The 137221-nt window shown below is 49.6% G+C and overlaps 5 protein-coding genes across 13 annotated transcripts; all 5 read right to left on the reverse strand.

Annotated features, from left to right (window-relative positions):
- Window positions 1–10023: 10023 nt before the first annotated feature.
- TMEM275 (transmembrane protein 275) lies at window positions 10024–10747 on the reverse strand. The gene has a single exon (XM_040977816.1). It carries the CDS (start codon window positions 10745–10747, stop codon window positions 10205–10207), a length of 543 nt encoding a protein of 180 aa, XP_040833750.1. The 3' UTR covers window positions 10024–10204.
- Window positions 10748–22135: 11388 nt separating this feature from the next.
- MKNK1 (MAPK interacting serine/threonine kinase 1) lies at window positions 22136–75688 on the reverse strand. 5 transcript variants are annotated; one of them, XM_040977796.1, is made up of 12 exons: window positions 54505–54535; window positions 52350–52451; window positions 50100–50197; window positions 46531–46610; window positions 45074–45147; window positions 42904–43008; window positions 39580–39635; window positions 37294–37389; window positions 35718–35912; window positions 34629–34793; window positions 33604–33647; window positions 22136–22156 (listed from the first exon to the last, which is right to left on the reverse strand). In XM_040977796.1, exons 1-12 carry the CDS (start codon window positions 54518–54520, stop codon window positions 22144–22146), a joined length of 1044 nt encoding a protein of 347 aa, XP_040833730.1. In that variant the 5' UTR covers window positions 54521–54535; the 3' UTR covers window positions 22136–22143. The 5 variants fall into 5 exon arrangements, 4 of the variants coding, with proteins under 4 accessions (XP_040833730.1, XP_040833729.1, XP_040833728.1 ...); XM_040977795.1 differs by lacking the exons at window positions 22136–22156; window positions 54505–54535 and adding exons at window positions 30823–31966; window positions 75638–75688; XM_040977794.1 differs by lacking the exon at window positions 22136–22156 and adding an exon at window positions 30823–31966.
- Window positions 22611–26080, reverse strand: KNCN (kinocilin). Of its 2 annotated transcripts, XM_040977799.1 has the most exons (4): window positions 25526–26080; window positions 24683–24751; window positions 23966–24040; window positions 22611–23294 (listed from the first exon to the last, which is right to left on the reverse strand). In XM_040977799.1, the coding sequence occupies exons 1-4, from the start codon at window positions 25674–25676 to the stop codon at window positions 23215–23217; spliced, it is 375 nt and encodes a 124-aa protein (XP_040833733.1). In that variant the 5' UTR covers window positions 25677–26080; the 3' UTR covers window positions 22611–23214. The 2 variants fall into 2 exon arrangements, with proteins under 2 accessions (XP_040833733.1, XP_040833734.1); XM_040977800.1 differs by lacking the exon at window positions 24683–24751.
- Window positions 75689–78043: 2355 nt separating the features above from the next.
- On the reverse strand, window positions 78044–85845 carry MOB3C (MOB kinase activator 3C). 2 transcript variants are annotated; one of them, XM_040977801.1, is made up of 4 exons: window positions 85522–85845; window positions 82267–82724; window positions 80100–80302; window positions 78044–79820 (listed from the first exon to the last, which is right to left on the reverse strand). In XM_040977801.1, exons 2-4 carry the CDS (start codon window positions 82682–82684, stop codon window positions 79791–79793), a joined length of 651 nt encoding a protein of 216 aa, XP_040833735.1. In that variant the 5' UTR covers window positions 82685–82724; window positions 85522–85845; the 3' UTR covers window positions 78044–79790. The 2 variants fall into 2 exon arrangements, with proteins under 2 accessions (XP_040833735.1, XP_040833736.1); XM_040977802.1 differs by having other exon boundaries at window positions 82267–82727.
- Window positions 85846–101293: 15448 nt separating this feature from the next.
- Window positions 101294–127262, reverse strand: ATPAF1 (ATP synthase mitochondrial F1 complex assembly factor 1). Of its 3 annotated transcripts, XM_040977803.1 has the most exons (9): window positions 126804–127220; window positions 125203–125311; window positions 122705–122755; window positions 122021–122083; window positions 118984–119034; window positions 116738–116785; window positions 111797–111892; window positions 109700–109807; window positions 101294–102173 (listed from the first exon to the last, which is right to left on the reverse strand). In XM_040977803.1, the coding sequence occupies exons 1-9, from the start codon at window positions 127130–127132 to the stop codon at window positions 101979–101981; spliced, it is 1050 nt and encodes a 349-aa protein (XP_040833737.1). In that variant the 5' UTR covers window positions 127133–127220; the 3' UTR covers window positions 101294–101978. The 3 variants fall into 3 exon arrangements, with proteins under 3 accessions (XP_040833737.1, XP_040833738.1, XP_040833739.1); XM_040977804.1 differs by lacking the exon at window positions 111797–111892 and having other exon boundaries at window positions 126804–127221; XM_040977805.1 differs by lacking the exons at window positions 109700–109807; window positions 111797–111892 and having other exon boundaries at window positions 126804–127262.
- Between the last annotated feature and the right edge of the window lie 9959 nt (window positions 127263–137221).

Here is a 137221-nt window from a genome sequence, read left to right on the forward strand (position 1 = left end):
GAGTGCCCGGGGTTCAAGTCCTGGCTTTAACTTCTCATTACAGCTAATGTGCACCCTGGGGGGCGGGGCAGGATGGCTCAGCAACTGGACCCCTGTACCCACGCAGGACACCTAGGTGATTTTCCACTTTTGGCTTTAGTCTGGCCCAGTCTGGTGGATGCCAGCATCTGAGGAGGAAGCTATGGATGCAAGCTGCGTCTGTCGTCTGTCTGTTACTCTCTGTCTGATTTCTCTGAAAACAATTTCAAAATCTTGGCAATGAGCAAGTGCTCAATAAATGCTTGTTATTCCGGATGATACTAAGCTACTGCATGTACTGGCAATCATAAATAAACAGCCCTCTGAGCAGCAACCCTGTGTCATGGGTAAAGAGTGATTCTCAAACAGTGGCACACAAGAGTAGTGCGGGTGGGTGATCCTGCAGGGCTCTGACCTCACAGCATACACAGCTGGCAGAAGAGGAAGCTGAGGCTGGGAGGCAGCAGGGACCCATCTAGGCTATCAGCTCATCAGAGGTCGGCCTGGAGCTCAGAGCAGGGCCAGGGCAGGCTCAGTCAGAGCACTGGCTCTTTGTGGGTCACTTAAGAAGCTCTGGGAACCTGTTTCATCATCTGTAAAATGGGGCAATCTCTGCGTAACCCCCAAGCTTGTGGGAATCCAGCTAATAATGGCAAAGAAGGATTAAGCTGCTGCTGCTGCTACTGACCCTGCTGCCACTGTCTAGCCCCCTGGGATTCCCCTCCCTGTTCCAGGCCAAGGAGGCTGGGCAGCGCTCGCCTAGGTCTCCAGCTGCGGGAAAAGTGCCTCCTCGGCTTGGGATCCTTTCCAAAGGGTGTCTGGGGATTTCATAAAGCCCTTTGAACAACACAGGCCACAGGAACGTTATTTCCTCCTGGGGGCCGGCCGCCAGTGGTTCCTTTATCCTGGCAGCCAGGCCTGAAGAGTTGTTCTTGGAAAGAGCTTGTGTGGGGCGTGTGTGGGTGCGTGTGAGCGTGAGCATGGGCACACAAAGCAGCTCTTTGTTGCTGTCCCCACCTGAGCCGGCTGTCACACCTGCAAGCCTGGGTCTTACAGAGGGTGCCCAACCCAAATCGCAGTCTTTCACACCCCATGCACTGGGCAGCTTGGCGGGAGGGGACACATTCTTTCTGACCTTAAAGTTATCCTAGCAGGGCAGCACTGTGACCCAGGTTACGCTACTGCTTGTTACACCAGCATTCAAGATCCAACTTCCCCCTTTCTGTTCACCTTGCCAATGTGCCTGGGAAGGTAGCAGATGGTGGCCTAAGTGCTTGAGGGCCCGGCCACCCACATAGGAGACTTGAATGAGATTCCAGATTCCTGGTTTTGGTTTGGCTCAGTCCTGGTTGTTGCAGGCACTTGAGGTGTGAATCACGTTCTCTCTTTTCTCTATTATTCTGCTGTTCAAGTAAACAATAAATTTGGAGGGGAGAACTTCAGGAAACAAGGAAGAACCCAGGCTAGCAGAGGTGGTTGCTGTCCTGCTGGGGCAAGATGAAGTGGCGTCCATTCTCCTAGAAATGGCAGGACCTGCTTCGGGCACTGAGGCCACGCCCTAGCAGGAGGCAGAGCCTACGAGAAGATCTGAAAGGCTTGCCTGCTTCCATCTGTCTTTGAGATGCCACCTAAGGAAAGACTAAGGAGTTAGCCAACCCCAACCTGCCTCCCAGACTGTGGATCACCCTCTGGGGCTTCTATAGTATTAGTTGGGATTGGACTTGGACAACTTCTGACCTCTAGACTGTTGAATAGAAGCTACTGCTGCTTAGGCAGGTCCTATTGCACCTGCCTCCTCAGCTGCTCCCTGTGGCTCCTGCAGAGCCCAGGGCAGTATGCTGAGGACAGGGCAGAGTGGGGGGCGGAGCAGGGATGTTGCTCACCCTGTGGGTGTCTGGGGATTCTTTCATTCATCCTCCAGGCAGCCCAGGAGTCTCCAACATATGACCCATTCGCACACCAAAGAGGCAGTGGAGAACTCATTGAGCTCTGGGCTGGCTGATCTGATCTCATTGCTGGAAAGCTGAAGTCTGTAATCCAGGAGCTTCCTCTCAGGCCAGTGTCTGTTCACACTGTACTGGGCACGCTGCCAGAGTAGACTGGGTGATGCCTCCACTATCACTGTGCTCTCTCCCATCTGTCTTCATTCCTGCTGACCCTTCCTCATGGGGAAAGCCTCTTCACCCTTCAGAACCCATTCATATGCCACCCCCTCCAGGAAGCCTTCCTTATTACTCTAGGGGAGGGGAATGCTGCCTCCCTTTCTGGACTTTTCCTGGCCACTGGGTACAGTTCTCAGCCACTGCCAGATGGAGCTATCTGAGCAGGATTTGGCATGGCACAGAGTCTGGCTCAGAGTTCATGTTCACCCCATGCCAAGTGTGTTGGATGAAGTTGGCAGAATGGTGTGAGGCAGAGGCCTGCCAGGACCTCAGAGAACCTGTCTGCCCTTGCCAAGGCTTTGCTCTGCCCATGGCCTTGGACAAGCCCTGGCTGTACCTGGATTTCTGTCCTGCACACATCTTGGATAGGGTAAGGGACAGGCTGCTGCCTTGCTTAGTCTTGGTTTCCAAGGATGTGACTGTTTTCTCTTCCCATGAGAAGCACCCCCAGTTTTCTCAGCGGGTCCCCTTCGCATGCTAGGGATGGACTCAGCTGTGGCTGAAGATGGGGTTTGAGAGGCTCAGCTGGGGAAGACCAGGGGCCTGAGCAAGTGGGGTGAGTAGGGCTCCCACTGGCACCTTCTGGCCATACCCGGGCCTTTCCCTTGGCTGACATGCCTTGTTCTGGCATCCTTCAGAAGGGAGGCTAGACCTTCCGCGGGGCCCATGCCTAGCATCCTCCTGCTGAGGAAGTGGCCCTGACCTGTTATCACTTTAGCTTTCTCTTGTCGGTCCAAAGCTTAGGGACCACACCCTTGTCTCCATGAGATGGACAGCAAGGGGCTCAGTCAGCTTCATGTTCCCTGAGCACCTTGTAGGTACTAGGTGCAGTCCAGGCCCTGGAAATATACCACACAGTGGAACAGTCCCCACTCCCGGCATGCCTGTGTGCACAGGAGGCAGACCCACACAGAACCACAAACAGAACACGTGGGATGCTTGTTGAAGGCTGTGGCAGTGGATCAGGAGGAGGGGAACCCACCCAGGAAGTAAATCAGGGCTTCATGCCTGGCTGGGACCAGAGCTCAACCAGGGGGACAGGAAGGAGGAAAAGACCAAGTGGGAGGCCAGAGGTGACCAGACAGGTGTGTAGCCAGCCAGGTGGACAGGCGGTGAGCAGAGGCTGGCCTTGAGCTCCAGAGGCAGAAGGGACCAGAGAGGAGGTGGGATCCATTAAGCTGAAGGCTCCAGGCCCTAATCCTGGGCCAAGCAGAGGCAGCAGTAGGGGCTGGGGGAGGGGAGCCCCCCTGCTGGGGTGTAATTTCACGCTGAAGGGCCTGATGGGGCATCCCAGGGACTGATCCTTTCTGGATCAGAAAACCCACTTCCCTTTGTCGCCTGCAGGGCGATTAACGCCTTAACCCTTCATGGGCTGGCACAGGGCCAGCCCCACCCCCTCTCACCTCCAGCCTCCTGGGACTTAGTCCAGCACCCTTTGCCTTCAACCCATCCAACTGCTGGATCTGGTTCTGTGTGCAAGAGGGCGAAGCTGTGGCTGAGGAAACCCAGGAGCCCCTATTCTAGGTTAGCCCTTGGCCTGGTGCCCTCAGAGAAGTGTGTAGCTCCTCCTCACAGCTCAACTCCGGCTTAGCCTCCTTCAAAACACCTGGGGCTCTGCTGGCAGGCCGGGAACCCTGATTCACAGCCTCTCCACATTGCCCGTGTTGAGGTGCTCTCTTCCTCCTGGACCGTAAGGCCATAACCTCCCAATGCTGCTGACCTGTCGTTGTTGCGTGTTAGCTGTTCCAGGCCAGGGGGCCATCAGTGTCATCTGAGGACTGGCATAAGCAGGCACCAGGAGCCTACTGCAATCTTGCCTTCTGGTCAGTCTGTTCCAAGACCCACCAGGAAGAAGTGGACTCACCTGCCCCGCCGTCCCTGGGGGAAGTCCCCCTCCCTGCTCTCTACCCAGGCTACTTGCGTGCCTGCTGGGCCAGGGACAGGGACAGACCCCCAAACTCCACTGGCAGCTCCCCTGGGCAGGATGGGGGGTGGGGGATGGCAGGACCCGGGTGGGGCCTCCTTTAAGCTCCTTGGGTCTCTAAAACCCTAGCCCCATTAAAAGAAAGCCCCTAAATGTTATTTACACTTCGGAGTCTTAAAAACCATTAACAAAAGCCACTTAATTCAATTATCTTCGCGGCTGGCTCCGTTCTCAGCGCCGAGCACGGCCGCCCCTCGCCGCCGCCTCCCTCGGCCTCCCCCACCGTCATTGTGTTGGGCTAATGAGGTAAACTGAAGCGAGCCCTGTCCCCCCTGACAGGTTTATGAGAATTTAATAAAGCGTGGCCGGGACCAAATGAGTTGCCTCAGCCTCCGAGAGCTCATTGTCTTCGGCGTCAGCGTTTTTTGACTCGAGCCGCCCCCTCCCCCGCCCCCACCGGGCTCCCGGGCGCCTCAGGCCCGGCCCTCAGCCGCGCTAGGTGCGCCCCGGCCCCCAGCCGCCCTGGATGCGCCCGGGCCTCGCCCCTGCGGCCGCACTCTCCGCAAGGCCAGAGATGGGACGGCTGCGCCAAGGTCGGTCCTTGGCCGATCCCAGGGATTTGTAGGGACCGGTGTGGGAGTGGGGCTTCCCGCGCGCCCGGGAAGCCAGGAGCGCCCCTTGCTCCTGGGATGCGGCCGCCGCCACCTGGAGAGTCAGTCAGTCACCTCTTCTACTTGGAGTGACCCGAGGGAGTTCCCGGGCCAAAGGCCATCTCCTTCCCAGCAGGGCACTGGTTGAGGCTGCCACTCCCTCAGTAGCTGCCTCTCTCAGCGCCACTCTCCTTCAGCAGCCCTCACCTGACTCACCCTCACGTCTCCCCTGGAAGGTACAACCTAGGGAGCAGAGTGGACTGGGGCACCCTGGGAGGCCACCCGGAAGTGCAGCTTCTCCCAGAGCTGGCTTCAGTAATGAGAGGGTCCAGGTGTCCTCCTGTCTGATGCCCTGCACAGCCTGGCACTGGCTTTCGGTGCCTGGACCCTCTGGGTTCAATGCCCACACGTTTCTGGACCATTCTGAGAACCAGAGGTAATGAGGTAACGCCTTTCCATCCCTCTTTTCCCAAGAAGTGGTCCCAGGGGTTAGCTGCTCTGAGGCTGAAGCTAGGTTTGACATTGAACTAGAAGGTCCTGTGGTCCATATGGGACAAAGAGAGCAAGTCTTAGGGCTCAAGGCTCAGCGTGCAGTCCTGCTACAAGTTCAGACTTTGTCTAGGGTCAGTGTTCACAACAGGCCCAGAGTCCAGGACTAGGGTCAGGCTGTCATCAGAGTCAGGACTCAGTGCTTGGAGTAGGCTCAGGACTGCTCCCAAACCTGGTCCTTGTCCAGAATAGGGGCTAATGTGTGTCATGATCAGCGCTGTGTCTGGTGTACTATATGTTAAAGGTCAAGGTTTGGTCTACGGATCAGGTCAGAGTCCTGTCAGAAATAAAGATCAAGGTTCAGTGTAGAGTGGATAGGGTCGGAGCTCAGAGCAGGTCCAGGGTCATGTTCAGGCTAAAACAAGGCCAGGACTGCATAGGGAGCAGGGGAAGGGAGCAGGAGGAGGGCTCAGGCTCCGATCAGGGCTCAGTGACCAGACTCACGACTTGCTCATGTGTCCTGTGTCCTTGATAAAGCTAAGCCTATGTGCATGTCTAGGCCTAGCATTATGTCAGGGTCAAGGGTCAGTAAAGTCACTTCAGCAAATTCAGGTGACTACTCCAGTCTCCACTCCCTTGTTCCCCCTCATTCCTCAGAAGAAAAATTGGAATTGTGCCTCTGCTTGGCTGTGAGGTCTCTCTCCCCTGTCATATGCCCAGGGTGCCCTCTGGTGGCAGTCCTAGGCAGTGCCAGTTTCTCAGGTGCGGTCCATCTGCTGGGCCACCTGCTCTTGGGAAGGGTCCATCCACGCCCATCCAGCCAGCTCTACATCCCTGCATGACCTGCTCTCACACAGAGAAGCAGGAAGCTGAGCTATTAGCAAGGGGACTCCCCGTTGCCTGCTTTACTCCCTCCCACCTGCTCAGTCAGGAATCTGGCTAACTCCTCATTACTGGTCACTTGGAATCTTAGCTCCATGGTGAAATTCACTCCTTCTACTTTTGCACTCATTAGACAGATACAAAGCACCTGCTTTGTGCCAGGGAGGCACCGAAGGTGCAGCAGTGAGCCAGGCAAAGTCTTGGAGCTCACATTCCACCCACTTCTTCCTAACTCTTAACTTCTAGTCCCCAGCCCCCTCCAGGAATGCCCCTGGGGAAGACTCAGAAGTGGACAAGCCTGAGTCTCCTTCTCCCCTGCACTCTAGATCCTGAGGGTAGACTATTCCAGCTTGAGGGTTGTCTGCATCCTTCCTGGCCTGCCACATTTGGCCTCACTGCTTAACCCCCACCCTCTCACCCCCATAACCAGGCATCCCAGGGCTTCCTTCCTTCTACCACACAGTACCGCTGCACTAATGGCCTTACTGCTGGTTTCGGGTTTCCTACCAAATCTGATGATCCTCCACCAAACAGCCAAGCACCCAAACCACAATTCCAAATGTTGCTCCATATTCTCTTTTACTCACCTGACTGGTGGTGCCTGTCTGAGCTACCCTTGGGGGTTCAATCCCGGTCAGCTCTGTCTGCAATAACCTCCTAGCGCACCCCTTCCCTCTTGCTCCACCACTCTGTTTCCACACAACAGGCAGAGCAATGTTTGCAATCATAAATTGGATCGTGTCACATGTCTGCTGAAAACCCTCCAGTGACTCCCATTTTCCCGAGAATAAACCAGCTCCTCACCCTGGCTGACTAAACTTTCCCTAGGCTGAGCTGGCCCCTCTCTCTCCTCTCTATTTTAAGCTCCCACCCATCTCTCTCCAGTGCTTCTTATTCTGACACTGGCCGAGTTCAAGCTCACTTTAGGGCTTTTGCACTGCTTGCTCGTTCCAGACTTGCTTGTCTTGAAATTCTGAGAGCTCCTTGACCTTCTAACAAGCCCCACTGCTATTCCTCCCCACTGCAGTTTTCTGCTTTGCACCATTCATGAGGGCTTAATGGTTGCTCTTGTTAGCTTCCTTCTGTCCTGTCTCCCCCAGAATGGGGACTCCATGAGAGCTTGTTCAGCACTGCATTTCTGGTGCCTGGCACACAGCCAGGCTCAGGAACAATTTGGATTCATCAGGAATAATGGTTCTTCCTCTTCTTTTTTTTTTTAGATTTAAGATTTATTTATTTTTATTGGAAAGCAGATATACAGAGAGGAGGAGAGACAGAGAGGAAGATCTTCCGTCCGATGATTCACTCCCCAAGTGACCACAACGGCTGATGCTGCGCTGATCCGGAGCCAGGAGCCAGGAACCTCCTCCAGGTCACCCATGCAGATGCAGAGTCCCAAGGCTTTGGGCCATCCTTGACTGCTTTCCCAGGCCACAAGCAGGGAGTTGGATGGGAAGTGGGGCTGCCAGGATTAGAACTGGTGTCCATATGGGAGGACTTTAGCCCCTAAGCCCAGGAATAATGGTTCTAGGTGGCAGGCCTCCTTTCTCCTGCTGAGAGGGAGGAGATGCCAAGTCCTGGCTCCCTCCCTGTGCTGCCCCAGAGCTCTCCAGACATCCTTCCAGAGGGGACAGATCTGTGTCCTGTATCAAGCCCCTAGACCTCTGAGGACGGGTGAGGTGGGAAGGGGGTCGAATCCTCCAGGGCCAAGGAGCATGATGCCCCTACCCTGGAGGAATCATGTCCCCCTCCTCGACAAAAAACCCACATTTTCAGTGTTTTCCCAAGGTGTGGAGTCTGCCTGGGAGGCAGTGGGAGAGAGGTGTGGCACAGTGGCTCTCCAGCCTAGCTGTGTGTGTGTGTGTGTGTGTGTGTGTGTGTGTGTGTGTGTGTGTGTGTGTGTGTGGTGCGTAGGCCTGGAGAGGACAGACCTGCTTTTTTGGGCCGACAACCAGGGGCCCAGGGGCAGTGGGTGTTCTGCCTCTCCTGGCTGCCTGTATGGGAGTAGGCAGAGAAGAGGAACAGCCATTGCCAGCTGGAGTGGCAGTGGAAGGGTCTCAGAGCCAATGTTCCCGCGTCACACATTGCTTTTATAAAATTGATTTATTTGAAAAGGATATAGGCAGAGGGAGAGATCTTCCATCCTCTGATTCACTTTCCAGGTGGTTGCAACAGCCAGATGGAAGTCACGAGTCAGGAACTCTATCTGTGCTTCCCACATGGAGAGCAAGGTCCAAGCATTTGGGCCATCTTCCACCAATCTCCCAGAACCAGCATTTCTGGGAATCCTAGAACCAGCATTCTGATATGGGATGCCAGTGTCCCAGGTCACAGCTTAACCTGCCTCCAGTTCCCCATTTTATTCCCACTGTTGGTTGGGCCTGGGGCATCTGTCTTCAGCCCTTGCCCCGTGCTCACACTTCCTCATAAGCCCCAGAATCCTAGGACAAGCTGGAGAAGACTCCCTGTGGGGGCAAGAGAATAAGTTCAGGCACTGCTGGCAAGCAGGAGAGGGGTTGGGCTCAGCGTAGCATTGCAGAGGGTAAACCTGGGGCCACTCCCCAGGCAGCATCTGTGGTGGCACCTCTCATCCTCTGCTCCACCGTGGCAGCAGGTGGTGTCCTAGGTTGTAGATCAGCAAACCAGAAAAGAGGCGTGTACACACACACGCCCAAGGTGGGATGAGTGGCGCCCATGGACCTACGAGAAAGAGCAGAACTGGCTCATTTAGCATCTCTTTTGACCCATCTGCTCTCCTCCAAGACAAGGGGAGGGGTGGAAATGGGGTTGGAGGGAGGAAGACAGAGCACCCCAGGGTCCAGTCCTGGGAAGACAAAGGGGGGCTGATGAAGTTACGGGGGTCATGACAGCCAGCAAGGGGTGGGCCAGTACATGCCATGCTCAGGACTCACCTGTCTGTCCTCAGGGACAGGACAGGCTAGGCCAGAGCTGCAGGACCTTTGCCAGGTTCCCTGCACCCTTGTTCCTTCCTGCAGTGGCCAGCACCCACTTGGGACCACTGGCAGGGCCCAAACTCTGTTGTAAGAAGGGTCTTGCCTTTGCACAGTGCTAGGGAGCCTTTGGCCCCTTCCAATTCCTGTTGGGAAGCAACGTCCTCAATTACAGCCAAGGCTACCTCCCGCTCCCACACATGGCGGACACCAGACAGCATTACCCAAAGCAGCCACTCTCCAACCCCCACACGAGCCAGGCAGTGATACCCACAACCACAGGCTTCTGTTCACCTGTGTCCCCCTTGCCCTGCCTGCTGCACCTGCTCACACAGCTACCCACTCCTCTCCCCTGCCAACCTCTGCTGGGTCACCAAGAGGGGCAGATGCTAAGATGCTGCTCGGCCACAGACTGGAGTGCCCCTGGCACCCAGACTGCTCAGCCAGAGACCAGCAGGTCACAGGGCCCAGGCTCCAAGGGTGCTTTATTGAACAAGACACAACGGCCAGAATGCATGGCCCACCTGTGATATGGTCATCCTGGGTGGCGTTGGTGGAAGGGCTACAAAAGACCCCTGAGGCCTTCCTGAAAACCTCCTCAGCGAGGGAAGGGTGTACTTTCAAGGCATCCCTACGCTCAAGCCCATGCTGCTGTAAGCCAGAACCAACCTTGATCATGAAACCCAGTGTTCTGTTGGGACAGACACAGGTGTGAGGGGCAGAAGAGAGGGCTGTCACAGTGTGAGGGGTGGGGACAGCCCCACTGATCCCCTCCCTTCTCTCCTTTCCCACCCCAACTCCTCTCAGGGAAGGCATCTCGGTTCAGCGTCCAGATGCCATCTGGCAGAGGCTGAAGCCTCGGTTCCAGGGTTCAGGCCCTCATTTACATCAAGTCTGGGGCGGGTGAGGCGGAGCAGCGCCCAGACACCTCAGGTAAGGTTCAAGGCTTCCCTCCTCTCTCTGGGACGTGAGCCACTCCACCTGTCTCCTCCAGAAGGTGTGTGCAGGCCGGACGGAAGAGGCCACCTGTGCCCAGCACTGGATCCTTATGGCAAGCATGTCGCTTGTTCATGCTTAAACGGCACTAAACGGACAGAGACAGAGGGGTCCGGTCGGGGTCCTGGTCCGCTAGGGGGCGGCCCGCTCCAGGGGCAGGTTGAGCTGGGGCCCTTCGGTGCGGGGCGCGTAGACGACCGCGGGTGCGGGAGCGTCCAGAGCGAAGGGCCCGGGACCCGGACTGGAGCGGTCAGAGGACGCGGCCGACATAGCGGGGCTCAGCTGCACGGCCGTGGTGTCCTGCGCCGTGCGCTCGCTGCTCTCCATCTCCAGCGCCACCCGCCCCAAGCGGCCACCGCCCTGGCCCGAATATCCCGCGGCTGCTGTTGCCGGGCGCGCCCGGGGCGCGGGGCCCCGGCGGCTACACACGCAGCAGGCAGCGAAGAAGCCCAGCGCCAGGGCGAGCAGCACCGGCCCCACGATGAGCGGCGCGTTGTGTCCGGGCAGGAAGGAGGTGAAGGCGCCCACCAGCGTCACGTTCACGCCCGCCAGCAGCACGCACAGACCGCAGGCGCAGCACAGCGCGGGTGATGGCAGGCCGGGCAGCCAGCCCTGAGTGCGGGCCTTGGGCGCCCGCGCCCGAGGCTCCGGGCGCTTCTTCTCAGCAGAAGACATCGGCCTACGCACTTCGGGCACACATCAAGCGGACCTCCAGCTGCTGGTCCACCAGGAGCGTCCCACAAGTTCACGGCAGTCCTGTGGACACACAGCAGAGGGAGGGGGTCAGTGGACGATTCAGCCTCCAGCCCAACGCTCACTTCTGTAGCTACGTTTTTGGCCAGCCCCCTGCCTCTGGTTCTGAGAGACAATAATTTAGTCTATATGGCACACAGTCCTTGGGGTCCTTTTTCCTGCCATCTTCTCTCCCTTTCCATTTTCTTTTGAGTTCCAGGTGGACGCAGCCCCTCCGCCTCCAGGTAACCTTGCTGGACTAAGTGAATAGCTCTAAACACTCTGCAACAGAGCTTATGAGATGAGACCCCACCCTCACCCCCACTCCACCTCCATCAGGAGTCCTAATGAGTGAGTAGGTGGCCACTCTTGGAATTTAGACAACTTCCTCCCCTAAGTGAAGGAGATTTGGCAATGAACTGGACCAGAACCTTCCTCGACCTGATGAAGAGACACGCTCAGAGCAGCCTAGCCATTCACCCAAGACTGCAGGCCAGGACCTAAGGGACTTGCTGTCTACACCAGGGACATGAATGCTCCTGAATGTCAGCTGAGGCCCTTGAGTGAGTGGCACTTGAGAGGGAGGCCCTCCTGATGGTTCAGGCAGCCAGTGGGGGCCGACAGTCTCCAGTGGGGCCCAGTTGGGCTGCAGCAGCCCCAAGCTCCCTGCGCCTTTTCTAGCCCGGGTGTGCTATTAGATTTCCACTGCTCACGATTCTACTGTGGACCCTGGACTCCAAGCCCGGCTATTGGATCCCAGAATTCCTCTCTGGGATTCTGTGGTTCTGGGACCTATGCTTGGAATGCTATGTTCTGCGCATGGATTCAAATGCAAGAGGAATGTCATCAGAGTCTAGCAACCCAAGACTGGTATTTGAGAAGTCCTTTCTATAACATGAGATTCCCCCAAAAGGGTGAGATCAGGGCTGATGAGTTGTGTCCAAATTGTGGAATGACAGCAGGTGAGAGTCCTGGGCAGGGGCTGAGACGGGGCAGAGTGTGCAGGGAGAGGCACCGGAGGCTGCCACCAGGACCAGAGGCCTCCACGCTGTGCTCGGTGTTGTGGGGCATCAACAGGAGGACGTGGTCATCACAGAATGCTTCCAGCCAAGCAAAGTGCTGAGAAGAGTGAGGACTCAGTACGGATGAGCCAGCTCCTCGTGGTTGTGGTTGACACAGAAGGCAAATGACACAGATGGCTCTGGGAGGCCCATCACACCGCTTTGGAAGCTGTCCGGTGGCCTACTGCCCCAGGGGAAGAATCCTCCTGAGTGTCCCAATCCACTCCCTCTGGGGTAACTACATAAAGGTGCAGCAACTGGGAGGTACAGCTCAGCTCCTTCACATGATGGAAACACACATAGGAACCCGCTTGGCTCAAGCAGGTCAGAGGGCCTGCAGGGTTGCCCCCCAGGCCTGTCCAGAGCTACCAACTCCAGGGTTCCTTTACCTGTCACATGCGGAGAGGTGAAACTCCAGCCAGAGCCATTTTGCTGCTATATCAAGCTGGAAGGGAGTTAGAGACCCCCAAATCCTAGCCAAGAGGTTGTCCATAGCACCCCCATGCCTTAGGAAGCTCCCCGTTTGCATGGAACACCTTGCTATCTGTAGCCTGTAGCTGACAGTTCAGCCAGAGAAGATACAGCCTCTGAAGGCACAGCTGCTCAGCCTGCATTTTCATGGCTGGAGGTGTCTGAGTCCAACAGCTGTCTCCAGACCTGTTAACAAGGGCCCTGAATGTATGTTTTACAGCCCAGAAAACTGGGGCCCAGAGAGGAAGCCAACTGGGGGCTTCAGGGACTGGAATAAATGCAAGTAAAGACAGCCTGTGACCCCAGTCAAAAAACAAAAGATACGATCCAGCATGCTCAGTCTGGCTTCATTTGAAAGAGAAGGATTTCATTCTCAGAGATTCTGGGAGACCCCCTTCAAAGCCCTGCTCCACCTAACACTGTGGACAGAGGCAGGGCCTTCCTTCCCGGTGGGAGGTGGGAGTTAAGGCTCAAGCTGAGGCTGCGGGCTGTGCCTCTGATGGAGGGGGGGCGGTAAGGGGAAGGGTTAGACCTTCTGCCTCAGCACAAATGATGCTAGACTCTAGGAAGAAGAGATTGGACAGGTTTGGGAGGCCCTAGGTGGCTGCACAGTCCCAGAATCTGCCATCTTCCCCCCTCCCCCATCTTAGGTCTCCCAGTTTTTCTGTGATGAACCCAGTTAGGTTTTTCTTTATGTTTCTCTGACTTGGGAATCCTGGTGCTTCTGAAGTCTGGATTGCCGTCTCCCATTGTTTTCTCTCTTCTGGAAACCCTAACTGCACTCAGGTTCCACATGGTGCCACATGTTTCTCACACTTGGTTCTGTATTCTCTAGTCTTCCCCATCTCTGGTTCATTCTAGATATTCTTCTACTGAATTGTCATTCAGTACCCTTGTCTTCCCTTCAACTATGTCTCCTCTTCGATTTCAGCTGTTACAACTTTTTGGTTCTAGAACTTCCACCCAGTTCTTTCCCATAGATTCTAACTTTCTGTGGCAAGACTTCTCCTTATTTATGTTCTTAAATATATTCTTAAATATATTTAAAGTTCATGGCTGAAAGCTCCAACAGGTGGGTCTACTATGGGTTCAGCCCTACTGTCTATTTCATTGTTCTCGGGTTTTGGTCATTCGGTCTTTTCTGGAAGATGAGTTTATTTTCTCTTGAATGCCCAGCACTGTATGAAAAACTTTAGCATGTGACGCTGGAAGCAATTCCTCTAGAAACGATTTCCTTTCTCTTGTGACCAGAGCCCTTAACCCACTCTGGGACTGTATGGTCTGGAAACTTTTGGCCTTTGTCTGTCTAACCAAAGACCCCTAAACTGTGGCCCTGTGGGCCACTCAGCTAAATGCTGGCAGAGACGCACAGGGCCCCTCCCTCTGAAGAATCATTTTGATTCCCTAGTGTCCTGGCCATACTGCCACCTATAAACTGGGAAATACCTTCAGGGAAAAGCTCAAACAAAACATTATTTTCCTTTTCTCTGAGAGGTTGGCCCACTTCAGTTCCTACTGCCTTTTTAGCTTTCCCATGCCTTTAAAAGATGCCCTAAATGGTCAATCCAGTTTCAAAAAATTACCCTCAAAGGTGACTTGGTCCAATATATGTTAGTTTACTTGTGACCAGGAACAGAACTTTACATGAGCACCGGAAATCCATACTTTCAGATGCATGCTTCACTGCTGAGCCAACCACAACACTCTACAGCAATACACGTACTTTTTTCCATTTGAATTTAAGCTTTCCTATAAGATCTGCATTTTATAGAAAGATGACTTCTTGAAACCACTGAATCATGGTGGTAGTAGTGCCAGGATTTGACACCTGACATGCCAGCCCCAAAGCCTGAGCTCTTGCTGGGGCTGAGTGCCGCAGTCCAAGCCCGGGATCTCCTCCAGGCCCTGCGGGTGATGCGTTGCTCTCACTCATGCTGACATTGCCCAGTCACCTACTCTAGATGGTGGAGTGAATTCCCTCAATCCCATGGTAAACTTGCTGGGCTTCCTCCACACCAACTCCTGCCCAGAGGCTGTGTTTCCTGGACTAATTGCCAATGAGTGATCCTTATCTGTTCCTGGGAGAACAGCTCCCAAGCACAGAGGAGCTAAGGGCATGGGGTTCTGGGTTTCTTCCTGAAGTCATTTCCTGACTGTTCATCTGGCATCTGGGCTCTGCAAGGGAAGTTACTGAGAGGGTTGCTGTGGCAATTCAGTTGTGTCATCACTTCCTTTGGCACACATGGCCTTCTTATCGCTGCAGGCACAGGGTTGGTGTTCTTGGTGATATGGTTCTTTGCCAAGCCCAACCCTCACGCCAGTGCCTAAGCAGGAGGGGAGGCCACTGCTGCAAATCCGGGATAGCTGGAATTGGCAGACATACTCCAAGCTGCTGCAGCTGTACAAATCTTTTGGATTAGTTCCTTCCACTGTGGATGGAGGAAACCAGGGCTTGGAGCAGGGGAGGTCATGGATAGGGTCAGTGGCCATGTCACACTGAAATCAGATCTTTTCCCACCTAGCTTGGGCCCTGAGCTGTCCATGATCCCTGGCCAAGCAGTTCACCCTCTGGCTACTCTGACTCTGGCTGGGAAGTCCTTGTGGTCTCTGGAAATTCAAGCTAGCAGGAGTCCTGGATGGTATAGACACCAGGGGCCAGCATTCAGACAACCAGGATTTAAAATTCTGTAAGGGCTAGGGCCCCTCTCTAGACCTCAGCTGTCTGAGTGTAAAGGGAGGTTATATCCTGGTTGTCATCCCCAAACAGAGCTCCGTCAACCTGCTGACCTGCCCTCACCTACCTTGTGAAGGCGACTAGAAATGCCCATAAATGCCTATCAAATGGTCTTACAAAGCAGTGCATTTCTCCATGGCCTGGCTGTACTTGTTCGTTACCACACTCTTTGCTTTGGACTGGAGACACATCATTTCCCTGACGGGTGACCTGCACAGCAGTGCCTGCTGAAGCGGGGAGCGGGGGGAGCTGTCACGTGGAGCAGCCCCTCTAGGTTAAGCCTCTCCTCTCTGTTAACACAGCTGGTCTTCACCCAGATCCGTGAACTTCCTACCCTTAGGTCCTAGCTAGGAAGCCTGGGCAGCGAAGTGAGGGGACCATTGCGGCTCAGCTGCTAACAGTGAAAGCCAGGTCTCCAACCCAGGGCACTCAGATGGAAAAGCATGTAGGGTGCTACACTGGAATTGCAGCTCACTGGAAGGTATGGGATGCTTTACCTACTCAACAATCTAGTCATGTAATCATTGTTATCCAAGTGGTCATCAACAAGCTGGGGGAGATGGAGGCAGGGGCTTCTGAGGGACAGGGTAGGGTATCCATCTGACGCTCCTTAAGGTCAGCCTGCACTCCCCCCTCTGTTCATGGGACACTTCTGTCATATGCCATCAGTTGCTGGACCAAGGCCCAAGAGCCTCTGGGAGAGAAGGCTGGGGTTCTGGTTCAGGCAGCAGCCAGCAGACCTGACCCTCTGCCTCCATGTGAGTCCAGGGCCTTCATTTGCCCAGGCTGGACAATTTACCCTTCACTATGAACAACTCAGTTGCCCTAGTCTTAGCCCTCCTGCTCCCACTCCCATGCCCAAGACCATGAACGGGTAGGTCAGCCCTCTCCCCTGGCACCCTTCCCTTCCCCTTGCCACTACTCCCTCACCCCCAGGAAACCTCCCACATCTCTGACTCATTGCTGGCTGGGACTTATTCACTATTGTGCAAGCTCTCAGCTTCTGCAAACTCCATGCTGTCTCCCCAGGGCCCAAGGGCTGCCATTCCTCTCACCCTAGCCAATCAATAGCTCCCCACCCCCATCTTCTCCAAGCAAGAGATAAGGTTTAGGAACGTAGCCAGAAGATGTGGCTTCCAGCTCGCTCCAGTGCCTGGCTCCTTACTTTATCAACCTCATTTGTGGGTGGATTTACATGCAGGTCTGCATTGACACAGAGCATGTGTGTGCACACACGTTCCCTTATACATTCCACAGGAAAGCTCCAGGCCAGCAGGCAGGCAGCTGGACAGGTGCAGCTGTGTCCCAATGCGGTGGGCGTGCAGGTTCCCAAATGGGACCCTCTGCTGGAGACTTCTTGCCTGGGTGCTGCGAGTAGAGGTGTGTGGCTTGAAGGAGGTACCCGGGAGAGTTGATGAGGGAACAGCAGCTCTGTTTCAACTGCTCTGAGGGGCCCACACAGAATATGGGTCCCTGGGACCAGCACCAGCAGGCACCTGCTTCTCTCTCATGTGTAGTCAGGTTCGCTATTAGCAGTATGGGAGATTGGTCTGGATGGCTTCTGCTGGCCTGGCTTCTGGCCCCCTGCGGCCCTGACACCCATCTCTGCTTTCATCCAGGCACAGGGGACCCCAGCTGCTCCGTTCTGGCCTGTCCTGGTGCTCGCAGACTTGCCTGCAGCCCCTAGCAGGGGCATATTTTGGCTGGACTTGAAGCTGCCTGGAACTAGCAGAGTGCTAGAGGGGACCACAGGCTGGCTGGGATGGAGTGGCACATCCTGTCTGCCTCCTTCTGGATCCTTGGTACTTAGCTCTGTTTTCCTCTCCAGCTCAAGACTCACCTCCCTAAGGATCTCCCACAGCCTGCTGCCCCCACAGCTCCCTGAATCTCATCTCCAAGCCCGGTTCCTTTCTGGCACCCTGGCTCAGGACCCCAGCACCTTCTTGCCACCCTGAACTGCTGTATCCCTGAGAATCCCCTGCTGCCTTGATACGGTGCCTGCTTGGGGCCAGACCTTGGGCTCAGTTGCTGTGGTTGGAGTGCAGCTGGTCCTCTGCCTAACTCCTGCTGGAGTCCACATGCCACTGGGGTGGTGTTGGAACGCAGGGCCTTAAGGGATGATCATCGTGTCTTTTTCATGGACTGAATCGGTTCTCTACATAGTGCAGGAGCTGTCTCTTGGGGGACCGGATCAGGTACCCCAAGGGTAGGTAGTGATAAAGTGAATCTGCCACAAGTGCTTGCCCTTCTGCTGCCCACCATGAGCCACAGCCCCATGAAGCCCTCACTGGAGGCTGAGTGGATGCCGGGGCCGGGTGAACTGTGCCTTCAGAACTGTGAACTCAACAAACGGCTTCCCTCGACAAATGAGCTGGTGCCCAGGATTCTGCCATGGTGGACTAGACACAAGGCCCTTTCTGAAGTGCGGAAACTCATGGCAGCCGTTCGGCTGTCCTCAGAGGGGGACACTACGGCCTTTCCTCTTTACAGATGGGAGAGGTTGAGTTACTTGCCCAAGGTCACAGATGTGGTGGTGGTGATGCACAGCAGGGTGGGAGTCAGACCCAGGCTAGAAGTCTCCTTACTCGGTATTTTTCACCAGAGCTCCATAGCAACGTTCACAGGCACTGGTCTTTGGCCTTGCGCAATCTCTGGAACTCCTCGCGTCTGTCAGGGTTTGCTCGTGTCTCTCTCCATGCCCCTGAGAAGCCACAAGGACTGACTTCAGCTCCTTCCTTGCAACCTAACATTGGCCCACAGCCTTCTGCTAAAGCTGTCCAGCACAGCCTCAACCTTGCATCAGCCCAGCCCTTGGCCACCCCAAGGCAAGCTCAGAAGGTGTAAGCAGCCACAGGTGGCCATACAGGCCCTCTGTGATCCCCATTTCTGGCATTATTCAGGCCCCCCAGGCTCCTGGGAAATCTGTGTCCGCCCCCATCGGAGTTCACCAACCCCTCTCATGGGACAGCATGCAACCAACACCATTCCACCATGCCCGTCTCCAGCTGACACTTTCTCATCTTCCTGACAGTACTGTCTATACCTGCATGTTATTTCCTGCTCAAGAATCTTCCACTCCAGTCGGGATTCCTGCCTCCTGATTCTGCCCTAGCCCCAGCTTCTCCAGCATCTCTCCCTCTCGCCCGACTCTGCTGCAGACAGCTGAGCTCACCCTGAGTGCGAAGCATGCTGCTCTCCAGGCCTTGGCCCCACCAGCCCTCGCTGGACCTCAGAGGGTGGTTCCTCTCTGCTTACCTCCTCCCCATCGCCCTGCTGCACACACCAGGAGAACCTGTGTCCAATTCTGCACACCCCAGTCCTCTGTGGAGGTCCAGGTTCATGTCTGTCTTATTCACTGCTGTCTCTCCAATGGCACCTGCTTCTCCTCAGGTGCCTGGTGGGCAGCAGGTAGCAGCAGTCAGTCCACTGAGGTCTCTGCCCGCCTTCCTGGCCTCATGGCTGCCTGGACTTTAAAGTGGCTCTCTGGCCTCTCTCTCCTTTTCCTCTTCACTTGGGTGGCAGGTGGACCTGGTTCCCTTACTAGGTAAGGGCAGGGAGCAGAGAAGGGGGTCCAGGCAGCCAGCCCATCCAAGCTGGTGTCCTCCCTTCTCCTCTGGCTTCCCCTCTTTTCCTACCTGTTTTCTTAAGACTGCAGCTCTGACCCCAAGTTCAGGGTTGCATGTTGTGTGGAGTCCTCCCCTCCCCATGTCTTCAAGCGGCCCCCTCCTCACGACCCTACCCCTCTAGCCTCCTCAACTCCCGTAGTTTTCATTTCACTTGCCTGAGCCGCTGCGAGGACACTCTGCTGCTCCCTGAGCCCGAGGCAGGGACAGGACGGATGCCCTCCACTCCCACCCCCGCGGCGCACAGCCCCCTTCTCCTGTCTGGCCGCCAGCCCGCAAACTTCGAGAGCCTGTGTGGGGGTGCTGGGTGCGGATCTGCACCCTCCAGCGCTGGCTGGGCGTGCGGCCAGGGACCTGGAGGGAGCCGCCGCGAGGGGCTCCCGCCCTTGCTGAGGGCCGAAGCGCGCAGTCCCGCTCGACTCCGGGTTGCAGCCCCCCGCGGAGGCGGCGGCAGCGCTGAGTGAGGCAGGACAGCGGGGGCGTGGACGGTTGCGCCAGAGCTGCAAGGGCTCAGCCACCTCCCGCCATCCCCGGGAGCATCAGCTGCCCCCAGCCCCCCTCCCCGAGCCCAGGGGAGCGGCGTTCCCACCAAGTACCTCCCCTTTGCTGTTGCAGCCGTCCTTTCGCCTGCCCGGTCTCCTGCCGGCTTCGGGGCTTGCGGTGGAACTCCCGGTCCATCCACTTCGTCTGCCCGCACTTTCCTGGAGCCCGCCACAGGTGTGGGAGCGCGGGGGCAGGCGTCTCTGCCGACGCCCCTTGCTCCCCCCTCCTGGAGGGGGCTGGAGCTGTGAGGGGGACTGGGAAATTCTTCCCGGGGTGAGGCTGATTCCCAGCACCCTAACTCTGCCCCCTGGAGGGATTGGCCCCGCATGCTGAGATGAGGGCAGGGAGGGCTGTGGGCCTCCGTTAGTGAAGGGCTGCGTGGGAGCGTGAGGGGCGGCCCTTCCCATCGAGAGGTGGGGGAAGCTCAGCTGGAAGAGAATCTCTTCCCACACCCCTCTCCGCTTTCCACCTCATTCACTGGCGTCTCCATTCATGAACCAGCCCAGGGCTCTGAGAGGGAGGATTCAGTGGGCTCTGTGTGCAGACCAGCTCAAGGCCTGCAGCGTCTGGTTCTGGTCCCCTGGGAGCTCTGGCAGCACTAAGGAAGTTTTACTCAGGGACCCCAGCTGCAGCCTGGCCAAGCAAGGCTACAACTCTTGGTTCACTGTGTTCCCAGCAGCTGGGCTGAGGCTGAATATAGCCACAAGCCAGGTGTGTGGACTCAGCTTTGGAAAGCCACTTTTTTCACTGAATCACCAAGTGCAGTGACACCACGCCCCTGCTGCTGTGGCTCCGAGGGCGAGCAAGTTGCCCTGAATGCTAGCACGCCACCCTTGCCAGCTTAGCCCAAGTTGCCCTGCTGGTACAGTAAGGGGGGGTGGTCACCTGTCTGCACCTGGACTAACCCCCTCCACCAGGGCAGGTAGGGTGGGGAGGTCAGGGCATGGTCAGGTCATGGAGGATGGAGCTCCAGGGAGCCCACAGCAGGGCAGGCAGGAACCCAAGGCTGCCAGACTCGCACCCAGCTTCAAGGCTTTTCTGACCCGTCACCCAGTTCTTCCCTAAGGGACACAGCTCCTGCCTCTTGGTGTATCTGTTTCTTAGTTTATTCCACACCCACCCCCAGCACCTCCAGGTGCCTGTCCCTGCTGAGCCTCAGGGGGACCCTAGCCCTGCCTTGGGGAGAGCAGTGCTGGGGAGGTTCATGATGGGGTAGGGGAAGGACCACTAATCCCACAGTTCAAGTCCCACACCTGCCTGCTCCCACCTTGTCCACCCTTTGGCTTCTCAGCAATGAGGGTTGAGGAAGAGCCCCCAGGCTAGGTTTAACTGATGATGATGGTGATGAGGAAGGAGAGGCAGGGAGTGGGCAGAGGGAGGTGGAGGGGGGCAGTTGAAGGTCATGGGGGTGGCTTTCTTAGGCGGGAGGAAGCCACGTCTGTGCAGCTGGCCAGTGTTGTACAACTGGCTGGCATTTGGCTCCTTTGTAGAGGTGTGGCATGACTTGGACCAGGAGCCCTGGAACCACAGCCTAGCTCAGGGCTTTCTGTGTGCAGCTCCTGTGGCAGCTCAACTCTACTCCCTGTGGGATGAAATGGGCTTTCCCAACAGCCTGATTGTCCGGTATCCACCTGTTGGCTCCTGTGTGCCTGGGTCCCTGGTCCTGCTCACAAGAGGGAGACAGCCAGGGCCAGTTGAAGGGACTGAAGTAGGAGTCAGGGAAGCCCAGGGACTGAAAATAGTCAAGTCAGGTGGCTTCCAGGAGGAGACATTGCACGGATCCTGAGAGAATGTGACTCTTGTCTACGGCCATACCACCCTGAATGCACCGGATCTTGTCTGATCTCAGAAGCTAAGCAGGGTCGGGCCTGGTTAGTACTTGGATGGGAGAATGGACTCTTCCTGGCATGACTTAGACTGCCCACTAAGCCAGGGTGAGGTCACACAGAGCAAGTATTCAATCCCAATGAATTGAAACCACCACCATTTATGGAGCACATGCTGTATACCTCTGCCTAGTGCTTGGGACTGGACAAGGGGTGTAGAGGGCCCCTGAGGCAGCGTTAGAGAGAAAGAATGAACTTTTCCAGGCAAATCTCACCCGTCTGGGGAAATCCAAAAGGTGGGAAACCATAATTTAGAATAGACCAAAGGGAGGCAGAGGGGCAATCTGGTACAAGAAAAGGCCATGGGGTTTGGAGTATTTACCAACCATGACCCTTTGGGTACTCAAAACCAGAGGTGGGGGCTCCAATTACTGACCCCTTCCATAAAGACAAATAAGGGGGAGCCAGCTCAAAATACCCGTACTGCAGACCATAGATGAGGGACCAGGATGTCACAGGCAAGGGATGAGAGAGAAAAAAGGAGATCGGTCTTGCAGGGACACCAACATGTGACCACAGGGGTGCTTTTGCTGCTTCACACAGGTAAACTGACTTTCGCTCTTGCGCTTTGCTTCAGGCTTTCCCCTTGGTTCTGTACTGAGCGATGTGTCCGTGTGCCAAGGGAACCTGCTGTCATCTTGACCAGCATGCCACAGGACTGACACCTGCATGCACAAGGAGGCAGCTTGCTGGGAAAGTGTGGATGAAGAGGGTAAATAGGCTGGGGCCAGGGGCCAGGCAGGGAGGGGTTTGTGATTCAGGAATTCTTTGAAGTGGGCATTTAACGTGAACTGTTCTTTTTTTTTTTTTAAGTTTTATTTATTTTTTTTGGAAAGTCAGGTTTATTGAGAAAAGGAGAGACAGAAAGAAAGATCTGTTTCTGTCTGCTGGTTCACTCCCCAAGTGACCACAATAGCTGGAGCTGAGCCAGTCTGAAGCCAGGAACCAGGAGTTTCTTCTGGGAATCCCACATAAGTGCAGGAACCCAAGGCTTTGGGCCATCCCCTATGGCTTTCCCAGGTCACAAGAGGGAGCTGTATGGGAAGCGGAGCAGCCAGGACATGAACTGGCATCCATATGGAATCCTAGCACGTGCAAGGTAAGGATTTGGTCACTGGGTCATCATGCTGGGCCTTAGAGACATTCTTTCTTTTTTTTTTTAATTTTAATTAATTTATTTGTTTGAAAGGCAGAGTCACAGGGAGAAAGAGACAGAGAGATCTTCGCTCCACTGATTCACTCTCCAAATGGCCGCAATGGGATGAGCCAGGGATGAGCCAGGCTGAGCCAGGAGCTTATTCTGTGTTTCCCACATAGGTGCAGGGGCCCTAGCCATTAGCAGGGAGCTGGATCATAAGTGGAACGGCCGGGGCTTGAAATGATTCCCATGTGGAATGACAGCCCCGGCAGGGGGAGGCACAGTTCTAATGGAACAGGGAGGCCTTAGGAATAGGACTGTGCTTCCTTGTGGGGCAGGAATGGGAGATCTGAGGAGTGGTGCTCACACCCAGAGGCTCAGCTTGAAGAGCATCTCTCCAGCCAGCTCCAGGCCCCCTTGGACACCTGTCACGGCAGGGTTGACCTGTTTGTGTCAGTCAATGTGTGAGGAGCTTTTCAAGGGTGTGTTGTCCCCATCTGACCCACCGATGCCCAGAGTGTGGCCCGGAAGATGCACCCCTGTCTGCTGGTGAGCTCTGGATGCCCAGGACCAGGTGGCAGGGCTGAGGGACACAGATACCCCGGTAGGTGGTATCTGTGGACCATGGATGGAGCCTTTGGTTCTGAGGAAAACAGCTCAGCAACTCCAGACAGGAGCAGAGCTGAGCTGCAGCTCAGAGAGAAAGGCCTCGGGGCAGCCTGGAAGAGGGGGCCCTGATCCCTTTGGTTCATGCCCTGTGCCCCACCCCATGCCCGAAGGATCCCTTCCGCAGAGACTTGGCTGGACGAATCCAGGTCAAATGTCTTCAGGGCCTGGTTCACCTTTGGCTTGGATCTTCCACCCTTAGCCCCAGTACCTACTGAGCTGGGGGCGGGGGGTGGCAACAGGCAGCCAGTGTGGCCAGGGCAGGCCAGGCCAGGCCAGGGCAGCATCTTAGCCCTCCTCGGTGCCCCGGGCCCCTGGCTTCAGCTTCTCCAGAGTCCTGCTCACAGTGGACAGGCTGCTGCGGGCTCCTGGGGAGAAAGCAGGGCTTCTGAGTACACAGGTTCTCATAGGGCTGGCAGGTGCCGAGGCACCCAGGGGACTTGGGGTAAGCGTGTCTGGTGATGCCCGGGTTGGGGGAGGGCATCGGAGGGGGGCAACTCCAACCCACCAAATGAGGACAGAGGTGAGGACAGCCAGGAGGTGACTGCCTGCTTGAGTTTGGGTCCCACCACTTTTTGATTGTCTGAGCTTGGCCCTGTGGCCGAATCTCAGTTAGCCTTATGTAAAACAGCACTGTTTTCATACTGAATTGGTGCAGGAACTGTGCCTGGAATGGTCTCCTTCTCTGGGGGTGGAGGTGGGCCTTGCCTCATTCCACCCCCAGGGGGTGCAGACGTGTGGGCAGGGGGCCATCGTTGCTCTGGAATTTTCCAGAGTGTTTGGGGTCAGGAAACAAGAAGGCACTGGGTTTCAGGTGTCAGCTGAGTCGGATTCCACAGTGGGAGGGGGCGGGACCCTGGGGGAGGGGCGGGACCTTGAGGAGCAGGTGGGGTGGGAACCTTGGCTCTCTGTCCTGGGGATGCCTCTCAAGGCTTCTCCCTGGGCTCCCTGCCACCACCCACCCATCACCCTCTCCCCTCCCCCCACCTGTTGTGCTCTGATTTGAGGAAGAATGGATTCTGGAATTTCTGGAACTTACCTTCCTTATTGCCGTTAGTGTCAGATCTCCCCTGTCCTTGGTCTGGCTCTGAGTTGGGGTGGACTCTCAGGTTCCCTGCCAAAAGAGATTATCCTAGGGCCCTGGATTACTGAGTGGTTCCCAGATCAAGCCCAGTTGGGAAGTCCATTCTGCTATCTGCCCTGCATTTCTGCTCCACTACCCTTCCTTTAGGTGACCCCCCAAATGAGCTTGGCCAATTGGGTGAGGCCTTAGAGAAAATGAAGGCTTGAAGGAGAAGATGGTAGATTCTTCTAAGGAGGCAGGAGTCCTGGCAGAGAACAGGACTATGAGAACCGACACAGGACTGATGGAGTTGGCAGCTTATGCTGGAGGGGGAGGTTGTTGAGATGAGGCACGGAGCTCTGGCTAGGTCCTGGGAGCTTAGGGAGGACAGGAAGGCTTTGGGGCAGGGCAGGGCTTGGGAGAGAGGAGGAATCTACCCAGAGACCCTGGAGGCTTTGGGGGAGATGGACCCCAAGGTTCTCAGAACCAGTTTAGGCCTCTCTGTGGCTGGCAGCAGGCCATATCTGCTGCCCGGTAGTCATGGCAACGCCTGCACCACACACACAGCCAGGAGCAGTCTCCCATGTGGGCTGGGCTCAGCCACATGGGGGGTGGGAGGTGCAGACTCACACCCAAAGGGTCTCTCCCAGGCCTAGGATAAGGGGTCTGCTGGGGGGTGGGGAAAGGACTCACCCATGGCAGGCAAGAAGTGGTCCAGGTTGAGCCGGGCCTTCAGAAAGGGGTAGGCCAAGATAAGTAGCCCTGGGAAAACACAGAGGGGTCTGTGCTGGGGAGGATGCCTGCCTGGGGGCATTGGAGTGCCCTGCACGTGTGTGGGAGCTCAGGTGTGCAGGATGCAGAGGGACCCAGGACCTTGCTCCATCCTACCCAGGGAGCCTTTAGCTTGGCTTCCTTCCTTCATTCTGCTGGCTGGACATGGACCTGGTTGACAGTGTTGCCACCATGTCAACCTGCTTAACCAGTTAGACCTGGGGAAAGGGAGGCAGCAAAGCAGGCTCGGCCCAGCCACTCCCATCTCCTTCCAGACCTGCTGTCTGAGCCAGAAATCAGAGCTCTGCAGCCACTTGGAGGACCCCAGCCTGCAGGCCCTTCAGCATAACTGTGGGGACTATGGTTTGCCAGCCAGCTAGACAGGCAGACAGAAATGCAGCAGAGACACCCAGGAAAGCAAAGAAAGTACTTTGCTTGGGCCTGAGTCTGTCTGGCCTCAAAGAGGGTGCTTAGGAACTGTATTATTCTTAGCCTGTCCTATACTGACCCACTCCAGACAGGCTGATGCATCCGCCATGCACCCAAGAGCTGGAACTCCAGGCTGGAGAACCTGATGGGGGCATCCCGAGAGAAGGGTGAATCTCCCCTTCTGGGAGGAAGCCCAGACTGACTGACCTGCTCACCACCCTCTTTCCATTCCCCCCAGCCCATTTCCTGCTGACTTGAGTCCTCCCCTGCATTTCCTGTTCACCTGCTCCCTGCAGAGAATCTGCCCTACCCCAGACCAGCCCTGCACTCACTCACCCAACCCAGCGGCACCGATAAAGACACCGCCCATGGCAGCCGCTGCCTTAGACACAGACACACCGATGATGATGCTGCCGGCCACCAGGCTGAGGGCCACGCAGGCCAGCTGCAGGCAGCGGAAGTCTCTGCTGCTGATGGGGATGTCCATGCAGCCCCTGGCGGGTGGGGTTTGTCCTCAGGAGGGTTCTGGAGGTTTCTGTCTTCTCCGATGTCTCCTTGCTGGAGCTCCAAGTGATCCTTGGGTTGACCGATATATAACCTTGTGCCACAGCTCTCTAGGGTCTCCCAGCCCCACCCTGACATGAGAGTTCTACCAGGGTGCTCCTAAAGGTCCCTGAACTCGATGGCTCATGGCATTTCTGCCCAGGCCCCCATTTCTGTTTTGGCTGCCAGGGTTCCAGGGAACTGGGCCTGACCATGGGGTGCTCCACACTAACAGCCTGAACCCTGGAGAGAACAACCTGGCTCGGCTGCTGGGGCACCTGCCTAACTTCTGCCTATTAAAGTTTAAAGCCACGGGGGTGGGGTATAGGGAGCTGGCCCCAGGTACTCAGGTTCCTCAGAGGCAGGCTGTGGGCAGCTGCTGAGTTATTCATGAGCTTGCAATGCGAGTGGCTGCCTGGGTCCCCAAGGTCCCCTGGGTTGTCAACCCACCTTTCATAACTGGCTCTCAAGGCGTCACTGGGGACTCGGGGGTGTGAAGAGAACCCATGGGGTCCACCATCAGGGCCTACTCTGGCCTGGGCGTGTGTCTGCTGGGGTCTCAGAACTGGAACATGGGGAGACAAAGACAAGGCTCATGAGACAGAAAGTGGAATCTGCTGCCTGCCCCTGCCCTCTGGGCTCTGTTGCAGAGCTGAGGGGCCCTAGTTCGTGGTTTGATTACAGGTGCCTCCTTCTCCTCAGGGGCCTTGATACTCACGTGCATTTGGACTGCTAGGGGCGTCAGAAGGTGAGGCCCCCAGCAGGCTTGTGAGTCCTGGTTAGGAGCTGATGGGGTATTGGTTCTGGACTGGGGTACAGAAGAGGAGGTAGGGGTGGGGTGAGGCTGCAGGCTGGAGAACAAGAAGCCTCCTGACCTGGGCACCTCTTTCACAACCTGACTGACCCACCAGGCAGACACAGAGAGTGGTTGCCCAGCCCAGCTTGAGCCCTGACCTTGGCCTTGGCCTTCAGTTTGAACTGCAGTTTCTGGTAGCAGTGCATAGGAACCTGCTCAATCTCAGAACATGGCGCTGACCATGGTCCTTACCTGGGCACAGCTGCTGCAGTCCTATCACCCTGCTTTGATCCCACTCTCCATCACCTTTCTCTGGCCCCTCTGCACCTGCAGTGTGACCTAGCCAGGTTCAAGGTTTCCCTCCTTGTCCTATGCTCCCTGCTCCCAGTGTGTGACTGATGCTCCTCATTCTCAGGCTTTGCACAGCCTGTTCAACTACACGAATGCTTCCTGACCCGACAGTGTCTCGCAAGCCAGCACCTACATTTGTCCTGTCCTGTCCTGCAGACTGTGAACTCTCAGAGGCACGGTCAGGGAGCGAGCCTAAAAGGCCATGGCTGGAGATGATCTGGGTTGGGTTTCTGGATAGGAGTGCAACATCAGAGGGCGTGGGCATAAGCGGGCTGTGGGTGCAAGGGAACCCTTGTGTTCCATAAGGAGCTTTCCTGAGGTGTGGAGTGGGGGCCTGAGAGGGCCTCAAGGAGCATCAGAGCAGCTTTAGCTGAGGGTAGGCTGATCCACAGAGTCGGAGAGCTGGAGTGGCCACAGAACAGGTAGGCTTCTGGGTCATTTTTTGGCCACCATAAAGAGGAAGAGCCTGGAGGGTGAGCCACTACAGGTCACCTGGGAGAGCCTGGGTTTGAGTCCTGGTTCCTCACTCAAGCGTCCTGCTATTATGTACCCAAAGGAGGCAGAAGATGGTGGCTCAAGGGGGTAGGGTCTCTATAGCAACCCACATGGAAGATGGGGATGGAATTCCTGCTGTTTAGCTTTGGCCTTGGCCATTACGAGCACTTGGGGAACGAACCAGCAGATGGGAGCTCTCATACTCTCAAATAAATAAATAAATGAATGAAAAGTAAGCAGCAGCAACAGAAGCCTCTAGTGTTCCCCAGCCGCAACTGTTGCCACCAACACCCCCGGTGTCTGCTGGCAGGATGAAGTGTGATGATTCTAATTAGACATCAGATGACAGCCCCTGTTCCTACCACACATAACGAATCCCCAATGATGAGTTTAAGCAGGAATCATCAAAATAATTGTCCATGAAAGCAAGTACCTGACAGGCTGTGTTTGGGAATCTGAACTCTCCCTTCCCACTCGTGTCTGTTCTCCCCGATTCCCATGCTGGACTGGGCAGGGTCTGTGCCTGGCTGAGGTGACTGGACCATGCCACCCACAAGGTAGAGCTCCTGGGCCAGGCTCCCACAGTGCTCTGTGACACCTGGGACCCTCGGGCTGCCTGGGTATGGGGCTGGGTGGCAGAGGCTGCTGTCAGTGGGGAAAACAGAATCGCAGGTTGCTGAGCAGTTCCAGAAGTAGAGTTCATGGACAGGGGATGTCCCTTAATGCACAGAGCGAGCAGAACATTGGGAGGAGGGCTGCAGGAAGTCACCCTCAGTAACAAGATGACAGAGCTCTCCCAGCTCTGAGCTAGAACAGATGGGGAACCTGAGACCTGGGGAGACAGAGGACCCAGATTCCTGGCCGGCTGGGTTATCCTTTGTTTGTCTATGCCTCTGGGTTTCTAGGTTGTCTTATCTGAATAGCCAGGAATTGGTAACCCCACCCTCTGAGGGAGACTCTTTCTTCCAAAGATTAAACCAGGAACCGAGTCTTCCCTTCCCAAAGGCTCTGCAGTCAGTTGTGCTGCCTGCTGCTCCACTGATCGCGCACCTGGAGAGTCAGCCTTGCAGCGCCAGCTCACACAGGCTCACTCGTCCCTGAAAAGATCTGCTTGTCCTTGGGCCATGTGCGTGGGACAGTAGGCAGATGAATTCACAGAGCCTGTCTGCGGGAGGGGCATGACACTGCCCCACTGGTTCCCGATTGCTCACCAGCATCTGAGCCCCCTGGAGAAGCTGGGGGCTCCCCTGGGACCTCAGGGGTCAGGGTGTTGCCCAGCCATGGGTGCAACATTGAGGTCCCCCACCAAATCTCTTCTTTGTCTTCTACAAAGCAAGGGCTGGAGGGTGCCAAATCCAAGTGAGGGGTTGGGGGTGGGGAGGCAGAGTGGGTGAAAAGGCCCCAGCCGGTTTGCTTGTTTATTTTCCTTGAGGGGTGAGAACCCTGGAAAAGAGCATGATTAATTTGCTGATCCCCTGGGGGACGGGCAGTTTTCTTGGACTGTTCAGAAGCTGAAGTCAGAGAAGTGGCTTCCAAGGCAACTGCTGCCATGGCAACGAGAGTGCCAGCCTTGGACGGGGGTACCTTGTTCCTTGCCCTCCCCTCCCCGACCTGAAGCAGCTGAACTGGTTGGCATGGGACATGGAACTGGTGAGGGACAGTTGGTCAGGAAGGAGGGACAAAAACTAGATGACCCCTGTGCCCAGACAGCCTCGGCTGGGAGTCCTCAGGGTGTGATGTCAGCACTGGGGGCAGGCCAGGCTCTGCCAGCTGCAGCTAAGGAAGAAGCATGAGGCCTGAGGCACTGCAGCTGGCTGGAACCAGCCCTTGCTAAGGCCCATCCAGTATGAACTGGGGTGTAGGCTGGGCACCAGTTTCTACCACTGCAACTCTCAGGCCTGCAAATGGCCCTGCAACCTAGGACCAGCCCCGTGCCTCTGCCAAGGAGCTCTACCCTCCAAGGATGACCAGGTGAACAGTGACACAGGCAGGACTAGTTCTGTTCCCACCCTCCTGTTCCCACCCTCAGACCTTCCTCTGGCACCCCAAGAGAACAGGAGCACCAGCCCAGGAGGGGGTCCAAAGAGGCAGGTCTTCCAAGGCCTCTGGGATAGGGCTCCAGCAGCTGGAGGAAAGAGAGCTCCTTTTCCTGTCCCCTGAGCCATGTGTTGATGAACCCTGCCCCAGGAGTCAGCAGCGAGGACAGCAGCCACAGCCCACACAGACTCGGTGTGCCTGGACTGCTCTGAATACCCGGCCACATCCCAGTGTTCACAGCAGCACCACACACCGAGCACCATAATCTGCATTTACAGCTGAGCACTTTCACAGACAATCCTGCTGGAGGTCCAGACGTGAACCCAGGCAGTGTGGATCTGGGTCCCAAGCCTCTAGACAGAACTCCAGTCCCACCCATCCTAACAGCCCTGGGGCAAACCATTTCTCCTTTCTCTGCTTGATTCTGCATGTTCAATGGGGGTAACATGACAGCATCAACCTCATGTGTATTGCTAGGACTGAACCACCTAGGGCGGTAAAACCAAGTTAGACACAGTAGCCTCTAAGAGCCATGGAAGATGGGAGGGGCTCTGTCAGGGGCACCAGGGTCAGGGTGGTGGCAGTGTGGGAGGGGCCAACTTGAGCACAGGTGCTAAAGCAGGAAAGGATGGAGAGGCAGAGGGTTTGCTTGATCCAGAAAAGCTCTAGAAGTCACACTCCCGCTGAGCTAGCCCAGAGGAGGGCTGCCTAGGTTGGGGCTGGGATGCAGGGAGAGAACTCATCATTCAGAGCTGCGTCCCAGCAGCGAGGTGCCTTTGAGCTCAAAGGCACAGGTGGTTCAGGCCTCACTTCAGGTAAGGATGAGGTTTTAACAGTCACCTCAGAGGAAAGGCCATCACCAGAAGGAATGTCATCAGCAAGGAATGGGTACTCACAGACAGACCATTGGGTGGTGGAGCCCACCTCTTGGGCCTGGAATAGAGAACCCCTAACTGTGGCTCCCCTGGAAGAAAGCCCTCATAGACATCCCCAGCTACTCCCCTAATGCTCACCTTGCTCTTATTACCTCTCTGGGGACCTACTCCCATTCGGGCCCTCTCCAGGAGGCTCTGGGGCTCACTGGGATGATGCTGGGGATATACTGGAGGGCTGGTGGGACAAGCTCAGTAGCAGGCACTTAGGTGGCCTGCTTGGGACAGGAACAGTACAGGCTCCTCTGGGCAAGCACTCTGTTAGGGCTGTGTTGAGTTTGCTCTAATTCCTCTTGAAGTCCCTGCACATGGGAGAAGTGACTGCTAAATGTGTGAAGAATTCCATCTCCTCAGGGAAGCGAAGTCTCCCTCCTCTTGCAGAATTATGCTGAGGGATCTGGACAAGTGGCACTCTCTCTTAGCCTGGCCAGACTCAGCCTCAGTCCTGGGTGAAGAGAAGGCCACAAGTGTACCACAGCTTGGATTTAAAACAATTTTATTAAAACAAGCACAATGCACAGTGGCACCATGGTGTTATGTGCACAAGTAACACACACAGGTCTGCTTTCTTGCCATCGAGCAACAGCTTGGCCTGCAAGACCACACTCCACCTGCTGTCCTCAGAGCCAGACCTGAGGGCATGGTGGCAGTACCTGCCCTCGGCCTCCAATTGGCTCATCAGAGGAACAGCTTAAAAGCAATTGTCTAAAAGAGCGCAGCCAGTTAAAACCTGACCTGGCAACACCCACAGCTTGTCGTGGGAGCTTGGAATCCCATCTCGGCTAGAGGAACATGGTTAAAAGTTTTTGTTTTTTTTAAAAAAAGATAAAATAATACTGATGGTAGCAGCAATCCCCAACAAGGAAGAAGATGACAAATGGGGGCACATCTTGGTCACGGCAAAGAAAGATTATATGATTCTCTGTGCTGCAGACCAGAAAACCATGCCGGCTGCCTGGATGTGGAAAGCTCTCCCTTCTCTTCTCTGAAATAAGGGCACAGATTTGCTGGGGCAGGGGAGATGACAGGCAGGGAGGACACATGAAGGTGGAAGGACAGCTGGAGAAGGGAAGGACTGCCTCTTGGCCAACTCCTGAAGGCTGCAGCCTGGGCAGCCGGCTACGGGGAGTCCAAATTCCAGGGAGTCCAGATGCCCCTGGCATGGGGCCCAGTGCTGTCCTCCTCTGCTGGCCACGGGTGATTATGCAAAGTGACAAGTGACTGGCTCCCTTTTCAAAAGCAACCCTTTCCAAAAGAGATTTCTACTCTGGGCCCCGGAAGAGAGGGTGGGGATAAGAAACCCTGGTTGCTGAGTTGAGCCCCCTGCCTGCTCAGGGACTTCCAGGGAGAGGGGGTGGCTAAGCCCCTGCCAGGTGTGTTGGCACTGCTCAGAGGGCTGTGGGTGGTGGGCAGGGTTCTTGAGTGTCACAGCGGCCGGCCTGGGCCAAGGCCCGTCGGCGAGCCAGGCGTGACTTGGACGGAGGGGACAGCTTCACAGAGCACAGGCGCTCAGCCAGCGCCTCCTGCTCCTCGGCCTGCTGGCTCTCCTCATGTTGGGATAGCTGGCGGTTAAGGGCGATGGCTTCTGCTGCAAAGAGCGTCAGGTCCATGGTGCTGCTGTTCCTGCTCGGGCAGGGAAGGCGATGGTTAGAAGCTGGCCCCTGGGTCAGCAGGCCAGGTCCTGGTGTGCCATTTGCCCCAGGCTCTGTGATTCCACACCCCCATCAGGTTTTCCTGAGCTGTTATGAGCTGCTCTCTCTAAAGCAGTGCTTGCCAGGGTTTGCATCTTGTCATTGAGACAGGAACAGCCTCTGGACGGGGTTTGAACAGCCCCTTTTCCTCTGTGCTCCCGCCTGGCTGCTGCAGCAGAGGCAGGGCACAGGGCACTGAGCTCAGTCCACTTATCTCGCAGAGCAGAGGCTGGGGCTCTTTCTGTCTGGGTCCCCAGCATGAGATGTGTAATTTGACTTTGGCAGATAAATCTTCTGAAGGGATCTGAGGCCTGGGGCCTGAAGGCAGCTTCAAGGAAATGGAACTCCACCGGGCAACAGCATTCTGGGTTGAATGGCTGGATATTACGGAGGTATAAGACTTTTTCATGTTCTTCCTCAAAACTGGTTGTGAGGCCAGCTCCCACGAGGGTTGTCCTACAGTACCAGCTGCTGCCCTTTGCTTATTTGGGACCTTGTCTAGCTGTTAAAGGTCTCTGGAGTCAGTGCTGGTGCAGTGGTTCAACTGCGTAAATCCTCCATCAAGTGCCAGCATCCCTGTATGGAAGCTGATTTGTGTCCCAGCTGCTCCACTTTCAACCTAGCTCCCTGCTTGTGGCCTGGGAAAGTAGTGGAGGATGGTCTAAGGCCTTGGGACCCTGCACCCAAGTAGAAGACTTAGAAGAAATTCCTGGTTCCTGGCTAATTGGCTCAGCTCTGGCCATTTGGGGAGTGAACCACTTTCTCTCTCCTTATAAATCTTTAAAACAACACAAATGACAAAATAAAAGCTATAGTGGCTGAGGTGCTGCAACTTGCCACACCAAAATCACATACTGGAGCGCCAATTAAAGTTCTAGCTGTTCTACTTCTGGTCCAGTTCCCTGCTCATGTGCCTGTGAAGGTGGCAGAAGATGGTCCAAGTATTTGGGTCCCCGTTACCCACGTTTGCAGACCCAGCATTTCTGGCTCCTGGTTTCAGGCTGGCTCAGACTTCACTGTTGTGGCCACCTGGGAAGTGAACCAGTGGCCAGAGGACCTGTTCCTCTCTTGGTGATGCATGTTAACTTAGATTCCCCAGTTTTCTCATCTGCAGAATGGGAGTGGCAGGAACCCTCTCTTTGACTTTGTGGTGAAGATTACAGATGTGACATATATGAAGCCCTTAGTACCATGTTTGGCATGTGGTAGGTTTTGCTACATGGGGGCCACTACTGTCACTGTCTGGTGGCTTTTGAGTCCTGTTACTTTCACCTCTGAGAGAGCAGAAGGATGCCATGGTGTGCATAACCCACTGGGGAGGCCTGTCTTGGACTGTGAATGGTGCTTTCCGGTTTGCATTCCAGTGCGATGGCAAACAACCTGGGGAATAGCCATGGGGCTGGAGGACAGAGGAAGCAGAGGAGAGGGAGAGGGGAACACAGCCATGGAGGAGAGGAAAGGGGGAGAGGGATGAGGGGAAGTGGTGAGAAGGGAGCCCCTTCGGGGAAGGATACCTGAGCCTGGAGACGGCTGAGAGCTTGGGGGCTGGGGGGTACTGGAGGCATTTACCTCTGGAGGACTTGCGGCGTGGGGAGTCCTCTTTCTGGAGCTTGCTAGAACAGGAAGGACAGATGTGTGTGAGTAAGCACTGCTGCTCCTTCCTGGAACTGCCCTGTCCCAAGTCAGCACTGAGAGGGTGGCTTGCCACAGGCGCTGGGCTGTGCTTGCCTGCAGGGTCAGTCCTTGCAAGGAGGGAGCCAGGCAGGTACAGCCTGCAGTCATTGCTCCCTGCTTTGCACCGTTGCCTGGACAGCCCCTCTCCCTCAGCCTGGCTGGCCTCAGCATCCTCCCAGACCCAGTTCAAAGCAACCTTCCTGCTTCTCGGGTACCCCAGACCAGAGCACTTGGATAAGCACTCATTATACTTCATTCTTGTCTGCTTCTTTCCACTAAATCAAAGGCATGTAGTCTGTATTCACTCTTGGGGGCACTGGGGATTAGCCACATAGTAACTTTTAGACTAGGCCCCTGTCTATAACTTGGACCTGTGACACTGGCCTTCTCCCTATGGTAAGTCTACCAAGTCTGCCTAGGGCCTGTGGAAGCCACAGTAGGGCCTGGCAGGCCTGTGGAGGGGCAGAGGTCAGCTTTGGCTATCAGCCAAGGAATTGCTAAAACAATATGCTTTCTGGTGAAGATTCAGTTCCTGAGCTGCGTGAGGTCACCATTTGCCCTATGGGCTACTGCATCCAGACTCCTGCACTCCCACTGTGGCTCCACAGGATAGCAAGAATTTGCTTGTTCCTAGCCCTCTCAGCTCATGGCAATTTTGTAGACAGGGATGGTACTACAGGCCCGGATGACACTGATAGGCTGCTTCCTGGGCCAGGGAGCCTCTGCCAATAGTGGGATGCTGCAGAGGTGCAGTGAGTGGCCAAGGTTAGAGCCACATGCATAGAGGGCTCAGCAGCAACCAAGGCAGGGGTTAACTCATTCCACATGCACAAGGATTGCAGCCTGGGTGCCCTCCGTCCTTTGTGGCTGTGCCACCGGGCAGGGGAGGTGGTGTGACTCCCCTCCCTGGAACCACTTACCCCCTGCACCCATGGGTGTTGCAGAACTTGGGCAGCGCTGAGTCTCTGCTTGGCATCCCGCACTAGGAGCTTGGAGATGAGGTCTTTGGCCTCGCTGGAGATGTGTGCCCAGTCCTTGTCTGGAAACTCGTACTTGCCTTCCTGGATGCTCTCAAACAGCTTGTTCTGGGAAAAGAGGGTTCCTCCTGAGGCCACACTGGCCAAGAGACAGGCAAGATGTGCTACCCCAGCTCCCAGTGGCGTCAGCTACAGCTCAGGGCTCATCCCTGACTTTCTACTCTCCCCCGTCATCAGAGTTCCAGGGTGGCTACGCTGCTTGGCAGGCAGGCTGGGTGAGGTGTGGGGAGGTCCCTTGCAGACCAGAGCCCAATCCCCTGATCTTGTGTGAAGGGACCTTGGTGACCTGGCTCTTGGGAACCCCTCAGGCTGTCTCCTACCACTGTCCATCCTTTGGCGGCTCCGTTCTGAGCCCCTGAACACATGAAGCTGCCTGACACCTGCAAGAAGGGAAGCGCTGTCCCTTATATTTGTTTTTAAAGATTTATTTATTTTTATTGGAAAGGCAAATGTACAGAGAGGAGGAGAGACAGAGAGGCAGATCTTCTGTCCGATGATTCACTCCCCAAGTGGTCGCAATGGCCAGTGCTGCGCCGGTCTGAAGTCAGGAGCCAGGAACTTCTTTCCAGGTCTCCCACACGTGTGAAGGGTCCCAAGGCTTTGGGCTGTCCTCAACTGCTTTCCCAGGCCACAAGCAGGGAGCTGGATGGGAAGTGGAGCAGCCGGGATTAGAACCGGCATCCATATGGGATCCTGGCGCGTTCAAGGTGAGGACTTTAACCACTATGCTAATGCGCCGGGCCCTGTCCCTTATATTTGTACCACTCACTCCTCTCCCTCTCTGGACAACATTCATCCTCTCAGGCACTACCTTCTCTGACAGTCAACCCTGAACTGGCTGGGCTGAGTAGCTCATGGTCTCTTGTGGCTTCAACAGAAGAGGAAGGGGCGCTATTAAACCTTCTGCCAAATGGGGAGCAGCCTCCATCCCAGTCCTGCTTGGCATTACAGATGCCCTGCAGGGCAGCTCACCTGGCACACCTTGCAGACCTCTCCCCGGTCCCAGCCACAGTCTGCCCCGCAGTGGCCCACAAAGGGCGGATAGCCACTCAGCATGATGTAGAGTACCACGCCCAGGCTCCACAGGTCACAGCGCTTGTCGTAGAACGTGGCCTCGTCCCTGAAGACCTCCACCACCTCGGGGGCCATGTACTCCGCAGAGCCGCACTGTGTGTGTGGATGGGAGATGGCAGACAGGATCAGGGTTAGTTGCAGGGGAAGGATGTGGCCACAGCAACATACAAGAGGACAGACCGATAAGCAGGGGTGTCTCAGAAGGCCACCGAGGCCACCTGGTACTGCGAAGGTGCTCAGAGGAACCAGGTCACTTCACACCTCATCAGATGCACCACAAGTGCTGAGTCTCCGTCCCATCCATGTTTTCCGGCTCTTCTGAAGGCAGAGGCCCTTGGTCAAGAAGCTCTGGGAACTTCTCCCTGCGTTAGCTCTCTAGAAACTGGCAGGTAGCAAGCCTGCAGCTTTGGGAGGGAGGTGTATGTGGTACAGCAAGCACATCTGAAAGCAACCTGGCCAACCTTCCAGATTGGCTGGGAGCAGGAAGCGTGGGAGTTCAGAATGCACACACGCACACACACGCGCATGCATGCACACACACACACACACACCACCCCCACCCCACTGGGCTGCAGGAGCTGTTTTCTCCCTCTCCTGGTGCAGGCAGGAAAGGCAGGCCTAGGAACAGAATTCAGGGGTCTACCCTGGCAGAGAAAACTACTGATAAGAATACAGATACACCCTTTATGCTTCTCCTCTTCATTATTTCAGGCTCATCAGGAAACAAGGCTCTCTTCACAAAGCTAATTTGACTGGAAGATGGTGAGCATTCCTGAGAAAAGGCATTTTCTTTGTTACTGGCAATTAGAATGAATGGCTTTGAGAACAAGGGAGCCCAGAATACTAGCAACAAATACGGAAACATGCCCAATAACGCTGCTTATCATAAGACATGCTACATGCATGTTTGTATTCAAAGGCATGTCTTGCCGAAAAAGGATTTAGGAACCTGCACTCAGAAGCATGCAAACCTCTTTAGAACCTTCCAAACCACTGTAGATCAAGTGAGCTCCCAGCAGTGGCACCTGGGCTGGTAGGGAGAAGCCGGAGGAGCCACAGGGTAACTTGCAGAGGTTTGCCAATTCCACAAGCCGAGGGCCTGGAACTTCACTGTTCCCTTTCCACCCTCATAAGGTGGACACACCGCGATGTCAACCGTGGAAACAGGACTCACACAGCTGGCCACGCGCTCACTGGCAGTCATGTCTGCTTTCACCTGGGCCAGGCCAGGCAGGTCTCAGCAGAGAGGAACCACCCAAACTGAAGGGTCTAACCTAAGTTTCCTTAGGGACTAGGGAATAGGGGCAGGCTTGCAAACTCCCAGTTCAGAGCAGTGAGCTGCAGGACAGCTCAGGCAGCAGGAGGTGCCACCCACACACTCAACTTTCCTTCCTTGTCCTCTGTTTTGGACTTCACAACTCTGGAATGCGGCATTCCCAGAAGGAAGAAGCCCAGGATCCCCAGTCATACGTACTGGAGTGGTCAGCTCTGGGGTGGTTATGGGGGTGCAAGAGTTGTTCAGTTTTACTCCACTGCCTAAGTCAAAGTCACAGATCTTCACCGGAGACACCTGAAAAGGGAAGGAGAAACCAGTCACAGGGACGAGGAATCGAGGGGCAGGAGACCACATGGTGCTGGTGCAGCTGAGCAGCTTTAAGACTACAGCTCAGCTTCACCTACCATTCACCTTCTCTGGGTTAATTACAAGGTATTCCCTTGCTGTCCAATCCGTGCAGGGCAAACGAGCCAGGAGTACAATCCTTGGCTAACTCAGGGGGCTCAGGGGACTAATTTTTTAAGGTTTGCTTGCTTGGGTTAAGCACTTCCAAGTCTCACCTGGGGTGAGACTGGGGTGGTCGGCTGCCATGGGTGGCCTCAGTCTAGCCCTCAAGTGCTGGATGCTGTGCCTGAGACACTGACAGGGTGGTTCTTGCCTGGGGTGCAAGCAAGAGGGTGTGGCAGGAGCAGCACAGTGAGGGGACCAAAGATGATGGTTTTAGGAGCCCCAGTTCACTCATGCACCTGCCCTGGAAACCTCGCCAACTCTTCTAGCTTCTCTTTTCTTTTTCTTCCCTCTTTCCTTCACTTCATTTTGTGTCCAGTATATTAGGCTGCCACCTGTGACATCAGCATCCCAAATAAGCGCTAATTTGAGTCCTGGCTGCTCTAGCTTCCTGCTAATATGCCTAAGAAAGTAGTGGAAGATGGTTCAAGTGTTTGGGCTCCTGCTACTCATGTGGGAGACATGGATGGAGTTCCAGGTTCCTGGATTTGGCCTGCCCCAGTCCCAGCAGTTGTCATTTGGAGAGTGTACCAGTGGATGGAAGCTCTGTCTTTCCCTCTTTCTACGTCTGCCTTTCAAACAAACACATCTTTAATTTTAAAAATTAATAGCAGTCTTAGTAGATGTAGATGTAAAGTAGTATCCCATTATGGTTTTGATTTGTTTCCCTAATGACTAAGAGTTGAATATCTTTCTGTGTGCTTATTTGTCATTTGTATATCTTTTTTGGAAAAATGTCTATTCAAAGATTCTTTTTTTTTTTTTTTAAAAAATAGTATTGTTTTCCATTTTAATTGAAAGACAGAGAGAGAGAGAGAGAGAGAGAGAGATCCTCCATTTACTGGTTCACTCCCCAAATGCCTGCAACAGCTGAGACTGGAGCAATGTTGGGAGCCTGGAATTCAACCTGGGTTTCCCTGGGTAGCAGGGACCCAAGTATCTGGCCCATCACCTGCTGCTTCCCAAAGTGTACAGTAACAGAAGCTAGAATTGAGATGTGAATACAAGCAACTCCCTGTGGGGTACGGAATCTTAAGTAGCACTTCAACCACTGTGGCAAACATCTGTGCCCTTTGTCTCTTTGAATTGTTTACCTTCTTGCTGTTAAGTTTTAGAGACTCTTTATGTATTTTGGACATTAAGCTCTCACCAGATGCATTATTTGCAAATACTTTTTCTTATTCCGTAGGGTAGGTCTTTTCACTTTCTTGATGTCCTATGACAGTTAGCCTCTCTCTCTTTTTCAAAAGATTTATTTATCTTTATTGGAAATGCAGATCCACAGAGAGGAGAGACAGAATGGCTGCAAAAGCTGGAGTTGAACTGATCTGAAGCCAGGAGCCCATATGAATGCAAGGTCTCAAGATTTTGAACCATCCTCTGTTGCCCTCCCAGACAATAAGCAGGGAGCTGGATTGGAAGTGGAGCAGCTGGGACATGAACTGGCACCCATATGGAATCCCATCACTCACAAGTGGAGGATTTAGTCACTGAACCATTGTGCTGGGCCCAGACTTAGCCTCTCTGTGGTGTTAGTTTTTTCCCACCATAAAAATATGTGTTGAGGAAGGGGCAGCAACAAACCAGTGCCCCAAGAAGCAAACCCAACAAGGGGCAGGTAGCATTCTGAGAATCACAGGCAATTGTTGGGAGTTTGGAGCACCTATGCAGTACTTGGGTCAGACTTAACTTTATTTAGTCAAGTGGGTGCACTGGACTAGAAAATACCAATCTTGTGCAGGCTTTATGTATCCTACAAATTTGTAGTCTTAAGCCAACAAAGACAAAGGGCAACGAAGGGATAAGGACAGATCCTGCTTGGAGTTAGCTAACACTTCACGGTAGCAATAACATTTTCAGAGGAATCAGTTCTCACTGGTACGTGAGGTCAGCAAAAGTGTTAGTGATCTGCACTGGAAATCTGGAAGTTTCCCTCATCCTAGGAAGTGGTAACAGCTCAAAAGTGGATCTAAGTACCTTTTCCGGAGATTCACACAATATATTCTCTGGCTTCAAATCGCGGTGGGCAATGCCTGCAATGACAGTGAGCAGAGAAATGGTTAACATGTGCACATAATTACCAAACATTCCACACACAATTAATTTTTTCCAAATGCTGTTGTTCGCAGATTAATTCCCAATTATGGTACATTAAAAAATCAACGAGCTGCAGGAAGCAGAAGTAACCAGAGACACAAACCAAAAGCACAGTGGATTCTCCCAGTTCTTTTTGAAGCAGAGGCTTTAGAAGTGGGCCAGGGATGAGAAGGGCTAAATGAATCCCAGCTAGTCGACTTTTCAGCACCACGGTGATGACCCAGAGGAAGCAAGCCTAATGCAAAGCAGAGCAGAGGGCCTGCAAACGGCAATGCTTGGGAAAGCGGTGCAGACATAATTAGTGCCTTGTTTGAGAACATCTCTGGGGGCCAACACTGCTCTACCTCATTTCTTCTTGCGCAGCTGATTTTTAAAAAGATTCTTCCGGTGCAACTTCCTGAATATGTAGGGGACCAAGTATTAGTAAACATATTTCTCAAAGCTTGCTAGGTTCCCTTCTCACCTGTCTTACACATCCCAGGCAACCCTGCCAGCATTATAGCAAGGAGCGCTTGGGCCCAAGGTTGCTGCTCTTAAGAGACCCCTGCATCTGGGCCAGGTCTCCTACAGGAGACTGCAGTCTCCCAAAGGTGGGGTGGGTTAAAGCCTGGTCAAGAAGATCACTGACGAAAACCATCTTCTAAGAAAGAAAGAGACAAAGAACCAACTCTTAGGACCAAGGGAGTCTTCCTCCCACAGCACGTGGCAGAGATAGAAGCTGGAAGGTGGGCCCAGCGCGTGGTCTAGTGGCTAAAGTCCTTGCCTTGAATGCACCGGGATCCCATATGGATGCCAGTTCTAATCCCAGCAGCTCTACTTCCCATCCAGCTCCCCTGCCTGTGGCCTGGGAATGCAGCAGAGGATAGCTGATTCTGGAGCCCCTAAATCCATACAGGAGACCCCAAGGACCCCAAGCTCCTGGCTCCAGATTGGCTCAGCTGTGGCTATTGTGGCCACTTGTAGAGTGAACTAGTGGATGAAAGATCTCTGTCTCTCCTTCTCTTTTTAACTCTGCCTTTCAGATAGATAGATAAAAAGATAGATAGATAGATAGATAGATAGATAGATAGATAGATAGAAAGAAAGAAAGAAAGAAAGAAAGAAAGAAAAGCAGGGTGTGCTTTACTGAAACTCCCTTGGCAATGAGCTCCTCAGGCAGCCCTCCGACTCAACAGCAGCAGGCAAAGGCCGGCCCAGCTCACAGGAGGGACTTCACAAGAGCAGAAAGACCCGAGCTCCAGCAAATTCCAGAACTTCATCAGTCTCCTAATTGAATGAGAACTAGGAGCAGCTCAGTCCAGCCTGCACAAATTGAGCCGGGCTACAGCTCCCTGCACTAAAAGTGAAGGATATTTTCCATTACAGCAAGTGTTCCCACAGAAGGATCATGAGCCACACATGGAGCCTTACCCTCCAAATCGTTGCCCATGGCCCTGCTATCCCCCGGCCTGTGCACTCTGAGAGCCAGGCTGTACTAATGGGCCTGCCTGCACAGAGCACACCGGCCATTGAACTGCTCCGGTTCATTTCCCAGAGGTTAAGCTGCGGTGCTCCAGTATTTAAAAGTATGGAACTTGTTTCAGGCCTGACCCATTCTTGCCTAATTCATCTTCCCAGCGTGAAGTTATTTAGAAAACAGCCCAGTTCAGCTGAAAATCGTTTTTCATCCCCTCCAACTTGTTCGCGGTCACAGGAGCAGCCAGGCAGCTAGATGCTAACAAGTACCTTGGAACTCCTAAGACATTGGCAGTCTCTATTCCCTTTAGTATATTTTTGTAAATAAATAAATAAATAAAACCGCCTTTACTCCTCCTCCAAGGCACAGCTCTTGTAGAAAGCATGACCCAGTTTTGCAATCCATAGCAGCAGCTCAGGGAGCAGTTGTACATCTCTGTCAGGCAGGTGTTACCTACATGCATCCCAGCTTTCAGGAACACAACTGCTGCCATTCATCACATGCACAAAGGACAGGCACCCCTTCCTGGAACGCGCATTCCAGGTGCCAGTCAGGGCCCCAACATGGATGCTGCAGCATGAGCATTTCTCTCAGCCGCTGGTAGAGCTGGGGTGGGGTCCAGGAACTGGAGCACTACTGGTGCCAAGTGGGAATGTGTGAGCAGCGTGCCTGCAGATGGCTCTGAGCAGTGCTGTGGCTGGCTGGTCAGTGTCCATAGTTGTGAAAGGCGTGGAGTTATGTCACGAGTTGCTTGCTGCATTCCCAGTTAGGAGACGTTCAAGTTTAGGGAAATTAATATTAGGAATAAAGATGTTTTCAATGGAGGCAGATGAGGTTGAACAGCTGCTAAGTGTCAGGAATGGGCTTCTACCTATACTGTGTCTACACAACTCTTTCATAGGTACACATAGACATGTACATAAACAGATCTATGACTTAAGAATAGTGCCTGCTGCATGAAAAGTGCCACCTAAGCACTACGTGTAATTGAGGATGATCTTACCTCTCTTAAGCTCGCCATAACGTTACAGCACAGGCATGATTACTGGCAAGCACACAGCTGGGAGAAAGGCAAGCCAGAGGCCAGGTTTTCCCTGGCACTGCTGTTAGGTGAATTAAAAAAAAATACAAGTAGATTTATGTAAATGGGAAAAAAATCCCCAACAGATTTTATTCCCTTCAGAAGTTCCTAAATAATCAACCCTAGGAAAGGGACTGTAAGTTGAGGTATAAGTCAAACAGGAGCAGTGCACTGGTTACCCCTGAAATGTGTGGATAGAAAGTATGTTTTTCACTTTCTGTGAACAAGGTCTGTACAGCTTCATGTAGCCTGCCTTATCAATTTGGAAGAAAAAACTACTAGAAGGAATAACACCAAATGCCACAGGATGGCTGCACCAAGGTTGAGTTTTGAGTGTTTGTCAGGAAAAGGTGCATCAGTGATACACAGTCTTATGCCCACACACTAACAAACACCCTGGCAAACGTGGAGTTTACTTTTCCCTTCCTGCTCTTCCTTCTGTTTTCCTATGCTGCTTAATAGCTCCACCCTCTGCCCACCAGTCACAGCAGGAGCCCTGAAACCATCCTGATTGCTCTCCCTTGCGTGGAGAGCACATTCTAATCTCAGCTGGCTGCTGGCTGCTGGCTGTACCAGCTCCAGCAAGCACTCTACCAGGCCTGCCCTCTCCCTCAGCCCCCAGGGGATGGACTGCCCAGCTTAGCTATGAGGCCAAGGCCGGGTTCACCTTTGGTGTGCAGGAAGTCTAGCGCAGCAGCAACATCCCGCACCACTCGGCTGGCTTCTCGCTCATTGAAGTGCTTCTGCTTCTGGATGTGGGCGAGGATGGAGCCTGGGGAACAAAAGGGGAACCAAAGAATCGCTCTTGAGTTCAGTAAGTGTAAGCTTCTCAGATTTGTCCCAAGTTTGAGGTGGGGACATAGGCTGGTTCATCGCTAATGTCCAGCACCAAGTATGGGGCATGGCAGAGAGCAGGTACCAACACATATATCTGTTGGACACAAATGGATTGCTTTCTTCTGTATCTGTCTAGGATGAGCTCAGTAGGGAGAGGGGACAATTGCTCGCAAGGCAAAATGTATGAATGCCACTAAACGTGAACGCATACGGGGCTGAGGAAGCCTGGCTACAGGAACAGCTCCTCCTGTGCTGCATCTAACTTCAAGTCCAAACCAGAGCACCCCCTGATCAGACACGTAAAGGTCTGAAAAGAGGAGAAAATCCCCGAGGGTTCCTTTAGTTTATTAATACTCCTGTTTTGGTGGCAACTGCTAGTGTGCATGGCATAGCTGTCAATGTGCCAAACACTATACAATACTCTTTACAATATCATCCTTTCCACAACTGGACTCAGTTATGCTATGCTATAAATGGGGAACTTGATGTTTCAAGATGATTAAGCAACTTGCCCAAAACATGCACCAGGGAGTGGTAGATCCAGGACTCAGACCTAGCAAGGTCATCCTCAGAGCCTGTGCAGACTTTCTGGCAGCAGAACTGACAGACTGACCCTGTACCAAATGCCCTCCTCGGCTGGGTCTGGCATCAATAGAACTGCACCCTATGTGACACAGCCGAGAGCACCCCAGGGGTACCCAGCATTTCAAGCATGGTGTTTGCACTCCTGTGCTGTTGGGTGAGTGGGCCCTACCACGTGGTGCAGACTCACTACCGGAAGTCATGTTTTTGGGCTGCAAGTATCCTGTCTGTGTCCTTCCTTGATATCTCTGGTTTTGCTTTATTTATGTAGTTACTTGTTTGTCTGGCCTGGGGGAGATGAGAAAAGCAGGGGTAGAACTGCTGATGATCTTCCATCTGCCAGATCACAGAACCAAAGGCTCTCAACATGCTGAGAGCATCCTGGAAAACTGGGGCTCCTGCTTGCGCTCTAGCTCACTGTGCTGTGTCTTTTGTTTCCAAATCTGTTAAGAGGGAAGGTGACAGTAACATTCTCTACAACGATCAGACAACCCTTAGCATCCTCAACTGCCTTACTAATAGGAGCAGCCAACCTCTGTGGAACCTTCAGTGCCTACTGGGCAAGACACCAAGCATGTCACATAAATTAGTTCATTTAATCTCCACAGCAGTCCAATGATATAGGCACTGTGAATATCCTTATTTTACAGATGAGAAGATTGCTTAAAAAAAGTTAAGTGACTTGCCCAAAGCCATATGACTATTAAGCAATCAACTAAATTCAAGTATAGCTTGGTTGGTTTCTAAAGCATGTTCCCTTAACCATGAAGCCCCTCCACGCAGCTCCCCACTCAGCTCCATACATGTCCACAACCTTTACCTTCAAAAGTGTCCTCAAGTTTGCTGGGGGGATCAGGGGGAGATAGGATGGCTTCTTTATCCCCTTTGTTGTATCAGAAAAGCAATTCAAATATACAACCCTGTGACATGTGTGGGGACAATGACAGTATGGTATGGGCATAAAAGACACTTCTTATCTTCAGGCTAGCACCTTCTCAGGCTTCCCTCTGTCCCAGGACAGCATCATAAACAACTGGATCCTTCCCACTTTTGATTTAGCTTTTCTGCACCATATGGTGTGTTAGAGTTTCCATTCCATAATTAATTTCATTAAATAGTGAATGTGTCAGAACAAGGGACCAATGGATGGATTACTAAATGTATCTATATATGACTCCTATTACAATAGAAAGTGGAAAGGCATTTACAAAGTGCCCACACAGGTGACATTCCATGCTCTGCAAAATGCTAATTATCATCCTTCCCTCCGGCCTCCCTTCTCCCAAATCAAGGGCAATGTTTAAGTCTTTCGTCCTTTCTATCAGGCTGACTTGCTTTGGAAGTCTCTGGGATTCATGATGGATGATCCCCACCCGGCTCTTAATCAGAAGTCCATACACATACTCAACAGTAAGTACCTCCTTGCAATTTCTCAAAGACCAAGTAAAACCTTGTGTCATCTTCAAAGAACTCAATCAGCTCCAAAATGTTCCTTAAACGGGGAAGAACAGAAGGGGACAGGCAGGAAATGATATCATACATTAAAGTCTACTTACAAACAAACAACTCAAGAGTATACAACACCTTGCAGTGGGGGGCTGGGCAGGGAGGGCAGAAATCAACTTGGAATCAGAATGCAGAGGAAAGACCCATGTTTGAGAAGCAGCCAATGGTGTTAGCAAGATTCAGGTCACCTTATCTTTCCATAATGTGTGGTCTCTGGTGTTTTCACCAAGTCTGTGCTGTCAAACCCCAACCCTAAAACCCACTAGGTAGAGTTATAAAAAAGTCCCGGTCACATTAAACTGAATAAAATCTGCAGCCGACTGGAAGCAATTGCGGCTAATAACACTGAATAGTAGGTGTGTGTCCTGGAGGCAAGCAGCAAATAATTACTTGCCCTCCCTCTTGCCCATAAATCACGGGGCAGTATTTACATTGCCTGGAGAAAATGGAAACATCTGTCAAATAGACTTGGGGCCTAACGTGGGCACTGCCAGACCCTAACTGCTAAGCGCTGCTTAATGAAACGGCCGTGTTCACGGCCACCGTAGCACTTGTGGCCTTCCCCGGTGAGCACTCTCCGTCCGCCCGAACACTGTGGTGCTCAGCCAACAAGGTCGTCTTGCAACTCAGGAGAGAATCCACTGGTCTGGCTATTGGAAGTGTTGGGGGCTTTTTTCTTTTAAAGAATGAAATAAACCAAGCAGAGTCTCTAATGCTGAACTAAGAAGCTGCAGGGCTGAAAATCAAGACCTGTCCCTCGTAAAAAAATGCTGACTACTTTGGGAGATGCCAGGCTTTTACTAGTACGAAGGCGTCCAAATAAGATGGCCAAAATGGCCTAATTTGAAGTAAGATTGTAGAGGCAGTGCCTGGAGTTAAATCAACAGCAAGCCCCCAACCTCCAAGCTTAATGACAAAGCCATCAATACACCAGGCCACTAGCTCCCAGCTGACCCTGCCAAGGAGGGGGTAGAGGGGCAATGGAGTCATAGAGGTGACCCTGATTTAAAGCCACAGAGGGAGAGCCACTCATCTGGAGTTGTGGCAAGCAGCACAGGATGGTGAAAATGGGGCTGGAGGTTACCTTGGCCCAGTTACCAAGTAAGGAGTGTCAGGGGTGCCTGTGCATACGCAAACATGCAAGCAAAAGAAACCAGCAGGCACAGCTTCCTCTTCTAAGCTTCCTGACTTGATGGTATCTTCAGGGTTTCAGAAAAGACAGTGCCACTGCTGCTTCCCTTCTTGCTTGCTCTCTCCCAAAGATGGAAGGAGTCCAATTTAGTTATGGATGAGCTGGAACTCACTGGGGGGCTGGGGGTGCCAGGAGATAACCTCCTTGTCTGCAGTGAGGAACCCCACCCATACTCACTTGCTTCCTTGACACTGATAGAGGGTCTCCACCTCTCGGAATACCCTGCTCCGACTGTGTCCAGCTTGCTTTTCGATGATCTGGGGGAGGAACAAAATCAGTCATGTGTGGCCAACTGGCTTCCAAACAGCCCCTCTGCAGGAGACTTCAGGGAGCATGCCAGGCAGAAGACAGGCCAAATCCAGCTCCAAGCAGGAGTCCGGAGCAGGCCTTGGCCACGAAGCAGGAGGGCAGCAGCGTGGCTCCAGGTCTCTGTAGCTCACTGGGGCCTGCTTGGTTCTGGCCAAACACAACACTGAGCAAGCCTTGGAGGTTTGCTGCCCCGAGCTGCCTGGGGAAACTGAGGCAGGCAGGAATGCAGAATGCTCTCTACTCAGCCCCATTCCTGAGGACTGTCTTGTTCTGCCACCATTCCTGCTGGTGCAGGTGGAAGAGTATGGGAGATGGAAGACCTAAGCTTCTGGGCCCAGCCCAGGAAACCTACTTTTTGTGTGGAGCAATTCATATGGGAAAATGCTTCAAAAAGTTTGTGGAAAATTAAATCCTAACGTAAGCTTCTCTTGATGGGAAAAATGCTGACCATAGTTTTCTCATAACACACAAATTTTTCATGTATTTTTTTTTTAAATACATGCATGGCTTTTCAATTTTTGGTACCCAAATAATGATCGTTTTGTTCCATTTTCCCCACAAACATTCTGAAATACCATTGTATGTCATCTCAGTGAACTCTTATGACAATGTCTGAAGACAGGAAGGCATAAAACATTTTGTTACTATACTTCCGAGCTGACTCCAGAGCTCCCTTACATTTGCTCCTTCCCCAAACAACTTCTTCCAGACCCATACACACCTGGTAAACTATGGCTGGAGGAATGGATGAACCAACAGAGGAGCAGGTGGTCTAGGCAGGCACTCACTGCCTCTGGCAAACTCTCTGGGCCTGTGCAGAGCCCCAGACCCAGCTTTGCTGCACAGCCACCCCATGTACAGTGGGCAGCACGAAGAAGGGCAGCATGCTCCTCCATATGGACAATGTGCAGAACACCTCGCACAGCTCCAGTAGCACAAACGCCCATGGCCAGCTGGAATTTTCTAAATACGCGATGTCTGCTAGCAGGTTACTGTGCACCACACTGAGCAATCTAAGAGGTGAGGGTGCTGGGGAGCAGAGGCTACTCAACCCCAACTGCTCAACTCCATTCAGCCAGCATTTCAGATTTTGGTCAGGAAGAGCTACACTTTTTGCTGGCAAGCCTTCTAGTAATAGTCTCTATCTTTCTAAAGAGGTGATGGGCTCTTGCTATCAGAGATGAGGGAGCAGAAAAAAAGTAGGACATGGACAATGATTTGGGAAGTCACAGAGGGAATTCAAGATCCCATTATTTTGAAATTCTATGGGGATCCTGAAACTGTAGAATTCAATAATTAGATGATACAAAGAAAACCCCCCAAAACCAAGTATTGTGGGGCCATGACAGAGGAAGCAGCCATCTGTAGGGAGCTTTTGAAGACTAGGGAAGACATGATACACGGGTAGGACTGCTGAAGCCAAAGAACTGCGAGCCAGGGCCCAGGGTTTCCTGAGTGATGCCAGGGTACAGGGAGGAAAGGTGAGGTTTTCCGCCTGTGATAGAACCCTAAAGCTATAAATCTGTCATCCATAATGGCACTCAAATCTTTGAAAGTCAATGTGTGTGTGTGTGTGTGTGTGTGTGTTTACCATAGTTAGGCATTCTTTTTTAATTACTTGCAATTTACATCAATCTATTTTCAAAAAGAAACAGAAGTGTTGTTCTCTTAGAAACCACAGCTAGGACTGTGAAATAACAGAAAATGCTTTTTTCAGGTAAAATGGGTTGGGCTTGCCAGTACAAGGCAGCACTGAGACCTACAGTTTCAGAAGGAGGATTTGAAAAACATTTGAGGCATCTCTTGAACTTAATAAGACCTTTTCCCTAGGTGAGTGGTCCTCAAACTTCAGCCAGTCTCTCAATCACCTGGGAAACTTAGTGAAAATAAAATACAAGAGTGACATGCAGAGTAGTAGTTAAGATGCCCCTTGTGATGCCCACATTGCATAGTGGAATGCCCGGGTTCAAGTCCAGGGAATGCTCCAACTTTAGATGACGCTTAAATGTTTGGGTCACTGCGGCCAGCGGTGTGGTGCCACAGGTTAAACTCCCATATCTGAGTGCTGGTTTGAGTCTTGGTGCTCCACTTGAAATCCTATATCCTGGGCCCGGCATGGTGGCCTAATGGCTAAAGTCCTTGCTTTGAACATGCCAGGATCCCATATGGGCGCCAGTTCTAATCCTGGTAGCCCCACTTCCCATCCAGCTCCCTGTTTGTGGCCTGGGAAAGCAGTCGAGGATGGCCCAAAGTCTTGGGACCCTGCACCTGCGTGGGAGACCCAGAAGAGGATCTGGGCTCCTGGCTTTGGACCAGCGCAGCACCAGCCATTGCAGTAACTTGGGGAGTGGATCATTGGATGGAAGATGTTTCTCTCTGTCTCTCCTCCTCTCTGTATATCTGACTTTGCAATAAAAATAAATAAAATCTTAAAAAAAAAAAAGAAAGAAACCCTACATCCTGATCACAGCCTGGGAAAAGCAGAAGATGGCCCAGAGCTTGGGCCCCTGCCACTCACACGGGAGATGCTAAAATGGCTCCTGGCTGCAGCCTAGCCTAGGCCTGGTTATTGCAGTCATCTGGAAAGTGAACTGGTGAATGAAGGATTCTTTCTCTATGCCTCTCCTTCTTTTTCTGTAACTCTGAACATAACTAATAAAATACATCTTCATAAAAAGACCAATATTGGACCCGGCACGGTAGCCTAGTGGCTAAAGTCCTTTCCTTGCATGTTCCAGAATTCCATATGGGTGCTGGTTCATATCCCGGCTGCTCCACTTCCCATCCAACTCCCTGCTTGTGGCCTGGGAAAGCAGTAGACAACAGCCCAAAACCCTGGGACCCTGCACCCGAGTGGGAGATCCAGAAGAAACACTTGGCTCCTGGCTTCAGATTGACTCAGTTTCTGCTGTTGTGGCCACTTATGGAGTGACCAGCGAATGCAAGACCTTTCTCTCTGTCCTCTCTGTACAACCTGACTTTCCAATTACCAAAAAAAAAAAAAAGGTACTTCACTTACAGATGTGGGAACTGGGACTTAAGGAGCTTCAGTGACTTGCCCAAAGTCAAACAGTAATATTTTGTCAAAAGAGAATCAGCCTTCTGATGCCAGATCTGGCAAGCTGCTTTCTGAGGCTGATCTTACCAGAATCATCAGAGACCTGCTATGAGCCAGACGCGGTTCTAAGCATTTCACACACATTACCCAGTGTTATAACAGTTCTGGTAAGGGTTCTACGATTACATTCATTTCACACAGGAAGAAATGGAAGGACAAAGAGGTGAAGCAGCTTGTTTGGAGTGGCACAGCTGCTAAGTGGAGAAAGTTAGATTTGCATCCGGAGATGGCAGCTTTGCAGAAATATAAAGCTTCTTTGGTTTAGGCCAAGCTAGGAACGGCTGCCAAGCCAGGCCCGGTGTGCAGATGAGACACTCACTTTGACAGCATACTCTTTGCCATTCTGCAGGCTCACGGCACCTTGAACTTTGGCATAGGCTCCCTCTCCCAGCAATTCAGAGGTCAGCTTGTACGTATCTAGAGGTGAAACGGGTGAGATGAATTACAAGATGAGTCAACCCACTGCACCCAGCTTTCCCAGTGGGACAACATGGACAGAACAGGTGCAGGATGACCATGGAGCACTTGATGATGAGAAAGACACTCTGCTTCCCAGCCATCTCAGGACTCTGTCTTAACAAGACCGCATGGGAAGCATCCTATCCTCATCTTAGTGTTGAGGCTGGTCAAAGGGTTCAATTCAGCAGCTATTTCCTGGGTACCTAGTGTGTGTCAGACAGCACAGGAGGGACAGAATGAGGACACGCTTGAGTCCCTCCCCATCCAGCAGTCATGGTGCAGTGGGGTAGACAGATACACACACAGTAGCTTCAGAATACGCTAGTTATTGGTACTGGTAAGGACTGTTGCTAAGGGACAAAGTAAAGGAGAAAACCTGGGAAAGGTTAAATCTGGCTAGGCAGTCTGGGGGATCTTCCTATAAGGGGTATGATTTGAATGAACATCATCCATTTTCATCCAACTACTCATTTGTTGAACACCTACCATGCGCCAAGCATAGGTGGGAATAAAACACAATTCTATTTTCTACTACGTAAAAATGGAAGTCACTGGAGGCTTCTGAGAACTTTTCCAGTAGTCACCCACAGAAAATAAGAGACGGATGTAGCATGCAGATGATACATGTTCCAGGGTGCTGAGTCAGGGTGGCTGCTAACAGAGTAGTAGGCCTCGGTTGAGAACACCTGGATGAACTGCCAGAGCTCACAAACAGCACAGGCTCTCGAACTCCTCTCCTGGGCAAGCCCTCGCTGGGCTGCCCTTGTGCTCCCTCGGGCCCGTTCTTCAGTGCTTTTCTCTTGAGGAATTTTAAACCGCAGACTGAGCTGAATATTTCCAAGCCATGAAATGACATTTTATCACTCTTAGGCATGGCAAGTCCTAAAACTGCACAGGCAATCCTTAAATAGGGACCACTGAGAGAGCATAAGGCCTGCTGATTTGGAACCTATCTGAAAAACCCCTGAGACATTTTCTATCTTGCCCTTCTCACACACACACACACACACACATACACACACACACACACACACCTACTGTCTCAGTGAGGTGACACCAACCCAAAACCCCTGCACTAAGTACATTCTTGGTCCTACTGTCTCAGTGAGGTGACACCAACCCAAAACCCCTGCACTAAGTACATTCTTGGTTCTATCAGTCTGATCTTGCAGCTGTTTATAAAAACAGATGGTGCATTATTGGTTAAGTATTGTAAATGTCATACATCTCTCTCAGCGGTCACTTTGACATGAGGTTTCTATATGAACCGACATGGATAGGTTGTTGGAAGTCCCATAATCCTAACAAAATGCATGTTACTAGAACACACTACAAGATAATCAGTTCACTGGTGTGTCTATAACACTGGAAAGAAGGACCTCAAAAGAAGGTATTTTTGGTCTCAAAGAAAGAATCAAGAGTTAAAGCAGGCAAGCTACTTGTAGCAGTATTTCCTGATCCCATCTGAACTCTGTAGAAGTATGTTGGGAGTTCCCTCACCCCATCACTTGATCACCCAGGGATCACAGCACTAGCACTGAGCCTTGTGCCTCACATAAGGACAGGTTCCACAAGTGCTTGATGAGCCAATATTGCTTTTCCTGAACACCCCAGGCACTCTTAAACACGGGGTCAGGCATGTGCAGTATAGGTAGCTGCCATCTCTAGGAGCCAAATTCTTTACTTTGACATAATGGAAGTTTCATTTGCAGCCACTGCCCCTGGTGCTTCCTGCTTCCTTTAATATAGCTGTTGTATTTCTCAGCAGCCCCTTCAGGAACAGATAGGGGAGGAACCAGCTGAAAAGAAGCCAGAGCACCCTGGGCAATCTCAATGCACACGCAGCCCCAATAGGTTGGTCTTCCCACTGAGAGGTTCCCAGCCCATTCACAGGGGGCCAGGTGCACCATCTGAGAGCCATGAGGGGCCCTGCTCTCTCCTTCCTTTGTGTAAATGCATTCATCCCATCTTCCCCTGCCCCCATCATACAGCTAACTCCAGCTGGCTCCAAGATAATGCAGTCTGATATCTGGACCCTAGGGCCCCAGAATGCTTCTCCATGTTTGGGGAGGGAGCTACGGCCCAGATCTGGGACAGCCATGATACTGACCTTCAAACTTGCCTGGTAAGGAGTCAGCAGCCCGGGCTTTCCGCTTCTTCTTCTTCCTTTTGTCACTGTCTGAGATGGAAAGGGGCTCACTACTGCCCATCTCTGGGAAGAAAGAGGAGAAGTCAGGGAAATACCACTGTACTGATCAGGCTTTAGGTTCACCCGGAAGGGGAGAAGGGAGGGAGGCCCAGGAGCTTTACCCTGATGGTTTTTAAATATCTGTGAGGGCTATTGATTTGTTTTGACCCAGGAGGCAAAACTAAAGGCAAAACCATTATAGGAGATCATTAACTGTGGAAAGGAACTCAGACAGGCAGGCTAGATTAAAAGAGGATAGCAGAAGCCTGCTTTAATCAAGCTCATTAGTGCGTGGATTTAGATCTGCCACCAGTCAAACTGTTATTTCCCCAATAGAGCAATGAATTGTGAGATCTCCCCCTGTGACCTCCTCCAGCCTCAGCAGGACCCAGGGGGCTGAGCAAGAAGTAGGGGTGGAAACAGGCTCTTGAGGATGAAACTAGAGGCTCAGCAACCTCCCTGTGGGGGAGCACAGTGAAGACAGCACCTGGAAAGGCAACAGCAGGGCTGGGAACAGCAGGGCTGAGAAGAGCCTCAAACCCCTGCATGTCCAACAGCACAGACTGAGGGCCAGGAGCCCCTCCCCTCCCTGGTTCTGTCCTAGGGGACAATGCAAGCAGGGTCCTTCCAGAAGCCTGTGGCTGACAGGTTCCTGAAGAGCTGCTGGGTAAGGTCACTTAGGGCAAACACATTATTATCTCTCCCTGTCCTGCACCTGGCGCCCCATCTTCAAGGGAAGATTCGTGAGGCAGACATCCAGACACTGGACAGGAGAGTCAGGCAGGGGAAGAGAACAGGAGGGCCAGTAGACTGGGGCCCAGTCATAGTACTGTTCCTAAGACACTAGAGTTGGGCCGTCCCCTGTGAAAGATAAATTACTTATAGAACATGTCATGCCCCTGATCCAGAGTGGAGCCTTAATACTCTTTGCCTGCAGTTAGAAATAATAAGATTTCTCTGAAGTCTCTGGGTCTAAATCCCCACCAGGGTGATTAAACCTTTACATCCTTCTAAAATAGAGGCACTCAAGTGCTGATGGGGCGGACGATGTGAGAGACTTGCAGACCAACCTTCGATAAACACTGGCTCTGGGTTGCTGGAATTTCTTCTTTCTTTGAGAGTCAGAGATTTTTAAATGGAAGCTGGCTCTTTGCCCACTGAAGGGAAAAGCCCACTCTTTCGGAGGATGTAGTTGTACATGTTCAGGGAACCAGCCTGCTGGGAAGACTGATTAGCACAGATGCACAGTCATGCGCAGCCGCTAGGAGGACACGCAGGACGGTGCTGAAACCACACCCCAGCAAGCACGGCTGGACAAACAAGGGCCTGCTGGCTCAACTGAGACACATTCTTCCTTGCATTTTGAGGCTCTGCTAACTGCACAATTTACATCGATCTTTTGAATGCAGAGCAGACCAACACTCATAAAAGAAATCTACTGAAGATCGCAAAACAGTACTGCAGCCAACAACTGCAAGCACAGTTGTAGATGGGAAGTGCAATGCCCTATGAGCTCAAAGCAATGCATGGAAGCATGCCAGCACTGGAGTGTCTACCCTCATCATGGGGAACTCAAGGGAAAAAGGGGTTCCAACTGCTTCTCCTAAATACAATGAGGAACTCTGCAGACATAGTATGCGGGTAACTCAGCTTCTGGAACTCAGGGACGGGCAAGGGACTATGTGTCTGGGAGCTCTGGCCTTCCTGCCCTGACCGTGCACGGAGTCCAAGGCCAACCCTGACCCAATTTATTTCTTCAGCCCTGCAAGCCAAGTGCCAGGCAGACAGCTTTCAGGTTCAACTCATTCTCTATCCCCTGGTCAGATTGAGGGCCTGGGGACAAGCAAAACAGCCAGCAGGCAGGCAGTGCAGAGCAGCGGTGAGAGAGCTGGCAACGTTACAATTCACATGGGATGGCTCAGACATACTTACGACTCTAGCTAGAAAACCCTGTTAGCGGCAATTTATCCTTGGCCTTTATCACAGCAGGGCTGCGGGAGCCTCTTGCGGACGAAGCACGCCTTTGCGCTTGGCTGCACACTCAGGCTTTATGGTTGCACGTGAGAAGATAGAGTACCTGGTCTATTCTGCATGGATTCAACAGAATGGGGGGATGCCCGAAGGTACAAGCGGTCAAGATTTGCCTTGGAAACAGAACCTGTTGAAGGAGAGTTGTGTTTGGAACTAGAAAGGAAAATGTAGGAAGAGAGTGAAGTGAAAGAAACACACTTAACTTCCCTATTTGCACTGGGGCTGGGCATGGAGACAGAGAGGGAAGTCATCACGCCAAGGGCTGGCTGGGTCCCGCCTGGAGGCTGGCTGAGTCCACAGACAGGTCTGGGGCACCTTAGTTTATCAGGCATACGATCACTGGCTAAATGTTTCCTCTGGGTATAAGGCCCTAGAGTCAAGGGGCACTTTGGCACACAGGCTTCCCTTGGCCTAGGAATTCTTCTTGGCTATCAAAATGCAGCTGAAAAGCCCTGGTCCTCTTGCAGCTCCATTATGCCTCTGGACAAGCTAAGGTTTGTGCAAACACTTTTCAAGCCAGGTTGGTGCTGAGAAAACAGGGTGCTGAGAAGCACATCTGCTTCCTGCTCCACTGCGAACAGCCCCCGAGCACTGACTGTATGTGGCCCTGTATTCCTAAAGGTCAAGACTGTCCCCCGCTCACTCCATTATCTCCTGTATGCTACGACACAGCATCAGACTCACAGCAGCCAGCAGACGCTGTGTACTGGCATGGGTCTGACACGAGATGGCTCACACTGTAAGTACCACATGCCGTGCAAGTCACACAGGCCCTGGAGGTTTACGACGTGCAGGCTGAAGCACAGGCTCAACTCTGCTCTGCAGGCAATGTGAAGGCAGGGCACGGAGATGAATTTCATTCAGGCATTTTCATACATTCCTGAGAAACTTCCCCTCAAAAATATGTCCTGTGATGCAAAATGTCCTTCTTTTCTAGCCAGAAGCCAGGTCTCTGTTACAGGATTGGGCAATGAGTGTGTTACTGCAGAGGAGAAAGTGAGATTTCTTTTTAGACCCAGACCAATCTGGAAGCTCTCAGTATTTCCACTGCCTCCAATGCTTCCTTCCTCTCGGGCAGGGCGCGGCAGCCATTACCCAAGTGTGTTGGCACAAGGGGAGATGGAAGTGGACAGAGAGTAGGCTTCTGATGGGCAGGCATCATAGGAATGGCATCAGCAGACCAAGATACCAGTCCTGACTCAGTACCAGAAAGTACCAAGGCCAACTGACTTTCTTTTTAAGAGCCTCAGTTTTGGGGGTCAGTATTGTGGTGCAGCAGGTACAGCTGCTGTTTGTACATATGGGTACCAGCTCATGTGCTGGCTGTTCTGCTTCCAATCCAGTTTCCTGATAATGGTCTGGGAAAAGTAGACACAGATAACTCAAGTACTTGGGTTCTTGTTACCCACTTCGGAAATATGTATAGAGTCCTGGATCCTGGAAAACCACTTCCTTTGTCTCTCCCTCTATCACTCTGCCTTTCAATTAAATTAGTTTTTAAGATTTATTTATTTTTTATTACAAAGTCAGATATACAGAGAGGAGGAGAGACAGAGAGGAAGATCTTCCATCCAATGATTCACTCCCCAAGTGAGCACAACGGCCAATGCTAGCCAATCCGAAGCTGGGAACCAGGAACCTCTTCTGGGTCTCCCACGCAGGTGCAGGATCCCAAAGCTTTGGGCCGTCCTTGACTGCTTTCCCAGGCCACAGGCAGGGAGCTGGATGGGAAATGGGGCTGCCGGGATTAGAACCGGCACCCATATGGGATCCCAGTGCGTTCAAGGTGAGGACTTTAGCCATTAGGCCACGTCGCCAGGCCCTAAATAAATCAGTTTTTTTTTTTAAAAGCTTTTGTGTATATTCACATATGCAAGTATGCACAGATCCAAATGCAGAACAAAAAGACCAGATGGAAGGCACAATATTGCTAACATTCCCATGTTTTTAGAGTGCCAGATACGTGCTGGTCATAGTGCTCAGTATATTATTAGTTCTAATTCTTAGAATAATCCCAAAGGGTAGTATTCTAGGCAAGGAAGCAGGGCCAGAACAGGCAGCTTGTAGGTTAAATATGCTAGCAAGTGGCACACATCTAGTGAGGGGTTTAATTGGGATTCAAGTCAGAGATGCCCTTTCACGCCCAGCCATTGCTGATCTATATAGATGTCTCTGTATGATGGATTGATTTTTTATTCATTGTATTTTTTGATATTTTTCAAGCTGTGTACAGTGAAACTTAGTATTTTTATAATGTTATTTAAACCAAGTTTTACCTCTTAATAAAATCCATAAAAATTTTTCTCCAGCACACATTGGAAGAAATAATCTGAATACAGTTTTTAAAAATGTATCTGGACTCTCTGTATCAAAATTGAACAGTATATGATAAAAATAATTTCAGAAATATTGATGTCTTGAAGACAGTAATTTTATAACCATGAAAAAGCAACAACTGCTGGGGCAGGCGTAGCTGGCTTAGCTCCACATCCGATATTGGAGTATCTGGCTTGAATTTTGGCTCTGTTGATTCTTAGCCCACTCCTTGCTAATGAGTTCCCTGGGAAACAGCAGAGGATGGCTCAAGTTCTTGGGTCCCTGGCACTCATGTGGGAGATTCAGACTGAGTTCCAGGCTCCTGGCTTGGACCTGGGCCAACCCTGGCTTTTGTGAGCACTTGTGGAGCGAATCAGCAGAGGGAAGATCTCTGTCTCCCTTTCTTCCAAATAAAATAAATAAGTTAAAATAGCTTTTGTTTTAAAACTGCTATTTTGTAGGATGAAATACTCTATAAAAATAAAGGGCCCAGCGCAGTAACCTAGTGGTTAAAGTCCTAGCCTTGAACGCACCAGGATCCTATATGGGTGCTGGTTTGTGTCCTGGCAGCCCCACTTCCCATCCAGCTCCCTGCTTGTGGCCTGGGAGCAGTAGAGGATGGACCAAAGCCTTGGGACCCTGCACCCACGTGGGAGACCCAGAAGAGGTCCCTGGTTCCCAGCTTCGGATTGGCGCAGCACTGGCCGTTGTGCTCACTTGGGGAGTGAATCACTGGATGGAAGATCTTCCCCCGCTGTACCTGTGTGGGAGACCTGGAAGAAGATCCTGGCTCTTGACGTCAGATCGGCTCAGCTCCAGCCACTGCAGTCAGCTGAAGGATGAATCAGCAGACAGATCTTCTCTGTCTCTCCTCCTCTCTGTATAGCTGACTATCCAACAAAAATAAATAAATCTTATCTCCCATCCACTGGTTTACTCCCCATGTGGTCACAGTGGCTGAAGCTGAGCTGATCTGAAGCCAAGAGCCTCCTCCAGATCCCAAGACTACATCAACTCTGATAAGCTACTCAGTTTCCCAGAGTAGTTTTTTTTTTTTTTAAATCTGAGACTCAGAATTGTTTGTAGAAAACAGAATTAAAAAACAAAGTTAGAATGCACACAACAGCATAGCCTTTATTCCCATGTTACAATCACAGTCATGAATTTCTCACTTTGTAATACTGACATCTATTTTCAAGAAAAATCAGCATACATGCATGTATATCTATTTGTGTATATATGAGGTAGAAGTGACAAAATGTCAAAAATTGTTAAATTTTAAAGCTAAAAAAGAATAAACATAAAAAATGTTAAGTTTATTTTAGTGCAAAAAGCTTTTGAAATCCATGTGTATTGGAGTCATTAAAATAGGGTTCATGGAAAACATATACTTTAAAAACTATACTCACAAATATGTTTCACCTTATGACAATTTGCTATGACATATATATGTACAAATATTGAGTTACTCAAACTTCTAGCTAAAAGAAACTAAAATTTTTATGCAAAAAACTATGCATGATTTTCAATTTTTTGCAGCAAACAAAATTCAATTTTAATTCCATTCCATATAGTTTTTGAACTCCCTTTATATGTAAAGGGAGAAAAACAAGGCTTGGGCACCTACATCAGAAGCTGATGTGAGGATCCAAGAAGAACCCTGACACAAAAGCTGCTCTGAGAAGCCCTGAATTGAAGGCCTGGGACCAGACTTCACTGTGCTTTAGATTTTTGAATATCTGATCGCTTCTCGAACTTTTGGCTAAGATCAAGTGTTGATTTTGGAATATCTGTGTAGGCCTAAAATCTAAACTTAAAAATACTCCAGAATTGAAAGCTTTCAGATTACGGAGCATTTTCAATTTCATATTTTCAGATATAAGACACTCAACCAGTACAGATGGATTTAATCTTCACAATTCTGAGACATGTTCAATTATTATCTGCATTGTGCAGATGAAGAAACTGAAGTCTGAAGAGATTATGTGATTTTTCTGGGTTACACAGCTACTCAACTGGCAGAGTTGGGATTTATTTATTTATTTATTTAAAATAATCTTACTTAGTTGATTAGGGTACAAAAGGTCAACGGTTACAGGAAAGTGGGTAAGACCATTGTTTCCAAACTAATATCATCATTTTTCTTCCCTGTATCTGGGGTCAGGGGAGATACAAAGGGAGAAGCCCCACCCAGCCTCCCACCCATTCCAGGTGCTCGATGTGGGGCATGCTCTGAGGGTCCTGCTGAAGCAGTTTCCAAGTTCAACAGTTTGGAAATGCTGCCAATGTCACTGTTCCAAGCATGATGAAATCTCTTCAGAATCCACTGGCTGACATAGTCTCTTCATGGTTGGGGTTCTGAGATGAGCAGTTCAGTTGCAGGGATCCCCAAAGAAACTTCGTCTGAGGTGATCCCAGACCTGATTCTTGTGTGTGCTTGCCAGTACAGGGTCTGGCACGGTTCATCATCCCAATCAGCTTATACGTATGCAGGTGATTGCAATTGCTGGGTCAATTCTGTTTCCAGCCCTGTCGTCCACGTGAACCAATGGGTGTTGCAGTCAATCCTGATTCTTCCCACCACACACTTGGCCCTCATGCAAACCAGTGGAAGCTGCAGCCCAGTCGGAGCAACTCCCCACAATGCCCACGGGACCTGCCCCCTTCCCAGGTATCCATGCTTGCCAGTATGTACAGCAAACTGGTCCAGTCTGTCCCACATCCCATTTAGCTCTCATACATGTCAATGGACATTGAAGCCTAGTTCAACCCAACCAGCCCCACTATCCAGCCCACATACATGCTGCTTGGTGCCATTCTGTCCAACCACTGCTGCCCCTGTCCTGGTTTTCATGCTCTCCAGTGAAGTAGTAACCTAAGAGGGAGGTGGCCACTGTTTCCCTATTAGGCCACACCCACTCCAGATTATGCAATCTCCAGATGGTTCTTAACTTGACAGATTAAGCTTCTAGTGCCAGCCTCTGGAAGGTGATGCTGCAGCTAAGCCCAACCAACCCTCACCCACTCTAATTTATGCTTGCACCAGTTGGAACAGTCAGCCCAGCCTGGCTTTTCCCTGAACTAGCTCACATGAGACCTACAGGTGTTGTAGCCCTACCCATGGGAGTGGTGTCCAGCAGGGGAGCCCTCTACATTCCCCACGCCAGCTTAGCTCCCTTGTCCCCTGGTTGTCACACGTGTACTGTTTGGGCACTGTGACCATATCTGGTATGGCTCATCCCACCTTGGCATTCTGTAACGTGTACTGGTATGTGTTGCGACCTAACCTGGCCCGACCCACACTCTTTCCTGACACTTGGATTCACCAGCAGGTGATGAGATCTGGTTCAGCCTGGTCTGCCCCCCACCTATGCCATATGTATGCCAGTGAGTACATTTCCCTGGCCTGGTCTGCCCCGCTCCCTATCATGGTTCTTGCACTCACCTGCAGGGACTATGTCCCGACAGAGGAGTTTCCCAAGCTCCTCCATCAGAATCTTTCCCTATGCCTGCTCACACATACCGGTTGGTCCATGGGCCAGTCCTCTTTGCTAACCTTCAATCCATTCCAGTTCTTTATGTTGGATGTTTCAGGCCAGCCAAGGCTTGCCCATACCCAGACACTGCTCACACATGACTCAGTAGGGGCAGAGACCTAGCCTAGTCTGTCCTACATCTACCCTGGTCTCCAGATGGTGCTGGAGTCTAGCCCAGAGCTGGGATTTAAATCTAGCTAGTCTGACTTGGAGTTGAAGCTTACGTTGTATCTTGACATTAATGCTCTACAGCAGAGAGGGGCAGTCAGTAAAAGTGGGCCAAGCAGCAACAGGAATGCTTTTGTTTGTGCCCTCAGCACCAAGCACCCTGTGCAGGGCACCAAGAGAAAGCTGTGAGTCCTTGGTCAGGCAGTCAGGCTAGGCTGCATGTGCTCTGATACAAAGAGGCTGGGTACCACTGTGTCAGCTCATGTCATCACCATACCTACTCATGTCATCATGCACTCTATTATAGTGATCTAAAATGCAACTGTATTTTAAGTTTGTGCTTCTTGCTCCGCAGCAACTTTGTGTCTTGTCTTCTGATGCTTAGTGAGGCCAAACCGAAGTCCAATCACATTATGTCCTAGCCATTTGGATGTCAGCTGCAAAGTTGCAGTCTGCTTCTGCTTGACCTACTGGCTGGCTGATGTGATTTTTGGCAGCATTACTACTACACAGGACACAAGGCAGGGCAGTGAGTCCAACCTCAACCAGGGGGGTGACAGAAGCCACCTGCAAAATCAGCTAAATCAAAAGTCACTCTGTGTGCAAATGTTGGAAGGCTGGGCAGGGTCGTACTTGGCTGCAGGGAAACCGCAAGGAGAGACCTGCTTGGAGGGCTAGCACAGGGGCTCGCAAATGGCTGGGATAGGAAGATTCCCAGAGACAAAAGGTCTAGAATTAAGTCTATGTTATCCCTCCGTTCTCATCCTGGGAACACAAGCAGCTTTCAGAGTGCCTGGCTCAAGTTCCAACTACTCTGCTTCCAATCCAGCTTCCTGCTAACATAAACCTTGGGATGCAGCAGAGGTGCCTCAAGTAGTGAGGCTCCTGCCACCCAGGTATGAGACCCAGCTAGAGTGCTGGGCTCCTGGTTTTGGGTTGACCCAGTCTTGGCTGTTTTGAGCATTTGGGGAGTAAATCAGCAGATGGAAGATATTGCTGTGTTTCTGACTTTCGAATATAATGGAAATAAGTTAAATACAAATTTTAAATCATAACAGTAAGAAAGCAGATAGGAAAAAGGAGTAAAGAACTGGATTTGTGTAAAGAGCAAAGTGTACAGGAGGTCTTCAAAATGTTCATGGAGAATGTATTTTATCAAAAAGCTACTGTGGGGCCCAGCACGATGGCGCAAGTGGTTAAGGTCCTCGCCTTGAACGCCTGGGATCCCATATGGGCGCCAGTTCTAATCCCAGCGTCCTTGCTTCCCATCCAGCTCCCTGCTTGTGGCCTGGGAAAGCAGTCGAGGACGGCCCAAAGCTTTGGGAGCCTGCACCCACGTGGGAGACCCGGAAGAGGCTCCTGGCTTCGGATCGGCATAGCATTGGCCATTGTGCTCACTTGGGGAGTGAATCATTGGACGGAAGATCTTCCTCTCTGTCTCTCCTCTCTGTATATCTGCCTTTCCAATAAAAATAAAAATAAATCTTAAAAAAAAAAAAGCTACTGTGAGAATTTCACTTCTTTTTTCTTGCAACAAAATACACTTCTCTTTTAATTCAATTTTCCTTGGACTCTGTCAAGATTTTTCATAGAAAGCTTAAAAAAAAAAAAAGGCATGCCATAGCCAGGTTTTGCAAACTTATCAACAAGGCGTATAGGGCCTCCCTGCACCTGGTGCTTGCCTGCTTTCCACTTTCCAGCCAAGAGCTTTTCCTTTAGGTGAACAAGAAGACAGTGGCCAGGACACTGGGCACAACTGTCATACGGCACCTGTGAGCTCTTCCACTTTGTCACACAGAATGTTAAAAAAGATACACATTCAAGACTAAGACTGAGTAAAATGAATAAGGTTTGTTGGTTCATCAAGGACATCCTTAAGTGAAAATGGCATTTTAAAAAGACTGAGATGGGAGCAGTGTTGCGGCATGGCCAGTTGAGCTCTCTTTCACACTGCTGCCATCCCATGTGAGCACTGGTCAGGACCTGGCTGCTCTGCTTCCAAACCAGCTCCCTGTTAATGTGGCTGGGGAAGCAGCTGGAGATGGGCTAAGTAGTTGGGCTCCTGTTACCCATAGGGGTAGGGGTAGGGGGGCTAAATGGAGTTCTAGGCTTCTGGCTTCAGACTGGCACAGCCCTGGTCATTGCAACCATCTAGGAAGTGAACAGGAGGATGGGATTTCTCTCTCTCTCTCTCTCTCTTTTGCTCTTTCTATGTAGCATTGCCTTTCAAATAAATCAAATAAGTCTAAGGGGGAGCGGGGAGGGGAAGAACTGTGAGTATGTAGTAGGAAAGACTGCAATGGCTACCAGCACAGCTCACGCCACTGCTGTGACCTGTGTTAAAGCACCAGCGGTGCGGCTCACTGCTGCTTTGCAGGAACAAACAGCATCTCTTACTATAATGAAAACTGCCTTGCCATTGCAGATCCCTTGAAGGGGTTTCAGGGACCCTCAAGATTTCCAGGGTACACTTGGGAATGAGCACTCTAGGCGAGGGGTGGGGAGGAGGCACTAGAAACACCTGGAGTCAAGCCTGAGGCTAGCAAGCTGGCTGGAAAGAGCAGAACAAACTGAACCAGAGACACTGAAGGGAGAATGAGGCTGCTGCAACAGCTTGGAGGGAGTTGAGGCAGGCCTGTGATGGAGGCTGGACAGCAGGACAGAAAGAAGAGAAGAAGACACGGTGTGCCTCGCAGTAAAGGAGTGAAAGCTCAGAGGTGGAGCTGGTGCTAGTCCTGCTAGGCTACTGGAGGTGGCAGGGGAAGCAGACAACCCTTCTAGAAGAAGAGAAAGGGTCTAATTCCCTGTCCCCATTGCCTAGTCTAAACGACAGAGCAGGTTCTCATATACTCAAATAACAGTAGCACCATTAAAGAAGGGGAGAACTCAGCAAGAGGTGCTGGTCTGACAAGGAGTAGTGCAGACCAGTGGTGCTGCCAGGAAGCTTCTGACGAAGAGTGACACATGACAGCAAAGTACCATGAAAATCCACAGATTAAGCTAACATCATCTTACTCAGTCCTCTCTAGACTCAAAGCTACAAATGAGGCATTATCTATGACCTGCCAGGTGAGCTAAAACTTCAGGTTAGGAGGAGCTCAATGCTTGGGGTCCTGGCCACAGCCACCACTGCTAGGTGGTGAGCAATCCTGGGCTTTGGGCGCCAGGCTCCACCTGTTGGTCACTCCACAGCAAGCTCTGGCGTCTTGCGGGTGTGGAATTTCTGCCTAGGTACGTCCATGAATGAGGCCAATGTGCGTGTTAGTGAGGAATCAATCCTGAGGGACTCCCAAGGTAAGCAAGGGTACTGGGACTGGGTGGTTTGGAGTGGAGAGGCCAGAGGATATGTATGGGTCAGACTGATACACTAGCCTACATGTGAGTCCTGTGTAGGACTTGTCACCACCGAACAATGCTGACCACCACACACCAGTCCATGTGAAAGCTAGGCTAGGGGCCTGTCTAGCAGGGCTAGATCCTAGTACTTGACAGAATATCAGAGCAGAGGATGAGTCACATTATGCAGGTCCATGACACTAACCAACACATGAGAGAAACAAGTCGGGGGTAGATTCTGTGGGCGACGTATGGGCCCAATTCTGTGCAAACACAAGTCTTATGGTTAGCTCAAGAGTTGGGGTGGTGATGGGTTGTGCTAAGTGTGACAATGGAACCTGCCATCATTCACAGGTACAGGGATCAATAACAGTCTGGGTATATCTAGGCTGCAGCACCTACATGCGCATCCTAAAACAGGTGTGAGGCGGGTTGTGCCACAACATTCACCAGCTCATACAAGGCTAAGATGGAAGGGCAGGCTATGCTGGGCACTGGCCTAATACCCACTGGCATGTATGAGATCTGGGGCTAGGAGTGGGTCAAGTGGGGAAACTTGGGAGACTCTGCTACTGGGTCATAACTCACTGATGATCACATGGTCCAAGCCTGGGGGTTGGGCAAGCTGGGCAAAGTAGCTCCAACTGTTGGCTAATATGTAGGCTAGTAATGGAAAAAGGTGAACCAGGTGTGGCCGAGCAAACCTCAACTCACAAGGAAGAACAGAAATCAGGCTGGATCACAGGTCATGCTGAACTAGGCTCTTACACCCATGAGCCAAGGATGGTAGGCTACAGCATCTAAGGCAAAGGCTAAGACAGGTGAGGGGCTATGCCAACCTGGGTCAGAGCAACAATTGGCAAAAATGCAATCTATGGATAGAAACAGGCCTGGTTGGGGAGCTAAGAAGACACCCTGGCTGGGTTGGGGTTCCCACTGGTGAGTGTGGGGGCTAGAGTAGGGGCTACGTTCTGGTCTGGATATGGCTGGAGTGTCCCTTGGCATAAGTGTGGACTGGGGCTGGGTGCACTGAGCTGGGCTAGATGCCAGCACCATCTGGTGCTCTGGAGGACCAGGGTAGATGTAGGACAGTCTAGGCTAGGTCTCTGCCCCTACTGAGTCATGTGTGAGCAGTGTCTGGGTATGGACAAACCTTGGCTGGCCTGAAACATCCAACATGAAGAACTGGAATGGGTTGAAGGCCAGTCAGGAAAACCCACTTTCCTGCCAGGACAAGAGGAGGACTAAGTAGGGCTGGCCCATGGACCAACCGGTATGTGTGAGCTGGCATAGGGAAAGATTCTGATGGAGGAGCTTGGAAACTCCTCTGTCAGGACATAGTCCCTGCAGGTGAGTGCAAGCACCACGATAGGGAGCGGGGCAGACCAGGCCAGGGAAATGTACTCACTGGCATACATATGGCATAGGTGGGGGGCAGACCAGGCTGAACCAGATCACATCACCTGCTGGTGAATCCAAGTGTCAGGAAAGAGTGTGGGTCGGGCCAGGTTAGGTCGTAACACATACCAGTACATATTACAGTTGGGACTGGGTGCTGGCTGGGCTGGGCCAGGCTGTAACCCTCACCAGCATCAGCTGAAATTGGGGGTGGGGTGGGCCGGGCTGGGTCAGGCTACAGCACCCACTGGCAAATGCTGAGGAAAGGGGGGCCATGCCATATTGGGCCACAGCACCCGACCAGCACATGTGACAACCAGGGGACAAAGGGGCTAAGCTGGCAGGGGGAATGTGGAGGGCTCCCCTGCTGGACACCACTCCCACGGGAGAGCATGAGTTGGGATGGGGGCACACCAGATCAGGCAGGGCTACAACACCTGTAGGTCTCATGTGAGCTAGTTCAGGGAAAAGCCAGGCTGGGCTGACTGTTCCAACTGGTGCAAGCATAAATTAGAGTGGGTGAGGGTTGGTTGGGCTTAGCTGCAGCATCACCTGCCAGAGGCTGGCACTAGAAGCTTAATCTGTCAAGTTAAGAACCATCTGGAGATTGCATAATCTGGAGTGGGTGTGGCCTAATAGGGAAACAGTGGCCACCTCCCTCTTGGGTTACCACTTCCACTGGAGAGCATGAAAACCAGGACAGGGGCAGCAATGGTTGGACAGAATGGCACCAAGCAGCATGTATGTGGGCTGGATAGTGGGGCTGGTTGGGTTGAACTAGGCTTCAATGTCCATTGACATGTATGAGAGCTAAATGGGATGTGGGACAGACTGGACCAGTTTGCTGTACATACTGGCAAGCATGGATACCTGGGAAGGGGGCGGGTCTCGTGGGCGTTGTGGGGAGTTGCTCCGATTGGGCTGCAGTTTCCACTGGTTTGCATGAGGGCCAAGTGTGTGGTGGGAAGAATCAAGATTGACTGCAACACCCATTGGTTCACGTGGACGACAGGGCTGGAAACAGAACTGACCCAGCAATTGCAACGACCAGCATGTGCATAAACTGATAGGGGCGATGGACTGTGCTGGACCCTGTACTGGCAAGTACACACAAGAATTAGATCACCTCAGACGAAGTTTCTTTGGAGATCCCTGCAACTGAACTGATCTCAGAACCCCAACCATGAAGATAAGTGCAGTTTCCATGGTCTGACCATGGAGTGCATATGTCAAAGCTGAGCCTCCTTAGAGGCTCAGACAGAGCAGTGGACAGCACAACCAGGTGCACATGGAGGAGATGGCAGTCCATCAGAACCTACAGAAGACACCTATTACAACAGAGGACAGAGGACACAACAAATCAATCATCTACCCCACGCATGTGTTGGCAATGAAAACTCTGGGCAAACAGAGACTCTAATATGGACTGTCAGCCAGTGGATTCTGAAGAGATTTCATCGTGCTCAGAATGGTGAATTTGGCAGTTAATTCAGAACTGCTGAACTATCAAAACCACTTCAGCAGTGCCCTTAAGCATGCCCCATGTTGGGGACCCTGGAATGGGTGGGAGGCTGGGTGGGACTTCTCCCTTTATCTCCCCACTTTCCCTAGATACAGAAAAAAAAAATGTGGAAACAATGTTCTTACCCACTTTCTGTAGTCCTTGACCCTTTGTGCCCTAATCAACTATGTAAAGATTATCAAAATAAAATAATTTTTAAAAACCCTCAGGTTAAAGAGTAACACACAATACTTGAAAATATCATCACATGTGTTATAAGCAAGTTGAAAAAGAAACATGAAAAGATACAATCAAAATCCTAACTATTCCTTAAGGAGAAAGAGATTGGGAAATACAAGATTTTCTTTTCTTTTTCTTTTTTTTAAGAATTTCACTTTGTATATTTCTGTTGTTCCTGACTTTGTTATGATGTATTTGTTTTAGTTTGTAATTAAACATCACTAAACACAGGTGCTGCACTGTGGTGCCACCTGTGGGAGACGGCCCATGTTTGGGTCCCTGCCACCATGTTGAGCCCTGAATAAAGCTCCTTGCTCTCAGTTTTGATCTGGCCCAGCAATGGCTGTTGTGACCACATGGGGAGTGAACCAGCAGATTTCTTTTTATATCTAACTCCGAAAATACATATTTTTGAAAAGTCAGGAAGCAGGCCCGGGCACAGTAACTACACTGCTGGTGGGGATGCCGACTTGCCACATCACAGTGCTTGGGTTTATATCTTGGCTCTGCTCTCCGTTCAACTTTCCCGCCAAAGCTGACCTAGGAGAAGGGGATGTTACGTAGTCGTGTACGTAGGTAGATATGTTAAGTAGTTACGTCCCTGCCACCCATGTGGGAGACCCAGGATGAGTCCAGGGCTCCTGGCTTCAACCTGCCCCAGCCCTGGCTCTTCTGAAGATCTGGGGAATGATCTCCTTCTCTCTGCCTTTCAAATAACACACACATTTACACAAAACTTTCAAGTCAGTGTGTTTTACTTACTGCATGTTCTTCCTTAGTGCCCTTCGCCATTTATTCTAGTAGAAATGTGCTTGTTACTAAGTGACAGTCTTGGACACACAGGCAGCTAATCCCAGCTGCCACCTGAATACTGAAAGCTACACTTGAGATAACTGGTCACTTTAGTCTGAAACAATCTAAAAGCTGGTATAAAATGTACACCAGCTCTCACAAGCAAGCTTCCCTGGCTTTGAGGAGTGATTTTCTGTAATCTTAAAATTCCAAATGACACAGTATTCCTGCCAGTGGGTTGATGTCTTTCAGCTACAGCCAATGTTTTTCTTCTCTCTCCCATTGGCTCACTTCTCAAACGGTCACAAAGGCCAGGGCTGAGCCGATCCGAAGCCAGGAGCCAGGAACTGTTTCCAGGTCCCCCATACAGGTGCAGGGTCCCAAGGCGTTGGGCCATCCTTGACTGCTTTCCCAGGTCACAAACAGGGAGTTGGACAGGAAATGGAGCAGCCAGGATATGAACCAGCACCCAGATGGGACTGTGGTGCTTGGAGGTGGAGATCAGCCAGTTGAGCCAACACGCTGGGCCCTTCAAAAAGTGTTTCAATAGCCCTATTGACACTCTCCATCGGCCTTTACTTTATCCTATCTCGAATGAAAAGCCTCAAACACCAGGAACAGAAAGGTTTTTAAAATGCTGACTTCTTTTTTTAAAGATTTATTTATTTATTGGAAAATCAGATATACAGAGAGGTGGAGAGACAGAGAGGAAGATCTTCCATCCAATGATTCACTCCCCAAGTGAGCACAACGGCCGATGCTATGCCGATCTGAAGCCAGGAGCCAGGAACTTCCTCCAGGTCTCCCACATGGGTGCAGGGTCCCAAGGCTTTGGGCCGTCCTCGACTGCTTTCCCAGGCCACAGGCAGGGAGCTGGATGGGAAGTGGAGCTGCCGGGATTAGAACCTGCACCCATATGGGATCCCGGCACGTTCAAGGCGAGGACTTTAGCCGTTAGGCCACACCACCGGGCCCAATGCTGACTTCTTTAAGAGACCCGAGACGATGGATCAACCTATTTGTCCTCAGACTTGGGAGTCACACCAGTACATAGATCTACATAATGCAAGCACAAATGTTTTCCAGGCTTTAAAATGTTGACATCTGTGGCTAGTGTAGTGGCCTACCTAGCTAAGCCTCTGACTGTAGCAACAGTATCCCATTTGGGTGCCAGTTTGAGTCCCAGCTGCTCCACTTTCCCTCCAGCTCCTCCAGCTCCCTGCCAACGATCTGGGAAAGCCAAGGAGGATGGTGCAAGGTCTTGGGTTCCTGTACGTAGGCTCCCCGACATGGGAGACACAGAAGCTTTAGGATCCTACCTTTGGATTGGCCCACTACTTGCTGTTGAGGCTATTTGAGGAGTGAATCAGCAGCTAGAAGATCCTTCTGTCTCTCCTAAGAAAAATAAATCTTTTTAAAAAAAATTCAGACATTTGAGCATGTGAAAATGCTGGCATTATTACGCACTAGGTTTAACAAGAGTCTCAGCAAAATTCTTTAGATTGTGCTTCTATTGTGGGTTACCAGACCCCAAAGATGTAACTGGCCAAGGATGTCAGGACAGACATTTCTCTCTCTGGCGAGTCTTGTGTGCCAAGAAAAAGCTGGCACTTTTCAGATCCCACTTTCAGAAGCAACTGAGCTCTGGCTCTAGCCCCAGAGACAAGCCGCAGAGATGAGAGGCAACACAGCCAGAGAGACCAAGATGCATGGACAGAAACAATGTTTGGTACCAAAATGTATCATCTTTGCTATTTTTCAATTGAATGCCTTCCTTTTCTCTGTGTCTGCAGTTATTTTTAATTCTGTGGCTCCAGCGATCATGTATCAAAGTTGCTTTGTCAACATCTTCTCTGTAAAATAACTTGGTACTTCCCCTTTCCCTGGGCTGAAGTTCTGAAACTGCAGTTTCAGTGTGGATTCTGGGCTCTTGCATCAAAACTTCTGAAAGGGCTTTCTACACTTGATCTTAACCAAAAGGCCGAGAAGCAATGAAAGGGCTTTCCAACTGAGAGCTGGACATGCTTGGCCGTTACACAGAGCCCATCTCCTAAACTGGCCCCAGCTCTCCAGTTCCTTCTTCCTTCTTTATCAGATCACATTACCCTACCTGCCCCTCACCCAGCCACAGCACCTCTGAATCATTTCTAACACATTTGTCTCTCCTGTCTTCCAAATGCTCACTGTAGAGGTATTCCCTTAGCCCGAATGCAGCACCTTGAAAAACAACTCCTAGTTATCCTCCAAGGCCCATAGCAAATGACCCAAAGTAGTCAGTCTTGCCAATCATGGCAGCAGTCCTGACTCCATGTGAGCCCACAGTTCATGCCCAGAGCAGGCTGTGCACTTGTGTATGTATCACTTCTACCAGGCCAGACATCCCTCAAAGGCAGGGAGACACCCTTTTCATATCTGAGTCCCAGCATCTAACATAGTAGCTGGCCCCACTCCAGTGAAATCTGAATGAACTTGCTTCAATCACAAACTCTTTATTGTTCAATACGGATGTTAATGTATTGAATAGTCCTTCCTTTTTATTTCCAAACAAGTCTCTGAGGCCTTATGAAACTGTCTAGGTGTGAATAACTCCCCCACTGCCACTATAGCACTTCCAGGGACAATCATGAACAAACACCCTTCTAACTTTCAGGCCAGCCTAGGCCCTTCTTGTCGCCTACAGCAAGGGTAGGCCCTTCTTTGTTTTTCAGTAAAGGATCAGAGAGTAAATGCTTGACACTTTGTGAGTCATTTGGTCTTTATTGCCACTGCTTGTTTTTGTCTTTGAAGAGCAAAGGCAGCCAGAGAAATAAGTAAATAACCACTGTGACTGGATATCTATAGCCACTTGGTTGCCCTTAACAACTCCCAGCTCCCCACACTTGTGCCTGATTCCATGACAGCAGCTGTAACATTTCACCAGACATCTTTCCCTGGATTGTGCTGGAGATAGTGCTGAGACCATCTGATTCACCTCTGGCTCCTGGCACAGGCCACTGCTGAGGAACGAATGAATGAAAATCCCCTTACACTGCGTTAGCTGGTCTTGCCTTAGCAGATTGAACACAGTCTGCTCATTGCCAGGAAGCAAAAAAAAAAAAAAAAAAAAAAGAAAGAAAAAAGAAAAGCAGCATAACCAATGTGATATAAACAATGGAAAACAGGCTTTAAGAGTAGGGTCAGGGTCCAGTGCGATGGCTCGGTGGTTAAATCCTCAGCCTGCAAGCACCAGGATCTCATATGCACACCACTTCATGTCCTGGCTGCTCTACTTCCCGTCCAGCTCCCTGCTTGTGGCCTGGGAAAGCAGTCGAGGACGGCCCAAAGCTTTGGGAGCCTGCATGCAGGTAGAGACACAGAAGAAACCCCTGGTTCCGAATCAGCTCAGCTTTGATCATTGCAGCCATGTGGGGAGTAAACCAACAGATGGAAGATCTTTCTGACTCTCCTTCTCTGTAAATCTGCCTTTCTAATAATAAATAAATCTTAAAAAAAAAAAAAAAAAAGAGTGCGGTCAAAGAAACGCAGGCTTATTAGCCTGGATAGGAGATGAGGCCCTAACTGGATTCTGGCTTTAAGTATAGACACAAGAAACTCTTGCACTCATCCTCCCTTTATAATCAGCAGTTAACTTCTCTATAGTCATGGAAAATAGAATGGTAAACCATGGCTTAAGATGAGGATAGAGGCTCTGAAGCTGGAGAGAAAGACCTAAGCTAAGCACCTCTGTCTCTGTTGAGGACTGGAGGGCTCTGGCTGCGCCCTTGGGCAGAAGGTTGTGCAAACTTCAGAGTGTGTGTAGTCCCCCTCCCACTCACCATGGAGGCAGGGGGGTGAAAACAGGCAAGACCAAGCCCCTGACCTTGTACTGCCCTTTCTCCTACACGCACCCTTGATCACTTCCCGCTTTGCAATCCTGGGATGGAATCTTCTGGTATTTAAGATTTCTGATAGAACTGTGAGAAGAAACAGAGGGCAACAATGCCAGGGTAAGATATGAAATGACCCTAATAAGTACACTGGGATTTAAACCCTGCCCTCTCTGAATCCAAGTTCATATTCTTAGTCACTTCCCAAACCAGGGGCAAGCAAAGCAGGATATGCGATTAGCAAGAGATAAACCTGCAGAAGTAAATCAAACTACTCCTTGTATTCCAGGGAAGAAAGCAGGGACAGAGGACTCTGCCAAGGAGAATGAACAAAGCCATACCTGGAATGCCAGCCTTTTGACTGCAGGTGTAGTTTTCTTCCCTGCATTGCAATTCTTCAGTATGAGGGCCAGGAAACAAAAGCAGAGGCTGCACCAAATGGGTTGCCTCCCCAGAACACTGCTTATATAAAGAACAATCAATCTCACATGCGAACTTGTGCCTAAGTCTCTACTAGCAGGAAATACAATGCACTGGTTTACAGGACAGTGACAGCTCCTGACTTCCTCACCTAGTAAACCCAACAAGCTTTTCACACCCTGTCAGTGGTTCACTGTGTGTCTTCTCATCTGTTTCCCCACCGGGGAAGGTCTGTCACCATTAGTTCTCAGAAACAGAGCCCTGGTCACGGCATGGAGCTGGGGTAGGGGTGGGGTCGGGAATGGAATTTGAATCTCCTGGGTCTAAATGAAGCTGCACAACTGACCTTTCACCTGTAAATTGGAGATGATACTCGTGTAGTGCAGGGGCTGTGAGGATTAAAATTGTATAAAGTGTGTATAAAGCGTATGGCATACTGCAAGCCACACAGAGAAGTGGATGCTTTGCAAATGTTCCTGTTCTTCCCATAGTTCTCCTTTCGCCTACTCCCTCGCGCGCGCGCGCGCACACACACACACACACACACACACACACTTTGTTGCACATTTGCATCTCTAGACTGTTGCTCAAGCTGCTCGTTCTCCCAGGAACGACCCCTGCCAAGGTCCAGCCTGAAATTCTCCATCCTCAGGAACTGCCTGATCATGTCAGGATTGATTTCATCTTCTCCCAACTCCCACTTTGTTTATACTCCTTACTACACTCACCACGGTCAGTGCGACTGCGCTGACTTACGTGCTTATGTTCCCAACGAGACTGGAGGGAGAGGGCTCTGGGAAGACAATCACTTACAGGAGGGCAGGAAGCCGGTTGCGACTATTTCTCAATACCAGGGTCACGAGCTTAGAAAGGCCGCAACAGGTGCTTACTGAACTGACTGCCCTTTCACGGAATCTTTAGAGAAAAGACACTGGACTCCGCTTTTTCTAAAACTATGTATTTACTGTCTGACTTTGATAGAAGTATATTAATATTCCAAACTGAGCCCCAGGCATACTCCCATGGGCTGGTCTCTGCACTTCACCCATTTTCCCAGATGATGTGGATTTTTTCCAGGACATGTCCACAGCGTCCAGCAGGATGTACCTGCTCTCGGGGTGGACATTCAGGAGCAATCCCTTAGGAGAACTGTTGCTCTCCACTGCTCCTCACCCACTGTTGGGACAACTGCTGTTAAAACCACACTAACAACGAGCGTTGTGAAATCAGAGAATCAATCAGGATCTCTATTTGTGTCAGTTTCCGAGTCTATAAAATAGTTCAAATTGCTGAAAACAGCATCCAGTACACAGGAAGCACTCAATACCTGCTGGATGTTATATTAACAACATAGTTGCCTAGAAAGGAACAACACAGCCAGGGGTTTTGCTTGTAGAACCACCTCTACCACTGACTTACTCCTTGTGTAACCTTAAATTCTTTCCCTTCTCCGGAACTTTCTCCATCTAATAAAAGCAGAAGCAGCAGACAGTTCCCATATTCCTTCTGCCTTGAACAATGTATATGTTTTTTTGATCAACAAAGAACCTTCTCTTATATATGCTGAGGCTGCTGGCAAGGAAAAATATGTATTTGCAGCTGCTGGTCTCCAGATAGCAGAGACTACTGTTTCCCAAGGCCAAAGGCAGAGCAACTGATTAGTCAGCCAACTGTGGGCTGTCCCCTACCAGAACTATATCATATCAGTGCAACTCCCTCAACAGGGCACTAGTCCCCTCCCAACAAACTTACAGAGAAGGCAAGGAAAGAGCCTGAAAACAGCACTAAGCACGAACCCTGGCTTGTGCACATTCCTGTGCTTTCTTGCTTTTGATGTTTCTTGTTTCGAGGGCATCACCAATGCAACCTAGGGTTTTTCTAACACAGCGCTCCACTGGGAACCTGTCAGTTCATAAAAACAAGGACCAAAATACAAAATCACTGACTCACTTAACCACAAACACTGCAGAGGCCTGGTATGTGCCAGGGCAGTGTCAGGTAGAGAAGGGAGAGACAGACACAGTCCCTTGCCATCCAAGCACTCAGAGCCTACACGGGGAGACACGGCCCGAGGCAGGCCATGCTGACAACTACGCTGGAAGTTCGGCCTCCGTTCCAGGAGCCAGGCAAGGGATCCAAAAACTTGAACAAGGAGGCCACAGCAGATAGGGCCTTGAGAGATGAGGAGGAGGGAATTCCAGGAAACAGGAATACACACAAAGCCTGGCACAGGAACAGGCAAGGAATATGTGAGGAACCAAGACTAGTTTGTCTGGGGCACAGGTGCAGGTCTGGGAAAACCGGGCAGGAGAAAGCTCTGGAAACCTATTATGGAGGAACATGTCCATGAGTTCACAGAAGCCAGTTACTACATTCCCCAAGGACCACGAGACATGAGGCCACATACATTGCATAATAATGTCCTGGACTCTGCCACAATTCTGCATGGAGCTTCTCTCTCCCGTGGGTTGGCATCATGCAATCTTGAGTTGCCAGGTCTCTCTAACCCTCAAAATCTGCTAAAGGACTAGGGTAATGAAATGCCCAGATAAAACAAGAAGCCCAGTCAGCTCTTTGGATGTTGAGAGTGAGAGCAGGTGGAAGCAACTGGGAGGAGAGGTACCAAGTCTCCAGTTGGCTCAAGCCCACACAGAAACCCAACCCCAGGTCTCCATGACACCTGCAGCCCAACCCTCACTGGAAGGACTGAAGCTAAGGTTAGTGGGCTGAAAGTCCCCTACTGGTGGCTGGAGAACCAATGAGACCCTAGGCACCAAATGCCCAGCAAAAGCTGGGCACACAGGCAGGGTGCCAAGGACCATCCTGCAAGGTCATTTCTCTAAGGCCTAGACCCTAACAACTCCGTACCTAGGATCTTGCCAGAGCAACCCAGTCTGCAACATCCCACATCTCAGAATCACAGTACCTTTGCATTCAGTACTGATTGCACAACAGGTGTCACAGCTGGTCACTTACAAATCATTGTATCCAGCCTTCATCTTTCACGAAGGTTTGAGGAATGCAGCTGACCCTCAAAGCCCAAGAGTTTCCAACCACACTTTGTTCCTGGCCTCGCATCAGCTATGACCCTCTCCGACAGGCAACCCACAGGCTCTCTAAGGAGAGACTGCAGGTGCCACTATCGCCTCTCTCCCACGGGACAACCAGCCACCTGTCCAGGGCAGCAGTTTTTTAACACTGCAAAATAAAGAGCTAAGTGTAACGCAGTTCACAGATTTTATAAATTCCTAACTTGAGAAACTAGTCAACACGCTGGGCTGGTTGAGCCTCGAACTCAGTCCTAATTCCAAGGAGAGGGACTTAGGTTCAACCCCGTCACACAGAGCTCCCTGCTCCGACCCCGAGCGAACCCTGACTTGTCACACCCGCAGCCCAAGCCTCCTGGCACAGGCTGCGCCCCACCAGGACACACTGTGTCCACACTGGGCGTCGGAGTCCGCACAAGTCCTCAGAGCCCCGAGGTCAGTTCCAAAAGGACGTCCCCCTCGGCGGCTCACACAGCCCTAAGTGCCCCCTCCCGGACACAGGGACTCACGCTGACCCCCGGCCCTGCAGCACGGAGAAACCGCGCCTTCTCGCCTTTACCTCGGCTGACTCTCCGCGGACCGGTCGCGCGCGCCCCACCTGCAGATCTCTCCGCCGTGAACGCGGAAGAGGCGGTGCTAGACCCGGTCGGGGGCGGGCCCGCCTCCAGAGGCGCGTGGGGGCGGGGCCGCGCCTGCGCCCTGACGGCCTCCCGGAGTTGGGGCGGGCGGAACTGAGGCGACTGCGCAGGCGTGGCCGCAGAGGGGCGGTGCTTAGCGCCTGGGGAGGCGTTCTTCTGCGGGTGGAGCCGGGGAAGCGTCGGGTCTGAGGAGCGCCAGCTGTGGCGGGTGTAATTAGCGTTTGTAGCGTGCTACTGCACGCCAGGAAGAAATTTTCAGACTTGTTTTACGTCCGGAGACATGCGTCTGGTCTTTTATAAAACGGGGGCTAATTCTGTAAACTTTCTTTTCAACGTCTAAGTACCTATAACTTCATTGTAATAGTCCCTCCAGTTGCTCCCTCCAGTAGTTCAGCATAAACGAAGAAAAAAAGGAAAGTTCATTTCTTGGCGAAAAACAGCTCAAGCCTTCACTGCCCCTACTTTCTTCTCTTAGGCTGCGGGTGCTGAGGGGTTTACTACAGGTTTGTAACAGGGCAGTAAACATCTTTCCCTGCTGTTGTAGGATTTTTTTGAGGATCTGGTGAGCTACGCTGGTTAAAGGGTCCCTTGCACGTCCCACCCTCACCCAACACACACTTGCTTCCCTTTCCTTGCCGGGTTCAGCCTCTGTGTGATGCCAGCTTGGACGCAACTGGCAGCCTTAAGGACTCTGGTGACAGCTGTATGAGGGTGAAGGTTTTTCCCCATGCTTCTGTGTCCAGCCCCTTCCAGAGTCCCTCAGCCCTACCTGAAGGTTTCTCCTGCCCATCACCTTTCCCCCCCCCACCCCACCCCCCACCCCCCGCCGCCTTCAAGTCCTCAGGCCTGTGTTCCAAACATATGTCTTAAAATGATTGTATCTGGGGTGGCATTTGGTACAGGAGTTAGGACACTGATTGGGTACACTGCACCCCATCTGGGTGTGAGTCCCTTCCGGCCAACAGTGGTGAATGGGTTTCTCCCTCTCCTCCCCAACATAGGAAACTTGCATTGGATTCCAGGATTTTAGGTCCAGCTGGGCCTAATGCTGGCTCTTGGTGGTACTTTAAGGATTCAACCAGTGGATGGAAGATCTTTTCTCTGTCTTCCTGCTTTCCAAATAAAAATAATTTTAGAAAAATTGCTACATCTTCCACATGGTAGCCAAGTTCAGTTCATGCCAGGTAAGACTCCTCCTGAGCAGGTGGAGTCCTAGCTATGTTGGTTCATCTTGCCCCAGACCCCACAGCTCCACACATCCCATCCACAGTGAAAGCAGCAGGGAGGCTCAAACAGGCTGTTGTGTTCCTGGGAGCCAAAGCTGGTGGAATATCCTTCACTCAGCAGATGGGTGGATGCTCCACCCTGGGGCGAGAGGAGGGCTCACTGCCAACCGTCACTAGGGATCTTGAGCCAACAGGAAAACCAAGCCCAGCCTGGCTTCCCAATCTGACGGCCACTCTGCTGCCAACACATCTTTTCCCAGGACCCTCTTCTACTAGGTTCATCCTGGAGGATGAGCCCTTTGCTGATGTGGCAGCTTTCTCTTCGCTCTTTTTTCTCTCTGCCTCTATTTTTCTCTGAGTCTCTCAGAGCAGTCTTGTACTGGTTTCCTGCTGTGTTTACCAACACTCTCTTGCCAGGTGCAGGCCTGGGGCCACACAGTTGAGATTAGCCCGCCCTCACTGTTACGGTGTATTTCAAAATGCCCATGAGCTCAGAGGATGGCCTTGCTAAATGGTCTGAGCTGTCCCATGACTGAGAGGAAGGCAGTGAGGGATCTATCCCGGGAGGTGTGCAAACAGCACTGTTTCAGAATGCCGGACGTGGGCTTCTCCTGGTGAGCCAGAGTGGAGGGCCGTCGAAACCTTTGGGCAGCGAAGGGAACGAGGGATCCCAGGGCTTGGGAAGGGAGCCTGGCAGTCAGCCAGAGACTGACTGCATTCAATCAACTGCAAAGTGTCAGGCACTCAGCTGTACCTGAGACACACCAGGAACTCTGACAGGATGAAGAATCATGTGAGGAATGAAGCTTCTCAGCGGTCAATGTCCTTCGCCCCCTCCTCAATCATGAAATAGATGGGGAAACTGAGAATTACATGGCAATGGACTTGGCCATGGAACCTCAGGAGTTGAGCAGGAGTAGTCTGGTCTAGGAGAACTTTGCTGTCCTCACCCTAGACAGCTGAGCCAGACCACTCCAGCCAGCCCTGCACATGGCCTGGGACCTCAAGACAAAAGTCCTTCCCATTGCCATTCTGATTCAGTTCCTCCCACAGTCTGCCAGGAGCAATGTGGCACCCTGACCACAATTTCCCACCAATGACTGCTTTCGTTCACCTCTTTTATTTTACCAAAAAATAACAACAATAAAGTCTTTCGTCTGTTTCACAAAAATAGATTTCTCCTCCTCACTTCTCACAATCAGCCCTACGGTGGCCTGGAATTCATCTTGGAAGCCACAGTCCTCCCTGGGGAAGCTCCAACGGGTTTCTTTTGGGAGCTTCTGTGGTGGGAGCAGACCGTAGCCCCACCAGCCGGTCCTGGAGCTCCATGTGTTTCCCCAGAGGACAGGTAGCTCCTAAGCCATTGAGAAGGGCGTGACTGTGAAGGCTTGGCTCAGCAGCCAACTCCAGGCAGCCTGAGAGGCTCAAAGCAGGCACACTTCTGGAGAGGGCCCTTCTTTCCATGGCAAACCTTCTTTCTGTAGGCATCTCCATAGCAATCCTCAGACCCTGGGGTGGGCATCAGGATGCCCAGTTTCTCCTTCAGTCTCCCAATAGCCTCCCTTTGAGGCATTTTCCTCCTCTTCTCTTATGAATGCTGAGCTGCTGAGGCTGGAAGTCTCAGCTCCCTTCTGACTCTCCATCCTGGCCTCCTTGTGTTGAGATGACCAGTACCCTGTTCCTGCTCTGCTGCCCCACTGAGGGTCTGGGCATGGAGGTACTGAGCAAGGGGTTGCTGAAAGAACATCCCAGTCTCTGTGAATAGCTGGGATGTCTCAAGGGTAGCTGGGAATAAGGCAGGTACTGCACACCTGCACCAGTCCTTTCACCAGCTGCGTGGTCCTCAGGGCCCTGGCACAGGAGAGAAGACTCCAGAGTTGCCAGTTTGAGTTTATGCTGACCTTTAGAGCCTGGGAGTCAGGTTCCTAGATCTGGGAAGCTATACTGGTGTCTGCAATTCCCAGTGTAAGGGCCAGGGTGCCCTGGTAGACCCAAAGGATCATCCCCAGCTCCCAGAAGGCAGTCTAGAGTCAGGCCCTTCTGAAGTCATAGGGATGAATGAAAAAATGGCCCAGGGGCACTTCTGGCTGAACAAATCAGAACCTCTGTGGTGGTCAGGCCAGGCTCCCCCTCTTAGCTTCCCTCAGGTTACTACAGGTTCAAATGTAGAGCTGCATCTACACCATATCTCAGGCTCTTGCACAATTATCATATACACTGAGCAGGGAGCACTGCTGACCTGTCATTACACAGAGGTCTTGGTCTGATGGTCCTAATCCATCCATCCACTCACCTCCATCCTTCCATGTACTCACCCATTGTCCATTCACCAGTCCATCCATCCACCTGTCCACCCACTCATCCATCCATCCACTCATCCTTCCTTCTACCTATCCCTCTATCCAGTGCTTATGAGGGGGCCACTATGTACCAGGGTGGGTCAAAAAGCAGTTACCTCTCAGTTAGACCCCATCATTAAAATCTCTCATACACTCACACCCAGGTTGCTTGCTCTCTTGCACTTTCTTGCCATCACTTCAGCCACATGCATGGTTCCCCATGGGAAGCACCATGGAAGGGCCAAGTATGTGGCAAGAAATCCTCCGGCCAACCCTACTCCCCAATTTCATGCCAGAGGCTTAGTGTCTCCTTTTCTCTCTTTGCCCACCTTCCTCAGTCACAGTCAGGGGGATATGTGGGCAGACTCTGACCTCCAGAAGTCCAGGGGCTTTGGCCTCATGGAGGACCCCAGGCCTTCTGACTCCTCTGCCGCCAGACTCCCGGGTGTCCCCTCCCCCACCAGTCTGCGTTCAGACGTCCATCTGATGGGCACATGTCCAGGCCCGGCTCAATGACAGATCCTCTCAGTCATCTCCCGCTGTAGAGACAGAAGATAGGGAGGGGGTAGTCAGCCCAGCCTGCCAGGCAGCCCCCTCCAAATCGTAGGCCCCAGCTGCACTTCCACCTGAATCTGGCTCCTTCCCAGCCCTATCTCCAGGCTGCAGATCTGGGCTTGTCAATGACATGAAATGAATTCTCTGAGAAATACATGGACTTTCCCTAACTGATCTATTTGAAGTTCCTTAAAGCAGCCTTTGAACCTGAAAACTCCCAGAAGCTAGCCTTGATGGGGAGGGTGGTGGGGTTTTGAGCTCACCAGCGGCTCCAGCTCCCGCTGGTCCACCAGGCTGAACTCACGGATGAAGTAGTAGAAGTGCTTGTAGCAGGTGTTCACGTGGGCCTCCGCCCCCATGCTGAGGATGCTGTCAAAGTGGTGAATGTAGACATGGACAAAGACACGGAAGAGGCGGGTCAGAATCTTGGTGCAGACCTGCTGGAAGTTCTTGGGGAAGGGAACACCTAGGGGTCCAGGAGGGACAGACAAGATGGGAACCAATCAGCATCCTGCTAAAAAACTCTGCCAATACCTGTCCTCCCCCAGGGCAGCTTTTGTGCCCTCCCATATTTCAGTTTTTAATAAAGTACAAATCTGATTGGCCCCTCTCCCCAGCTAAAATAGAGATCATTTTAATATGTCTTCGTGACCTACAGCTGGCCATTTTAATCTTGCTCAGTGTCAACAGCTAATCCTTCTTAGACTATGATGAAAGTTATGGCTTCAAATCTCCCTAGATATATATACAGTGGGTCAAGCCTGTGACACTGGCATCTCAAACGGGTGCTGGTCCAAGTCCTACCTGCTCCACTTGAGATCCAGCTCCCTGTTAACATGCCTGATAAAACAGTGGGAGATGTCCCCAACCCTTGGGCCCCTGGTACCCAAGTGGGAAATCTAGACTAAGTTCCTGGCTACCGGCTTTGTTCTGGAAAGCCCCCAACTACTATGGCCATTTAGGGAGTGAATTGATAGAAGCAAGATATCTGTCTCCTAGCTCGCTCTCTCACTCTACCTTTCAAATAAATAAATTTGCAACACACACACACACACACACACACACACACACACACACACACACACTGAACCTGTAATTGGCCCTTTGCACCTTTATCACTAGTCCTTACATGCAACTCTGCTAATGGGGCTGATAAGCATTCTAGATAGGACAGAGATCTGTACAGTTGAAATCATGTGCCCCAAGCCATGTAACTATTAATCAGCACAGACTGGAAGCAAGACTCAAACCTTCCTTGCACTATTCTGCAGTGCCCTTGGGGATACACATGACCCAGACCACGCCCCAGGGAAGATCTGCTACCTATGGAAAAGGCACAATTATGTACAGCCAACTCTCTCTCCCGTCCACCCCCCGCCATGCTCAAGGCAGAGCTCTTAGTGGCTGAAGGTCCTTTTGTCAGCTGAGATCTCACAGGTCCAGGGAGATAAGGCTATGAGTGAGTAAGGGTCCAGAGGACAGTCTGAAGTCAGGTGCACCCTGGCCCACCTCACTCCTCACTGTTCAGCTCAAACTCCCAAACTTAACTCTGCCCACCTTGATTTTGGGTCCTGGGACCTACGAGTGCTGAGCTCCAGCTCCACCCCACCCTCCACACCCCTTGGCCTCAGTTTTCTCCTTTGCAAAACAAAGGTACTTGGGTGGTACAGGAGAGGGCAGGCCCCCTGCTGGGTAGGAGCCATGGATGTGGAATTGTGACTCAGTGCCCAGCCTCCCTCAGCTTCAGACTCTTCCCTTTGGGGCCTGACCACTGAGCCCCACCTACCTCTGACTACAGCACGAGGTTGGGTGGGGGCTAGGGCCTCGGGTACAGGTGGGGCTGCAGCTGACTACCCAGCTTCTTGACCAACACACCTCTCCTGGTGACATCACCCGCCTCCCCTCCCCACCCTCACCCGCCCAGCTGCCTAGCTGAGATAAGGAAAGGCCTCTGGCCAGGGGCCTGACAAGGGAAATTTCCGTCCTAATTTCTCCAGTCTGAGATGAAGCGATCGCTTAGAGTCCCTCAAGCCACTAGTCCAGTCCCTTTTCTGCAGCCAGAAGTCACAAGGCATGCCCAAGAGGGTGGAAGCCAGATTAGCCCAAGAACAGGGGGGAGGAGGGGTGTCTTGCCACAACCCCCTGGAGGGAAGGAGCATCTGTTCTGGAATATTCTGAGAATTGGTTCTTACTGGGAATTTGAAGCCTTGAGGCCTGAGCTCCAACTGGGAGTCAAGTAGTGCGGATCAACTGCTTGGCCTTGAGCCAGACACCTGATCAACTTAACTTCCTCTTCTTCCAAAGCAAGATGAGGACTCTGGCAGCTTCCACATAGCTGCCATAGCAAGCTGCACACCCATCTGCCCACTGGCTCAGGTGGGCACCCTCCCCGCCCTGTCAGACCCGACTCTCCCGCCAGGTGGCGCTCACCGACACGCGTGGGAAAGACGTCCTCATCATTGATTAGAGCCTCAATCCAGTCCATGAGCAAAGCCATGTAGCGCGGCGCAGAGAGCTTGGCCGGCCGCCGGTACTGGCGCTCATCCTGCCAGCGGTATTCATAGCGGGGTCCGCCAGCCATGACTGGGCAGCTGGTCTCGCTGCAGCGCTCGGCCATGGTGCCGTAGATGAGGTTGATGCGGTTAAAGAAGTCCACCACGTGCACCGCGATCCAGTCATCGATATTCTCGCCGGGAGGCAGCCGCACCACACTGCGCAGGTCCAGGCCCGACTTCAGCGAAGCCTGTGCCTTTTTGTAAAGCTCAAAGCGTTGGGTGCCTGGCTCAAAGCGCTTGCGCGGCCGGAATGTCTTGTCTTTGGCAAACACTTGTTTCAGGCACAGCGCCATGGCCAGACTGGGTGTTCAGGGGCAGGACCCTCAGGATGCCCTGCTGACAACAAGCGGGGTAAGTGGTCAGGGCCTGACTTCAAAAGATATCCTGCTCCTCTCCTGGCTCAGCCTGGGGCTCAGCCCTGCGTCCTTGGAAGCTGGAATCTACAGCCTCATCCCCTAGGTCTGGCATCCTGTCCCCTTCTCCCCTGACGTTGGCCCTCCTTGCTAAGCACCTGCAATTCTCCCATCTTGCTTTCCCTCCGAATTCATTGTGTCTCAGATGGCTCTAAATAGGTCCCCAAGGGCCTTGCTGCTGACCATAGGAGCAGTGGCACAGACTCCTTTATGGCTCACCAGGAGGTGGTGCCCCGACAAGATGACCTCTGGGAACTTCATGGCCCAGCAGGTGCAGCGTGGGAGAGCTTGGTCGCATTGTACTGAAGGCAGGAGTGGGGGCGGGACCCTAGCCTTTGGCTTCCTCTGGGACATCCCGTCGTCCATCCGGCCACCGGGGATTCCCAGGGAGCAGAGGGACTTTTCTACCAAAATTGTCCTTTCCTTTCTTTTTTTTTTTTTCTTTACCCTGAAAGAGGAAAGGGCCCTCACATGGCCAGCTGGGTGGCCTCTGAATGTGTTTGCAGGAACTGGTGTGTGTGTGTGTGTGTGTGTGCGTGCACGCAGGCTTAGAGCTCTGCTTCCTCTGACAGTGGCTGGGGAGCCTTCCCCTTATGCCTGAACAACCACTGACCCCTCCCCCTGCACCTGCCACTTGCTTAGTAGACATTCCCCATTCCCCTAGTATGTGCCTGTCACCAGGAAGCGGGAGAACACAGTCAGATCTGCCCAGCTGCGCCCCTCCAGACCTCAGATGTATCTGCTTTGCCTCTCAAAGCTGAAGGATTCCAGGTTCCAACCAAGCTTTGGGGAGCAGCCATCAGAGCATAGGGCTCATCGGCAGGGGTCCTGGGTCCTTGTTCCAGATTCAGTACTGGTTTGCTGTGTGACCCCTAGAGCAAATCCTGGGTTGCTCGGATTTAACTGCGCTTTTCTGCTTCTCAGCGTAGCTGGTCGTCTCCACTGTGAGTGTATGAGCTGACAACTGCAAATGCAGGTACCCGCTGAGACCCAGGTTCAGCCACACACTGAGCAATGACCCTGACCCCAGACCAAGCACTAACACTGAATATGAGCTCAGCACCGGGCTTGGGCTTCAAGCTGTCTCACTTGACCCTGATCCTGGACAGGCTGAGCCCTGACTCCAGCCCTCAGCCCTACGCTGGGCTTGAGTAGTAAACATTTGGGCCTGACCTTAGATGGAATGGCTAACACTGGAGCAATCTCCTTTCTTAAATCTGCAGTAACACAGGGACAGGACTGGGAAAGGGAGGCTGGGACCAAGCTGAGGAGTGGGTATAACCAAACACATGGCACTTAGGGTGGGGAGACTATTTCTTCTAGCAACAACTCAAGCTAGTGGTCCAGATGTTGGAACACGGGTCCATCCTTATATCCACACTAGGCAGGCGAGGACAGTGCCGGTGAAAGGAGAGCAGTGTGGACAGCAGGGACAGGAATCCCGGCCTCTTGGAAAAAAATCTCAGATGTCGGAGGTCACCTCGGCCACTGCCACCCCTCAACTTCTCACCCAAGGAAGTGCCCAGGGTGCAATATGAGCCCCCTGATGGGAGAACAGGAGGTGTCTGCCCATTTGCTCTCTGAGCTCTAAATACTGCTTGAGCTCAAGGCTTCTCTAACAGTCATTCCAGCTACAGTTATGGGCTTTCTGGGCTCCCTGGCACACCACACACCTCACCTGACCTGTTTACATGCCCCTCTGCACCATCCACGCTGGGCTAACTTCCCCCCAGCCCTGGCCTGTGGTTTCTGCTGCTGCTCCCTGCACCTCGCCACACAGCATGGTCAGGAAGAAGCTCCCTGCTTCCGCAGCCTCCTCCACTGAGCCCAGTTCTCCTCCTCTGGACCTGAGGCCACTCTTTGGCCATCGGTGATCTCTGGCTTGGGCCAGGGCCTGGCGCAAAGTCCTAAGCTGAGCTGAGATCCAAGTTGAAACAGGTGAGGAAACTGAGCCCAGAGAGGAGCCTGTGTGCACACAGCAAATCACGGGCAGGCCTGGGACCTGCGGGGGGCGGGGCTCAGCCCATTGCAGAGTGAAGGACCACTTTCCTGGCACTTGCGGGTGCCTGGGGGGCAGGGGAGGCCTGGAAGAAGAGGTGGGGGTTCCCATCTTCCCCACCAGGCAGAGCAACTGCTCCCCTAACGCGCAACACAGACCTCTGCCCCAACTTGGGGGTCCTGGACCCCACTTCCTGCTGTAGAACTAGGCCTGGGTTCCCGCCTCCTCCTCGTCCCCGGGCAGTGGAGGCTTGGAGGCTGGGCCAGGGCAGATATCCTTTCTTCAGTGCCCCAGCCTCCCAGAGTTTATCTCTCTCAGAACCTCGGCCCCTCCCTGAGCCATTCCCCCACTCCCGGCCCCGCCCCCACTCCATTTCCTGATGCTGGATATCCTTTTATTTCTCAGGCAGCGGGTGGACTTGGCAGACGCGGGGCACAGGTGCCCCTTGACTGTTTATGACAGCGGCCTGCCCAGCCACACCCACCCTTTCCTGACTCTGGCCCCCAGGGACCCCGCTGGATCGGGATCGCAGAGAAAAGTCGAAGCAGCGCAAACTCCACGCCCTCCCCGCGGCGCGCACAGCCTACGCCCGCCCGGCCCCTCCGCGTCCGACCCTCGGCCAGCTGTCGGGGCCAGCAGGGTCGCGGGACCCCCGGGCGCCAGCCTGACGTTTCCGCTCCCGAAGACACGCCCCCCTCCGCCGCTCTGCCACCCCCACCTCCGACTTCCGCAGCTCGGAGCCTCGGACCCCAGCCCGGGCCGAGGGCTGTGGCCAGCTTGTCTTCGGGCCGAGTCGCCTCCGGGCAGTGACAGGCCGGGACAGGGACAGCCGACGAAATGAAAGTGGAAGCGGGGGCCGGGCCGTGTGTGCGCGCGCGAGGGCGCGGGCGCTCAGCCACGAGGTCCGCCCGGCCAGGCCGCGCGCGGTCACAGCCCAGCGCACCGAGTCGCTCTCCCTTCTGGCCGGTCCTCCCTCCGGGCCAGCTCGCTCGCTAGTCCACGCCTGTCCACCCTGCCGGCCCGAGGCCGCCCTCCGCCACCAGCTCCGCCCCCGGCCCAGCCACGCCGCGGCCTGGGGGCGGGGAAATGGGAACTCCCTCCACCCCAATATGAAGACGCACTCGTGCCTTTCCGGGAAGTCCATATCGGGCGCCCAACTTCCCGTCTGGCGCAGGACTGAAGGCGCAGGCGACCCCCTCCGCGTCTCCTGGGACCTCTTCCGCCAAGGATGCACGCGGCCTCGCCTTCCTAGGCTGTAGAATGGGGATACGGTGGTTTCTGTCTGCTAGATAAATGGTGGTTCCCCGGGGCAATTTGCCCCGGAACTCAGTAAAAGATAGATCTCTCCTCACCCTCGAACCCCGACACACTCTTCATGTATTTATTTTCGTTTTATTTGAAAGGTTGAGACAGAGATCCTCCAATCCTTTGCTCACTCCCCTGCTGCCTGCTGCAGTCAGGGCAGGGCCGGGTAGAAGCCAGGAGCCAGGAATTCAGTCTGGGTTTCTCCCGTGGCAGCTAGCAGGAACCGAGCTATCTGAGGCAACAGCTGTTAACTCCCAGGAAATGCATTAGCACGAAGCTGGCTTGAAAGCAGAGGAGCCAGGGCTCCCATAGGGAAGGTAGGCATCGTGCGTGACATCCTAACCGCCGCACCAAAAACCTGCCTCCTTGACCTCTCTCACAGGCCCAACACACAGCAGGCAGCCGGAACGCTCCTGAATGAGGACATGCCTGCCAAGGGAAGCCGGAGCAATGCCTCCGAACTTTGTCAGGACTGACCTAAAAGTGCTCAAGTCAGATCTCCCCTTCCGTGGCAGGGTTGTGATGCCTGGATGGGGCTTGGTCAACTCCTGTCTTCACCCCATCATTCCTTTCCTAGAGCTCTTCTCAGTTTGGATTAGCGCCTTTTTTTTTTTTTTTAAGATTTCCTTTATTTTTATTGGAAAGTCAGATTTACAGAGAGAAGGAGAGAAAGAAAGATCTTCCATTTGCTGGTTTACTCCCTAAGTGGCCACAATGGCCAGAGCTGAGGCGATCCGAAGCCAGGAGCCAGGAACTTTCTCCAGGTCTCCCACACAGGTGCAGGCTCCCAAAGCTTTGGGCTGTCCTCAACTGCTTTCCCAGGCCACAAGCAGGGAGCTGGATGGGAAGTGGGGCTGCTGTGATGTGAATCAGCACCCATATGGGATCCCAGCACATGCAAGGCGAGGACTTTAGCCACTAGGGTATCAGAACGGGCCTGGAATAACCTTTTTCTCTCCTGATAGTCAAATACAAACACTTCAAGTTGTAATTTGCTCTTTATTTGTTTTTCTTTCTTTCTTTTCTTTCTACCTGGGTTCCTTCCCTGGGAGTAGACACATCCCTATCAGTGCTTGGTGCATGCTATGTGTGAGCCCAAGTGCACGGAGAGTTGACCTGCTCTGAGCTCGGAGGAGGTGGGGAGGGCTGCTAGATAAGGAAGGTCAAGGTGTACAGCTGGACTGTGGACATTGTCCTGCAGGGGTAGCAGGGGAATAGGTTTCTGCAGGGGACAGCTGTAGGGACTCTTAATGGTGTCCAGGTATTCCAGTGGACTCTGCTTGGGAACCTTCTGTGTGCTTCCCGGCATGAAAACACACTGCTCTTAGAACCCCAGCTCACAGAGCTGAAGATCCACTCTTTGGTTGAGAACCTTTTTTGCCCCAAAGTTCTGTGTGTTTGAAGTGTGCACAATTGTCCACGGCGGGATGCCATTCGGCTTTTGTTCAGTGTGGCCTCCTGCTCAATGCTGAACATGTCTCTGCACCCTGAGATGAGGGGGTTGGGTGCTGAAGCCAGTCTGTTTACTGACTTCGGGCGCTGGCAGCAGCACAGAGACAGTATTTTTTTTTCAGTCCTGGACTGCTTTCCCAGGCCACAAGCAGGAGTGAGGACCTGCTGATGAACTGATGGCTAAGCCGTGGGAAGAAGGAGTATCTGCAGGAAGTGCATGGAGCACCCACACTGAGTATTTCAGGAGTTTCATCAAGTTGACTACTTACAGGTGTAGTCAGGCCATCTAGAAATCACACGGAGAGTGTGTGAGCAAAGGGCTAGCAGGAGCAGGGGGTGGTTGTCAACAGCAGGCTGAGTGCTGAGGGCAAGGTGCGGTAGGAATGGGAGTTAGAGGAGGGGGCTATGGACAAGTGTTGAGACCAAAGCGCAAGAGGCGTCTGCAGAGCACATACATACACAGGGAAGGATGGGGCCAATTAAGGGACTGTCCCTCCTTTTGTCTCCCTTTGCCTTTGTCTCTTCCTCGTTCTCATTTCTGGCTAACTTTCCCCATTAACTAAATCCTATCAGAAGCCACTGGCAGAACTTTCTGTAGAGTGAACAATGTCCTGGGGCACAGAGTGGGGTGGGAGGTGCTGGAGAGGAGTCATGTAGAGGAATAACGTGGGGTCAGTGCTGACTTCAGACGGGAAATGACTTTGAAACTGCATTCACTTTCCTTATCGTTCAGTTCCAAACAGTTCACACATTCGTTGTCGTTTCCTCTTAAGCTCCTCGATGATTTGGAAGTGTGCTTTTCAGTTTCTCAGCCTATGAGACTTTATGTTTTTCTTGAGGCCTTCTAATTATGTTATGCTGTGGTCAGAGTCTATGGTCAGGAGGATTTTTTGGAATTCCATGTGACTTCCTCTGTGGCTCTGCACATGGTCGTTTTCTGTACCTTGGAGCTGGGTTTCACAGGATGGGCAGGACTTTATCCGATGAAGAGTGAAAAGCTCAGAGTCCTGCACTGTAGGAGGGACAAGTGACCTGTGGTGAAGGGACTTCACATCTTCTTGTCTCATTTGCAGAACCCCTGGGTGTCTGTGGAATGGAGGGCAGGTGGGAGCATGGGGACAAGGCAGAGACGGCCCAGATCCCAAACACCCCTGCCCTCCTCTCCCTTCCCTCAGGCTGGGCTGGAGAGGCTGTGCTCAGGGGACAAGGCCTTGTAGAAGAACACCCTGGCTTTATAGGTATTTGCTGTGTGACCTTGGGTTAGTCTTGCCTTCTGTGAAGACACAGGACCCTAACAGCATTGCATACCTATATAGCATTTTTCTTTATTTTTTAAAGTTTTCTTTTTGAAAGGCAGGTTTAGAGAGAGAGAGAGAGAGACATAGAGAAAGGTTTTCCATTTGCTAGTTTACTTCCTAAATGGCTGCAGTGGCTGGGACTGGGCCAGGCTGAAGCTAGGAGCCTAGAGCTTCTTCCCTTCTTCCAGGTCTCCCAGGTAGGCGGCAGGTGCCCAAGCCCTTGAGCCATTTCCACTGCTTTCCTTGGTGCTTTACCAGGATGCTGGGTCTGAAGTAGAGTAGCTGGGACTTGAACAGGTGCTCATATGAAATGCCAACGTTAGAGGTGGTGACTTAACTTGTGTGCCATAGTGCCGGCCCCCCAGACTGGGACTTTTCCATGCTAGTGTGTTCTGTGGGTGGTAAGTGGTTCCAGAGGGGCTCACCTCAGAAGCTAGGCAGGAATCAGTGAGGACCCAAGAGAGTGTGTGCCTGCTTGCACTGCCCAGCCTGGGCATATGATCCCTTGAGGGAGCTCCAAATGACAGCATGGTAGTGTCCAAGCTTCAGGAGACTGGGCTGCCCCTTCCCTGACCCCGCCCCTCTCTGGACCTGAATCCCCTTTGCACCATGAAAGCATATCCTAGCCAAATCAAGTGCCTTGTCTGAACTAGTTTCCTGTTCCTTCCCCTTCTGGGCCTGTACTGCAGCTCCTGTGATGCAGAGTGACTTCTTCCTGGCAACACCCCAAACCCTCTATGCCAAGAAAGGTTGCCTATAGCCACACCTCTTCTAGAATGAGCTACTATACCCCCAGATGGCCAGTCTGCTTCAGGGGTGCTGCCTGCACACACCCAGTGGGCATTTGTGTAGATGGGAGATGGGGCTTGACCTTGGGTCCTGCAGCACAGCGGGCAGAGGAGCTGCCAACAAGCTGTCTGGAAAGAGGGCTGAGTTCCTTCTTAGGAAGGAGGCCCTGTGAGGTGGGCTTCAGCCCCTCTGAAGCCAGGAGAGCCCCAGGCCTCTGGTGTTCTCTGCTCCATGGTCCTCCCCCCTCCCAGCTCCCTACTCCCCCTTTGAGATCTCAGGAAGGAGATCTGTGCAGGCTGTGGGGGAGCCTGGTGTGCCCCAGTTCTCTCTAAATCATCTGTGCCTCCCCAAACTTGGCACTTGGCATGACTCTGGGAGAAGTACCATCTTCTCTAGCCACTTAGGTTGGTCCCAGCTTAGAAGTGGAAGAGATGGGTATTAAGGGTGCATGGTGCCAAGCTCAGGTTTCCACCGAGCCCACCAGAAGCTCTGACCAACTCTAACCCTTCTTTTGCTGCTGCGACACTTCAGCTCCAGCATTGGGGGCCACCTTCCCGGAGCACCCCTACAAAAACACACCCAGCTCAAGGCCCTCCTCCTCCAGGAAGCCTCTGTGGACTCCCCCCGTCTTCGTGGCGCCTCCTGCCTTCCTCTACAGTATTCTTTCTCCAAGTGTGTACCAGCCCAAGCACAGATTTCTTATCTCTGAAGGGCTGGGCTGATGGTTTGGGTAACAGTGATCAATTACAACAGCTTCAGTGTCTTTTTGTTTTGTTTTGTTTAAGATTTTATTTATTTTTATTGGAAAGGCAGATATACAGAGAAGAAGAGAGAGGGGAAGATCTTCCGTCTGATGGTTCACTCTTCAAGAGGCTGCAATGGCTGGAGCTGAGCCAATCCGAAGCCAGGAGCCAGGAGCTTCTTTCGGGTCTCCCACGTGGGTGCAGGGTCCCAAGCTTTGGGCTGTTCCTGACTGATTTCCCAGGCCAAAAGCAGGGAACTGGGTGGGAAGCGGGGCTGCCAGGATTAGAACCGGTGCCCATAGGGGATCCTGGCATGTTCAAGGCGAGGACTAATTGCTAGGCTATCTCGCCGGGCCCAGCTTCAGTGTCTTAGAAAGTCAGCATGACAGTGTAGAAACAGTAGGCCCACTTCCTTTTGTTTGTTCATTTACCTCCCAGCTATTTACAAAAAGGCCCCGTGGGTAGCAGGTGCTACATCAAGGCCAGATATAGCCCTTGTCTTGCCTTGTGGGTGATAGCAAAAACCCAAGTCTTTGAGGGCACTTCTCCCAGGCCCAGTGGCCTGGCTCATAGCACAGGTGTGGATGGTCTGAGTGAATAGCAAGAAGCTTCAAGGAAGGGTCCTGAGATAACACTCAGCTTATTCTTTTTTTTTTTTAAGTTTTATTTTTATTTGAAAAGTAGATTTACAGAGAGAAGAAGTGACAGAGAAAAGATCTTCCATCTGCTGGTTCACTTTCCAAATGGCTGCAACAGCTGCAACAGAGCCGACCCAAAGCCAAGAGCCTCTTCCAGGTCTCAAGGACATGAGCCATCCTCTGATGCTTTCCCATACCTGACTCCAAAAGATTTAAGAGTGACAGAGAGGGAGAGGGAGAAAGAGAGCTTCTGTCCACCGGTTCCCTCTCCCCACTGGCCTCAATGGCTATGGCTGGCCAGGCTGAAGCCAGGAGCTGAGCTGCTTCTGGGTCTCCAATGTGGGTGCAAAAACCCAAGAACTTAGGTCATCTTCCTCTGTTTTCCTAGGTCATTAGCAGGGAGTTGCATCAAAAGCGGAGTACCCAGAGTTTGAACCAGTACTTGTGTGAAATGCTGGCACTGTAGGTGATAACCTAATGTGGTGTGCCACAATGCCAGTCCCTAATAATTTTAAAAGGAAGAGAGAGGGAGGGAAAGAGAAAGGAGACAGAGAAAGGAAAGGAGGAAAGAAAGAAAAGGAAGAAAGGAAAGAAAGGAAAGAAGAAAGAAAGAAAGAAAAGGAAAAAAGGAAAGAAAGTCATTCATTTCTGATTCATTCTGCAAGTAACTAATGCCTCCTTTGATCCCTTGCAAAATCTGCTAGGACAGGTCCTAACCCACACATTCTACAGATGATACCCAAGGGACACAATCATGTAGTGTGAGCAATGGGTAGAGAGACAGGAAGAAGGCTAAGCGCAGAGAGGAGAAAGGGGTTCCAGACACGGAAGGCTGTCTGAAGGTGACTGGGTCCTGGAGTTGAGGCCCAAGGCAATTGTCCTCTGAGAGCTCCAGTGCTTGCTCCTCTGACCTTGACAGCAGTGCCCTCTCTGCAGGGGTGTTCAGAGGATAAGCTGGAAAGGCGAAACAGTTCCAGCCAATCAATCCCAGCACCAATGGGGTGCAACTCTCCCACCCGAGCTCTGTAGCTGAGTGCCCATCAATCCCTCGCCCACGTCTGCCTGCCTGGCTCGCTAAGCTATCATCTCCCTCTGCTGGCTCCCCACAGGCAAGCACAGAGGCACGCAGGCTGGCTGGAAAGCGTCAGCCCTCACAGGCCACACATGGTTCCCTGCAGCGATCTGGCACAGCTAATCCCCTGCAACTGATAATCTAGCCTTTGGCTCCAGGGGTCATCAGGAGCTGGAAAAATTTTCAGCTACCAAAATCAAGCAATGAAAATGTGTGGACGTCTGGGGAGGCCTTGACTTTCCAATCTTGTCACACTGAGACCTCCAGGGAACAACTAGTCTTATTCCAGATAGCTTCCAAAAGACAGAAACAAATTGAATTCTGGTTTCCAGATCCTTTCCAGTTTGGCTCCCTTATACTGAAATGTCAAGGGAATGTGGAACAAAGGTAGGAGGAATTCTACTGATCCCCTGTGTAACCTTGGAGAAGCCACTCTGCCTGGCTTGGAGCCTTTCTCATTAGCTGTGAACGTAAATCAGTCAGTTATGATTCAGAACTGCCTGGAGAGGAGGGAGGGATGGAGGAAAGGAGGAAGAGAGAGAGAGAGAGAGAGAGAGAGAGAGAGAGAGAGAGAGAGAGAGAAATGAATGGTTTCCTAAGCCTTCGCTCAGACAAAATAGAATCTTTACCTCTTGTGGTGGGGCCCAAGACTCAACAGCTTTGACAGGTTCTTAGTGTTTCTGATCCCCGGGCAGATGGGAAAATGACAAGATTAAAAGGATTTAGCCTTTTTAAGCTGTAAAGTTATGTCTAATGAGTTGACAAGGAATTAAACGGAGGAGCCATTTAACCAAGAATGACTTAGTCTCAGATAAACAATCCTCAGATAATCCGGCTGGCCTGGAGCTCCAGGTGGTATTTGACTTCCAATCCAGATGTCAGCCACAGCCTCTGGATCTGCCTGCATGCCCGCCCTACCTTTACCCATCCAACGATAATCAACTAAATGGCCAATGGCGCTCATCCAACCCACAGCATCGGCTCCAGGGTTGGCCCAGCCTCCCCTCCCATGTCACTTCTACCAGCTCATGAGCCCAACCTGAACCCCCAGCCTGATGTGGCTCCCACTGCTACTACGTCTCAATTCTTGCAAGAGAGCTTCTGAAGATGGCCAACCGTGTTGGAAGAGGAGCACAGCAGAACTACATGTTCTCCAGGCAGGTGGTCTGTGGTTCCACCTCTACACAGATGCATCGCTTGGAAAGGAGAGGAACTTCATCTAACAGCTAGGACCACACAGTTTGATTATGCATGAAGAATAAAGCTGAGTCAGTGTTCCACATACTATCACTAAAGAAATCTTTTGTTCACTCTTGAATTAGGGTTACTAACAAAGAGATAACTAAAGGTTCACAGAGATGGACTAATTTGTTCAAAACCAGTCAGCTAATACAAGTTAGGCCTGGGATTCTAATTTACTCCTGATCATTGCCATCTACAGTGCTGTTCTCCCCAGTATTCCCACTCTGAAAAATGGGAACACTATGACTTTTGTAGTATTGTTGCAAGGATCTAAAGAACGAAATTTATGTAGCATAGGCAGAGCTGCAAAGGAGCAAAGGCGATGTAGCAAAACTCCTCTTTGGTTCCCTCTCCCTAGCGGAGTCAGGTAAAAACGCAAGGTTGGTCTGGTACTCCCCACAAGAAACGAGGACATAGGGTGGGATTCGTGCCTGATCAGAAATGCAGAAATAATAGCAACAGAAATGACCTGGACTCCAGTTTGCCCCAGCAGTGATGTTTGAATCAGGGGTAGGGAACCTCTCCCTTGCTTTTTAGCCAAGGGCCATTTGGGTTTTCATAATATCATTTCTGGATCACACAAAACAATCATCTTGAAAACTAGCCTGCTCTAGATGTACTGAATTCGAGAGTCCTGCCTGTGGTTGCCTTGGCAGGCCTTACATGGGCCACAGGCTAGATATGCCCCACCAATCTTAAATCATAGCAAGCACCTTTCGGGGATGTGGAGAACATGAAGGGGCATGACTCACCTATGATTACCCTTGTGCAGATATAGAAGACGACCAGGGATGGAGGGACACTCATTCTGAACAACTGTTAAGATTTTGGTTAGGATGTGAACTGAAACCAACCAGAGGAAATAGAGGCCCCAAATTTGAAAGTTTTGGGCAGGAAAATCAATGGAAAGACAGTTGAGGGTGAGAGGATGAAGGTGGAGAAAGGACATGTGGAGCCAGTGAATAGTAGTGTCAGAAAAAGCCTTCCAGATGGACCAGGCTGACTTTCAAGGGAGTGCCACCCTGAACCCACTCTGACCCCTACAAGGCCATTTTGGCTCTACTTCAAGATACAGCCACGAGGAGCTAGGGCTGTGGGTTATGTGAGAGGAAAGACAGAGGTTGCTTGAGGGTTTCCTTCACATATCAGGGAATACTGTTAGAAGGGGAGACTTTTCTGGGAACTTCCAGTTACTGCAGGCTGCAGGATCCTTGGCCACAATAGCAAGAGGAGCGTGGGTGTCAGCTGGGGGCAGGGTGAGAATTTGTTGTCACTCAGGTCAATTAGCAGGGTGAAGACCTACCAGTCCCTTAGAGAGAGAGAGAGAGAGAGAGAGAGAGAGAGAGAGAGAGAGAGATTGCTCAGTGCAATAGCCTAGCGGCTAAAATCCTCACCTTGTACACAATGAGATCCCATATGGGTGCCAGTTCGTGTCCTGGCGGCCCCGCTTCTCATCCAGCTCCCTGCTTGTGGCCTGGGAAAGCAGTCAAGGATAGCCAAAGCCTTGGGACCCTGCACCTCATGGGAGACCCAGAAGAAGCTCCTGGCTTCTGGCTTTGGATCAGCTCAGCTCTGGCCACTGTGGCCACTTGAGGAGTGGAAGATCTTCCTCTCTGTATATCTGACTTAAATAATTTTTTTTTTTAAAGAAGTGTTCAAACAGTTGCCTGATGACTTAGGAAGGCTATGGAGGGCGGTTATGGTGGGTGGGAGGTTTAGACTAGAATCAGGGTCTTCTCGGAATTTCTGGAAATCAGTTTCTTCAAATGGCAGCTTAATGGAAAACCCAGTAGAGAAAATACTCTTGTTGGTTGAGTTGGGAAATGAGAGCAGACTCTCAGGGTCTCTGCCTCTGAGAAACTTTTGGAGACTGAAGCCTGTCTTGAAGGTATCCTTTAATGTTAAGGCTGATATTTTAGCTGCCTTGCTCCTGAAAGTCAGCATCTGCCAGCTCTGCTCACAGACCCTACCCTGTAGCTGGCTGCCTCCTCTTGCTTCTGTCTCTCACACAGCCTCTGCAATGATAGCAAGCAAAAGGACCACTGCCCAGGGATGGCACATTCAGCTAGAGATATTTGGGGACCCAGAGGGTCTGAGTTTAGCTGCCAATAGAATTTCTGCACTTGAAGAACCTCCATGGTGACAGCCCCATTTCTGAGGCCTGGAGCACTCAGAAGCAGCCCTGTTTGGGTGAATGCGAGGACTGACCCTGCTCAGTGCGTGTGTCACTGTATCTGATTTGGGGACACAGGTTCTGATTTCTGGCTTGGCCACAATTTCCAGGTCATGTCTCAGTTTCCCGAGTCTGCAGTTTAGCAGGACGGGGATAAAGATGCTGCCATGAGAACTGACAAAGCCAAAGTGCTCCATGCAGCCTAAAACACAGGGCACACAGCCCCATGTCACTCAAATGTGATGTCTTGCAGATGTGAGTCTGGAAGAAGCAGCAATGTAGAATACATACCCTTTACTCAGTGAGAAAACCAGCAGCTAAGTTTCTCAGGGCCCTCTTCCAGAACCACCCATCTTCCTGAGACCAGACATGGCTATGAATTTAAAAGTTACATTTGACTGGGAAGTTGCCCTCTTCCAGAACCACCCGTCTTCCTAAGACCAGACATGGCTGTGAATTTAAAGTAACATATGACTGGGAAGTTGCCCTCTTTCCTGAGCTGGAGCTGGAGGAAGAAAGGAGGGTAGCAGCACATGTCACCAATCAGCAGGCTCTTGCCAGCCTCCCAGGCTTGTAGGTAGGATTGAGAGGGTTCAGTCCGGTGCTTGGCAGTAATGGTCACTGAAAATGTAGATGTGCTGTAGGGCCAGCTCTGAACTTGAGAGGCTCCGGTGACTTTAATACTATTTGGTCTGATAAGCTTTACATCCTCCGTGCACCCACGCAGTAGAGTTCTTTAACCCTCCATGCCCTTCCTTTGAGATGGCCCTGGTCAGTTGGCCTTGTAGTTATTTAAGTCAGTGTCCGGTGACCCTCTGCATCTGTGCCCAGAAACAAGACAGCTTCGCTTGGCTCTGCTCCAAGGCTTCGGCACTTGTGGGCTCCTGGCACACCTTGCCCATCTGTGCAGAGAGAGAGAGAGAGAGCCAGCCCAATGGCCAGAGCTAGGCCAGGCTGAAGTTGGGAGCCAGGAACTTCATCCAGGTCTCCTGCATGAGTATGGGGCCCAAACATTTGGATTGTCTTCCACTGCTTTCTCAGCCACCTTAGCAGAGAGCTGGATGGGAAGTGCAACAGCAGAGACATGAACTGGATGTTGACCCTGCAGATGGTGACTTAACCCATTATACTTCAACAGCAAGCCCCTACAGTTTATTTATTTAATTTGAAGGGCAGGTTACAGACATATCTTTCACCCACTGTTCCACTTCCCAAATAAACACAATGGTCAAAACTGGGCCAGGGTGAAACCGGGAGCCAGGAGCTTCTTCTGTGTCTCCCACATGAGTGTCAGAGGCCCAACTAGTTGGGTGACCTTCCACTGCTTTCCTAGGTGCATTAGCAGGGAGCTAGAAAAGAAGTTGATCAGACAAGACTTGAACCAGAGTCCATATGATTTGCCAGTGTCACAGGCTTACCCTTGCTATGCTACCGTGTTGGCTCCTGAACTCTACAGTTTATCATACTATTTTCATTTCCATAGCACCACAAGTACTTTATGAGCATATAAGCCAGGTAGATATGGGGTCTTATTTAACCTTTTCATTGCTGTTTCTCATTATAGTACTTAGTTATAAAAGGTGTTTAATAAATCTGAATTAATACTCAATGCTGAATCAAATGACTGGAAGAGCAGGCATTAGTATCTCTTCTCCAATACTGAAAAAGAACAGTATCATGGCAAATTTGAAATACAGAATTTGTGGATCCATCTTCCAAAGTGGCTGGGGAAGAAAAATACCAAATGAACATCCTGAGAGCCAGGGAATGCAGTGTCCAGGGTCTGCATGAGGCATGAGAAGCAGGCAAGGCTGAACGGGCTGGAGAGCAAGGCTCACGCGCTCTTCACATCCCTGCAGCCACACCCCACACAGTGGCTGCTGAGCGCATACTCCGGGGCAGCTGCTTCAGGCACTAAGTCCACTCTCCACCAAACTAGTGCTAGTGGACAGGGGTGACTCAGACTTGGTGTTTAACTTGTATTTTAGTTTGTAAACAATCCTACAATTCTGATTTATGTGGAAGATCTGCTTAAAATCAGAGTATTTAAATGGAGGTACACACATAACCACAAGATGACTATTCTAGCTAAAATTGATGGCATGTATTTATTCAATAAACAACTGAGTATCTTTTAATGGCCAAAGCCATGTCCTTGGTACTGGGAGCAGAGATTAATCCTAGCTCTCAAGGGGCTCACAGACTAATAGGAGGTGCAACAATCCACATAAATAAACAAGTAAACAAAATGTGAGAATACACACAAAAGACCATCATGGGAGACAAAGACAAGAGCAGCCAAATCCTAAGGTTAATGTCTAAAGGAAAGAAAGACCTTGTTAATGGATATTTTTATGAAGAATAAATAAGGTAATGGTTCTATAAGTACAGCTACTTGGTTATCCTCGTCAGAATCCCTTGGAGCGTATGTTAAAAAGTACAGTCCTGGGCCCGGCGGCGTGGTCTAGCACCTAAAGTCCTCGCCTTGAACACGCCGGGATCCCATATGGGTGCCGGTTCTAATCCCGGCAGTTTCACTTCCTATCCAGCTCCCTGCCTGTGGCCTGGGAAAGCAGTTGAGGATGGCCCAGAGCTTTGGGACCCTGCACCCGTGTGGGATACCTGGAAGAAGTTCCTGGATTCTGGCTTCGGATCGGCATAGCATCGGCCGTTGTGCTCACTTGGGGAGTGAATCATTGGACGGAAGATCTTCCTCTCTGTCTCTCCTCCTCTCTGTATATCTGACTTTGTAATAAATAAATAAATCTTAAAAAAAAAAAGTACAGTCCTAACACCTTGTTCAAACATTCTGGTTCAGGAGGTGTGTAGAATGTCAGTTAGTGCGGCTACTGTGGAAAATAATATGGTGATGTCTTAAAACACTAGAAACAGACTTGTCAAATCATTCAGCAATCCCAAAAGGTGTGAACACGTTGTATCAAAGAGATACCTGCATCCCCAGGTTTACAGCAGCATCATTCATAGTAGCCACAATTCACAATCAAGGTGTCCATCATCAGCTAAACGGATAAAGAAAATGCAGTATATATACATAATGGAACACTATTCAGCTACAAAAAGAATAAAATTTACCATGTGCAGCAAAATGAATGTAAGTGGAGGCCATCATGTTTACCGAAATAAACCACAGAAAGTCAAATACCACATGGTCTTCCTGATATGTGGGAGCTAAAACTTTTAAAAAAGGAAAGAATACATACCAGTATTGCTACAAATACAGTTTTATAAAACTTTGTCTTATACCTTTGTCAAACCAATGGTTAAGAATGCTATACCACTATATATATATAGTTTTAATGATGTGTTAGTGCTTAACAAGTCACTGCATGTGGGTGAAGCAGTCATTTTTCCATTCAATTATTGCCTATATTCATTGTCTATATTCCCAGTAAACTAGGGTCTTTTTGTTTTTTACTTGCTAAACTTATTGTCTGGTGAAGTAGTAAGCCTTTTTATTGTAATGTAGATTTAAAATGTTATCTTAAGAAAAAAATTTAAAAAAAGGAGAAGGAATAAGGGTAGGAGGGAGAAAGCAGGAAGGAAAAAGGGGGAATATCACTATGTTCTTAGACTCGTATCTGTAAGCCATATTGAATTTGTTAAAGACTAGGTAAAACTTAAAAAAATAAAGAGGTTGAAAAAAAAATCCATTCTGATTCAGCAGGTGGTTGGGGGCACTGGAGTCCTAGAACTGGATGTTATGAAAAGGAAGATTTAGAATAGAGAAATTTAACTTGCTTGCTTGCCTTCTGTACTTTACTTGTCTTACTTGCTGAGAACAGCTGAATAGGATGTCTTTGGTAAATGATTAGGCTCAACTGGGATTCAGGATACAAAATTCAACAGTGGCCCTGAGATAAGTATCTCAGCAGGAATCAAGGTAAAATAGTGAGGAGCCGAAAAGTCCCTGACTTCTTGGAGGAGGCTCCAAAGGTCTGAGAAAAGTAAACTTGGTCTGAAAAAGAAGCAAACTCAAGGAAAATTGTGACAAAGAACTAAAAGAAACAGCAGTCTTATGATGTAATGGTCAGGAAAAAAACAGCCCCTAACTTTATGGTTTTATGATTCTATTTGTACCTATTAGTAAGCTATTTTTCAAAATGCTGTGTAAGTGATTTTGGCCTACAAAAGACAGGTGATGTAGCGACTTGGGACGGATGTGCCACCCTCCTGCGTGAGGAACTGGCCTCCGTCCCAGCGCGCTGGCATCTGAATAAATCCTCCTGCTTTTGCATCAAGCCTCGTCTTTGTTGATCATTGGGAGACTCACTTTCTCGAGAGTCGGTAAGGCTGTCCTCACTCCGCGCGGCCTTACAATTAGATGATTCTACTACATATTAAACATTTGAGAACTGTTGCGATAAGGTCTGTTCTTTAAACTGAAATGAAGACTGATCGCATGGCTGAAATGGTAATCTGAAATAGCCTTTAGGAGGGGCAAGCGAAATAGAGAAAAGGAAAGGAGCTGGCATTATTAAGTTCTACTGTATTCTCTATGTTATTTAATTATCACAATATTCCTATGAGGTAGATACAATTACCTCCATTTTTCAGATGAAAAAACAAGAATAAGAGAGCGTGAGTAATCTGTTTAGCATTACAACACATGCAGCACTGCCATCCAAAGCCTTCTGTAACACCAAGCCCACTTGGCTACAACTTACTGGTTAGAATGTTAGGATTTTCTTTCAGTTCTTGGTTAGACCTCTCCAGATAAAGAAACACAAAGAACAGCCAGATGGTGCTTGAGTCACATCCAGTGTAACTACTCATGGATACACTCTTCTTCCACAAGTGGGGACTGAGGGCAGAGCTGGGAGAACACAATGAGCAGCCATTATCTCCTTCCTCATCACTGTCCCCTCTGGTGGAGATGTATGAAAATGCACTATGTCTAAGAGTAGAGTCCATCTGGAAGGAAAAGCAAGCAAAACTGGATACATACAAAAGCGTCTTCACCTCATGTCATGGATTCCTGAGACTCGAAAACGGCTGGGATGCTAAGACTCCAGTTTCTCAAGAGGTAAACTGCAGAACCAAGGGCAGGAACAGAACCTGCACTAGGAAAACAGCTTAACTTCTAGAGCAACTATGGAAGGGTAGCAGTTTCTCCAGGTTAAGTAAATACTACCTCAATCCTTAAAAATAGGCTTGGAAGTACAACAGAATATAAACAGGTTAGAGAATCATGGGAAATCTAATTCTATTTAACAGCTTGGGGTCAGACCCAGCCTATGAAGTTGTCTGTAACGAAGACAACACACACACATAAACTGCAAATGTGGCATCAATCTTCATTCAGCACATTCATGGTCATCCAACCAGGTCTTGGGCAGAAGAAACAAAGTCGAGCATATTAGATCAAGAAAAGGGAAGGCATAGTGCAGGCGGGCAGGCAACACTCGGGGTACTGGTGGCCGTGGGTTCACATGGCCACGGTGTAACCACCACCTTCTTCCATCACTGAGCTTAAACCCGTTACAGACACTACAAACCAAACATAGGTTTTGAGCACTGGAAAACCAATTTCTTATTTCTGGCATTTCAAACAATTACTGCTGAGTCCCAAGGTAAGTTGTATTAAAACTGGCCCATAACACACTATTTTACCATTGTGTGTAAGGATTATAAACTAGGCTTTATCTTATTGCTAAATTTTCTACAAGTCTAATCTGGGAACATTTCCATCCCCTCACTTTTTTTCCTCATAATGCTCAGAGCTATTTAAAAAAAAAAATCAGACAGATCTGGATTTTCTCCCAATAAAAATGTTTTCATTTATTTATTGCACTGATTCACCTCCTTCAAACACACAGCTTAACAGATACAGACTGAGGAGTAGGGGCCACAAGCTACTGTTTTGTTCTGTGCACAACTTATTTGTCTGTACTTGAAATACACTACAGGCAACTCTGAGGGGCCTGTAGTTGAGGTCTTCACACTGATGGGAATGACTAGCTGGTTGATTTCAGTGTCTAAGCCAAATATATGGGCTTTAAGCCAAATATATGTCTCTGGCCAGCTTACTGGTGCATGGGGAGAGTATTTAAAGCCCACATCTCACTGCACAGTAGGTCTTTAACCTTATTATCACCACAAGTTCATAAACAAGTGATCATCTGGGAACCATGAGGACAACATGACCCGAATGCAAGTCCACTGATACACTGTGTAAAACCAACCTGCAGGTTCTTGGTCTTTCTCTTGCCAGGACCACAAACACGTGAAAGGAAACCAGGAATATGTTGAGAAGCAGTCTCAGAAGATTTGAGGACTTTCATTCCTGAATTTCAGGTAATAGGGCTCATCTCCATGATCATTTGAGGTAACAAACACCCAAAGACAGTCACCAGAGACGCTGACTTCCTGCATTCAAGGGGGTCGACGGGCTCTGGACTATGCAGCGCTGAGCTGACCTTGGGAGAGGCCAACCCTTAGAGTCCTAAGTCTTACTCTGGTTCTGGGCACATTTCAGTTCTGCTCCAAGTCCACTTTGCTCCAGCTCAGCGATGACAGACATGTATTTGAACTCATTTGGTCTGAAGTTAAAGGTCTCCACCAGCCCGAAGGTCTCCTTTCGATCAGTGGCATAGAAGAGCTGGACTTGGTTGGCAATGCACTGTGCCTCAGCAACATTCTGTAAGGCAAAGAGAGCAATGAAGGTCTTCCCTGCATAGCACCACAGAACTCTGCATTCTGCCTGCGTGAGGCTGCCCTCACCGAGTCATTGCTGCTGGACAGCTCCTCTCACCTCCAAATCTTGCTTGGGGGGCCCTTGTTATGTAACCAATTCATCCTAGGCTTACTATCATCATGGAATTTTCACTGTAATGAGCAAAGAGACTATATAAAGTTCATAGCAAAATGGAATTGAAAAATAAAAAACTGAAACGTGTGCCTAATTTTTTCTTAATATGCATTTTCCATGAACTCTTTAAAGACCTCTTGCATTTGCCCTTTTATTGGTTTTCCTTTGTCTTCCTTAGAATCAGTTCTTCCAAGAAAAGCCATTGCTGATGCTCTTGTATATACTGACATCTGGTGAACATTTGCTGAAAAAATTAGTGCATAGTTTCATGATATCTGAAGATGTGTGTGTATGTGGAAAGCAAAGCCATCTAACCCCAAGAACTCACATGTAAATATTTAGTTTTAACTAATCATGCATACAATTGGATAAAACCTGTTACTGATACCAGTTCAGCCAGAAAAACAGTGCTATGGGCAGCTGTGTGATGGTTTTAAAATTTGTCCATAGATTCTATGATTTCCTCCCTTTGGTAGAATTCATTTCCCAGTGAGGGCTGTACGTAGCCACTTACTTATAACAGACAAACTATGATAAAATGATGAAAATGACTTTGCTATTAAGTCATGATTACAGCTTTCTAGAATTACTTGTTTTGGTAGTCAGCTGCCACAGTATAAGGACATTCCAGCAGCTCCATGGCCTCTGCCAAAAGACATGTGAGTGGGGTTGGAAGTGGATCCCCAAGTTCAATCAACTTTGTGATGCCCTTAGCCCTGGCTAGCATCTTAAAAGTAACTTCATGAGACCCTGAGCCAGAACCACCCAGCTAGGCTGCTCTTGAGTTATGAACTTGCAGAAACTATAAGTGCTTACTGTTTTAACCCATTACATTTTTGTAATCTGTTATGTAGCCCCTTATAATATAGCACCAAAGCCACTCACAGAGACGGAGCCACCATCTCAAAGTTCAGTAGCAAGGGGAATGGTGAGGGAATCACTGGATGTAACATGGGGAGGGGATTCAGGATTCTGGCTATACCCCAAACAATTCTGACTTGTGCTTACTTGTTCTTCTTCTTCTTCTTTCTCTTATTTATTTATATTTGAAAGGCAGAGTTTTGACAGAGAGAAGACAGAGAGAGAGGTCTTTCATCCATTGGTTCATTTCCCAAACACCCAGAGCTGAGTCATCCGAAGTCAGATGCCAAGAGCTTCTTTCAGGTCTCAATGTGGGTACAAGGGCCCAAGGACCCGAGTCAACCTCTGCTCTTTCCCAGGTCACGAGCAGGAAGTGGAGCAGCCGGGACATGAGTCCGTGCCCACATGGAGGAGGATTAGCCTGCTGTGCCACTGTGCTGGCCTGTGACTTGTGCTTTCTATATACTTGACATTCACAGTTTGTCAGAGGCATTTACCCATTATCACTGTGTTCATATAGAAAATAAATCAAACCCCAAAAGATAATGGAAAATTCCTACTGAAAGTCAATTGTCAAAATATGCTAAGTCTAACTACAGAATGATGAAGAGGGATGTATAAATATCCGTGGCTGGGCTTTTTCACCTCTGTTCCCTCTGTGAGTCTTTCAAGTAATTTTTCACACAGCAAGATCTAATTTCTGAGATAATCTCTTCAGTCAAAAACCCTTTCCTGAAAAGCTGGCTTTCTCAAATGAACAGAACTTTAAAGCTGGAAGGAGCCTCAGAAACCACCCAGTTCTCATTTGATAGCCTATGAAAGTAAGGCAGATAAGGCTTCCAGGATGGGCTCAGGACATTCTAACAAGTGGCAGAATCAGAATCACACTGCTGGTTTCCTAGCCTGCTACTTTCCCCACGCTACCATGCTACTGTTTCTCTGAGGTCAAATAGTTATTGATCAAGGTAAGTAATTTATCCATTTTACCTTTCTTAAACTCAGGTACCTCTAGAGCAAAAACAAGCACAGTACACTGCCCTATCCGGAGGCACATTCCAGCACTCTGACTCCCTAGGCCGTAGAGCCTCTGACAACAACTGGTATTTCAGGACTGAGCAGTGCAGCTCGGCTGTGTTCACTCTAGAACACCTCAGGGATTCCGTGGAGGTGTCTCAGGGCTTTCACCTCTGTTCTTTGCCCTAGGATATACCTATTATGATTTTGTCTGGGCAAAGGGTTTTCCCCACTACTTTAATAACAAAAAGTTAGAAGACCACTAGTATGGTGGGTGGGGAAGCAAGTCATAGGGTGATGCACTGTGTCTCTTGTGTGGGGTGGGGAGTATGGAAAGCCCCAATTCCTCATTTAGCTCCTACACGAAGCAATAGTCTCCATTGTTTTCAAGACCCAAGAAGACAGACAGACTAAATACTGCATGGCTCAACAGTGAAGTTTTTAAACAAATGTTAACCTTGTCACCCCTTTTCATTCTTCCAATCTATGATCAATATACCTAGTCCTGTCATTTTACTTCCCTCCTATTTCTGGAGTCATTCTCTTTCCTGCACTGTCACTGCTTCAAACAAGTGCGCTGGCAGTCTAGAATCACAGAACGGTTCAGAACTAAATAACAGTTTAAAATCCAGCTCCATGGACTTGCCCATACTCATACCCTTCAATGACTCTCATGCCTACCAAGTCTCCTTTTTAAAAACACACCGGTTGCACAAACCTTTAAGTCTCACAGCATTTACTTATGATATTCCTTTTCTGGAACTCCCCTCAACCCAAAACTTCTGGATGTGGTTACATGTTTACTCATCTCTGAAGACTCAGCCCATGCGACATTTAGGAACCTTCCGTACTCTCTGGGCCAGGGACACTCCTCTTCCTCCCTGACCACCAGAATCCTGTGTTTGTCTCTATCCTAATATATGCTGGATTCTAATATAATCATCTATTTATATAGATGGAGAGCTAAACAAGGCTAGGCTCTTGCATATCCTACCAACCTCTAAGCACTATTATGAGTTGAGGAACTGGAGTTGTAGGAGAGCAGCTGAAGCTTCTGCCTGCAACACTGAAATCCCATATGGGTTCTGGTTCCTGTTTCGGCTGCTCAACTTCCTACTCAGCTTCCTGGTAACAGCCTGGGAAAAGCAGAAGACAGATCAAGTGCTTAGGCCCTTGCGACATGCATGGGAGACCCTGAAGTTCCCAGCTGCTAGCTTTGGCCTGGCTCAGCCTAGGCTACTGTGGCCACTTGGTGAGTAAATCAGCAGATGAAAGATCTTTGCCTTTCCTTCTCTCATTCTATAACTCTTTCAAGTAAATATATTGTTTAGAAAAGATTAGTTGAGAAGAAGCTGTTAGTTTCCACGGATTTCTATTCATTTGTGATGGTTTATTTAGTTGGGAATACACAGCTAAGGTGCACAGATCATGCTTCCCTTCTCTAGATCAGGTAGCTCTACAGTGAATTCCAATGTGTCCACACCTGTGCTACAGTGCACCTCACAGTAAAGACTGACATATAAGGCAAATGCTGTCTGGCATGCTGTCAAATGTCAGAAGGCCAGGATGTTCTTTTAACAATGATAATAGTGCAGCAGTTTGAGATGACCAGAGTGAGGTAGTAAAAATGACAAAAAGCAGCAGACCTCTCTGAACTCTGTGAATCACTTGAAGATTGGAAAATATTGTACCAAATATAAATAGATAAAAATAAATAAGTAAAAGAAAAAATTCTACTATCTTTATGCCACTTATTCCCATGGCCAAATGAATAAAGCCTTGCCATTATCACTAATTAGATATCCTGCAAATCTGATTTTACATACTATACTTTGCCTGTTATAGCCTATTTTTCTTTTCTTAACAACAGCCAATTTATTAAAACAGTTGGCTTAGGTATCTGTAATGCTGACTTCCACCATGACTTTTGTCTCAGTACTGATGGCCATAATCTGCTTAATAATCTCAAAAGGACAGTGCATGTCAGTGAGCTGTTTGGGATTCTGATCTGTATCAATCCTCCACCTTAGTGCCTTCACTGTTTCTTGATCTGCTAAGTTTAGGTAGGATCTGAACTGGTCCTTTCACTTTCAGATTCTTTTCCTTTTGCCTCTGATCAAGTCAACACAGACCTTCTCTGGAATTGACACTGTGGCTTGTCAGGGTAACTACACTCTGGTGAGGTGCTGCCTTTGGTCTCCAGGCATCTTTCCAATGTCTTTACAAGCCAGAACTGTTGCATGGCTCCTGGTCAGAGTGGACAGAATTAAGGCAGGTGTCTTCCTCAGAAAAGCTGTATCCTGTCCTTGTAGCTCACTCCCAACTCTAGCAATCCTTCAACATCACTAGGACTCACAATTCTGTCTCTGACCTCCCTTATGTTTTCTGTTTTTTTTTTTTCTTTTCACTTACTTTTTTTTTTCTTAAAGATTTTATTTATTTTTATTGGAAAAGCAGATTTACAGAGAGAGAGTGAGAGACAGAGTAAGATTTTCCATCCGCTGGTTTATTCCCCAAGTGGCCGCAATGGCAGGAGCTGAGCTGATCCAAAGCCAGGAGCCAAAAGCTTCTTCAAGTCTCCCACATGGGTGCAGGGTCCAAGGCTTTGGGCCATCCTCAACTGTTTTCCTAAGCACATGCAGGGAGTTGGATGGGAAGTTGGCTGCTGGGATATGAACTGGTGCCCCAAAGGGGTTCAGGTGGATGCAAAGCAAGGATTTAGCCACTAGGCTATCGTGTTGCCCTTTCACTTCCTTCTTTACCTGGTTTCTATTGCGTGGCCAACAATCAGTCATTTCTTTGTGTTCACCTTTAACTTCCTCACCCCTCAATTGTTTTTACTTCCATATTCTCTTTCTCTTCCACGCTCCTAGACTGACTGCCAAAACGTTTTGTAAACAGTACATATTTTAGGCTCATGATACAATCTCAGTTTTATTCCATTAACTGTTGTAGAGCAAAAGCAGCCATAGAATACATGTAAATGAATGAGCATGGCTGTGTTCCAATATTTAATGTAAAGAATTTATTAGGATACTGAAATCTGAATTTCATGTACTTATCATGTATCATGAAATACTATTTATTTTTTTGCCAACTATTTAAAGATGTGGAGAACACTCCTAAATCACAAACCTTACAGGCAGTAGGTTAGATGTGACCCATAGGTTGTAGTTGCTGATCCACCTTTGATAATATTTTCATACATTCTCTGTTGTGGGCTAAGGAGTTGATTAGCATTGGTTAAGCTAGCACCTGCAGGAAATGGGCTTGAGGCTAGTGGCACCTGGTCTACCAGGCTCATTAGCATCCTATTGTTCTGTAAAGGGGCTTGGGGGAAAAGTATATATGGGCATAATAAAGGAAGACCAGAGAGACTTCTTCCACCATTACTGGTCTCATGTTGGTGCAATGCCTCATCCCCAGACCTTCGCCGTGTCCACGTTACTGGCTCTGCTGGCCGGTACATTTCTCTTTTTGACTGGATTTTTTTTAACTTTTTCTCTATCTTCACTGCTTCCTTGGTGAAGATATGAAGTTCCGTGGCTTTAAGTGCAATCTGTATGCTTATATTACATCTCCAGGATGGCCCTCTTCGTTGAGCTCCAAGATTATATATCTAACCACTTGCTACTTGGGTATTTATCTAGTAGGCATCTCAAGTTTAACATTTTGAAAAATGAGCTCCTGATTTTCTTCTAAATCTATTTCTTTTGCCACTTTTTCTATTTCATTTAATGGAAGCTTCTTATTTCTGGAAAGGATTTTGAGTGATCTGCATTTGAGTGTGATTGAAGTTTTAGTGGAGGAAGAATGACAGAAATGAGACTGGACTGTTTCAGAAATAACAGGCAAGAAATAAAGTCCCCACTACATCCTAAGCTTGGCGCCTACTGCTGGGCTGGGATACTAGCTGAATGACCTTACTTCTTCTTTTCCTCTGTGTAGTTGATAAGAGAAAGGAAAAAAGTGGTGGTGTAATGAAAAATATCAGAGAGAAGTGGCTCAAAGGTAACCACTGTTCTGTGTTCATTCTGAGCTTTAACTTCTGCACAACAGATGAGACTGAAATGAGCAAGGGTTAGACAAGTTGTGTAATAATCGTAAAATTGCTCCTGGTATCTGGAAGTGCAGAGAAGACCAAGGGCTTCATTAACTAAGAGCAGATGGTTGATGGATTATCATAGGAGTCTCAACTGGGAATGGGAAAAGCAGGAAAAAAAAATGACTATATATAATGAATTTTACACATGTGTACAACATGGAGAAGGTAAAAGAGATTTATTGTAGATAAATTTATTGTAGAACTCCCTACACTTTTAAAAGCCACTTACTTGTCCATCTCTTATTTGAAATGCTCAAGGATTGAGGCTTATGTTCAGAATTATATGATTTCAGATAAATTGTAAATACAAACACTATTAAACTGCATATTACACAGCTCCCTATAATCAAACATGCAAATATTTCCCTAATGAAAAGCATACCGATAAAAGGACTATAAATGGCCACATCCATTTAAGCTTCCAAATGAGTTCAAGTCCGGAAGTGTCTTTTCAAAGGAGTACGAAAACCTTTTTGTTTTCTGAGCTTGTGGACTTCAGAATTATTATTATTATTTTTTTAAAGATTTATTTTATTTTTATTGGAAAGGCGGATATACAGAGAGGAGAGACAGAGAGGAAGATCTTTCGTCCTATTATTCACTCCCCAAGTGAGCGCGACGGCCGATGCTATGCCGATCCAAAGCCAGGAGACTCTTCCAGGTCTCCCATGTGGGTGCAGGGTCCCAAAGCTTTGGGCCGTCCTCGATTGCTTTCCCAGGCCACAGGCAGGGAGCTGGATGGGAAGCAGGGCCGCCAGGATTAGAACCGGCACCCATATGGGATCCTGGGCGTGCAAGGTGAGGACCTTAACCACTGCGCCATCGTGCCGGGCCCCAGAATCATTATTAAGTATCTGAAAATCTACTAATTTCAACCTGGAAAAGCTAGAACAACAAAGGACTATTTTCCGCTTTAAAATAAGAAACAAAGGGTCTGCTGCAGTAGCCTAGTGACTAAAGTTCTTGCCTTGCATGTGCCGGGATCCCATATAAATGCTAGTTCATGTCCCCGCTACTCTGCTTCCCATCCAGCTCCCTGCATGTGGCCTGGGAAAGCAGTCGAGGACGGCCCAAAGCCTTGGGACCCTGGACCCTGCACGTGTGGGAGACCTGGAAAGAAGTTCCCGGCTCCTGGCTTCAGATCAGCTCAGCTCTGGTCGTTGCAGCCACTTGGGGAGTGGATGAAAGATCTTCCTCTTTGTCTCTCCTTCTTTGTAAATTAGCCTTTCCATTAAAAGAATAAATTAATCTTAAAAAAAAAAAAGAAACAAAGTATATACAGGCCTGCGGACTTATACTTCTCATGAGCATTAAAGGAGTGTGAACACCATGAGGGACATTAGGTAAATTGAAAGAGGTACGCATTGATTCTTACCAGAAATGTCGAATCCATTTCTGCTGTCATCAGCACAATGCCCTTTTCTTCCTTAAGCTCAGGATAGTGATAGAGAATCAGCTGGCTGGCTGCAGCATCCCCTCGGGTCTGTAAGAAGAAACACTGATCAAGGCTCCAGCACAGCAGCAGTTTCAAGGTGGTGGAGGGTCTGAGGAAACTCTGGCTTTTAGCAGCCCCTTGGGTGGCTAGTGAATTAGCTGGACAGCTGGGATTTGGGGCAGGGCCAGGATTGCAAAGGCATGGTAAAACTGACAGTTTGCAGTGTTATTTCAGTGTTATTTGTGTCTCCAGTTGGAAAAGGTTTGGTTTTTTTTTTTCTCCCTGAAAATGTTTATAGTAGGCAATGAATCCTTCATTGTGGCCACACATTTTAAACAAAATGGTACAAGCAGCTACCAAATCAAGGTCTAAAGAAAGCAATGTGCCTCTGTAATTGTCACTTTAATGCACTGTTGCATTTCACACCTGAAACCTTCCCCCTTGGGTGGCTCTGAAGGCCGAGCTCTTTAAGCTGTAGAGCTGCAGAGTCTGCACACGGGCCTGATCTGGAATGTGCAGTTTTAACATACAATCTGGTTGAGGGAGGAATGGGAGAAGCAGAATTAAAATATCATATTTCATGAAGAACAGGGCAGTGTAACTAGACCTCAAATCTAAACTAAGAAGAGAAGCTGGGTTCAAAGCTAAAGTTCCTTTATAGTGTAGGAGGAAAAGAAAAAGGTCCCTGGATCTTATTTTTTAAATTTCAGCAAGAAATGATCAAAGAATCTAACTACTAGTTATAATATCTAACTACTGTTACACTGGTCCCAATAGATCGGCTTTTCAGTTATATCTATTTCCTTTAAAGATTTATAATTTTAATTATTTGAAAGGCAGAGTGTCAGAAAGAAGGGGGGAAAGAGAGGGAGAGGGAAAGAGTGAGACACCATTCACTGGTTTACTCCCCAAAGGGATGCAATAGTCTGGGCTGAAGCTAGGGACCAGAATCTCCTGCCTGAGTTGTAGGGGCCCAAACACTTGCCCCATCTTCTGCTGCATTCCCAGGTCCATTAGCAGGGAGCTGAAGGAAGTGGAGCAAGCATGACTGGAAGCAGTACTCCAATACATGATGCTGGCACAGCAAACAGCAGCTTAATCTGCTACATCACAATACCAGCCATTTCTCAGTTCACTTGAACACATTCATGATACCAATTGTTTTGATGATTCTAATATTACACTCATCATTTTTATGATAATTATGTTTTTGGATCTTTCTCCTTCATTTGGGTAAAGGTTTCATCAGGGTAGGTATTTTGTCTGACAAATCTTCAGGTCCTAGTATAGTTTCCAACACAACTATATAATAGTTAAGATCATAGACTCTGATATCAAATAGCTTGTACTCAAACACAGTTCTATGAATTATTACTATTGTGAGCTAACTTCTCCAAGTTTACTACATTCTTTGTAAATACAAATAACAGTTATCATCTCACTGCTCACTGGTGAGAATTAAATTATGAAAAGTATATAAAACACGTGTTACATAATAAATACCAAATGACTCAGTGGTTAAGACACATGTTCCACATCAGAGTATGGGTTTGATTCCAAGCTCCAGTTCATGACTCCAGCTTCTGGGAGTGTAGAACGTGGGGCAACTTGCGATGGCTTAGGTAATTGGGCTGCTGCCACTCACATAGGAGACATGGACTGACTTCAGCCGCCATTAGCTGTTACATCTGGGGAGTAAGCTGGTGAGTGAGAGCTCTATTCCTGCCTCTCAAATACATTAAAAACAAAACCAAACCCAACCCTAACTGGCCATATTTGTTAAGTGAAGCATATGCGTAATTGCTATAGAGGTCGGGGGAAGAGATAAAAGAGAGTCAGAGAAGGTGTTCTGGGTCTTATCTAATTTCTAGGCTTTCAGCAGGGCTTAGGAAACCCACTTAACATACCAAGCATGACAACTCATCATTGCTGCAGCAAATCCTGTGGGAGTTAGTATCCTGTGCCCCCAATCCTCTATAAAGATACCCATCACCAAGCGGTAGCTCCTTCCTCTAGGGGAGGGGAAAAGCCACCTACCTGAATATTTATAAGCGCAGTAAAGTGGAGTTCAGTGCCTGTCCACTGTCCTACAAAGAACTCATAACCTTCCCTCCTTGGCAGTGCGCACAGAAACTGTGGGAAACAGATCCACATAAGGTAGGTGAATAAATGGGTTATTTGCTCTATGTTCAACTGCCTGTATCATTTACTTCATTTCTTCATGTCTGGTTTTTAAAACTTTTTTTAAAAAAGATTTATTTATTTTTATTGGAAAGGCAGATTTAAAGAGAGAAAGCAGGAGAGTCAGAAATATCTTTCCTCTATCGATTCATTGTCCAACTGGCCTCAACAGCTGGAGCTGGACTGATCTGAAGCCAGGAGCTTTTTCTGGATCTCCTGTGTGGGTGCAGGGTCTCAAAGTTTTGGGCTGTCCTCGACTGCTTTCCCAGGCCACAGGCAGGGAGCTGGATGGGATGTGGAGCAGAGCAGCCAGGATTCGAACCTGTGACCATATGGTATCCTGGCGCATGCAAGGCGAGGATTTAGTCACTGGGTCATTGTGTTGGGCCCACCTGGTCAATTTTTATATTTATAAAGTAATATATATACATCCATGAACAAAAATTAGTACTGTTTGCATGTTTAAAAACTTAAATCTTACCATACCATACAGATCCTTTTGTAACTTACTATTTTTTTTTCTATTTTACATTATGCTTCTGAGACTTGTGTTGATAGCGTAACTCCAACCCACCGATTTTTTTAAATGTTGTACAGAATTCTACTGTAGAAGTGCATCATGATTTATCTATTATTTTTTGGGTCTTTTTCTATTTCTAAACTTTCTAATGCTACTGAACTAACTTGTTCCAACCGCTATAATCACTTCATTTTCTTTCAGCTCAAGCTAATATTGGAACACGGCTCTAGACTAAATACCAAGAAATACTGGTTTTATGTTCGAGATGTTTAGAATTGGGGATGAGTGGTGGGGAAAAGAATGGTGCCAGAATAAAACAAACTCCAACACATTCAGGCAAGGAAAAGTCATCTTATTGCCAACCAGCCCCACTCTGATTTTCTATCAGATGAGATAGCTTCAGTGTCTGACAGTTGATCCCTTATTAGGAAAAAGAATGTTTTCACAGCTTTGTTGAGGTATACTGGAATTACAACAAATTGCATGTATTTAAAATGTACAATTTGATGAGCTTTGATATACATATACTGTGAAACCATTACTATAATGAGTAAGTGAAATATCTATTATCTTGTGCCCCTTTGCTATTTATACTTCCCTCCTGTTCCCAGCTGTCCCTAATGAAACCATGGCATATGCACCTTTTATCTTTTTTTTTTTTTTTTGAAGGGGTGGGGGTGGGGCTGGCTTCCTTCATTCAGCATAATTGTCTTGTAGACATATCCATTCTGGGGCATGTATTAGTTCAAACCTTTTTATTGCTGAATATGACTCCACTGTATATGGATGATACATGGGCACAAAATCCTCATCTGTGGTGGGTATCTAGACTGCTTCAGTATTTGGTTAGAACACTGAAGTCACTGTATGACAGACGTGCCTTCAGTTCTCCTGGGAACGTATTTAGGAATGGAATACCACATTAGTATGACAGGTACAGTCTTCATTTTCACGGAAATCACAAATTGTTTTCTAAAGTGGCAGTATCACATATATTGTCACCAGCAGAATGTAAGAGTCCCAGTTGTTCCACATCCTCACCAAGACGTGGTATGATCAGCCTTTTTCACTCCAGTCATTCTAGTGGCATTTCAGAAGTTTTAAACTGCATTTTCATTATTACTAATGATGCCAGGCATCTTTTCAGGTTCTTATATTCTGTTACTATGGTAAATTGTCCTTTAAAATGGGTTGCACCATTTTTTGGCTATTGTGACTATGAACATAGACCTACAACAGACTCTTTCCAACATCCCAATATAACCGTTGCTTTTTCTTTTATACTTGTGTGTTGTGTGTGTGTTTGTCTGTGTGTGATGAACTTAAGAAATCTTTGCCAAAGCTCAAGATCACTCAGGTTTGCTTTAACTGTCTTCTAGAAGTTTTATTTATAATTGTGATCTATTTAAAAGATTTTATATACAATGTAAAGCTTACTTTCTATTTTTATTAAAAATTTTTTTTTTAAAAAGAGATTTATTTACTTGAGAGACAGAGTTACAGACACAGAGAATGATCTTCCAGCTACTTGCTCATTCTCCAGAAGGCCAACACAGCTGGAGCAGGGCTGGGCTGAAGCCAGGAGCCAGGAGCTTCTTCTAGGTCTCCCACGTGCATGCAGGGACCCAAGGACTAGAGCCAGCCTCTGCTACTGTCCTAGGGAAAGCCGGGAGCTGGACTGGAAGTGGAGCAGCCGGGACTTGAACCAGAGCCTAATTGGAATGCTAGCAATGCAGGCAGAAGCTTCACCTACTATCCTCCTACTATCCTGGCAACTCACATATGCTTGCTTTTTTATGTAAAATTAAAAAAAAGATTTATCTACTAGCCTATTGCACCAGGACCCTCATGTACTTTTTAAACACATAGGCAGCAAAATGCTTAGCACCACTTGCTGAAAAGATTCTCTTTTCTCCATTTAATTACCCTGGCACTATTGCTGAGACAACTGACTATATATGTGGTTAGTATTGTTTGCTTCTGGACTCTATTTCCACTGACTTATATTTCTATTTTTATGCCAACACAACACTGTTTTTCTTATTATATATTTATAATAAGGCTTAGAATCAAGAAAAGAAAAAATAAAGAAAAAAAAAAGAAAAAATTAAGAAAAGGAAGTCTTCAAATTTTGTTCCTCTTCAGAAATTTTTTAGTTATTCCAGATCCTCTGGATAGCAAATAAGATTTTAAAATTAGCTTGTCCACTGACCCAGCAATCACAACTACGAGTGTGTGCATGGGCTGATTTGGGTGACAGACTGTGCCAGACCCTGTATTGGCACACACATACACAAGAATCAGGCCTGGGGCCTCAGATGAGGTTTCTTTGGTGATTCCCTACCAACTGAACCGCTGGACTCAGAACCCCAACTATGGAGGTTCCACAGTGGCAGTGGATGTATCAGAGCTGGGCTTCCTCAGTGGCTCAGAGGGAGCAGTGGATGGCATATCCAGGTGCCCATGGATATATGGCAGCACACTGGAGCCTCCAGGGGATACCTGGTACCATGGCAGAGGATGGAGGACAGAACAAATTCATCAATTGCCCCAGACAAGCGTTGGCAGAAGATCTGGGCAGACGAATTACAGTAGCCAGTGGATTCTGGAGAGATTTCATTGTGACTGGAATGGTGGGATCACCAGCAATTCAGGACTGTTGAACTATCAAAACCTCTTGAGAAATTCATGGTGTTGTAAATTTCTATTTTTCTTCCTGTTGTTGATTTTGTATTGCAGTTTTTCATTTAAGAGGAATGTGTGGTGACTGAATAATGGAGACTGTCATGTCCAGACATGAAGGTGCAGAGCACTGTGCATCTCTACTTCCAGACCAAAGATGGACTACTAATGAAACTATTAACTATTACTTGACAATAGGATGCTGCACTCTCTGCCATTGCCCATGTCCACCATGATGAACATGTGACTGTTTATGAAGAGCTATGCTGGGTAAACGATACAGGAGAATTTGTTTGTCGGGGAGAGAAGGCAGGGGAAATCCCAGGGCCTAAGGAACTATATCATAGAATGATGATAATAATTTTTTAAAAAGTTAAAATAAAAAATATACATATATATATAATAAGCTTGGCTAATGTTTATTAACAATTTTTATTTGGGGCCCAGTGCCATAGCCTAGTGGCTAATGTATTCACCTTGTATAAGCCAGGATTCCCATATGGGTGCTGGTTCTAATCCAAGCTGTACCACTTCCCATTTAGCTCCCTGCTTGTGGCCTGGAAGCAGTCAGGAATGGCCCAAAGCCTTGGGACCCTGCTACTGTGGGGGGGGCCAAGAGATGCTCTAGCCTCCTGGCTTCAGACTGGCTCTGCTCTGGCCTTTGTGGCTACTTGGGGAGTAGACTGGCAGATGGAAGATCTTTCTGTCTCTCCTCTCTGTAAATCTGCCTTTTCAATAAAATAAATCTTTAAAATTATTTTTTATTTTTATTTTATTCAAAGCAGAGATCAATTTACAAAATGTAGTCATCTGATCCATGAATATCGTATCTTTCCATTTAGTATTTTTTATTTCCTGTTGATCGCTGTTTGAAAAATTTTCTTGAAAACTCTAGACATCATTAGTGACACCAAATCAGCTGTCCACCTGACCCATTCTCTTTCCTTTAGGCTTTACTGGAGTTAATTTCTCCAGCAACAATCTTATAATTCCTCCTGGGTACATTTTACCAGGATAGCATGGCCATGGCCAACGGTAGGAAAAAAAAACCCTGCATCCTCACCCCCTTTGAAGACACACACAGTGCCTTCCAAGAGGAACTCATGCTGAAATATACAGATCCATGCTAGAGGGACATGTGTTTGAAGCAGTGGTTCAGACATTGGGCACAACAACACTATAGTGCCTACATTCAATTCTGGAACCCAGAAAAGGCTCCTGGTTCTAGAACAGCTCAGCTCCAATCATGAAGGTCACTTGGGGAATGACCAGCAGATGGAAGATCTTTCTGTTTCTCCCTCTCTCTGTAAATATGCCTTTCCGATAAAAATAAAATAAAAATCATAATAAAAAAATATCTACATCAGATAGGGCAGAGATACCGTAGATGGTTAAAAAGATAAAGGCTTCCTGAGTCAAGCTCATATTTTGCAATGCTGAAACATTTATCAATACAATCAACATATCAGCATGTAATCTCTTAAATAAACAGAGCACTATAATGTGAGAGAGTATGGAATATGACAGAATTGGATGAAAACATTCTTGTTTGGCAGGACTGTCCAGCTAACTTTACATGGTCACCAGAAACTTACTGTTGGACAGGATTGGGCCCGGTTCCAGATCAAGTCAAATTTCTCTTTCTGTAAGTTGGAAAAGAAGAAACAACTCACAAACAGGAAAATAAAAACTACAATCACATTAAGTTCAGCAAGCTTGAATTCCAGAACTGACATAATAGTAAAATAATCTCTCTAATTCTATCACTCATATGACAGGATAGAAAAATCTAGTTGTATGCTTTGTAGTTCATTGTCAGAATTATATCGAACAAGAGGAACTTTAAAGTTCTGAATTCTTTAGGGAGCTCTGACAAGTGGGAGAGACATTACGTCCCTAAGTCAGTCTGAGGGAGAGCTGAGGAGGCCTGTCCCCAAAATGAAGTACCAAAGATCCAAAATATCATGAGGTATAAATTTTTTGGCTGCTGAACTCACAATGGGTAAAGATGTCTAAAAAGTTGTCTAAAAAGTCTAAGAGCTTAAAAAAAGGCAGTAGTTGGCACAGAACGTTAAGCTGCCACTTATAATCTGGGGAGCTGTGGAGAGCGGAGCCGTGCCTCAAAGATGGCGCTTGCTGACCACTGCTTCGTGGCACAAAGGTGGTAAACAGGTTTTGGGAAGTTATTGAGGAATGGGCCGAGCACGCAGGGAAGCTATGTGACCTAAGCCATGATTGGTGTGCTTACCACATGATGTGAGGAGCTGTGTATGGATTGGTTTGTGCAATGTAAAAAAGTTGTGGGTAAGTAAATGGTTAAAAAGGAGATTCCCCTGGGCATGCTTCAAGGTTATGCTGTAATCGCGTCACTGTAACAAATCTTACAACTGCTGCAACTTTTTTCTTTCTTTTCTTTTCTTTGCCACTACGCTTGAAGTCTTGACCAATAAACTTTTTTAAGAGTCTTTACTGTATCGGGGTTTTGCTCGCGGGACGAGGGACCCCGATAGGGATCCAGTATCTGAGTGCCGGCTTGAGTCCTACCGGCTCCACTTCCAAGTCTGCCTCCCTCATGCCCCTACGAAGGCCGCACATCTGGGAGATCCAGATGAAATTTCTGGTTCCTGGCCTGTCTCAAGCTGTTGTAGCCATGGGAAGTGAACCAGTGATGGGAGAATCTCCCCTCTCTCTATTACTCTGCTTTTCTGATAAATGTATCTTAAAGTTGAGAGGGTAGAGAAAAGGGAAGGGGCTGACATTGCCATTGTGGCATAGTGGGTAAAGCCAATGCCTGCAGCATGGACACCCCATGGTGCCAGTTTGAGCCCTGGCTGCTCCACTTCCAATCCAGTTCTTTCCTAATGGTTTGAGAAAACAGTGGAACAGGCCTAAGTGCTTGGGCCTTTGCACCCACATATGAAGTGCAGAAGTGCTGGCCTAACCCTGGCTGTTGTGGTCATTTAGAGAGTGAACGAGCAGATGGAAGATTTTGTCTTTCCCTTTCTCTGTGTAACTCTTTCAAATAAGTAAATAAACCTTAAAAAAAATAGTGAAACTCTCATAATAACCAAAAGGCCTGACTTTTACCTTTCTGCCTGTATGTTTTCCTCCTTAATCTTAGACTTACTCACAAAAGTTCAGTATATAATTGTGCACTTGATATAAATCTGACCTAAGCCACTTCCTCTTCAGGGAAGAAAAACAATGAAAGGATTAGTTTAATTCTTTAAATTCCAGTTCTTCAAGTATTTTCTTATTGCAGATGTGAGCAGAAGGACATTAAACCCAAAAAGGCCAGGACATCAGCTCCCAGTCACAAACCTTAGCGGTCAAGAGTGGCTAGTGACTATCTAAAAGACAGCAGTTTTAGGAAGAGGAAAGACCAAGACAATGTCACTTGCAAAAGGGCAACACCAGGGAAAGAAGTTCCAAGTTAACTCTGGTGTAAGTTCCTTTATACACAGAAAGGAAAGAAAGCTATGCTAGAGGCCTCTCTTAAATTCCAGCAGCCTGTTTCAGAAAACATCAGAATAATGACGACGATGACGATGACAACAATAATACACTTGGAAATTATTCAGTACATGAACTCACACACGCTCCCTTGTCAGAGATTTGATTCAGACCTTTCTAAACCCAAACGAGGGAAAACAAGAGCCATAAATACACCAAATGAAGCTTCCAATCTTGGGTACTCGGGGCACAATAAAAACCTTCAGAGCTGTAAAACCCAAGTTCTCAAGAGACAATAAACACAGAAAAAGCCAGGGCAGCTGCCAGCTAGGGTCAGAGGGCTGACCTTTACGGTGTAACACTTTCATTTTGCTTTCAAACTACTTACAGGAATAACTGCGAAAACTGTATCTTTTGCTGCAAAATACTGTTGCCAAATCTGTAAAAAAAAAAAAAAAAGAAAAAAAATCAATAAATAAAAAAAGAGGGTGTCTGTGACACACAGGTAATCTTTCTAACCTGTGTCCGAAATGGTGACAGCTTTCATTGCTCAGGGTAATACAGTATTTAATGTTGGGGAAGAAAAACCCAACATAATGCTTTTATTACTAGGACATGATTACAAAAAAGATTTAACATCATACAATCTTCTGGATGATTAAACTGTAACTCCTAATAGCATATTCCTGTCAGAAAAACCGATTTTGTGACCTTATTAATCATTCTTCTCAAGATGTGCCTTAGGTGTGTTAAAACTTTCTTTTTTAGGCCTGGCGCGGTAGCCTAGTGGCTGAAGTCCTTGTCTTTCTTTTTTTTTTTTTTAAAGATTTATTTTTATTATTTTTTTATTGGAAAGGCGGATATACAGAGAGGAGAGACAGAGAGGAAGATCTTCCGTCCAATGATTCACTCCCCAAGTGAGCGCAACGGCCGATACTATGCTGATCTGAAGCCAGGAGCCTCTTCCGGGTCTCCCACGTGGGTGCAGGGTCCCAAAGCTTTGGGCCGTCCTCAACTGCTTTCCTGTGCCACAGGCAGGGAGCTGGAAGGGAAGCAGGGCTGCGGGGATAGAACCAGCGCCCATATGGGATCCTGGGCGTGCAAGGCGAGGACCTTTAACCACTTGTGCCACCGCGCCGGGCCCAAGCTGACTTTCTTTCATATGCCAGGATCTCATGTGGTTGCCGGTTCATATCCCACTGCTCCACTTCCCACCCAGCTCCCTGCACCCATGAGGGAGACCCAGAGGACGCCCTTGTCTCAGATTCGCTCAGCTCTGGCTGCTCTGGCCACTTGGGGAGTGAACCAGTGGACGGAAGATCTTTCTCTATACATCTCATTCTCCCTGTAAATCTGACTTTCCAATTAAAGCAAAACAAAACAAAAAAAAAAACCTTTTTTTTTTTAAATCTTATTTTCTTCTGCCTCTTAACCTGTACCTCCTCAGAGGACACTGTTTCTCAAGCACAGGGTCTGTAGTCAGGGGGACCTATATAGGAATCCCAGGCCACTGGAAGCCACCTTGGGCAAATTACCAAAATGCCCTAAACAGTATTACCAAAATAGCAACAAAAACAACCTCATGGGATTGCTATGAAGACTAGTTGAAATCAGTGCTTAACACAGTGGTTGGCACACAGTAAACACCGCAAATAATCTTAGTTTTATCAGCTATTATTACCACATTAAAGCTCTTCAAAGCCTACTTCCAGAAAATCTTTCACATGAAGAAGAGCTAAGAGTTTGTTGTAGCTGACTGACCATAGCACATACCAACCCGAAGTCCTACCTCTCACTGGCAGCCAGAAAGTTTCTCTTTCATAGTAGCAGTAATGAGAATTTAATGAGGTAGTATATGAAGTACTACGCAGTCAGTACATAGGCTGCTGTTTTTATTATTCTTCTGATCCCCTCAATATACCAAAAATGTAATTCACAGAAGACTAAAAAGTGCCAACAAGTAGTTTATTACAGATTAATTGGAGAGAAAAGGATCACAGACATGAAAATATAACTAGTAATAATCTTCCATCCGTAGTGCTGGCATCTCATATGGGTGCCAGTTCATGCCCTGGCTGCTCTACTCACAACTCAGCTCCAACCCAGCTCCCTGCTTTTGACCTGGAAAAGCAGTGAATGGCTGAAACCCTTGGGTCCCTGCCTGCATGTGGGAGATGCAGAAAGAAGCTCCTGGCTTCTGGCTTCAGATCGGCGCAGCTCTGACCGTTACAGCCCATTTGGGTAGTGAACCAGCAGGTGGAAGATCTCTCTCTTTCTCCTTCTATTTGTAAATCTGCCTTCAAAATAAAAACAAGTAGATCTTTAAAAACAACATAACTAGCACTGGACATCTAGATACAGGGAATGGCCTAACAGGCAGAACAGAGCGTGTTTTGAAGCCAGGTGTTCAGGAAGCTTCCCAAAGAAGTCTTACAATAACAAAGGATTATGAGTATCAGGGAACAGAAGTTCGAGCAAGTGCCTTATTTTTATTCATTTATTGAAAAATATAAAGACGGCACTGTTCCAAGTGTTTCGAAAATGTTAATATGCTTATTTTTCTAAATAACTTTATAAGGAAGTGTTATTATTCTCTCTACTTCACAGTGGAAAACTCAAGGCCCAGAGAAGTTAGTAAACTTATCCAAGTTATGAACTGTAACTGACAGAGTAAAGGCTTAAAACTGACAGCTTGGTTTTACAGTTTGATCTGTGTGTTTAGTCAACAGACTGCGTTACCCTCTGATGAAAGCCTAACCTTTTTTTTTTTTTTTTTTTTAAAAAAGACTTATTTATTTCTATTGGAAAGGCAGATTTACAGAGAGAAAGAAGGAGAGACTAAACGATCTGTCTGCTGGTTTACTCCCCAAATGGCTGCAACAGACAGAGACAAGCTGATCTGAAACCAGGAGCCAGGAGTTTCTTCTGGGTATTCCACATGGGTGCAGAACTCCAAGGCTTTGGGCCGTCCTTGACTGCTTTCCCAGGCCACAAGCAGGGAGCTGGAAGGGGAGTGGAGCAGCGAGGACATGAAACAGCACCCATAAGGGATCCTGGTGGATGCAAGGCAAGAAGTTAGCCACTAGGCTATTGTGCCAGGCCTGAAAGTCTAACTTTGAGAGGACATCTATCTGGAAAGGCTGTATAGTAATCCAGGTATAAATACTGATGATCTTAAGTAGGATGTGGAAAACAGGAATGAAAAAGAAGCAAAAGTTGATTACACACACATGAATGAGACTCGGAAACATGTTTTCTTATGCTACTGTTTTTATGCAACTCATTGACCTTTGCCTTTTTTTTTTGACTACCTTTCATTTTGGACATAAGAAGCTGTCAGGAAATACGTGTACTATTTTATTTTTAGATTTGGTGTACTGGATACATTTTTTCACAGGTTCTGTCAATCCATTTTCATCGATTACCTGTTTTATTTCTTCTGCAGTTTTTTCTTTAACCATCTCAATGTTAAAGATTGAACTGAGAGTCTTGAAAGAGAAAATAAAAAAGTAATTAACATTTATCTATAAAAACAAAACAAAACAGCTTAACTCTACCCCTAAGCCCTACGGCAAACAATATGTCAGGGCAGTGAAGTCTGTCTGAGGGCAGGGAACAGGTCGTAGCCTCACGTTGAGGCAGAGCGAGCCCCCAGCCGGGCGGGTTTTCACAGTCGTATTCCCAGGGAATATCTATCGGTGCCCTGCTCTTCCCCAACACGTCACCCTCACAAAGAGTCTTGAAGCACTGTGCAGCTGGGAGGAGAAACCTTTGTTATTTTTAACTTAACTGCTATTCTGCCAGGGGTGGCTCTTTATTAGCAAATTAAGTGATAGTCTAAACTTGCTTTTATTTGAGTTTCTAAACTGCTGCCTATGGAAAGGAATGTCACCACATTTCCGCCAGGACTCCCAAGATCCACAATCATGCTGGGAGTTACATCAAGGACACAAAAATACATAGAAATACTGATCATCTCTACAGTTGGAAACTCATGGTACATAAATAATCATCAAGCCACAGAAAATGTATTCAAACTTGGCAACCTCTCATTACAGATGTCCCATGGGACGTCAGAGTTGGATTTCTGTATTTAATTAGAAACTTACCTTGTCTTTAGTAAATCCTCTACTCATAGGCTGTTTCCCCAAGGCGCTTGTCTGAAATGCAAGACAGGAGGTTAATCTACACATCACTGAGAGGAAAAAAGACCTTCAAGCTAGGCCAGGGGCCCAGCCTCACTCGGTGACTTCGCTTTTGAGAACTTTCTTCTATCTACTCTACAGTAACCACACACTGCATTAAGAGTGACTGTTTTTGAGATAATTTCCCTCTGACAAAGATTCTGAGATGCAGAGAGATGAGGAAGGATCTGTAAGTAATACCAGTTATTATCCGCACTAGATCTGCCATGATGGACAGGAGGGGTCCCTGGGATTTCCTGTGCCTCTGCCCTCTGACTTGTTCCACAGTGAGCAACAGAGGATGAGAAAGGGAAGGTGCTTTCTCCCAGGTTGCTGCTTATCTGTGGCAGGACTTTCAGTGGCAGGCCTCCCCAGACGAGCCTTTTGGAGAACTCAGTGTTAATACTTCTTCCATCAAATTAAGACTTCTCAAAAGGGGTCAAGAGTAACAGTGAAGGGCTGGCACTGAGGCTTGATGAGATAATCCTCCACCCACAAGCACCAGCATCCCAGATGGGGATACCCTGGCTGCTCCACTTCCCACCCAGCCCCTTGTTTATGTCCTGGGAAAGCAGTGGATGGAAGCTCAAAGCCTTGGGACCCTGTACCTGTGTGGGAGACCAGGAGGAGGCTCTTGGCTCCTAGCTTTAGATAGGTTCAGTTCCTGCCATTTCAGTCATTTGAGGAATGAACCAGCAGAGGGAAGATTTTTCTCTTTTTTTCTCTCTCTAAATCTACCTTTCTAATAAAATAAACTAAAAAATAAAACTAAACCAAAACAAAAAACCATGGGGGCAGTAACCAACCAGCTCTCCCTATCCTTTGAAAGAAAAAAGGATAAGAGTGATTATTTTCTCTTTATGCCACCCTCTGTGACAAAGACCACAGTCAGGAAATCCTCTTTTGAGCTGTTTTTATCAGTAGAGATAGTTGACAGATGGTTGTTAGATGTTGTTAAGTCTTATGTCCAATTTCTAAGTTCAAGATCATGCCTTTAAGGAAAGGAATCCAGTTTATATATGGAATTCTGAGGCTGAAAAAAAAAAACCACTTTCTAAGTCATACCATGTCTTATTACTTTGCACTTTATTGAATCCAAATCCTCTCATAAGTGATACCCATAGAACGTGTATCCACAAAGTAAGGCAAAAACCTGGTACAGAAAGACTTGTTGGACACACTGTCTTTTGGATATATCACTAATACATTAGCAGTATCCTATTACAGCCCTTCTTTCTTGTACAGATTTCAAGTTCATACCATTTATTCCGAGGTGGACCATGAAGACAAAATAAACACACCCCTCCACTTGCACAGATGCCTTCATATTTCAGTACTGGAAATTGCTCCAGAGTTATCCTCCTAGCATTATACTATCTTTTCTCTACTCCTTAAGCTCAAATACCTCAGCTTGGAGGTTAATGCCTAACCTGTTCTATTAGCCTTAACACTCCCCTTTCTGTTTTAAGGGCAAGGTACTTTACTGCATCATAAAACCTCATTTATCTTCTAAGCTCTCCCTCTGTTTAAGCTAAATCCTTAACATGAAGGTTAGTGTGGAGTTGGTGGTTGATTATCAGTAAATTAATTGCCAATGGCCAATAATTTTTGAAAATAAAGTTTTACTAGAACACAAATGCATCTATATACTATTGTGTATGCTTGCTTCTGTACTTACAAAGCTAAGAGAGATTACATGATCTAAAAAATCTACAATGTCCACCATCTGGTCCTTCACAGAAAAAGTCTGATGAGCCCAGCTCTACATAAAACTCTCCTTTCCTCATCAGTGTTAAATTTGAATCTTCTGGATCTTTCCTACCCTAGGGCAGGTTCCAGCTCCCCTGAAGCCTCCTTTGATCTGAGAGCTCACTGCTATGTAAAAGCCTTGTCTTGACCACTGGACTGAATGCTTCTTCATGCCTCTGGATTTCCATCCATATGCCCAGAGCTTTGCACACAAAGAGCAGAGCAGGATACACATTCACGATGGATACTGACAGGTTCTCTTCAGCTCATCTAGCTCACCCTGATGCGAGCCATTTTAAGAATAATAAGTAGAGGATACCGGTACAGTGGCCCAGTAGGCTAACCCTCCACCCTGTGGTGCCAGCATCATTGGTTCAAGTCCTGGCTACTCCATTTGTGATCCACTTCCCTGATAATGTGCCTGGGAAGACAGCAAAGGATGGCCCAAGTCGTCAGGCTCCTGCCCCAATGTGAAAGTTCTGGAAGAAGGAAGATCCTGACTTCTGGCTTTGGACTGGCCCTGCTCTGGCCACTGTAGCCATTTGGGAGAAACCAGTGAAAGGAAGATATCTCCTTCTCTCTTTCTGTAACTCTGCCTTTCAAATAAATAACATAATAATAATAATAAAAAGAATAATAGGTTGACTAATAATACAAAAAGGTGCAGGCCTTACCTTCTGTTCCACACTTTTGATAAAATCACCTTGCCTGGAGTGTCCCACTGGCTGCTTCCGAAACTCGCTGCGTTTCTCCAGGCGGGACTCAAAGGCAGCCGGATCAGTCCTGATCAAAAGTAAACCAAAAAGCCTTTTCAGATTTTGAAATAATTGAGTATCATGTTCCACGGGGAAAAGACACGGGCATTCAGAGAGGCTGAAGGAATTACATTCGGCTAATAGTGACTGGGTACAGGCCTAGAAATCCAGAAAGTGCAAAAATGAAATCCCTTCATTCAACATGGCTAATCTGTAACGCATCCCATGCACTAAGGCTATCCCTTAGGGTGACCAAGAGCTCTGTTCCTCCAACGCTTGCACTCCAGGTACTTAGAATTCTCAGGCCAGAGCCTGGCCTAGTGGCTAAGACCCCATCCCGTATCACAGTACCTGGCCCTGACTCTGGCTTCTCCCTAATGCAGACCCATGGAGGCAGCAGCGATGGCTCCCGTACAGCCTCCCACACAGATCTGCACCAACTTCCCAGCCTCTGGCCTGCCTACTTCTGACTGCTGTGAACATCTGCAGAGTAAAGCAGCAGATGAGGGGGCTGCACAGTGGCTCAACGGGCTAAGTCTCAGTCTGCAAACACTGGCATCCCATGTGGATGCTGGTTCATGTCTTGGATGCTCTACCTCCCACCCAGCTTGCGGGAAGCAGTGGAGGAGGACAGCCCACAGCCTTGGGACCCTGCACCCACATGGAAGACTCGGAAGAAGCTCCTGGCTTCGGATTGGCCCATCTCTGGCCATTGCAGCCATTCAGGGAGTGAATCTCTAAAAATCTGTCTTTCAAATGAAAATAAGTAATCTTCTAAAAAAGTTTTTTTTTTTTTTTTTTTAAAGGAAAAAAAGTGAGTTCTTTGGGCGGCATAGCTGATAATGGCATATTTAGGTGTGTCCACTTTGGTGAAGGGACCATCAGGGTCTCCAGCTCCCTGGCATGGAGACTTGCATGCGTCATGGTGAGGCCTGCAGGATGCAGGGACATCTCATCACATCTCTGGTGGCCCTTCCCAGTCAAGGAATTATGGGGGTAACTCTTCCATTAAACTCTTTTCACAGTGACAACAAACACGACTTTCTTCACTGCTGGGTTGTGTGCCGTCCCTCCACAGTGGGCTAGCTCCTCCTCGGAGAACAGCCACGCCGGGTGGGGGTCCAGTCCAGTGGTGGTGTGGTACTGCTGCCAGCACCGCTGCTGGTGGTCACAGCCTTCCTCCCACTCCCCAGCCTCTCATTCTTGGCCTCTGTGAGGGAGTCTGGGAGCCCCAGCTCTGGGCCCGGGGTTTAGTGGACTCAGCACGCGACCTTGAGCAAGTCCCTTCTCTGATAGTGGGGACCGTGCTCTTGGCTACCTGTCTCACAGGGCTGTCCTGAGGCCACCTCAGTGCAAAGACAGGGAACTGTGGGAAGAGCCAGGGCTCCGCAGGAGACAGCTGGGTGACCTTAGCACAGCAGCCTAGCCGCATCATCTGCAGGGTGGGGACAGAACCAGACCCACGTGTTGCAGGGATGTGCCGCGGCCCAGCCCTCCCCCTCCCCACGCGAGGCCCGCACCTGCGCAGCCGCTGAATCTTGTCCCGATAGCGGTCGTAGTAGGGGTTGGCCTCCAGCTCGGCCCCGACCCCGCTGTCGTTGGCGCCCCCCGCGGGTCGGCCGGAGCCGCTGCGCACCGGGAACACGCGCAGCTGTGCTGCAGACACGAATCCGGGGCTCAGGGTGCGGCTGCGCACCGTGCACAGGCCCCGGTAGAGGCCGGCCACCTGCAGGACGGCCGGACCCGCGCCGCCCGCCACCACAGCCGCCATGGCCGTCCCCGCGGTCGCCTCCTCCTCCTCGTCGTCAGGCGAGCCGGCCTCGGCCCGCGGCCCGCGCGCCCGCTCCATCTCCCTCCGGGTTCGCCGCGCTGGCGCTCGGGCACCGAGGTTCCGCGGGCTCAAGGTTCCGGGTGCGGGCGAGGGGCGAGGGGCGAGGGCGTGGCGGGACGGCAGGGAGGACCGGTCGCTCCGGCCGCAGCCCGCGCCGTTTCCCCGCTGTGTGTGTGTGTGTCTGCCGCGGCCGCGTCCCTGCAGGAGCCCTCCCTCCTGGGACCAGCAGCCTCTGCGCGCCAAGTCTCCTGTCCAAAGCCCAGTGGGACCTTGGGTTTCCTCAGACGTGCTCCCGGGACCCTGGCTGTGGCAGACACCCTCATCTTCCAAGACGCTTCCTGACGTCTAGGACAAACCCCAGCTCAACCGAGCTACCCTCCTCTCCCAGGGACCTCAGGATCTTTTTAAAAGGCTATTTGAAATGTTGGGGGTGGCTGGGGAGGAGAGACAGAAGTGAAAGAAAAAGATAACATACGCCATCCTTTTATTCTGAAAATGGAGCAGCCAGAATTAGAGCTTGTGCTCACATTGGATGTCTGCGTTGTAGGTAGTGGCTTTAGCTGCTGTGCCCCAATGCTAGCCTCAAGGGTGAGGTTTAGCAGATTGTCCTCAGAAAGTAGATTTTGGGGTAGAGTTTAATTGAAAAAAAGTTTTTTAAAAGAAAGTCAGCTTGGGCCCGGCGCGGTGGCGCAGTGGTTAAGGTCCTCGCCTTGCACGCCCAGTATCCCATATGAGCACCGGTTCTAATCCCGGCAGCCCCGCTTCCCTTCCAGCTCCCTGCTTGTGGCCCGGGAAAGCAGTGGAGGACGGCCCAAAGCCTTGGGACCCTGCACCCGCGTGGGAGACCTGGAAGAGGCTCCTGGCTTTGGATCGGCATAGCATCGGCCATTGCGCTCACTTGGGGAGTGAATAATCGGACGGAAGATCTTCCTCTCTGTCTCTCCTCTCTGTATATCCGCCTTTCCAATAAAAAAAATAATAATAATAAAAGAAAGCTACATAGAGAGGAGGAGAGACAGAGAGGAAGATCTTCCGTCCAATGATTCATTCCCTAAGTGGCTGTAATGATCAAAGCTGAGCTGATTCGGAGCCAGGAGCCAGGAGTTTCTTCTGTGTCTCTACATGCATGCAGGGTCCCAAGGCTTTGGGCCGTCCTCTACTGCTTTCCCAGGCCACAAGCAGGGAGCTGAATAGGAAACAGGGCTGCTGGGATTAGAACCGGCATCCATATGGGATCCCGGCATGTTCAAGGCGAGGACTTTAGCCACTAGACCATTGCGCTGGGCCCTACTAACTATCTCTGCTTACATCATCTTGTCTCCCTCAGATATTTTGTATGTTAATGGTTTTGAGAGGTTGAATGAGGAAGGTCCACCCTTTGTGACTTCATCATGTGTCAGGTAAGCCTTCCCTGTCTATCCAAGGAATGAAGACTTCTTGCTAACTGAGCTATCATTTCCCTTGGAAGAACCAGAGATTTATCACTTGTTATTGGTAGTGACCAAAGAGCCCACATGATTGTCACCCTCACCTGAAAATGTTGGACTGTGGAAGACAGGTTTGTCAATTAGCATGAGTATACATGGTCCAAAAGGGAGCAAGCTGGAGAGCCATGTCAGAAGAACAATGCATTTGTATTAACAGCTCTGTTAATATAAATGCAACAGTCTGGTTAATATGAATGCAAAATGTTCCATTAGTCGTTGCACACGTTCCACCCTAACTGCCAGTGGGTAATCTAGGGCTAGTTGGTTGATGGTGACCACCCTGTGAGTGACGCAGACTCAGGTGCCCGTGGCAGCAGACAGCTTTCTTTCTTCCTTTTTCAAATACATTTATTTTATTTTTGATGTTGTTTGCAAAGCTGAGAAGGATGTATACCCATATGTGGATGACTGATTAAGGTGAGAAGGGCTGAGGCATGGGGAGAAATGGGTGAGACAATTGCTTTATATATATTTTTTCTTTCTAATCTAGCAGTAACGGGGAGAGGAAAGGAGAGGGTTGCTCCCAGCAGCCGAAACGCATCAGTATGTGGGGGTAGGGTATGACCACCTGATGCAATCCTAGGATTGCAAATGTGGAGCATGTTCTGAGGCTTAAGTGGTTTTGATAGTTCTGAGATGTGTTGATTTCATTGCTCCAAGGCTAAGGAAATCCTTCCAAAGTCCGTTGGCTGACAGAGTCTCCACTCACCCAGATACTTGCTCTCAAAGTTTGGGAGAGTGATCCAATTTGTTCTAGTATCTAAGGCACTAGATGTCTTCTGCAGGCCTCAATGATCTGTCATGTCCCTGTGTGCATCTGGGCATGCCATCCACTACACAGGCTACAACAGCCAAGCAGGCTAGACACATGCATTCCACAATCAAACCACAGATCCTTCAGTTTTCCCTGTGGTTGAAATTCTGAGTCCAGTGATCCACTTAGGAGAATCCCCAAAGAAACCTCATCTGAGGTGACCCAGACCTGACTCCTGTGTATGCCAGCCAGTATGAAGCCTGTTGGTTGCAATTGCTGGGTCAGTTCTGTCACCAGTACCATCTCTTACACAAACTCACAGATGTTGCAGTCCTGTCCAACCCTGCCCACCATACACTTGGCCCTCATGTACACCAGTGGGAGCTGCAGCCCAGTGAGAGTGGCCCTAATAACTTCTACCAGACCAGGTCCCACCCCTGGTTCCTGCTCATGCTGGTATGTGTAGCACACTGGTCCGGTTTATCCTGTGTCCTATTTGGCTCTTGTACACATCAATGGGTCCTGGAGCCTAGCCCAGCCTGACTGACCCCACTATCCAGTCCCCTTATACTGGCAAGTGCCACCACCTGTCTGGCCAGACCCACCCCCAACCCTGGTTCTCATGGTCACTGGGTGGGAGGTGCAGCTCATTAGAGGGTTGCTCACATTCCCTACTAGGTCCACTCCCAGCCCCAGATCTTACACGTTCTGATTGGTATTGTGGCTTAGCTTGACAGGAATTTCCCCCATTCCCCACGCTTACTACCTGATTTTATAACAAAGCCTGACCAGCCTGCACTTACTCTGGCTCAAACATGTGCCAGTGGATACAGTTACTTAGCCCAGCCTGGCTCTCCCCACTAACCTAGCTTGCATGCAGGCTAACAGGTCTTATAACTGCCTAGCCTGGTCGGCCCCAAGCCCCAGTTCTCAAGTTCACCAGCAGGGGCAGTGATTCAGCCAGGGAGCCCTGGCTAGCTTGCTACCAGACTCACCCCTCCTCCCTGAGTGTTATGTGTAGTGGTGGGTGCTGTAGCCCAGTCTGGTGTGCCCTCCCTCCATTACCTTGGCATTTGCTGATGAGTGCTGCAGTCTGGCCTGGCCTGGCCTGCCCCCAGGTCCAGCTCATGCTGATGAACGAGCAGACAAGTTTCTGAAAGTGATATCCATGGCCTGTAGTAAAGTCTTTTCCTTTGACTGTTAAGATGGAAAAAGCTGGCCAGGATGTTTTCTGCCAGTGGCCATTTCTGTTTCTGTAGCCCCTGAGTGGCAGCCTTTCCTGCTGCCCTTTCTTCCAGTGCATTTCCACTGATTGTATGGCTCTGTCCATTTTCTTTTTCTTTTTTTTTTTTTACAAGTCATTGAATGATTTAATCAGAAGAAAGTGTTTTGAAGAGATGAAACCAACAGAAAACAACAAAACCCATGTGATATAGTTTCCGCTGATCTTTGTTGGAGTGTGTCTCCTCCAGACAATAAACAGATGGGTTTTGTTTTTTAATCCAGTCTACTAATCTATGATGTTTGATTGAGCTTAAGCAATTTACATTCAGAGTTAATTATACATAGGTGGTACTTTGGTCCTGTCATTTTAGGAATGGGTTGTTCATTGATTTAGTCTTCTGTTGTCATTTTACTGGGATGTTCTTCCCGTTTGCCTTTGGTTTTGGTAGGTGCTATTCCTCTTCTCTGTCAAGAGAACAACTTGAAGTATCATTTGTAGAGCAGGTTTGGAAGAGGCAAATTCTTTTAGCTTTTCTTTACAATGGAAGAATTTTATTTCATTTTCAAAGATGAAAGAAAGCTTTGCAGGATATGTTATCCTAGGCCGACAATTTTTTTCTTTCAGAATCTGTAATATGTCACTCCATTCTCTTCTGTCCTGTAGAGTTTTCTGGAGAGATCTCCTGTGAGCTTAATTGGCCTTCCTTTATATGTCAGTTGATGTTTTTCACGTGCACATTTAAGGATCTTTTCCTTATGTTCAATTGAAGAGAGCTTGATAATCATATGTCTTGGTGAAGATCGCTTTTGATCAAGCCTGTTGGGAGTTCTGTGTCCCTCCTGGATCTTGTTTCCCAATTCTTTCTCCAGATTAGGGAAATTTTCCTTGATTATTTCATTAAATACATTTGCAAACTCAGTTTCTCTTTCTGCACCTTCTGGGACTCCCATAACTCTTATATTTGGCCTCTTAAGAGTGTCTTTCAATTCTTGAATACTTTTTTTGGCCTGATCCAGCTCTGCTTCCAGCTTTTTGTTGGCTTCCCCCTGGTGACAGGAGATATCTGCCAATTCTGAGATTTTTTCTTCTGCTTGCTTCATTCTATTTTGGAGACTCTCCACTGTACTTGTAATTTGCTCTATTGTGTTCTTAATTTCCGAAATACCAGCCTTGATTTCCTTTACTGCTTCCTTAAATTCTTTGAACTCTTGCATTAACTTCTCATTTTTGACCAGAATCTTTAAAATGAGACTTATGGATTCTGTGTCCCCCATTTTCTCAATGTCTTCCTCAATTAACTCTGAGGTTGGCATAGGGTTTTGCTCCTTTGCAGGGGAGTTTTCAGTAATATTCATTGTGCCTTTGTCTCTTCTTTTGCTCTTGATCATTGTACTTCTGGTTAGCAGAGTCTTCTTCTTGGGGCAGGTTTCTAAGTTGTGTGACCCACAGGTCTACAATGCGATTTTACTTATCGCAGTTGGCACACAACTTTTTGCTTGCTGCCACTTGTGCCACAACCTCCAGCGAGTTCCAGGTCTGGCTTCTTATGTCAGCTATCCACCGTGGTCTCCACAGCCCAGCTCTTGGCTCACCACTCTCCACCTCCTGTGATACCGTGCTGAGGCTGCACTGTTGTCTCTGCAACCTGTCTCCCTCTTCTGGTTGGAGTGGGTTCCAGGATTAAAGAGACACCAGGTGTCCTATCTAGTTAGGTTGTTGGTGGCTCTGATCTTGTCGGAACTTGTTGGACGCTAGGTCTGGGTGCCACACGGACCTGTTTTGACTGGTACAATGCCACAGTCAGTATTATTTTCCTGCGGGACCTCAGCGAGTTCTCGCAAGCTCAGCACATGCACAGTTCACTGTTGTCACTGCAGTCCCAAAGATTTTGCTGCAGTGCGCAAAATGGCGCCCAACGTGCTACCACAACAGCTCTTGATCTGCTGGCTGACAGATCCGAGGGTTACCCAGACCTGCCCTGTTGGAACCCGTAGAATGCCTCGTTGTTGCAGTTCACCAAGTCAGAAATGAGCTCACTCCCTCTCAGAGCATGCTCAGTCCTTTCCCTTGCCCTTTCCTCCTTAGGCAAAATGGCACCCAATTCAGCTCTAGGGGGCTGACTGGGCTATGAAATCCTCGCTGTTCTCGCACTGCCCACCTGGGACCTGCTGCTCTGTCTCTGCTCCTGGTCAAATCAAACGGACCAGCAGAACAGACAGTTCCCCGTCTGGGTTCACCTCCCAAGCTCCCAGTGAAAGTCCCTTCCCACCTGGTTGCTGGCGGAGTTCTGGTTGCTGGTGGAGTTTAGATCGCCGTGCTGGAATATCATTCACTGCAACACCACACTGTTGTGCCCACTGCTTTCCTGTGTCTGTCAGTCTCCAGGTACCCCTCTGCTGTTGTTCTGTCCTTTCGTATTTCCTGAAATATGTCCTCTCTACTTCATTCTGGTTAAATGCTTCTCTGTCCGTTTAAACGTGTCCTTACCCTATTCCGCCATCTTGATTCTCCCCTCTGTCCATTTTCGTGTCCCCTGCTATGAGCATTAGCCCCCCTCCTGAGCGTCCACAACTGGCTGAAGGAAATCCAGAGGAGATTATTTTATTTCTATTTACTTATTATTTTATTTATGGTCAATAGGCCTATTTCTCTCAAAATTGCCAGAAAGTGTGCAAATAGCACAAGGAACATGTATTTGGAGTCTAAATAAATATTACTTTTTTGTTTACTCAAGATGAGATCATCCTTTCATTCCAAAAGGTTGTGTAGTAATAGCTGGGCCTCCATAGCTTGGGTAAGATCTAGTATGGCTTAGCTTGCTTTGGTAACCCCTTCCTACATGAAACTGCTGTCATGTATGAACCACTCAAAAAAATCAGATTCTCTGGAAGTTTATCTTCTAAATAAAGTTGACTGTCATGGGACCTACAAGAGTGAGCTAGCAGGGCCGGTGTGGTGCATCAGGCTAAGCTGCTACCTGTGACATGGGCATCCCCTTTGGTTTGAATCCTGGTTGTTCCTGCTAAGTTCCTGCTAATGTGCCTGGAATGCAGCAGAAGATGGGCCACATGCTTGGGTCCCAGTCACCCATGTGGGAGACCTGGATGGAGTTCTTGATTCCTGACTTTAGACTTGGTGCAGCCTTGCCATTTAGGCCCTTTGGAGTGAAACAGTAGATGAAGAATCTATCTGTCTATCTATTTATCTATCTATCTATCTTTTACTAGATTGAGGCCTTGATATACTTCGAGAGTTACCTTTGGCAAATCTAAAATGAGAGAATAGTATTTAGTAAGACCATTTGTTCGGAATTGATGTCCTTTACTCTCTAGAATCCCTTGCACTTGGTGTGGAGTGTGAGCTTTAAGACATTGGCCCAAAGTCAATTCAATGGTTTTTCTGTAACAAAAGTGCAGTAGCTATAACTTGCCCAAGACTCCAGGCTATTCTGCTGCCACTGAGTTCAGCTATTTAGAAAAGTAGGTTGTATATCACAGAAGTGAGCTAAACTTTCAGGTGAGTACAACGAAGTCTATTATTTGTCTTTTAACTACAAGCAGGGTGAAGAAGTTGTCTAAATTAGGAATCCTAGGCATGGGTGTTGTGACACATCAGACAAAGCTGCCACTTGCAATGCTGATATCCCATATGAATACCTGCTTGTTCTCTGGCTGCTTCACTTCGGATCCAACTCCCTGCTAATAGCCTGGGAAAAGCAGCAGAGGATAGCATCAGTGTTTTGGCACTTACCAGCCACATGGGAGACCCAGATGACGAGCCTGGCTTCAGCCTGACCCAGTGTTGGCCATTGTGGTCATCTGATGAATTAACCAGTGGATGTAACTCTGATTTCCAAAACAAATAGATAACTTTTTTTTAATTAAGAAATTTTTCTTCTTTCAGGTGCCTAGGCACCTTCCTTCCTCTGCAGGGGGCCTGGGGACTTGGGCTGGGGGGCTGGCAGAGTAGGGTGCGTCTGGGAACTCTCCAACATGTTTGGGTCCCAGGCAGGTCAGAGGGTGGGGTTAGGGCCCCAGGCTGGCATACCTGTGTAGTGTGCTGGTAGACTGGGCTTGGGGACTCATTAGCATGCTTGAGTCCCAGCTGGGTGGACAGGGGGTGAGTTCCAGGCCAGCACATGTGCCAGAGGACTGGTTATGGGGTCCTGGGTGGGAGGGCAGAACTCCAGGTCAGCATGCCACCTTTCCAGAAGACTGGGTTGGGGAACCCAAGTGTTCACAGATAAGGAGGCTATGGATTGATCAGGGAAGGGGGTGTAAGTCATGTGGGAGGGGGGACTGCTGAGGAGTAATGTTGGAGGTGAGGAATGACTTCTGGGGGGACTTCTGCTGACAAGGCCACTCTCCTTGCAGGTAAGCAAGCAGGCTGATGCTGAGCAGTTTAGAGGAGGGAAGTTAGAGGACCTTTATGGATCAGAACAATGTTCCCTCAGGTGGGAGACCTGAGTTGGCTAGTTTGGGGGCCCTGATCACCACCATCCACTGGCACACCCTGAAGTTAGGGCTGGGGGTCTATCTGGTAGGGCTATTTCATAGTACCTACCAGCAAATGTCTGAACAGGGTATGGGTGGTGTCAGGCTGGGCTCCATGACACTAACCATCATGCAAGAGAACCAGGTCTGGGGATAGATTCTGTGGGGACTATGTGGGCTCACTCCTATGGAACTGCAATATCTGCTGGTTTGCTCAAGAGATTGCAGGGCGAAGGTGACAGGCCAAGCTCGGCATGACCATAGAACCTCCAGACATTCATGGGTACTGGGGTTGGGAAAGGCCCGGCTGATCCAGGCTGCAGCACCAGGAATAGGATGTGGGGGGGCTTGGTCACAACATCCACCAGGACACACAGAGGCTGAAACAGAGGAGGGTACACTGTGTTGGGTAAGGACCTAACACCTGGTACCCACTGGCACACATGAGGACTGGGTTTGGGAGTGAGCCTGGTAGGGGAACTTGGGTAGCTCTCCTGTTGGACTGCAGCTGTCACTGGTGAGCATGTGACTCAGTGCTGGGTGTTGGTCAGTCTAGGAAAGGTTGCTCCACCGTATGTGTGCTGCTTCCAGGGATAGAGGGTGGGGTAGGGCTGGACCACACATTGGCATATGCAGGAGACAAGATGGAGTACAGGCAGTGCTGGGCTAGACTATCATACCTACCAGTTTGGATGAAGGCTAGGGTTAGGGGCAAACTGAACAGCCTTGCACGTGCTAGGATCCCATATGGGCACTGGTTCTAATCCCAGTAACCCCGCTTCCCATCAAGCTCCCTGCTCGTGGCCTGGGAAAGCGGTTTAGAATGGCCCAAAGCCTTGGGACCCTGCATCCTGGCGTCGGATCAGTTCAGCTCAGGCCACTGTGGCCACTTGGGGAGTGAATCATTAGACAGAAGATCTTCCTCTCTGTCTCTCCTCCTCTGTATATATCTGACTTTTCAATAAGTAAGTAAGTAAACATTTAAAAAAAAAAACCCAGAAGGAATATTTCAAGGCAACTGAAATGGAAACAGGTCTCTACAATTGAGAAATATACCAATCTAAGGTTGGAACCACTGCTTGGCTTCTGGTTTTATGGGGATATTGGCATTAATAAGGTAATTTTGCCTTGTTCTTTAGGAGGAATATGATGCATAGCCCATCGGGGTTACCCTGATCTTAGACACGAAGATCTACTCTATTTTAAATTTTAACAGGAAGGTCATCCATGTTGGAGCATGTCTGGGTGCTCAACAAGATTATAATAAAAGATTCAGATTTAAGGGTGATTAACCCGGGAGAGATGTCCAGGGAGGATAACAAATCCCTGCCAAGTAAATTAGTTGATCATGCCAGCATCACTAAAAACTGGTGGGAGATGAGAATGTCTCTGTTTGGCAAACCAGAGCCCAAGAAAGTTTTTGGGAGTCAGACTTGCCACCAACTCTAGGAGTCCTTTATGGGAACTGAGAACAGAGTTAAGTGGCTTCTGTATTAATTACAAAATTGATATTCTTACCTGTGACATCCAGGGTTATCTGCATCTCCAGGAGTGTGATGCCATAGGGGTTGGTGGGAGCCACCTTGACTTCCCAGACTCCTTCAGTTCTCAGATAAATATGAGGTAATGGGGAGTCCTATTTTCCTTTAGAGCTAAGGCAAATCCCAATTTTGGGCCCAGTGGCATGGCCTAGTGGCTAAAGTCCTCGTCTTGAACGCGCCAGGATCCCATATGGGTGCCTGTTCTAATCCCAGCAGCTCCACTTCCCATCCAGCTCCCTGCTTGTGGCCTGGGAAAGCAGTCGAGGACGGCTCAAAGCTTTGGGACTCTGCACCTGTGTGGGAGACCTGGAGGAAGTTCCTGGATCCTGGCTTTGGATCGGCATAGCATCGGCCATTGCGCTCACTTGGGGAGTGAATCATCAGATGGAAGATCTTCCTTTCTGTCTCTTCTCCTCTCTGTATATCTGACTTGGTAATAAATAAATAAATCTTTAAGAAAAAAGATTTATTTAAAAAATTCCTATTTTATTATTCCTCTTGCATACATCAGGGAGGACAGCATGCAGGCTTTTAAGGCAAGGGCCTTTTTTTTCCATCAGTGTCCTACTTTGCCATAACCAAAATGTTCTCTTGAGCTCTTCACCCA

Source organism: Ochotona curzoniae, unplaced genomic scaffold (assembly GCF_017591425.1).
Source record: "Ochotona curzoniae isolate NIBS_2020 unplaced genomic scaffold, NIBS_Ocur_1.0 contig_2855, whole genome shotgun sequence".
NCBI lineage: Eukaryota > Metazoa > Chordata > Mammalia > Lagomorpha > Ochotonidae > Ochotona > Ochotona curzoniae.

What these genes read in the sequence shown, in the direction of transcription:
- ATPAF1 (XM_040977803.1), bottom strand. Translation starts at nt 127,132, where the DNA reads ATGGAGCGGGCGCGCGGGCCGCGGGCCGAGGCCGGCTCGCCTGACGAC. An exon ending in AAGATTCAGCGGCTGCGCAG is followed by an intron (nt 125,312 to 126,803) that starts GTGCGGGCCTCG and finishes ACTTTTGATCAG; the next exon opens with GACTGATCCGGCTGCCTTTG. An exon ending in AAATGGATTCGACATTTCTG is followed by an intron (nt 102,174 to 109,699) that starts GTAAGAATCAAT and finishes TTTGCCTTACAG; the next exon opens with AATGTTGCTGAGGCACAGTG.
- MOB3C (XM_040977801.1), bottom strand. Translation starts at nt 82,684, where the DNA reads ATGGCGCTGTGCCTGAAACAAGTGTTTGCCAAAGACAAGACATTCCGG. An exon ending in CGTCTTTCCCACGCGTGTCG is followed by an intron (nt 80,303 to 82,266) that starts GTGAGCGCCACC and finishes CTGGACCCCTAG; the next exon opens with GTGTTCCCTTCCCCAAGAAC. An exon ending in AGCGGGAGCTGGAGCCGCTG is followed by an intron (nt 79,821 to 80,099) that starts GTGAGCTCAAAA and finishes CTGTCTCTACAG; the next exon opens with CGGGAGATGACTGAGAGGAT.
- MKNK1 (XM_040977794.1), bottom strand. An exon ending in CTTTGAGAAATTGCAAGGAG is followed by an intron (nt 43,009 to 45,073) that starts GTACTTACTGTT and finishes TTTGTTCCCCAG; the next exon opens with GCTCCATCCTCGCCCACATC. An exon ending in AACACCCATGGGTGCAGGGG is followed by an intron (nt 33,648 to 34,628) that starts GTAAGTGGTTCC and finishes TTCCTGTTCTAG; the next exon opens with CAAGCTCCAGAAAGAGGACT.
- KNCN (XM_040977799.1), bottom strand. Translation starts at nt 25,676, where the DNA reads ATGGACATCCCCATCAGCAGCAGAGACTTCCGCTGCCTGCAGCTGGCC. An exon ending in TATCGGTGCCGCTGGGTTGG is followed by an intron (nt 24,752 to 25,525) that starts GTGAGTGAGTGC and finishes GTGTTTTCCCAG; the next exon opens with GGCTACTTATCTTGGCCTAC. An exon ending in CACTAACGGCAATAAGGAAG is followed by an intron (nt 23,295 to 23,965) that starts GTAAGTTCCAGA and finishes CTTTCTCCCCAG; the next exon opens with GAGCCCGCAGCAGCCTGTCC.
- TMEM275 (XM_040977816.1), bottom strand. Translation starts at nt 10,747, where the DNA reads ATGTCTTCTGCTGAGAAGAAGCGCCCGGAGCCTCGGGCGCGGGCGCCC.